At 55.9% G+C, this 134,469-nt stretch overlaps 6 protein-coding genes and 2 long non-coding RNA genes across 8 annotated transcripts; 3 read left to right on the top strand and 5 right to left on the bottom strand.

Moving 5' to 3' along the window:
• The first annotated feature begins 4,753 nt into the window (after positions 1–4,753).
• Positions 4,754–7,836, top strand: LOC148220935 (uncharacterized). Its single transcript, XR_015808747.1, has 3 exons — positions 4,754–4,863; positions 6,027–6,122; positions 7,471–7,836. It is a non-coding gene; the product is annotated as an uncharacterized LOC148220935 (long non-coding RNA).
• Positions 7,837–17,948: 10,112 nt separating this feature from the next.
• Positions 17,949–55,644, top strand: ITPR3 (inositol 1,4,5-trisphosphate receptor type 3). The gene is made up of 58 exons (XM_014872722.2): positions 17,949–18,100; positions 23,431–23,501; positions 26,432–26,553; positions 29,353–29,439; positions 29,556–29,714; positions 29,832–29,930; positions 30,025–30,108; positions 31,156–31,302; positions 31,392–31,487; positions 32,509–32,559; positions 33,010–33,152; positions 33,274–33,373; positions 33,847–34,007; positions 34,669–34,810; positions 35,005–35,166; positions 35,250–35,422; positions 35,514–35,633; positions 36,027–36,209; positions 36,294–36,545; positions 36,761–36,905; positions 37,039–37,186; positions 37,578–37,774; positions 37,903–38,032; positions 38,268–38,325; positions 38,484–38,649; positions 38,791–38,955; positions 39,133–39,201; positions 39,541–39,666; positions 39,796–39,918; positions 40,080–40,280; positions 40,655–40,906; positions 40,993–41,118; positions 41,383–41,508; positions 41,609–41,729; positions 42,383–42,567; positions 42,686–42,834; positions 42,973–43,081; positions 43,215–43,305; positions 43,512–43,681; positions 44,102–44,276; positions 44,362–44,549; positions 44,826–45,026; positions 45,348–45,458; positions 46,171–46,266; positions 47,043–47,144; positions 47,381–47,467; positions 48,012–48,122; positions 48,502–48,694; positions 49,837–49,962; positions 50,410–50,582; positions 50,675–50,839; positions 51,328–51,520; positions 51,856–51,951; positions 52,295–52,419; positions 52,703–52,868; positions 53,696–53,856; positions 54,311–54,472; positions 54,766–55,644. The coding sequence occupies exons 1-58, from the start codon at positions 18,012–18,014 to the stop codon at positions 54,832–54,834; spliced, it is 7,998 nt and encodes a 2,665-aa protein (XP_014728208.2). The 5' UTR covers positions 17,949–18,011; the 3' UTR covers positions 54,835–55,644.
• Positions 55,645–56,618: 974 nt separating this feature from the next.
• On the bottom strand, positions 56,619–60,410 carry UQCC2 (ubiquinol-cytochrome c reductase complex assembly factor 2). Its single transcript, XM_014872878.2, has 4 exons — positions 60,248–60,410; positions 57,843–57,917; positions 57,482–57,551; positions 56,619–56,797 (listed from the first exon to the last, which is right to left on the bottom strand). The coding sequence occupies exons 1-4, from the start codon at positions 60,383–60,385 to the stop codon at positions 56,703–56,705; spliced, it is 378 nt and encodes a 125-aa protein (XP_014728364.1). The 5' UTR covers positions 60,386–60,410; the 3' UTR covers positions 56,619–56,702.
• A 1,519-nt stretch (positions 60,411–61,929) lies between these two features.
• IP6K3 (inositol hexakisphosphate kinase 3) lies at positions 61,930–74,742 on the bottom strand. The gene is made up of 6 exons (XM_014872724.2): positions 74,625–74,742; positions 70,787–71,128; positions 66,995–67,157; positions 65,741–65,913; positions 64,949–65,124; positions 61,930–63,353 (listed from the first exon to the last, which is right to left on the bottom strand). The coding sequence occupies exons 1-6, from the start codon at positions 74,740–74,742 to the stop codon at positions 62,901–62,903; spliced, it is 1,425 nt and encodes a 474-aa protein (XP_014728210.2). The 3' UTR covers positions 61,930–62,900.
• Positions 74,743–78,931: 4,189 nt separating this feature from the next.
• Positions 78,932–91,649, bottom strand: LEMD2 (LEM domain nuclear envelope protein 2). Its single transcript, XM_088180269.1, has 9 exons — positions 90,230–91,649; positions 89,007–89,047; positions 87,874–87,949; positions 86,616–86,692; positions 85,892–85,971; positions 83,397–83,542; positions 82,362–82,463; positions 82,178–82,280; positions 78,932–80,928 (listed from the first exon to the last, which is right to left on the bottom strand). The coding sequence occupies exons 1-9, from the start codon at positions 91,632–91,634 to the stop codon at positions 80,778–80,780; spliced, it is 2,181 nt and encodes a 726-aa protein (XP_088036395.1). The 5' UTR covers positions 91,635–91,649; the 3' UTR covers positions 78,932–80,777.
• A 4,969-nt stretch (positions 91,650–96,618) lies between these two features.
• MLN (motilin) lies at positions 96,619–100,279 on the bottom strand. Its single transcript, XM_088180203.1, has 4 exons — positions 100,021–100,279; positions 98,618–98,740; positions 97,309–97,505; positions 96,619–96,622 (listed from the first exon to the last, which is right to left on the bottom strand). The coding sequence occupies exons 1-4, from the start codon at positions 100,135–100,137 to the stop codon at positions 96,619–96,621; spliced, it is 441 nt and encodes a 146-aa protein (XP_088036329.1). The 5' UTR covers positions 100,138–100,279.
• Positions 100,280–113,590: 13,311 nt separating this feature from the next.
• LOC148220934 (uncharacterized) lies at positions 113,591–123,097 on the bottom strand. The gene is made up of 4 exons (XR_015808771.1): positions 122,916–123,097; positions 121,890–121,989; positions 116,023–116,148; positions 113,591–115,000 (listed from the first exon to the last, which is right to left on the bottom strand). It is a non-coding gene; the product is annotated as an uncharacterized LOC148220934 (long non-coding RNA).
• On the top strand, positions 113,936–118,318 carry LOC106850945 (green-sensitive opsin). Its single transcript, XM_014872613.2, has 5 exons — positions 113,936–114,349; positions 115,905–116,073; positions 116,607–116,772; positions 116,879–117,118; positions 117,281–118,318. The coding sequence occupies exons 1-5, from the start codon at positions 113,989–113,991 to the stop codon at positions 117,410–117,412; spliced, it is 1,068 nt and encodes a 355-aa protein (XP_014728099.1). The 5' UTR covers positions 113,936–113,988; the 3' UTR covers positions 117,413–118,318.
• Positions 123,098–134,469: the final 11,372 nt, after the last annotated feature.

The raw sequence follows: 134,469 nt of genomic DNA, 5'->3' as shown, positions 1-134,469 counted from the left end.
CCCCGGCTTCTCCAGAGATTTTCGGAGCTTTTCCTTACGGCTGCACCTAAAATTCGCCCTCTGGTTGTTCCCTGGCCGAGAGCCCCGTTAAAGAAACGATTTGAGAGTTTCTGGTTCCTGGCAGGGAAGTTGGGTTGATCCAGCAGAAAATAAAAATAAAAATAATAAAAATAAAAAGTCACGGGGGGCAGAGGCGGCTCCCACCAAGCTCCTTAGGTGAATTGGAAATGGCTGAGATTTGGGGAAATCCCAGCAGCTCCAGCAGAGCGCGAGATAGATTCAGCCCTGGAGGGTTCAGAAATCTGCCCCAGCTGCTTTTCCTTTCCTCGCTCCTTGGGACGCTGCCAGGGGCGCTGCTGGGGCAGGAAAATGCCAGATAAGCAGAGCTTTGGGGCTGGGCAGACGCCTGGCTGCTGATTATCGCATGACCTCTCTGCCCGGTGGCCCCACGGGATCTGCCCCGCAGCCGGAGATTTTGGAATTCTTGGCTTACTGGCTGAGCTTTTCCAGGGAAAAGCGGGTCCTGGCTGCAGAGGGTCCTGCTCTGGGGGTTTGGGCTGTTGGGGACATGGCCTTGGCACGCCCTGCTGAGGGTGGGGCCGCACTGGAGGGGAAAAGCAGCTGCTGGAGGGTGAATAAAGGGATTTTCACAGTGGCTGTGGGGACAGGGAGTGGGGAGAGGTGCCCCAGTCTGAGCTGACCTCCAGGGAAGGGAGATCATCACGGAGAGAAAAATCAGCTCATGGGGACTGTGCCCACCAGGCTGGCAGCAAAGGAGCTGCCCTCCTCCCACTGAGAGGGTCCTGAGTGGGGGTCGAGGTCCCCACCACCAATTTTAATTCTTGGGGTGAGTTTTGGGGGTGAACGGGGCTGTTTGGGCCTGATGTCCCTGACTCTGGGGGACCCACTGAGATGTACTGGGTGAGCTGTGGCCAGGTTTAAGCTGTCCTGACTCCTGCAGGACCCGTCCTGTGCCTCTGCCCACCCCCTCACACCAATCTGGGTTGTTCCCGGCTGTTCCTCCCCACCAGGTCAGATTTGGCATCCCGTCCTGGGAGAACTTGTGCAATCACAAATCCCATCTCCAAGCACTTCCCTTCCACCTCGAGGGTGCTGCACAGCACCTCCGTGCCCTGGCTGCAGAAAACCAGCTGGGAAAGAGGCACTGAGCAGCCAATTCCCGAGTAATTCCTTGGTGTGAACCACCTCTGCCACAGGCAGCTCTTTTTGTGGTGCATCGATGCAGAATTTTCCAGCTGGAAAACAGAATTCCTCTAATAACGACTCTGGCAAAACTCCTGCTGCCCCCATCGAGCAGCAAAAGGTGTGGAAAACCGAATTGTGTGGGATTGTTGGACAATTATGAGTGCGGAGTTTGTGGAGACCGAGCTGTGGGGACTCCCCGTGTATGCTGGAGATCTCAGGGATAACGGGAAACTGGTTGGAAAGGAGCAGCTCTGTATGGGAATGGCCGGTAGGGATATCAGGGAGTGATGGTGGGAAGGAAACATCCAGGAGGTGGCTGGGAGTCCTGCGTGCAGCTCCGCAGAGCAGCCAGCCCGAGCTGCTGCACAGCCTCGGGGGTGTGGAATCAACAATTCCCGGCTGGCTCTGCCTCCCTGGCTTTGTGATCACCGCTGCTGCTGCGAAATGTTCCCAGCTTTCCGCAGCTCCTCCTTTCAGCGGCTCCTTAGGCTGGTGAGGAAATTAAAAAAAAAAAAAAAAAAAAAATTAAAAAAGGAAATTTATTTGCCGGTGGAAATGTGCGGCAGCTGTGGGGATGGAGCCGCTGGATTCGGGATCCTCGTGGCGTTTCAGAATGCTCTTGGTGGTGTCTGAATCTGTGCTGAGGGTGGAAAAAGGGATGGGAAAAGGGATTTGTGCTCGGCTGAGCATCCCCAGCCCTCCCGAGGTGAGAACGCCCTCCCTGGGCAGGGGCTGGAACGGGGGAGAATCCCGGGTTTGAGCAGCCAGGGGGACACGGCACTGCTACATGAGGGGTTTTGAGGGTTAAAAAAAAACCAAAAACCATTCTGCACCCGAGCAGCTCCCGAGGCAAGGCTGGGCCTGGGGAAAGTCCCGGGGCAGAGCAGAGCTGAAGCCCAGAGCAGCTTTGTCCCTTGTCACTGCAGCCACAGGGACACTGTGGGGAAATCCTGCCCTGCCCCGGGCTGCACCCCTGGGAAACAGCACGGGAAGGTTCCCGAGGGGCCGAGGGAGGAGCAGGGATGCTGTTTGCCCTGGCAGGGTGACAGAGTCGGGACAGGAGCCTAGTGCTGGGATGGAGGAGGTTTTATCTGAGGTTTTTCTCCTCTCTTCTACTGCTCAGGAGCTTTCCTGGGCCTTGCCCTGCTCCCACCTCCCGTGCTGGGAGGAATCTCAGGGCTCAGCCCTGGCAAGGATTGAGCCCCTGTTGGTTTTGGGGAGGTTTCACCTCTATTCTCCCCCACTCCCAGCCGTGCCTGTGTCCCCCTCGCAGTCCTGTCCCCTCTGTGCTGTCGTGTCCCCGCCCTGTCACTGCCCCAGGGCAGTTTGTGTCCGTTGTGCCCGTTTGAGCCGCTCACTGGCCCCCATGGCCACCCCAGTGGCCACCCGGGCTCCCAGCCAGCCCTCCCTGCTCCAACAACTCAGGAGACTCTTGAGGCTCCCATTTTGGACACAGAAGCCCGGAGTGGAGGAGCTGGGGGCAGCTGAGAGCTGCAGCAGCCAAGGGGAGCCCCCAAACTGGGAGCACTGGGAGGGTGCCCGAGGGAAAAGCCACTTGGCCACTCGGGCTGCCTGCTGTCCTTCCCCCCTGCAGCTCCTCAGGGGGCTCCTGGGGAGCCTCTGGGGGCCACGGGAGCCCCGAGAGGAGGAGCTGGGGGCAGCTGAGGGCGGCAGCAGCCCAGGGCAGCACTGGGACGGCACCAGCGGGGCCAGCACGGAGTCGCTACTGGGGAAACTGGAGGAGCTGAGCATCAGGGGCTGCCTGGTGCTGGGGAACAGGGACGTGCTGGGGGACAGCCACACAGCCCAGCAGGGGACAGCCACGCCGGGATGTTCCAGAGACAAAGCTCTGCAGGTGTAAGAGTTGGGCTGGGGGTGGCACGGGGCCACAAGCCCAGCTGGCTGCAGGGTCCCCATGTCCCCTGGCTCTGGAGGGACAGGGAGGAGCCTGCTTGCCAGGCTTGCCAGGAAAGGCAGTGATTCCACTCCCCAGGCCCAAAACCCAGTGTTTCAGGGGTTTACAAGTGAGCAGCCACAGGTCATGTGGGGGGTTATTCTGATTTCATTTATATAAGACCTCTGTGAATTTTCTGGAAGTGAAGTAGTCCTGAACCTGTAACAAAAAGACAGGAGCCTGCTGGGCTGCAGCTGATCCCAAGCAGTTGGGGTTTGCAGGAGGCTGCTGGGTTGAATATTATAAAATCCGGTTTTCCCCTGACTTCTTTAACCTGAGCCCAGTGTTCCCAGTTGTCCCAGTTGGGACATCCTGTACCCACAGCTGGCACCTCCACTCCCACCTTGGCCTGTGCTGTTCCCACATCTCCAAAGGTGCCTAGGGGTGCTCATGGGGAATCTTTCAGAACGCCCAGTTCTGACCCTTGGCCCCTCCAGGCAGGGGTGGCACCGTGCCCAGCTGTGCAGGGGCAGGATGGACACCCTGGGGGGGCAGGATGGACACTCTGGGGGGGCAGGATGGACACCCTGGAGGGGCAGGATGGACACCCTGGGGGGGCAGGATGGACACCCTGGAGGGGCAGGATGGACACTCTGGTGCTGTGGCCTCATCCAGACCCCCCTGGCTGTGCTGTTCCCACAGGGATGGGTTCCCAGCAGCTCCCAGTGCCCGTGGGGAAGGTGCTGCCAGCCCCCAGGAAATGCTCTCCGTGGACTCTGATGCTGAATGGGAGAAGCAGCAGCTCCTGGAAGGTGAAGGGAGGGCTCAGGGGGAAGGGAAGGGAAATCTCCCCTCACCCTTGGGGACTCGAGGGCTGCCTGGTGGTTGGGGGAAGGAGCCCTGAGGAGTGAGTGGGTGTGGAAAACACCCGGGAGGTGTAGGAGGCTGAGGCACCCTCTAAATTCAGTGCCTGGAATGAGTCCCTTGGCTTTGGAATATCTGGGGCTGGCATGGGATCCTCTCTCAGCCATTCCTGAGAGAAGTTCAACTCCCACAGCCTGGGGGAGTCTCTGGGGATTTTTGGGGCTTGTTTCGATCAGCAGGTGAAGGTGCAGGGCCCCCAGAAGCAGAGGTGTCCCAGGAGAAGAGGCTCTGGAACATGAGCAGACAGCAAAGAGCTTCAGATGAGGTTGGTGGGAGGATGTGGAGAGGGGGGGACGCTGCTGGGGAGGGTCCCAGTGCCCCCAGGCCTTGGAAAAAATGTGAGGATGGAGAACCACGAGCAAAACTGATCCTAGCCCTGCCCTGTGGCCTCCCAGGGGTGTCCTGGAGGTTCTCCCATCCCTCCATGGCCCTTCCCAGTTGAGGAGGGAATAATCTTGGGATGCTGCTGGTCAGCAGCGGGCAGCACTTGGCTTTTGGGGCTGCTTGCCCCAATTTAGGTGCCAGGGGCCATCTGCTCCGTGCCACAGAACATTCCAGGAGCTCTGGGTGATAAAATGGCACAGCAAGGGCGGGGGCAGAGGGAAAGGTTTGGATTTTTTTCCCAGCTCAGCTGCTGGTCTCAGTTACATCAGAAGCGAGCTGTTGTACAGAGACACTTTGTCAGCACTGACATCATCCCTTCCCGATTTTTTTTTTTTCCCACGGCAGGCTCGAGCCCTGGGAAGTGCGATGGGAAGGGAGGAGGAGTCGCTGCTGAGCGGGGCTGCTGATGGCCCCGCACTCCCCTGCCGTGCTGGGGTCACCTTGGTGGTCAGGAGGTGAGCCAGGAGACAGATAAACTGCCGGGGGGGCAGGGTTAGACAGGATTTTAGCAGAAATTCCTCCCTGTGAGGGTGCCCAGAGAAGTTCCTGGATCCCTGGCAGTGTCCAAGGCCAGGTTGCAGCAGCCTGGGACAGTGGGATCTGTCCCTGCCCATGGCACTGGATGAGTTTTAAGGTCCATTCCGCCCCAGCCCATCCGAGGATTCTGTGGTTCTGAATCTCCTCGGAGCACCAGGTGGCACTGTCCGACTTCCCACCGAGCCGAGCTGAGCCGGGCTAACCCGGCTGGGAGGCGCAGACACCGCTGGCTCCGGGCTGCGGGGACCGGGGGACAGCGGGGACGGCACGATGGGACAGCGAGGGACCGGCTCAAAGGGGTTTTCCGGGGTTTTTTTGGGTGGGTGGATTCACCTCCTGCACTCTCAGCAAATCCCAGAATTGTAAAAACCCCACCCAGCAAACCCCTGTTGTTGGTCAGGTTTGTCCCACAGTTTCCTCTGGGGGTCCCAAGGGGGACAGGACACCTTTGCCTTTGTCCCACCTGTGTCCCCAGGCCGGGGCTGTCACCCTGTGCTGGCTCTGGGCTCTGCAGGAGCACGGAACAGGAGGCTTGGGGCAAAGCAAAGCTCTTCTCACATGCAGCAGATTGAACCAATTGATTAAATTGATTGATCAAATTGATAAAAAACCCCAGCAGACCCAGGCCTGGTTCCTGTGGCAGCTCCTGGAGTGAGCTGGGCATTCATTATGCTGGGTTTGGGAGTCCAGAGCAGCCAGCTCGTGTTTTCCGGGCACTGCCAGGCTGTTTAGGACAAAATTCCTTACAAATTCACCTTTGATAATTTGCTGTACAAACACAAGAAGGCAGGGGAGGCTGTGGGAGAGCTGAAAAATCCACTCAGGTAGGAAATCCAAACCATGCTGTGCTGAGGGCGAGTCCTGAGGCTCAGCAGCCTGGAAAGGCTCCCGGATCCTTGGGATCCAGCAGAGGAAGGAGGTTTGGGACAGGCTTGGAAGGTGCTGCAGGTCTGTGGTGATGTGGCCGAGCAGCCCCTCGGTGTCCTGGTGGATCCCAGCCGGGAGGACAGGCTGGGAATGTCACTGCAATGTGCTTTTCCCCACCCTGCCTGTCTCTGATGGGTCTCTCTCTCCCCTCGAGGTTTCCTGAGGGTGGATGGAGCAGCAGAAGCTTTTGGCTGTTTTGGGAGAAGCTGGGCAGAGCTGGGAGCAGGTGGAGCCTCTGGAAAGGGCTGAGGTGAGTCTGGGAGGGAAAAACGCCACTGGAGCTGTGACCTGGGACACCTCCCTGGGCACTGTGTGTCACCGTGGTGTGCCCTGGCCACAGCTGCATTTCTGCCTCCCCCACCACCGCATTTCTGCCCCCTCCACCACCGCATTTCTGCCCCCTCCACCACCTCATTTCTGCCCCCTCCACCACCTCATTTCTGCCTCCTCCACCACCTCATTGTGGCACCACCTGGGCCAATGTGCTTAAAATTGCAGCGTCAGGTCCATAAATCCCTTTCAGAAAAGCTGGAGGCTCCTGCAGACAAACCCAGCACGTTTTTATGGAATGAGCCCAGTTTGGAATCTCCCTTCTGAGGAGGTGGGACCAGCACTCCCTGCCTCAGTTTCCCCTTTCCTGCGGGGGTTGCACAGCAGACCCTCCCCTCCAAAGCGCCTCATGGCTCATTGCTGGACTTGTTCTAAAAATTGGCGCTAAAAATTCTAAATTTCAGGCTGCCCGGGGGCTTTGGGCAGGATCAGCTCGCTGGCTACGGAAACCATCCATGCCCGTGGGGAATTCCCGAGCCTGGCTGCCCTCATCCCCCAACACGCCCCTCCCGCAGGCAGGGACAGCCCGGGAGGGAGGAAAAAGCGATTTCCTTCTCTCCGTGAGCAGGAAGAGCCCGGCTGGAGGTGGGGAGGGGGCTCCGTGCCCTCAGCTCCCGGCTTGTCCCTCCTGCAAGGACCAGACGCGCTCTGGTGTCTCCAGTCGCTGCATCCAGCGGTGGAGAGCTCCCCAAAAACATCAGGATGCGGGATATTCCCTAAAAACATCAGGATGCGGGATATTCCCCAGTAATATCGGGATGCGGGATATTCCCCAGTATCGTCGGGAAGAGGATCCCGGGGTCTCGGGGCGTTCCCCCAGTGATTGTCCCCCCGTGCCCCGCTCCTCCTGCCTCGGCAGGGCACGGCAGGCTCGGAGCGCTTTGGGAAGCACTCCTGGGGTTCCGGGGGGGCTCTCGGTGTGAACCCTCCACCCCCGAGGCGCACAGAGGCTCCTTTCAGCCGCGGGGTGTCTGTGCTGAACAGATCCCCATTCACTGATAAAAGCAGGGACGCGCCTGGCGCTGCTCCCGGAGCCGCAGCCGCTGGGAATCGCTGGTGTCCAGCTTGTCCCGGGCAATAAAAAGGGCTGGAAGCCGGCGGGGTGCCAGCAGCGGGGCATCCCTGGCGTGCCCGGGGTGCCCCTCGCCCGCTGCAGCTCCGCTGTGGGGCACAGGGCAGCCCCGGGAGCGCTGGGTGGCACAGGGCTGGGGACACGGTGCCACCCGGTGCCAGCCCTGAGGCGCGTCCTTGGCTCCCTCCCTGCGCAGATCCAGCCCCTGGGAGAGGCGGGGAGCGGCTCCCGACGTTCCAGCCCCCCCCGGAGCCGGGATCGGTGCCGCTGCCGAGCTCCCCACGCCGGGACCGCCCGGAGTTCGGCTCGGCCCCAAATGCTCCTCGACTCCGGCTCTTGCCTCTTCTTTTCCCTCTGTTTAACGAAAATACCGCGTTTTCCTTTTTCTTTTCTCCTTTCCCATTCCTGGGGAAGGACCCTTGAGTCTCCCCCCACCTCGACTGCCACAGCCTGGATTTTTTTTTTTTGTTTTTTTTTAGATGAGGTATTTAGTGTGACTAAAATGTTCTCACTTCTCCCTCTTGATTATTCCCTTTTCTTTATTAAACAGTTCTGTGTTGAATTATTTTTCCTCCTTTCCCAACCGTTCTTCCCTCCAGCTTTTGTATTATTTATCCTCTGTGGCTTTTGAGGGCTTTATTCATTAATTTCATGGTGAGAAGAGGCCTCTGTCCCTCCCACACTGCAAAACGATCCGTGGGATCAGTTTGGCTGGGGGTGATCTCCAGCCCATGGGGTCAAAGCCTTGCAGAGGTTTGGGAGAGGGGCTGGTTCCTGTCCCCATGGGCTGGAGAAGCTGTGGCTGCCTCATCCCTGGGAGGGCTCAAAGCCAGGCTGGACGGGGTTTGGAACAACCCGGGATAGGGAAAGGTGTCCCTGCCATGGCAGAGGGCAGAACAAGGCGGTTTTTAGGGTCTCTCCCGATCCAAACCTTTCTGAGACGCCCCTTCACTTTCCCTGCTGTGCAGGAGTGTCCCGTCCCCACATCCTCAGCCCGGCCGTGCCCTGCTGGAAGCGGTGACCTCAGAGCATTCCCAGCGCCGCGGTCACGGGCCGGAGGAGCTGCTGGCAGCGCGGCTCCTGCTAATCTGGGAATTGTATGCCAGGAAATGCACACCCAGCCCAGCCGACCTGCCGGGACAAAGCTGCGCTCAACGCTCCGGCGCTCCCCGGGCTTCCCCCTGAGCGCCCCAGGGCTGCTTTGGAGCCATCCCAGAGCTTCGCCTGGTCCCTCCCTGCACCTGCCCGGGGGTTGGGCACCTGCTCCAGGTGTGGGGACAGAGTCTGGTGACGCCGTGAGCTGCTGGGTGCTCTCCCAGCCGCTCCGACCCGTCCCTGGGGAAAGTCACAGATTGGGGATGTAGCACCCAAACCGCCCTGGGCAGCCTGAAACCAGGGCTGGGAGAGAGATGCACACCCTGGTCACCCCCAGGGTGCTTAATCTGGACCCTGACAGTGGCGAATTCACACAGCCGGTTTAATCTGGACCCTGACAGTGGCAAATTCACGCAGCCATCGTTGTTTTCCTGCCGGTGTGGTTCAGCAGAGCTGGCCTGGCAACAGCCCCTTCCCATGCTGCCTTCCCGGGTACCAAAACTCTCCGTCCTTGACACATCCTTCGAAGCCTTGAGCTCCAAATAGACTCCAGCGCTGTGCAAAGCCGCCCGAGATTTCCCGAAGCCAAGGGCTGTAGAAAATGTGGGGGTTATTATTAGCGCTCAGCCTCTGCCAGGGCAAGTGTCAAACACCACGGAGGTGTCGGGAGGAAGGGTTTGACCCGGCTGAGTCACTCCAGGGCAGCTCCTTTGGGGTTCTGGGCTCCTCTGTGGGAAGCAGCCGCTGTCATGTGCTGAGAGAGGAGCCCGGCAGGGGCAGCCGGGCCTTTCCACGGTGTCACCGCGCTCCTTGTCCCCGTGAGAAGCAGAGATGCTTCACTGGGCTGTGCTGGGGGAGCCGCCGTGCCCTCCCAGGTCACACTTGTCACCCTGGCACAACTGCACGTGACGCTGCCACATCCTGCCGGCCGCGTTTTCAGGCTGCTGTTTACAAACAGAGAGCAGGGGGAGCTGCTCACGGAGCGTGGATGATGGAAAATCCTCCGCCAGCCTCGCTGGCTTCCCCCTGCGCCGATGGAAAACCGGGATGCAGAGCTGGAGAGCTCTCCCAGCTGCGGAGGTGGATGGGCTCCATCCCATTTCTGTCACCCTGCTCCTGCTGCACCTCCACAAAGCCCCGCTCGTAGCCTCCTCTGTGCAGGATGCTGCACCAACATGGAGGGAAGGAAAGGCCTGGAATGATGTCCAGGCTGAGATTCACGGGGCTCATGAAGCTGCTGTGAAGTTGCACTACAAATGTGAGCCACTCGGATATTCCAGTGATCCGAGCCAGCAGAGGAGAATATTTTAAATGAAATATTCATAGGGATCCTCAGCCTGTGGAAGCGATAGAGCTCTGCTGCCTTCTGTGGACTCACACTAATTTATTTTTTATTATGACCCATTTGTAGGATGATGGGGCCAGGAGGCTCCAGGCGGTCGCCTCCAGCTTCAGATCCTTTTTTTTTTATTTTTTTCAGGTGCTCTAAAAGCACAGAACAGCTCCACGATCTGTGCCCCAAATTCCAAACCGCTAAGGATGTAGCCTGGTATTTCTGACACACCAAACCTGGGCTCTGACACAGGCAACTGCTCCTCCGTGCCCTGGCACCTCAGACAGGCCATGGAGTCCCCTCTGTGCCACTGGCCCTGCCCTGAGCCCACGGGGTCCCCTCTGTGCCACTGGCACTGCCCTGGGGCCATGGAGTCCCCTCTGTGCCACTGGCAGTGTCCTGAGCCCACAGGGTCCCCTCTGTGCCACTGGCAGTGCCCTGGCTGAGGACGGGACCATCATCAAACCAACAAAGGGCACTCACAGCCCCGGAGCAGATGGGAGAAATATTTGCCAAACAAAGGCTCTATTTTCAAGGAAATCCTCTGACTTGCTGCCTCGAAAACAGAAATGATTCAAGCTCTGGCGCAGGCGGCCGAGGAGCCGTGGGTAGGAAATTCTCCTGTCATGGGCTGAGCAGTTCTGCTGCGAGCTGGGGCTGCTTCCCCAGGCAGATATCATTCCTGCTTCACATTTGGGAATGACTTGAATCCCTTTGTAGACTCCAGATGCACCTATTCCATCCCTGGAAGTGTTCCAGGGGAGGCTGGACAGGACTTGGAAGAAGCTGGACTGGTGAAAGGTGTCCTGGCCCATGGCAGAGGATGGAAACTGGGAGATCTTTAAGGTCTGTCTAACCTGTCCTGGAATATTTCCAGGGATGAGCCATCCTCAGCTGCTGCTGCATCCACACACCCAGCCCTGCTCAGCGCAGCAAACAGCTTTGACTATACTGTAACGTCACCTATAATTCTTAAAGCCCCGCAAAACGAAGCACTCGTGCTGTTCCCTTTTTTCTTTCCCAGCTCTAAATTCTGCCCGGCTCTGGCTCTTCCCCCTCCGCCTGTGCCTATCCTGGTTTATGGCATGGTCACAAGTTCGCGACTGATTTACATGCGGAGTCAACAGAGTCGCTCCCAGCCCGCGCTGTCCCTCGGTCCCTGGTCCCGGCCGCAGTGACTCAGACGAACATGACTAACTCTTCCCTCTCCAGCAAACAGGGATCCGGAGCTTTGTTCAGCGCCTTGCTCGGCGCTGCTGGAAGCTGCCGAAGATCCGCCCTGGCACAGCGTGATTCATGCCGAGGAGGTGATGTCCGGCACGGAGCGTGTCCCGGGAGCGCCTCTGGAGCGGGGCTCGGCTCCTGCTGCGCTCCCCACATCGCACCCCGCAGGAGCTGGGACTGGGAAATCACATCCCGGGCTGGGTATTGCCCCGTTCTCCCGGGGCTGCTTGGGTTGTGTCATCCCCAGCAGGGTTTGGACATGCCGAGAGGGTTTATCTGCCTCTGCTGGGGTTTGCATCCAGCCTGTCCTCACCCTGCAGCGCGATGGGGTGTGCTTGGGAGTGAGGATTCCTCTCACCTGGCCTTAGGAGTGAGGATTTTCCTCACCTGGGAGGGACAGCCACACCCCAGGATTCCTCTCATCTGGATTCGGGAGTGAGGATTGGCCTCATCTGGATTTGGGAGTCAGGATTCCCACCCTCTGGGTTTGGGAGTCAGGATTCCCCTCATTTAGGTTTGGCAGTGAAGATTTTCCTCCCCTGGGAGGGACAGTCTGCCTCCAGGATTTCCCTCACCTGGGTTTGGGAGTGAGGATTTTCCTGACCTGGTCTTGGGAATGAGGATTCTTCTCACCTGGGATTGGGAATGAGGATTTTCCTCCCCTGGGAGGGACAGCCATCCCCTGAGGGTGGAGACGTGTCTGATGAGGCTTTGTCACCCTGCGCCCAATCCCCACTTTGAGGTGATGGAATATGTACACAGAAGGAATAATATGGAATTAATTCCTCCCTCTGAGGATGGGCAGAGCCTGGCACAGGGTGCCCAGAGCAGCTGTGGCTGCTCCTGGATCACTGGGATTGTCCCAGGCCAGGCTGGACAGGGCTTGGAGGACCCTGGGACAGTGGAAGTGTCCCTGCCATGGCAGGGTGTGGAATGGGATGGGCTTTGAGATTCTCCCAACCCATCCCTGATCCTGCAGCAGGATGTGCAGGGTGCCCAGGGCACTCCTGCCCTGCTGGGATGGGGTCCAGCCTGGCACAGGGACCCTTCCAGCTTTGCCCTGAGCATCTCTGGTGCCATCCCAGCAGGAACAGCCATGCTCCAACCTGGCACCCCCTTTCCTGACATTGTCACCTGGAGGAGCCCAGGCAGGGTGTGCTCCAAGGGGAGCAGCCTCTGCCTGTCCCCCCAGGCCTTGGGGACATGCCCAGTGTGGCAGAGGCGGTGGCCTGGCCCAGCCAGGGAGGCAGCAGGCCGTGGGCCACTCGTTCCCAGCCTGTCACTCAGCAGGAAGGAAGGCATGTGGTTTGCTTAGCGAGGGCTGTAATTAGGCTGATTGGCACTAACTTGCCTCAAAACGCCAGGGAGGAGGGGAAAAACTGCAGCTCAGCCATTTTATGTGGGATTTTACTGGGAGAAATGGAGCCAGGGCAGGGCTGGCTCTGTCCCTTCTCTCAGTGCCATTCCTGTGAACCCTTTCAGAGCAGGGTGAGCTTCACTGCTGTACCCCCTGCTTCAAATCTACCTGGCACAGCATCCCCAAAGCCCAGCTCAGGCTGGGATGGAGCTGAGCCTGCCCTGGTGCTGGCAGGGCAGCGTGGGCTGCGTGCCCAGGCTGGAGCTGGAGCACATTTCCTGCCAGGCTCTGATAAGATGTGCTTTCATTCACGGCTGTGTGCTGACCACAGGCCACATGAGAGGGCCGGCGTGGCTCACTTGGGAGCAGAGGAAATGTGGCTTGGCCTGGCAATCCATCTGCAAGGAGCTCCTGGAGGAGAGGCCGTGCCTGGCTGCTGGAGCAGGGGCTGTGCTGGAGCTCTTTGGGTTTCTGCAGGGGCTGGGCACGCTCTGGGATCGGATTCCAGCGCTGCTCGGGGCCACTGGAGCTGTTGGGAAAATCTGCCCGCGTGTCATGGAATCCCAGACTGGTTCGGGTCGGGAGGGACCTTGAAGCTCATCCCGTGCCATGGGACACCTTCCACTCTCCCAGGCTGCTCCAAGCCCTGCCCAGCACTGGTGGGACCAGTCTGGCTCCTGCCCTGATGTGCAGGAGGCCTCGAGTGACAAACAAGGCTTTTCTGGGATATAAAATATGTGCAGTTGAGCAGCCATCGGTGCTGCTCCCACAGCACAACTGTGATGGGTAAAAAAGCAGCAGATTTGGGGCACGGCTGTGGAGGATTTTGGAGGTGACACCCGAGACAGCCAGGAGGGCTGGGCAGTGCAAAACCTGTCGGGCAGCTGAGGAAGGGATGGGAAATGAGGATCAGGGTTCTTCCCTCACCCATCCTGCCCTCCTGGCCCGGGCTGAGGGTACAGCTGGCAGCCCCATCGCCTGCTCCACCCCCCAATTAACCCGTGTTTGCTCATTAGGGAAGTCCCAAGCCTGTGCAAACACTTCCATTTGTTTTCGATAAAGCCGAGGGAGAAAAAAAAAAAATCCTTGCCCGTGAGGTGTGGCCGAGCCCCGCAGGCTCCTCCCAGGTGGCTGGGGCGAGCGGGGGCTCCCGAGGGCCACCTGCCAAGGCCGAGCATCCCTCCCTGTCACAGCCAGCACCGTGTCACCCGCTGGCTGTCCCCAACCCCGCTGCTCCCACACAACCGCGCCGTTTGTCCCAAACTTGGCCCGGAGTCGCTAACAGCAACTGCTAATTGTTCTCGCGCTCTGTACTATATTTAATTCCCCACTATTATTTTTTCCCCTTTTAATCATAAAAAGCCTAAATTTCCCTCGGGGAAGGTTATTGGCTCGAGTGTGGAAATATACCTGTGCCTTGCATGGCGCTGGGCCACCGGGGCTTTGGCTGTATTTTTAAATCCAAGTACAAAGTGTCTTCCACGCCAGCATCGTTTAACCCTTCCCGGGAGGGAGAGTGGGAGGAAAGGAGTGTGTGTGAGGGGGTTCTTTCTTTTTTTCTCAGCTCCTGCTTGGAGCAGGATGGGTTTGGATGCATGGACAGCAAGGAGAAGTGTGGGATTTGAGGAATAATTTAACCTCCATTCCTCTGGCAATTCCTCCGGTTTTCCCCTCTCCCGGACCCACGAGGTCACCCCAAGCTTTGCCTCCTTGCCTGGATCTCCTCGCTGTGTGGGTGCGGGGGGCTCAGGCGCCCCGAGGTAACCCCGAGCCTCAGCACCTTTGAGGATGTGGGCCAAAGTCACGCAGTCTGAGCTCTCTCGGAGCTATTTCAGGGGAGCGCGGCTGCTCCCGCGGGAGCGCTGGCACCGCCGCCGCCGGAGCCGCCCGGGCCACAGATGGGACGGCCAGGAGGGAGCTGCTCCCGTCTCCTCCGTTAATGAAATCACCCGAGGGGGCTCAGCCCTTCCCCCGCAGACCTTGGGGCGCCTTTCAAGCGGCTGCTGCAAGGGGAGGTTTGGGTTTTGCGGCTCAGAGCGGATTGGGGGGGGCTCACCCTCATCCCTGTGGATGTTTTGTGCCAAAGGAGCGATTTTGTTCAGTGGTAGCTGCTCTGGGCTCTGAAATCCTCACTCAGAAGGAGAAATGGGATTGAAACAACCTTTTTTTTTTTTTTTTTTTTTTGGCCTGGGGTCAGTCCTGCTTTCATCCATCCCAGCCCTGACGCTGCTTCTCTCTGGAGCGTGAAAGGCTCCACACGGGCTTTGTGCTGGCTCTGGGGGCAGCAGAGGGGTCAGGGAGCACCCAGAGCCAGCAGGATGAGGGGACAAATTCCCCTCCTGGCCCGAGAACCCCCCCCTCCTCTGCCTGACCCTCAGCCGAGCCCCCTCTCTCCCTGCTCTGCCCGGCACAAGGGACCGAGTGTCTCCCTCCCTCCTCCTCGAACAAAGGCAGCCACAGTTATTTTTCTCCTTCTTCTTCCAAGTGGTTTCACCCTTGAGTTGCCGGCCTTGATTTGGGATTCCTGAGGGGACCCTGGCAGGGTGCTGGGAATCTCTGTGGGCACCAGCACCCACCTGCCCTCCCCAGCCAGCACACCTGCCCCATCCCCTCCGGCTGCATGGATTTGCTCCCAAGGCTTCTGGACAAACTGAGGGAGCTTTTGGGGGCGAGGATACAACCCCGGGTGATGAGTTCTGGAAATCCAACCCCATGCCAGTGCAGGGAACGCTCCCTTCCAGGCTCCCCGTGGCGAGGGTGGGCAGGTAAGGGGAGCTTTGCCAAGGGAGCACCCCGCGGGCAGGGCGGGGGCCTGGGGCAGGGAGGGGACCCTGCAGCTCCTTCAAAGGAGCAATTTCAGCATGAGAAAGGAATGTGGCTCCCGGGCCTTGCCAGGGATGGGATGGAGGCTGTGCCTCAGGAGCAGCGATGATTTCTGCTGGCCTGACTCACTGGCTGCCTCCTCGTAGCTGCTTCCTCTCCGGGAGGCAGAAACTCCCAGTTTTTATTTATCACACGGCTTAAAGTAGGGGCGAAGGAAGGAAATGTTCTTATTTTAAGCTCCTCTGTCTCCCCGGGGCCTGGGCCAGCGCTGGCACGGCGAGGTGGCCACCAGGAGCATCCCCGTGGCCAGTGCTCCCCCTCACCTGAGCACTGCAGGCTCCTGGCAGCTCCCCACGGGCTGAGCCCATGCACGGAGCGTCCCTGCAGGTGGGAGCATCCGAGGGAGCCTGTGCAGGGTGGGGACACGCAGGGTGGGCAGGGGGATGGCTCAGTGTGGGCACAGCCACGCTGAGGGCACCTGAGAGCCACTGAGCACCAGGGAAAATCCATTTTTCTTTCTTTGAAGCCACCTGCCCGTGCTGCTGCTGCTGCTGTGGGGACAAAGCTTGGTGACCTGCTGGGGTCCCTGCTTCTGTCCCCCACAAGGACAGAGCTGTCACCAATCCCGGCGTGCTGGGGGTCCCCGTTTGTGTCCCCCACAAGGACAGAGCTGTCACAGTTCCTGGGCTGGAGGATGAGGAGGGTTTCATCCCTCCCAGCTCCATCCAGGGAGGATTTGGGGATGCTGTGTCACCATTCCCAGGGCTCAGACTGGGCAGGGCGACACCACTGGAATATTTTGGGTTCTCCACCCTCAGCTGAGCTGGGACGTTCAGCCCTGGGTGCTGTCACCACCCCGGTGGTGCCATGGGTGGGATGGAGGTTTCCAGAGGCTCCATCCCACGGTTCCCCTTCCTCCTGAGTGGCAGAAGCCAGGCCAGGTGCCTGTTTGTTCAGTGCCACGGGGGTTTGTGCACTCGCAGAAGGTTTTCCTTGCCCAGCCATGCCCGGTGAGGCTGGTGGCACTGGCGTGGCACAGCCACGGTGCCCCTGAGCTGAGGCACCGCTCGTGTCTGTGCTCAGAGCAGCTGATCCAGGTATGAAGTTTTGGTCTTTGGTTCCTTGGGGCTTTCGTTGAGCTCCTGTTGTGAAACCTTCATTTGCTTCTAAAAGCAGTGAGTTGTTTTTTGGTGGGTTTTTTTTTTTTTCTCATGATCTTCTCTTTTCCCCCTCTGTTGCCCTGAGATAAAGGCTTCTAAATTTGTCCTGTGCTGAAAACGCAGCTAATCCTGATGGACCTGAATTCGCATCTCCCCCCCAGAGGAATTGCACTAATTTTTTTCCCTTTGTTCTGCCAGGGGACCTGTCCGTTTCCTAGTGGAAAGAAAAAAAAAAAATCACTATTTAGGGCAAGGTTTATATTCCCGAAACCTGTGTTTGTTTGCAAGAAAAGAGGACAGGAGGGAAATAAATGAGAAAAGCATCATGCTGCTTTTTCTTTTTTTTTTTTTCCTTCCAATATTGTTTTTACAGCAGGCAAGTTTTAATTAAAGTGAAGAACTGGGTCGCTTGTGCTGTCCAGAAGATGCTCTGAGGACGTGGTCCTTTCCCACCAGTGTTCATTTGGGAGCCCAGAGCAGCTGGCCCAGCCTGGAGGTGTTGGGAAGGCTCCTCAAAGGAGTGCAGGGACAGCGTGGGGAGGGTCTCTCCTTCCTGCCCACAGCTGCTGGCGGTGATGGAGGGGTTGGATGTGACATTTTGGGGGCTGGCTGAGCCCTCTTAGGAGCGGGGTTGTCACCGTGGCGAGGGATGCAGGGGACGGGCAGGGTTTGGCACCGCTGCGGGGACGGCGCTGGTGAGAGGCAAAGCAGGTGCGAGCTGGCAGGAGCCACCTGGGCTTCAGGAAGCCGCAAGTGCTCGCCTGGGGCAGAAAAATCCACCGAGAGCCGCCTTGGCCTCACCTGGGGCTCTCCGTGCTGAGGGCGGGGCGGGATCCCGGCAGAAGGGACACGGGCAGGGCCGGCGACAGCGACCGGGACCTGCGGGAGGGGACAGAGACCTGCGAGAACGGGACAGAGACCTGCGGGAAGGGACAGGGACCTATTCTCAGGCTGTCACCTGAGGAGGGGGCTGCAGCCGCGGGGGCCGTGCGGGACAGGGGAGGAGCCCCGGCAATGCCCGCTCGCTTTTGCCGATGGCTGCGGGCCGCGAGTGGGGGGCTCCCCGCGACCCCCCCCGAGCCCTCGGGGTCGCTCCAAGCGGGGCGCGACCCCCGGGCTGGGGGCTCCGTGCTGGGCTGAGCTGCCCGAGGGGAGCTGGGGGGGCTCCGTGCCGGGGGTCGGGGGTGGCGGAGCCGAGCCGGGGGAGCGGAGCCGGGGCTGCCCGCGGGCACCGGGGAGCGCAGTCCCCGCACCCCCGGCCCCCCCCCCCCCGACGGGAGGCGGGTGCGGGGGTGGGGCCTCTCGCCGCCCCCCCCGTCCCGGGCGGCCCCGGGTCCCCTCCCCGCACGCTGCTGCCGGCGCGACTTCCTGATCCCGCTGCATTGGCCGCAGGTAGCGCGGCTGTGCGGGACGGGGCACGGACAGACGGACAGAGCCCATGCGGACCCTTAGCTGAGCTTCATCCCCCGCCCCCTCCTCCTCCTCCTCTTCTTCCTCCTCCTCCCTCCCTGCCCGGCTCCCTTCCTGCCCGGCACATGTAAAACTTGTGCGCGGGGCTCCGCTCCCGTCCCGCTGCCGGTGCTGCTGGCGGCAGGAGCCGGGCTGGGATCGTCCCCCCGCGGAGCAGAGACCCCTCCTGCCCCCCGGAGCAGGGACCCCACCCCCGGCTCCGCTCGCCCATGCTGGATTTCGGCCCGGGAAGGTGACTGCAGGAGGAAGCGGCGCCGCGCCGGGTCAGGGTAACCATGAATGAGATGTCGAGTTTCCTGCACATCGGGGACATCGTCTCCCTGTACGCCGAGGGCTCCGTCAATGGCTTCATCAGCACCTTGGGGTGAGCGAGGGGCTCCCGGGGCCGCCCGACGGTGATTTTGGGATGGACGGGGCAGGACGGGGGTGCTGAGCCGGAGCGCGGTGGGAAAAGGAGCCGGGAAGCTCCGGGTGCTGCAGCGGGGACGGGGAGAGGTGCTGGACATGGGGACAGGGTGTCCCCAGGCGTGTCCCCGGGCTCAGCCCCGGCTCCAGCCGCTGTCAAGGGCAGGATGTGGCCCCGGAGGGACCCTCAGCTCTCCTTTCCCTGGCCAGAAGCTGCTTCCCCCCATTGAGGGGCTGAAATGGGTTTGGGCAGCGTGAGGGGTCAGTGGGATGAGGACGGGGACATGCGAGGGACCCTCCCTGGGCACGGGGTCATTGAGTGCTGCCAGGGTGGCTGCAGGCTGCCGGCCCTGGACAGGCAGTGGCGGCTCTCGCTGTCCCCCTCAGTGTCCCACACGCCCCGTGGCCAGCGGGAATCGCTGCAGGGTCACCAAGCCGGGCTGCCCGTGGCTACCAGGGGCTGGGGGACAGAGTAGTGCCAGCTCCGGGCTGTGGCAGCTCCCTGGGCCAACCCGGGGACAGGAATGGAGACCCTGGGGACCTGTCCCGTGTCACTCCTGTGTCCGTGCAAGCCAGGGGTGGCACTGCCAGGCCAGCGGTGCCCTCTGCATCCACCAGCCTGCTCCCATCGGGAATGTTTGCCCGCTGGCACGGGGACAGGGTGGGTGACAGGGAGGTGTCAGGGCCGCCCTGGGGCACGGGTGGGTTTTTTCTCAGCCTGGCTCAGGACCCCAAAGCGTGCCCGCAGCCCCGGGCAGGGGGGACGTGGGGCCGTGCCAGCTCTCCTGCCCCACGCTGCTGCGTGTAGGAGAGGCTGAGCTCAGGCAGGAATGCTGACTTGGATGGGATTCCTGGGGCAGGAGCTGCCGGCTCTATAATCTGTGCTGAATGCACTTGCTCCCACATGCCTGTGCCCAAGCCGAGCCGCACATACCTGCGCCCACACGCGTTCCCTCACCCACTGCCGGGCACGAGCTGGTGCCCACCGGGGCTCCCTCCACCTGGCACCCCAGAAATGGGCAGCAGGAGTGCCCAGAACCCCCGTGTGCGCGGCCACGGTGCCGGGCAGCAGATCCTGCAGGTGCAGCCTGTCTGTGCCAGCCTTTCCTGCATCCCCACGGGTGGTTTTGGAGAGGTCTCCTTGCAGCTGTCCCCGGGTGGGAGATGCTGAGCATTCCTGCAGCCTCTTGGAAATGGGGTCTGCAGGAGGCATCCAGGGTTGCTGTCCCCAAAACACGTCCCAGTGGCTCAATTAGAAACGTGTGGATTTTTCAGAGCTCTGATCCCTTTGCAGCTCTGGCCCTCACATCCCCCTTTTTGCCAGGAGTTTTTCCAGACTTCCTCGGAAGCACCTGAGGAACTTCTCCTGGCCCAGCACATCCTCTGCTGGGCAGCCCCGCTTTCCCAGGCTTCTGCTCCCTGCAGGTTCTTTCTCCCTTTGCCTCCTAAAATTGTTTTCTCTGGTGCCTTGCGACCTGGGAGACCCAACCACACCTTAAATCACTCCTGTGATAAGGGACCAGGTGACTCACCGAGAGTGCTCTCCTGCCACAGGGACCTTCCTTAGCTCATTTGCAAGGCAAACAGCTCTGCCGGCCCACGCGGGCGCCCTGCGGAAGAGTTCCTGACATCCTTCCTTGTGGAGCGGCTGTGGGATCGCCTGGGGTCTGCATGGGATCCTCTCTTTGTGGGGTGACACCGAGTGTCCCCAGGTGTTGATCACCGGTGTCACATTGAGGGTGGCTGCTGTGACATCCCTGTGGAGCAGCCCCGGGGGTCTCTGGGGTGTGGGGTGGAGGTGAAGGAACCCTACAGCTCCTACCTGGGGCTCCTCTGCTCCCCGAATCTCTCTGTCGGGGCCCCCGGGCACGAACCCTCCCTTTCATCCCCTCCCTGCAGCGGGCGTTTGCTCGTGAGCAGGAAAAACATCCCGGGCGTGGAGCTCAGCTCGGTAGGAATGCCGAGCCAAGATACCCAAACCAGCTGAAATGCTCGAGCCAGCCCAAAACAGTGCCCTGGGAGGGGAGAGCTGGGCTCACAGACCTGGGACTAACCCTCGGGGCACGGGATGGGCAGATTGGAGTGGCCAGAAGAGGTTTTGGAGACACGGGAAGTTGCCCAGGAGGATTTTGTGCTGTCCCATCCCTGCCAGGCTCCTCGAATCTTTCAGGGGCTCAGAACGGGCACTCGCAGAAGGGACAAACCCGGCGGGGTGCCGGGCGGCTGTTTCAGGTGAAATAACACCTGTACCTGCGGTTGCAGGTGGATTTCGGGGTGGAGCAGCTCAGGGAGATGCAGTTGGTTAAAGGGTAACTCCAGCTCCGCCGGGTCAGGATGAACCCGTCCCTGCTGGGGGGAGGAGGAGAAGGAGTCCGAGCCCTCCTGGCACCGGGACAGCACCAAAAAGCTGCATTTTTGTGGCTGCCCCGCTCTCTTTCCTCTCTCCTCCCTGGGGCAGCGCTTGCGGGTGCCAGAGGGGCTGACCTGGCTCCACAACGAGCTCTCAACACCTCCTCTTCCTCCTCCTCCTCATCCTTTTCCTCACCTCAGCGATTTCTGAGCTCTCTATTGGGGTTCTCCTGGCTCTGTTGGGGTTTCCTTTCTCCCAGAGCCCTCCCTGGATCCCGGCGTGCCCCAGCTCCCCTTGGCATCGTCTGTGCCACATCTGGGGGAGGTTTTTGCCCAGCCCAGCAGGGTCCAGCTGGGGCTCATCCCCGGGGAGGGCTCGGGAGGGTCCGACTGCCCCGGATTTTGCAGCACTGGCCGAGCTCCTCCTGCCCTGACCTCGGGGAAGGCTCTGCCTCGCACGGGGCCAAGCGCGCTGGCCCCGGGCCAGGGAATCACTTTGTGCTCGGCATTTGGAAGCCCCAGGAAGCCCCGCTGGAAGCGCGGCGAGGACTCCGCGGCTAAGAGCCAGCCACATGCTCGCCAGCGCCTTGAGGGGCTCATCAGTGCTGGATCCCGCCCCTCCTGCTCCCGGGGGGGGGTGGAATTTGGGATGGCAAAATGACATTCCATGGGTGCATCCGCATCCTGCCTCGCTCAGGATCCTCCTCCCGGTGCTTGGACACCGCTTTCCCATTAAAAGGTGGCCTCGCACATCCCCGCTGCTCTTTAGGGAGCTCCCCTGGCCCATCCCAGGGCGGGAATGCCGGGTTTTAGCGGGAGCGTGTCCCGGCCCCAGCAGCCTCACAGGTGACTCATGTCCACTCTGTCAGAATCTCTCTCTCTTTTTTTTTTTTTTTTTTTAATTTTCAGCAAATTTTTTAGTGAGGAAACGTCTCTCAGAGTATCAGTTTAATAAAAAGAACACTTCGCCTTCCTGCCGAGCGCGTAATCCTGGGATTAAAGATGCTGAAAGTGCCTTGAGATCGTTAACTAATTAAGACTTCCAGGCTGGCAGGTCGCTGTCTCTGATCCTGCCGGCTGGAGCGGGGATGCGGGCACGGGGCAGCGCTGCAGCAGGGCCGAGTGCACGGAGAGGCTCCTGTGCTGAAAACAAACCCGGCACGTCAGGAGGATTTTGGGGTTTCAAGTGCCCAGATGAATGGAGCCCTTGTGCCTCCATGGGCGCTGATGGGAGCTGGGGATGTGCTGAGGGTCAGGGCTTCCCTCCCTGAGCCCCACCCGTGGGTTGGTGTCCTCAGCCCTCGGTGGTTTTCGCTCCCAGGCACGTCCCAAGGGTTTGTTCTGCCCTGACCCCATTAAAATAGCAGAACAGAAACCAAAACTGCCCCCGAGTGACACCAGGGCTGGCCTGGGGCTTTGCCTGTCCCCCGTGGTGCTGCAGCCGCTCTGGTTTTCCCCCTTTCCCTCTTTCCCTGCCCTCCCAAAGCTCCGTGCCCTGCAGTGATCTGGGAATGTCCCTGGCTACTTCCCTGCTGTCACCACCCAAGGAAAAGGTGTTTGGACAGCCCCAAACCCCCTACGCTGCTGCCCACGGGCATTTACAAAATCAGGGCAGCCCTGTCTGGCTCTGGGGTTTTTCCAACCTTCCAGGTCTTTGCTAATTGTTTTGAAGCTTCTTCTGCCACCGGGCAAATTGTTTTTCTGCCTTTATGTGCAATCTGAGGCTGTTCTGTGCCGTGAGGAGCACAGGGGTGTCAGAGCCCAAGGACACGGCAGCACCGGGGTCCCCGCGGTCCCCATCCATCAGCAGCGAGGCCAAATTCCTCTCTGCCGAGCGAAAGGAATTCTCCCCTCCTCCAGAGAGCGGCTGGGCTGAGAGGAGCAGGCTGGATCTTCCAGCGGGATGGATCCGCCTGGCTTTTAGCCCTTTGCAGAGCAGCGCGTTCACCTCCAGAGATTTTCGGGTCGTTTGGTTTGTTGGGGACACCGAGAGTCCCTTGGGGGTGGCGGGGACAGCGCACCTCGCTGCTCCAGGCTGCTCCTGGCCCTCCTGTCGCACGATGCTCCAGCAGAGCACTGCGGGCACGTTCGCAGATGGGGACACGCTTCTCTCTCGCCCGGAGTTTCTCCTGCTGCTTCCCGGGGCTGGGGAAAGCGGCCGAGCGGGTACAGCCTGTCCTGCTGGAGCAGCCAGTTCCCCCGGCAGCCTCGCACGGAGCTCCCAGCACAGGGAGCCCCTCGGGCCATGCTCGCCCCTCTGTGCTCCGGCCAGATCCCCTGCTTTGCTGTTCTCGGGAACTCTGAAAAGCAAAGTCCCGTCCATCCCAAAATCAGCCCCCAGCAGCCAAGGCCAAGCACGAAGGATTTTGTTCAAGGCTGGGAAAACAGAGGTGGGCAGGGAGGAGACACGGAGGCTGGATCTGATGGGCAGAGCCTGCAGCTCTGATCAGATAATAATTAATAACTGGGTTTGGGGGGCCCTGCCACCTCCAGCCACAGCTCCTGCACCCTCCGTGTTCCTGTGGGAAGAGTTCCAGAGAAGGAAAACCAGTGAATGGAAGCTGAACTCCTCCCTTTTTTTTGCTGGATTAAGGGTGCAATAACAGAGCTCTGAGTGCCAGGCGGCGAGTTGGGCAGGGCAGGGCTCCCTCTGGCACAAGTCAGGGAGCAAAGGGCCTGGAGTGATGGCCACGAACCTCCCCTAGTCCTTCACTGCTGCCAAAACCCTGTGTGCCCGAGGGAGCAGCATGGAAAACACCCAGGGAAGCAGTGGGAACCGAGGGAAGGGGTGTTTAGCCCCTGAAAAAATATTTACAGGTGGGAAACAGGAGGTGTAGCTTTGGATTTGTCACTCTGGGCCAGGTGATGGTGGCACAGCCACTCTGCCCATCCGGCCATCCCTCTGTTCCTGACCCTGCTCCTGTTTTTTGTCCCCCTCAGGCTGGTGGATGATCGGTGTGTGGTGGAGCCGGCGGCTGGAGACCTGGACAACCCCCCCAAGAAGTTCCGAGGTGAGACTGGGGCAGCTCCATCGCTCTGGGAGCAGCTTTGGGGCCAATCCTGGCCCTGGGCACCCACACAGGGGATGGGACACTGGGGATGGGACACCGGGGATGGGACAGGGGGCACAGCTCTGCCCTGGGCTGCACCCACCTGGGAAGTGCTGGCGTGTTCCTGACTGCCCCAGGATGCTCCACACTCAGGGAAGGGCCCTGTCCCGGTAGGATTTCAGTGCCTGGATCACACAGCCAGGGCGTAGAGAGCTGGGAAATCTCCCCAAACCCATAACTGTGGTGTTGGATTTGGGGTTGGTTTAGAGCAGCTGTTCCTTTCATCCCCCTGTTGTTGTTTTATGTCTTCTTTTCAATAAGACTTTAAAAACATCAGTTCTCCACTCTGCCTTGTGCCTCCACCTTTTTCTCAGGGTGATTTTAGCAGCACCCATCCCTCCTTTCCCCCCACACCCCAAAATATCTCAAGACCTCAATTTTTCCACTCTCTCTCAGGATCCCACCAAGCACTAAGCTGTGTCTCCAAGGAAATTATTGCCATTAATTTGTTAATGGGTCTAATTAACGACCCATCCAGCATCTCCATCATCCCCCAGCCACTCTCAGCTCCATTCCCAGCCTTCCACCTGGGCTGGATGCTCTGCAGCCACTGCCGTCCCCCTGCGTGGCCGTGTGCGTGTGGGTTCAATCTCTTTTCCAGGCGCAGGTTTTTCTCTGCCCTCGCTATCAGGATATCCAGGCGTTTGTTTTAATGGCCGGAAAGGTAGAGCTCTCCCTGCTCGATAGCCATCGCCTGCAGCGAGGTGGAAACAAGGGCTGGGGCTGCTCCCGGCCAGAGGCTGCAGGGGATTTTCATGCTCTGTCGCCGTCCCCACATCCTGTGGCCGGACCCTGCCCTATCCTGAGCCTCACACGGGTCGTGCCGGGGCTTCCCGCTGGGAAAACAGGACCCTCCTGCCGAGGTCAGTTCCTTGGAAATGCCAGAACCCACCTGGGAGCTGTTCCTGCCCGGCTCTGCCGCCCGCGCCTCCTCGGAGAGACGCTCGACACCTCTCAGTTATTTGTTTTTCATTTTTTGCGGTTTCTCTCCCCGCCGAGGCTCTTCCCAGCCCAGTTCAGGCATGTCAGGAAAAGCTTCCACCCTCCCAGGCGAGGGGGCAGCGGGACCCGCAGCTGTGCCACTGCTGTCCCCAAAGGAGTCACCTGGACATTTTGTCCCCCAGGCCTCTCTGGATGGGAAATTTTTTCCCCCAAAGTCACTGTGGATGAGAAGTTTTGCCCCCAGATCCACTCTGAGCGGGAGGTTTTGCCCCCCAAAGGCATTGAGTGGGAAGTTTTGCCCCTAAAGTCACTCTAGATGGGAGATTTTACCTCCCAGGCCTCTCTGGATGGAAAGTTTTGCACCCCAGGCCTCATTGGGTGGGAAGTTTTGCCCCACAGACCAGTCTGGTTGGGAATTTTTTCCCCCAAAGCCACTGTGGGTCCTGGCAGGTCAGCCCCACATCACCCTCTGAGCTGCTCACTCTGGGCAGTGCTGGTGCAGGAGCTTCCTTCACCTTCCCTCTTTTCCACCCCAATCCATTTTTTGGAAATCTTGCAGCTCTTCTGCTGGGTACCAAAATCTCTGGCTCCCAACCTAAGCTGTGCCACTGATTTTCTGCACAAAAGCCCTGCCGTGCCTCAGTTTCCCTCCTTGCAAAACCGGGCTCAGCGCTCAAAAACAGGCTTTGCAGTCACTGTACTGGATTTTTTTTACCTCCCCCTGGTTTCCCTTTCCCACCAGCGCCTTTTGCAGCAGTTCCCGCTAATTAACAATTTAATGGAGAGCGCTCCAGGTGCTGGGGCGGGGGTGCACGGCTGCCCCGGCCCCGGGGCTGCTCCGGCTGCTTGGCAAGGGATGTGCCAATGGTAAACCGGGCTGTGCCAATGGCAAACCGGGCTGTGAAACGAAATGTGAAACCTGGCACTGCCCCAGCGGCCCCGGCCGGTGAGAACCGCGCTCGGCGCTGCCCCAGCGGCACTCCCAGGTAAATAAACACGCGCTCGCCAGCGCCTCGGGCCCGCGGCCAGCCAGGGAAGGGACTATTTTTTTTTTTTTCGTAATTTTCTTTCTTGTGTCTGAACTTTCTGGGCTGCTATTTCAGGCATAATTAGGGCGATTCAGGCTGCAGAGCCCTTCCTGCCCTCGCCCCGCGCAGCTTCCAGCCCGGGAAGGGGGTTGGGAGATGTGAGAGCCTCGTTGTCTCCAGACATCTGCTCTCCTGCTTCAGCTCCCCCAGCCTGGCCGTGGATGTCTGCACTTCCCGCCCACCATCCTGGGGGAGAACAGGGGAATCAGGGCGATCTGCAGTGCAGGGGGGGCTCGGAGGAGCTGGGATGCATCTTGTGCATCCTTTAGGATCTTGAAATAGAGCTGCTGACACGGAGATTTCGGGAGCATCCAGGGCTGCTGATGCAGGTCACGGAGGGATGGATGTGTGTGTCCCCATGGCACGGCCACCACAGGCTCCTTCTGCAGGCTCAGGGTGTCCCGTGGGTGACAAGGGATGTGGAGGTGGCTGATGGTGTCCCAGCCTCCCTCCAGCCGGGATTCTCTCCTCCTTTGGTGCAGCTGGGCTCCATCAGAGCTCCTCTCCCCCCTGAAGCTTCCCTTCCCGAATAGCACAGCCATTTCCGATGGGAACACTTCTAATCACGAGTCCAAGAAGTGCAGTCATTCCTGGACTCATTATTTATCCTGATTTAAAGCCGACCCAGCAGCCAGCACACGGTGACGTGACCCCCACCAGTCCCCGCCGTGTCTCCCTCGTGGATGGGGGGGAACCGTGGTGACACCAGGAGTGTCCCTGCCCCTCGGGGACATTGGCCCTGCTGGGGACACCCTGATGGCTGCTGCAGCCTCGCCAGGCTCTGCTCTGCTCTGTTCCCAGATTGCCTCTTCAAGGTGTGTCCCATGAACCGCTACTCTGCCCAGAAGCAGTACTGGAAGGCCAAGCAGACCAAGCAGGACAAGGACAAGATTGCAGACGTGGTGCTGCTGCAGAAGCTCCAGGTGAGCAGGAGCCAGAGGCCCAGAGCTGGCAGTGCCCAGGAGCTGGGTGGGAGATGGCATCCAGACCTCTGGTGGTGCCGGTTTGGGATGAGAATTTCCGATTTCCAGCTGTGTTCTCCCCCTTGTCCCCTGCCCAGCCATTGCTGTGTCACCCTCCTGATGCTTCTTGTGCTGTGGCAGAGGAGCTCTGGGAGCACAGCCCTGCACCCTGGGGCACCCTAGGGGAGCCCAGGACACCCTTCAGCACCCCAGAGCATGCTTCAGCATTTCAGGACACCCCAGGGCACCCCAGAGCACCTTTCAGCACCCCAGGACAACCCAGGACACTCCTCAGCACCCCAGAGCATGCTTCAGCATTTCAGGACACCCCAGAGCACCTTTCAGCACCCCGAGACAGCCCTCAGTACACCAGGATACCCCTCAGGACACCCTTCAGCACTTCAGGACACCCCAGGGCACCCCAGAGCGCCTTTTAGCACCTCAGGACACCTCAAAACACCCCTCAGCACCCCGGGACACCCCTTGGGACACCCAGGATACCCCAGAGCACTCCAGAACACCCCTCAGCACCTCAGGACACCCCAGGACACCCCTCAGGGCACCCCAGAGCACCTTTCAGCACCCCAGGGTACCCCAGGACCCCCCTCAGCACCTTGGGACACCCCTCAGCACCCCAGCACACCCATGCAGGAGGGAGCCCTGCTTCCAGGCCATTCTCCAAAGGGCTGGGGAAGGGAAAGGCTCCCGTTGGCTTCCCCCGGCTTTGGCCAGGGCCCACATCAAACATTGCACAACGGCCTCAGGCAGCTGGCGAGGCCCCGCCGATGATTCATAAAAACGAGGCTGGGGAGAGATTTCACTAAATCATCTGATGGGGCTGGAGCCCAGCCCCACCATCCCCGGCTCTGGGGGGGGCTGGGCAGTGCCAGCACAGGGTGTCCTGCCCTGGAGCCGCCAGGACAGGGGCAGTGCCAGCTGCCAGCTCCAGCCCTGGCACACAGAGCCCCCGTTTCCCATTTTCCATTATTTTCCTGCTCCCCTTAGCCTGGGCTGTAACGTCACAGCTGTGCTGGCCACGGGTGGACCCAGAGGCTCATTTCTGAGCCTGATTGATTGCACCTTGCTTCAGCCTTGTCCTAAAGAGATTCTGCCATTTCCTCGCTGCTCTCTGCTGCTCCTGGTGTTTCCCTTCATGACTGGAGCACTTGGGGAGCTCAGCCCAGCCCTGCCAGGCTCTGCAGGCACCAGACTCCAGCCTGTCCCTGAGCAGGGGGGGCTGATAAAGCTGAGAACATCTCCCAGCCCATGGAGATCATCTCCTGAGGCAGGAGCAGCCGGGTCTGCAGTGGAGAAGCCCAGCCTGTGATGCCCGTGGTTGCTTTTGGAGCTGGTGCCCCTCGCTGCTGTGTTTAAGCTCGGTGTTTTCTCAGCCCAAAGCAGCTCAGACAGGCCGTGGGGGCTTTCCAGCCTTTCTGCTGATGTCCCCCAGTCCTCCCCGATCCCCTGTGGGCATCCCTGACACCCCATCCCTGGGCTTGGGGACAGGGACAATGTGGGAGCATCAGCCCCAGGACTGGAGCATGGGGAAGCTCCCAGTGTCAGCCCCACTGGTGGTGAGGGAGGTGCTCAGATCTGAGGGAGATTTAGGACACCCCGAGGTGCTGGATCTCCCATCAGGGCCGTGTTTGCTCCCTGGGGTTGTGGTTAAACTCCCACAGCAGCCACTGAGCTGGATTTCTTGGCAGTGGGTTTGTTCTGATGGCAGCAGCCACCACTGCACGGTGGTGAGGGTGACCCCAGGTGGCACCCAAAGCTCTGTGGGCATGGAAGGGTCACTCTGGTGACACCCAGGGCCCTGTGGGGATGGAGGGTGACTCCAGGGACACCCAGGGCCCTGTGGGGATGGAGGGTGACTCCAGGGACACCCAGGGCTCTGTGGGGACAGTTGCCAGCCACATTCAGACCCCTCACCTGCTCGGGTGCTCAGGACTTGCTGCTCCATCCTCCCTCCCAGTGCCAAGCCGTGATTCCGGATATTTCCCAATTCCTCTGTGCTCAGGTGGAAGGGGGAGAGCAGGAGAAGGGCAGAGGCTCTCCCAGCTCCATCCCTCGCTGCTTCCCAGCACAAATTTGGGGGAGCCCCGGGCTGGAGCTGCCCGGGCTGTGCCCAGCCTGGCGCCAGGGCTGTCAGTGCTCACTCGCCATTCCCAGATGTGCTGTGGGAACAAATTCCTGCCTCGCTCACGTGTGTCAGCATCCCATCACTGCTGCCACTGCCAGAGCCAGCACATGGAAAATCTCGGTGGTTTTGGAGATGAGCTGCTGAGCCTCCACTCCTGGGGACACATCCTGCAGCAGCAGGTCCATGCCTGCTCCATCTCTGGGCATGGCACTGCTGGCACGCTGCCTTTGGCTCCTTTTAGTGCTGCTGAGAGCCCTCAGTCCCCTGTTTTGGATGTCTTGGGTATTTTACCTCCATCCCCACCCTGAACCCAGCCCTCGTTTGGTGTTACCCCAAAACCTGCTGTCCTGGGGGAATTTTGGTGTAGTTTTGTCCCTGTCCTAATTTTTAAATTCTTCAATTTAAAGCCCTCATGGACTTCTAGGGCTGGTCAGGGCCGCGCTGTGGAGCTGTTGGGTGCTCCCTGTTGTGGCCCCGGGGGACAGAGGGATGCTGACCCTGATCCCAGCCCTTCCCACCCTTCCCAAAGCCAAGGCTGTGAGTGACCCAGCTGGGATCGGCTCCTGGGGAGGGAGGAGGGTGCTGCTCCACACTCAGCTCTTCTCCTTTTGGAGCAGCACGCGGCCCAGATGGAGCAGAAGCAGAACGAGACGGAAAACAAGAAAGTGCACGGGGACGTGGTGAAGTACGGGAGCGTCATCCAGGTACGGATCCAGGACGGATCCAGAACAGATCCAGAACATATCCAGCACGTCTGGGAAGGGGCTGGTGGGCCCTGGGGCGCTGCACTTCTCAGCTCTCCCACCCTTGGCTCCTCCAGCTGCTGCACATGAAGAGCAACAAGTACCTGACGGTGAACAAGCGGCTGCCGGCGCTGCTGGAGAAAAACGCCATGCGGGTCACCCTGGATGCCACCGGCAACGAGGGCTCCTGGCTCTTCATCCAGCCCTTCTGGAAGCTCAGGAGCAACGGGGATAATGTGAGTGTGGGGCCCGGCAGTCCCTGAGGGGTGTGCAAAGAGCTCCGTGCCTGGGCTGGGCTCCACACCGGGTACCCGCTCTCATCCTCGCTGCCTTTTTCCCATTTTGCTCCCCAGGTAGTTGTGGGAGACAAAGTGATCCTGAACCCCGTGAACGCTGGGCAGCCGCTGCATGCCAGCAACTACGAGCTGGCTGACAATGCTGGCTGCAAGGAGGTACGGGAGGGTTTGGGTTTTTTTCCTTTTTTTTCCTTCTTTTTCCTTTTTCTCCTTTGTTCTGAGGTCGTGACCGCGCTCTCTTGCTCTGTAGGTGAACTCGGTCAATTGTAACACCAGCTGGAAAATCAACCTGTTCATGCAGTTCTGCGACCACATGGAGGAAGTGCTGAAGGGGGTAAGGGAGGAGGTTTGGCTGTGCAGGGCCTGGCAGGCTCTGGGGGGACAGGACGTGTGAGCAGCCACCTGGCTCTGTGACAAGGGCAGACAAGAGTCCTGCCTTGAGGGCCACAATTCCTGGGAAAATTCATCACCTGGAGAGCAGCACAGTGAGGCAGAGTGGGATATTTTAGGATCTGCTGGCACAAATTACCGACCTCAGGGTGTTCAGTTGATTTTTGGGGACGGCCCCAGGCTCATGCAGTGCCAGCAGTGGCTTCTTGTGCAGGGACACTTCCAGCTGCTCAGCCCTGCAGCAGGGTGGCTGCTGCCTGGGAAAGGAACTTTCCCTGCTGAGCTATTGTTCAGGCCGAGGTGCTCCAGGAAGCAGCTGGATGGATGTGGATTGTTAGGATCTCACAGCCCTTCATCCCCAGGCTCTGTGCTTATCCCAGCTTCCCACATCCTCCTTCCCTTCCCGGGGTGTTAATGCCTTAAACACATCGGGGAGTGGAGCCTCTGTCTGCTCCAGGGGTGGAAAGTGATGGATTCACATCCATTTATCCCCCGGGGGTGGGAGCAGAGGTGTCACTGCGTGGACAGTGGCAGTGGTGGCAGTGCAGGGTGCCTGTGCCCTGTCCCCTGGGCTCAGAGGAGCGTTTGTGCTGCCTGGGGCAGGTTTTGGCAGAGCTCAGGGAGGTTGGATGGGAAGAGGAGACAGTGCCCTGTGGTTCCCAGGGTCCCACAGTCCTGCCATGCAGTTGGGAGCTGTGTCCAGGAGGAATCCTGTCCCCTTTGCAGCATGAGGGGACACAAGAGGAGATGCATTGCAGGAGAGCCACGGAGAAATTTCTCCACTGACTGAGTGGTTAAACATGGGAACAGGCTCCCCAGGACAGTCACCATCCCTGGAAGTGTCCAGAAATGAGCAGACAGACACTTCAGGACATGCTTTAGGGGGCATGGTGGTGAAAGATTGGGCTTAATGACCTTGGAGGTCTTTTCCAACCTGAAAGCCTCCAGGATTCTTTGACCCTGCCTCTCAGCCCGTGTCCCTGTGGTGCAGGGGGACGTGGTGAGGCTGTTCCACGCCGAGCAGGAGAAGTTCCTCACCTGTGACGAGTACAAGGGCAAGCTGCACGTGTTCCTCCGCACCACCCTGCGCCAGTCGGCCACCTCGGCCACCAGCTCCAACGCCCTGTGGGAGGTGGAGGTGAGCAGGGAGGGTGTGGAGGGGGTGTTTGGAGATGTTCCATCCCTCCTGTGCTGGGGCTGAGCTCTGTCTCCTCTGCCCTCCCCCAGGTGGTTCACCACGACCCGTGCCGAGGGGGAGCCGGCCACTGGAATGGCTTGTACCGCTTCAAGCACCTCGCCACGGGCAACTACCTGGCAGCCGAGGTAAGGGGGTGACACAGGGGTGCAGGAACGTGCCCTGGGGCTGTGGCACCCCTTGCAAAGGCAGTGCCCACCTCGGGCAGGGAGTGATGCCCAGTGTTTCCTTCAGTCTGCTCTGGGAGCCCCTGCGACTCCTCCTTGCTCACAGATGTTGACACCTGACCACCGTCATTATCACCTGGTTCAGGACCAAACTTTCCCCCTGAAATCCCCCAATGAAGGGTTCACTTGCTCTTTTTCTGGCCCAGGGGGACGGGAGGGGGTGGCTGGGGCGTTTCTGTGCTCACCCCATGCCAAGGGACTGGCTGGCACAGTCGGTGCATTGGGAGTGGGACGTGACTCATCCTGCTGTCCTCACCTGGCAGAGGGTGGGGGCAAATCTGGGTCTGGAAGCAGCATCTGCCAGGTTTTTCTGCTCCCTTTTAAGGCCAGCTCGAGGCCTCCTGATGGAGTTGCTGCTCTTGGGTGCTGGGGTGTGTTTGGCACTGCCAGGACCAAGGCTGTGCTCGGCTGCCAGGGCAGCAGGGACATCCTGGGGATGTTCCCCAGCTGGATAAGACACCCAAGGGCAACCCTCGGGTGCTTCCATCACTGCAGGATGGAAAACAGCAAACACTGGGGCTCAGAAATGGGTGCTTTAAACCCAAAGGTTGACACCTAAACAGGAAAGATCATGGAATGAGCCCATCCTGGGCTGGTACTGCTCACTGGGAGCTCAGTCTGGAGCCTCCAGGAAGTTCTTGCTGCCACACAGAGCCAGGTCTGCTCCCCTGGGCTCCCCCATCCCACTCCCAGGGCTGGGACACCATGCACTGGGCACAGGTCACATCCTCCAGCCCCACCTGGGCAGGTTTCCTCTCTGTGCTGTGTTCAGGGAAGGCAGGAATAGGGATCACACTCCATCCATCCATCCATCCATCCATCCATCCATCCATCCATCCATCCATCCATCCATCCCCAGGGCTTTGGAGGGACCGAGTGGGAGGACTGACAGCTGCTTTCATCTCCCTCTTTAACTTTTCAGGAAAACCCAAGTTATAAAGGAGACGTGGCTGAGCCCAAAGCAGCGCCCACGGTGAGCAGAACCGCTGCTGCCGCTGCCCCAACCACGCCAGCTCTCAGCCAGGGCCTGAAAGCAGGGAAATGTCCCAAAACTGAGCCCCCTGAGGGGACTGCAGCCGAGCTTGTCCCACTGTGCCAGCACAGCATCCACTGTCCTGCACTTAGAGCAGTGTCCCGCCTGTGAGAGGACCCTGCCAAAACTCTCAGAGTGTCCCAGTGCATGTTGGCTCCCCAGGCCACAGGGAAATGCTTGGTAGATGAGGGAGTTGGATGTTCAGGGGGGTTTTTCAGTGCTGCTGGTGAGGTTTGGATCAGGAGGGGTCTCATAGCTCAGGTGCATCCACGCCGCTTGTGCTCCGCTCGTGTGAGGCTCAGCCCTGGCAAAGCTTTGCTGCGTCCCCACGCTGCCATGGGCGCAGGGGACCCCTGAGCCGGGCTCAGAGACCCCCTCCCCACCGTGCAGGGGGGCAGCAGCCGTGCCAGCCGCAGGAACACCGGCGAGAAGATCAAGTACCGGCTGGTGGCCGTGCCCCACGGCAACGACATCGCCTCCCTGTTCGAGCTGGACCCCACCACGCTGCAGAAGACAGACTCCTTCGTGCCACGGTATGGCAGAGGGGTCAGGGGGCGTTGAGTGCTGGGGAAGGGCGGTGCTGGCCTGTCCCCATGGGGATCACTCGCCAGGACACTCTGGGGGTCCCTCACCAGGACTTTGTGCTGTTGGCAGGAACTCCTACGTGAGGCTGCGCCACCTCTGCACCAACACCTGGATCCAGAGCACCAACGTGCCCATCGACATCGATGAGGAGCGCCCCATCCGCCTCATGGTACAGCCCCGCTGCCTCCTCTCTATTCCCTGTCCCCCAAGAGCTCAGGGTGCTGCTTCCCTCCCAGCACCCGGGGACTGAAACACCCCGGATGATCCAAAGGGATGGGCAGACACCAGCCTGGAGCACACCCCAGTCACCCAGAGCCCACCCCAGCCCCTCTGATGGGGACAAACTGGGTCACTGATGTCAGCAGGGGTGGTGACAGATGCTGGGGACACACCTGGCATGGCCCTGTTTGTGTGATGCATGGTGGGGGGACACCTGACATGGTGGGGACACACCTGGCATGGCCCTGTCCGTGTGATACATGGTGGGGACACACCTGACATGGTGGGGACATGCCTGGCATGGCCCTGTCTGTGTGATGCATGGTGGGGACACACCTGGCATGGTGGGGACACACCTGACATGGTGGGGACACGCCTGGCATGGCCCTGTCTGTGTGATGCTCCTTCTCTGTTGCTTCCCAGCTGGGCACATGCCCCACCAAAGAGGACAAAGAAGCTTTTGCCATCGTCTCTGTGCCCGTGTCCGAGATCCGGGACCTGGACTTTGCCAACGATGCCAGCTCCATGCTGGCCAACGTGGTGGAGAAGATGAACGAGGGTTTCCTCAGCCAGAACGACCGGAGGTAAGAGGCCCCTGGGAGATGGGGCCGTGCTGGGCTCCTCCAAGGGCTCCCCAGCAGAACGAGGCCCCTGCCTGGTGCTGGTGCCAGCGCTGCCCCTGCTTCCCTGCCCACAACCCCAATCCACGCCTGCTTCTCCCAGGAGCCTGGCGAGGAAACCAGATAACGGCTCTGGCCCCTCCTAGAAAAATATCCCAGAAAAATATCCTAGAAAAATATCCCAGAAAAATATCCGAGGGGCTGGGAGATGGCCCCACGATAGAGGCAGCTGCCTTAGTCACTGTATTATTTTTAGGTGGGTGGGTTCTTGGTGCTTCCTGAGCAAACACAGATCCCTGTGGGACAGAGTGAGCAGCTTCCGCCCTGCCAGCCTGGCCCACGCAGGCCCCATGGGGGTGACCATGGGGGCAGAGGCGTTCAATGCAGAATCCCTGGTGTAAGCCACAAGCAAAGCCCCCCCAGACATTCACCCTGGCACGTACAGGAGCCCTAGGGGCTGCAGATCCGGACATTGACCTCCAGCAGGGAGTGCGGGACTGGCCAGCAGCTCCCCTGGCAGGTTTATGAGGCTCTTTGGTCCCCAAAACCCACCAGCATCACTGCAGGAACCTGAGTCTGGGCAGGTGAGCAGTCCCCTGCCCACTCACCCCGTGTCCCTTCACAGGTTCGTGATCCAGCTGCTGGAGGACTTGGTGTTTTTTGTCAGTGATGTCCCCAACAATGGCCAAAATGTGCTGGACATTGTAGTGACCAAACCCAACCGGGAGAGGCAGAAGCTGATGCGGGAGCAGAACATCCTGAAGCAGGTGGGTGGCCCTGGGGGTCTGCATCCCAGCAAGGCTGGGACATGTCCTGTGGAGATGTCCTGTCCTGCTCACTCTGGGGGCAGAGGGATGGAAAGCCCCACGGAGGAGGGTCTCCAGTTCATGCCACGGTGTTCAGCCATGCACAGGGGGCTGGCGTGGAGCAGGACACAGCCCTGATCTCTGCTTTTGGGCAGATCTTTGGGATCCTGAAGGCCCCTTTCAAGGACAAGGGCGGGGAAGGGCCGCTGGTGAGGCTGGAAGAGCTGTCGGACCAGAAGAACGCTCCCTACCAATACATGTTCCGCCTGTGCTACCGCGTGCTCCGGCACTCCCAGGAGGATTACCGCAAGAACCAGGTGCTGGGGGGTGACTCCCCATCCCCCTGGAGCCTCGGGGGGCAGGGGGGACGTGGCTCACAGCCCCTCTGTGCCCGCTGCAGGAGCACATTGCCAAGCAGTTCGGGATGATGCAGTCCCAGATCGGCTACGACATCCTGGCCGAGGACACCATCACGGCCCTGCTGCACAACAACCGCAAGCTGCTGGAGAAGCACATCACCAAGACCGAGGTGGAGACCTTCGTCAGCCTGGTGCGCAAGAACCGCGAGCCACGGTGCGTGGGGGGGGGGCTCTGAGGGGCGGGAGGGGAAGGGGAGAGCCCTGGGGACCCCCCCTCTCACGGCAGAGCTGCCTCTCCCCGGCAGGTTTCTGGATTATCTCTCGGATCTCTGCGTGTCCAACCACATCGCCATCCCCGTCACCCAGGAGCTGATCTGCAAGTGCGTGCTGGACTCTAAAAACAGTGACATCCTCATCAAAACAGAGTGAGTGGCTGAGGGAGAGGTTTTGCTCTCTCTCTCTCCCTTTCTTTGGGGGTTTGTCGTGGGTGGGATGTCAGGCACCCACCAAAGCTGCTCATTCTGCAGCTGGACAGAGGAGAGAAAATTTATTGAAGGGTTCATGGGTTGGGATAAGAACCAGGAGAAATCGCTCATCAAATACAATCTCAGGTGAAGCAGGCGCTAGTTAGGGATATGAATTAAGTTTATTCAGAGCAGGATAATGAGAAGTTAAACAAAACTCTCAAAAACACCTTCTCCCCACCCTACAAGAAACCCACTACAGGTGGGCCTGGTCCCACTGAAGCTCTGTCACCCCTTGAGGTGCAGCCCCTCCATCCATGGGAGCATCTCCAGATTTCCCCTTTCCTGTCACAGGCTGAGGCCAGTGAAGGAGATGTCCCAGACCCACGAGTACCTGAGCATCGAGTACTCGGAGGAGGAGGTCTGGCTCACCTGGACGGACAAGAACAACGACCACCACGAGAAAAGCATCCGGCAGCTGGCACAGGAGGCCCGGGCTGGCAACGCCCATGACGAGAACGTCCTCAGCTACTACAGGTGATGCTCCTGTGGCACCTCCTCTGCAGGTGAGGCTGTGAGGGTTGCACGGCCTCACTCCCTCTCCCCCTCCCCTCTGGGCAGGTACCAGCTGAAGCTCTTTGCCCGCATGTGCCTGGACCGCCAGTACTTGGCCATCAAGGAGATCTCCCAGCAGCTGGGGGTGGACCTGATCTTCCTGTGCATGGCAGATGAGATGCTGCCCTTCGACCTGCGTGCCTCCTTCTGCCACCTCATGCTGCACGTGCACGTGGACAGGGACCCCCAGGAGCTGGTGATGCCCGTGAAGTTTGCACGGCTCTGGACCGAGATCCCCACAGCCATCACCATCAAAGAGTGAGACACGCCGGGGCTCGGGGTGGCTTTGGGGGACAGGGGGTGGCAGATGTCGTGGCAGGGGAGTGTTTGTGGGTAGGTCTGAGGCCTCAGAAGGAAGTGGGCTCCATCTATCACAGCATCACTGCTGGCCACGGTGGCTCAGGACAGCGCTCCTGCCAGCTGGCTGTGAGGACACTGCTGTCCCCAGCTCACCCCAATGTGTCCCCCTGCAGCTACGACTCCAACCTCAACGTCTCACGTGATGACAAGAAGAACAAGTTTGCCAGCACCATGGAGTTTGTGGAGGACTATCTCAACAACGTGGTGAGCGAGGCCGTGCCCTTCGCCAACGAGGAGAAGAACAAGCTCACCTTCGAGGTGCGGGCACTGCCGGCGTCACCGGCACCTTGCAGGCTGTGACACGGTCTGGGTGACACTGCCCCTGCAATGTCACTGTCCCCCACCATGGGTTCTGCTCAGTGAGGTCTGGAGCTGCCTTGTCCTTCCCCAGGTCGTCAGCCTTGCCCACAACCTCATCTACTTCGGCTTCTACAGCTTCAGCGAGCTGCTGCGCCTGACACGGACCCTGCTGGGCATCATCGACTGCGTCCAGAACCCGCAGCTGATGATGCAGGCGGTCTACAACGACGAGGTGACAGGTGAGTCCCTGCTCGTGGCCAGGAAGGTGCTTCCCATGGTCTGCCCAGTGCTTTCCATGGTCTGCTCAGTGTTTCCCATGGTCTGCCCAGTGCTTCCCATGGACTGCTCAATTTTCCATGTTCTGCCCAGTGCTTTCCATGATCTGCCCAGTGTTTCCCATGATCTGCCCAGTGTTTCCCATAGTCTGCTCAGTGTTTTCCATGGTCTGCCCAGTGTTTTCCAGTTCTGGTGGCAAGAAAGCCAGACTCTGGCTTGCTGCTGTGGCTGGGCATGCAGTAGGACATTGGGGTGGTGAGCCCTTGGCCATGCCAATAGAAATACTCGGTGCCTTTTGCTCATCTCTGATTAAGTCTCCCCCTCCACCCGCACTAACTGTGGCTGAATCCACAGGGAAGAACGTGCGGAGGTCGATCCAGGGCGTGGGGCAGATGATGTCCACCATGGTGCTGAGCAGGAAGCAGTCCATCTTCAGCTCCCCCAGCCTCAGCGCTGGCTCTGCCCCGGAGCAAGTGGACAGAGGGAGGAGCATCGAGAACGAGAACATTGTGGTGATGGAGACCAAGCTGAAGATCCTGGAGATCTTGCAGGTTGGAGCCAATGGAGTGGTGGGACGTGTGGGATGAGGGTGTGTAATGGGATTTTCTCAAGCAGGGGCACAGTTGGTGTGAAGAGGGCACTCACTCACTGCTGGTTTCTCCTTCCCTGCTGCTTCCAGTTCATCCTGAACGTGCGGCTGGACTACAGGATCTCCTACCTGCTGTCTGTCTTCAAGAAGGAGTTTGTGGAGGTTTACCCCATGCAGGACAGCGCGGCCGACGGGACAGCTCCAGCCTTTGACTCCACAAGTAACTCTCCCACTTTGCTCCTGGTGCACCCCCAGCTCAGCAAACCCCAGGGGCTGGGGGGACACAGGTGGCAGAGGTGACATCTCCAGCAGCTGCTGCTGGCAGGGGGCAGGGATGGATGGAGTTCGTGTTTTAGTGGGAACAGGATCAGGGAACTGGGTTGGTTCCTGTGGGTTCCTGCCAAGACACAGTGCTGGCATTGTCCACCCTTGTCACTCCCTTCCTCTCTCTGCAGCCGCAGCCATGAACCTGGACCGGATCGGGGAACACGCCGAGGCCATGTTTGGTGTGGGGTGAGTCCCTGCCCCCCACAGCTCCCCTTCCCCTTTCTGCCCATCCTATCCAGGCTGGGAGCTGCCAGTGATGAGAAGGATGAGGTTCTAAAGGCTCTAAAGCTGTCCCATCAGCCCCTGAGCTCCTGCTAACGCCCAGCGCCTCCATCCTGCCCCAGGAAGTCGAGCAGCATGCTGGAGGTGGATGACGAGGGAGGGAGGATGTTCCTGAGAGTGCTGATCCACCTGACCATGCACGACTACCCCCCGCTCATCTCCGGCTCCCTGCAGCTCCTCTTTAAGCACTTCAGCCAGAGGCAGGAGGTCCTGCACACCTTCAAACAGGTGAGGCTGAGGGCACCTGGAGCACCACATGCCTGGCTGTGGGTGGGGGATGTGGGGTGGATCCTGGTCCTTTCCTTGGGAGGGAGATCTGGGAGTGGGATTTGTGCCCTGAACTGGAAACCCCTGGAAATGTCTTTGCAGGTCCAGCTCCTGATCTCAGCCCAGGATGTGGAGAACTACAAGGTGATCAAGTCAGAGCTGGACAAACTCCGCACAATGGTGGAGAAATCGGAGCTCTGGGTGGACAAGAAGGGCAGCACCAAGGGCGACAGCACAGGGGATGGGAACAAGAAGGAGAAGAAGGAGGTGAGAGCCCTGAGCAAGACTGAGCTGGGATCCAGGGTGGGAAAGGAGTGGGAGGCAGGAGGGCTGCTCACTTTAATCCAGCACCTGATGCCTCTCGACGGGGAGGCTCCAGGAGGGTCCTGTGGGGTGTGGCTGGAGGGGCACGGTGTGACCCCAGTGCTGTTGTGTCCCCTGCAGCACGGAGCTGACGAGGAGGTCATTGCTCCAGGAGAGAAGAGCAGCGAGAACTACCAGATAGTGAAGGGGGTGAGTGAGACCAAACCCAGCACAGGAGGGAAAGGGGTGAAATCCTGGAGGCATTTCCAAGTTCTCCTGTGCTTCAGTAGAAACAGTTCCAAGCCTGGCTTGCTCCTGCCAGTTCAGCACAGGGAAAAGCTGTCACATCCTTGCACTGGGGGTACTGGGGGGGACTGGGTGGGTGACAGCTACGGGGGCTCTGTGTGGCACCACAGGGATGATCCCTGAGGGGTGCTGAGATTTGTAAGCAAAGCAAATCCTGGGATTATGGAGAGAACGTCTGGAATACAAAAAATCCTGAGTGGCTCCAGGCTCAGCCCCTACCCCTTGTGGTCCCTCTGTCCCCAGATCCTGGAGAGGCTCAACAAGATGTGCGGGGTAGGGGAACAGGTACGCAAGAAGCAGCAGCGCCTGCTGAAGAACATGGACGCCCACAAAGTGATGCTGGACCTGCTGCAGATCCCCTATGAGAAGGTGGGTGGACAGAAACCAACTCATCCTGAGCACCCAGGGCAAAGGGGGGACACGGGGACACCCCTGAGTGGCCTCCTGCCACTCCCATCCCTCTCAGCTCCGCGTGTTTCTCCTCTGTCCCCTCCTCAGGGAGATGCCAAGATGATGGAGATCCTCAAGTTCACCCACCAGTTCCTGCAGAAGTTTTGTGCTGGCAACCAGGAGAACCAGGCCCTGCTGCACAAACACCTCAACCTGTTCCTGACCCCGGGGGTGAGGAGAGGACACGGAGGGGCAGCAGCACAGGGAGGGAATTCGGCACTGCTCCTGGGGCTGGAGTACGGGATGGAAAATCCAGGAGGAGACACCATGCAGGGCAGGAGTTGGGGACAGTTCCTGCAGCCCCCTGAGCTCACTCTGCCCCTTGTCCCCAGCTGTTGGAGGCAGAAACCATGCAGCACATCTTCCTCAACAACTACCAACTGTGCTCAGAGATCAACGAGACGGTGCCTCAGCACTTCATCCACTGCGTGGCCACCCACGGCCGCCACGTGCAGTACCTCGACTTCCTGCACACCATCATCAAGGCCGAGGGCAAGTACGTCAAGAAGTGCCAGGACATGATCATGACTGAGGTGAGGATCTCTCCTGCGGGGCAGGAGTTGGAGGGAAGCAGGACAAGGCTCTTGGAACCTGCACTGTTGGCTTCTTCCTTGAGAAGAGCCTTCCAGATCCTCCCTGGGACCAGCCAGCCCCAGTGCTGGTGGCCATCTCCAGTGGCCATCAGCCATCTCAGGGGCTCAATGCGAGGTCCAAGAGCCAGTTTGGGAGTCCCACAATTTTTGATGGCACTGCAAATGTCTGGTTTTCCCTGTAAACACAAATCCCTGTCCCCAATCCCAACCACTGCTGCTCATCTCCCACTGCAGAGGGGTCACCGTTGGCCTTGGAGGTTTCTGACCCTCCTTTTTCAGCGTGGTGACCACTGAGCACTGACTCTTCCCTGCAGCTCACCAACGCCGGGGACGACGTGGTGGTTTTCTACAACGACAAAGCTTCTCTGGCCACCCTGCTGGAGATGATGACAGCAGCCAGGGATGGGGTGGAGGAGAACAGCCCCCTGATGTACCACATCTCCCTGGTGGACCTGCTGGCTGCCTGTGCTGAGGGCAAGAACGTCTACACCGAGATCAAGTGCACGTCCCTGCTGCCCCTGGAGGACGTGGTGCGTGTGGTGACACACGAGGACTGCATCACAGAGGTACGGGGTGACAGCCAGGGGGGCACTGGGGCTCGGCAGGATTGTCCCCTGATGGTGTCCTTGCCTCTTCCCCACCTCCCTGGCAGGTGAAGATGGCCTACGTGAACTTTGTCAACCACTGCTATGTGGACACAGAGGTGGAGATGAAGGAGATCTACACCAGCAACCACATCTGGACCCTCTTCGAGAACTTCACCCTGGACATGGCCCAGGTGCGTGGGGAGCGCTGGGTGGGAGGGACACAGCAGTGGTGGCTTGGATGGGGACAGGGTGGTGTCACCAAGGCTCCCTTGAAGCCTTCTGTGGGACCCCACATAGGTGCCACACTGGGGGCTGGGGAGCTGTCAGGGCTCTCTGGAGTGGCCACAGGAGCTGTGTCACTGGCCACGTCCCTCAGCTCAGTGTGGTCCCAGCAGCCTCTGAGAGCTGAGACATGAGCTTGCCTGGTGCCATCAGCGTCCTCCCTGCCCTCACAGATGTGCAAGAAGCGGGAGAAGCGCCTGCCAGACGCCACGCTGGAGAAGTACGTGCTGACGGTGGTGCTGGACACCATCAACGCGTTCTTCAGCTCGCCCTTCTCAGAGAACAGCACCTCGCTGCAGGTCACAGGGGCTGGGCAGGGTGGCAGGGGGAGGAGAGCGGCTCAGCCAGCCCCCCAAAACACGGTTTGGGCGGGTGTGCTGACACTCCTGTCTCCTGCAGACCCACCAGACCATCGTGGTGCAGCTTCTCCAGTCCACCATGAGGCTGCTGGAGTGCCCGTGGCTGCAGCAGCAGCACAAGAGCTCGGTGGAGTCCTGCATCCGCACGCTGGCCATGGTCGGTAAGGAGCCACTGCTGGGGACAGGGGACAGAGCCACCCTGGGCTGTCCCTGCCCAGCACAAGCAGGACACTCTGTCCCTCCTGTGGGGGTGGCAGGACACCACGGTGAGGGGCTGCCAGCTGGGGATGGGGACATCCAGCTCCGGGATGTGCTTCTTTGTGAGCTTCATCTCAGCACGCCCAAGATAACGTGGGGATAACCAGAGCCTGGGCTTGGCTGGGAGCTCGCTGCTGTGTCCCTGCCCGGACACAAAGCCAACAGTGACAGTGGTTTTCCCTGGGAAGGACTTTGCCCTTGGTGTGCAGCTGCCTGACTCAGGCTGTTAGCATTGAGTCACCGTGGAAAGGATTGCTGGTTGTTGGGCTCTGGGTGGGGATTTCCCTTTGGAATTCAAGGCAGGGTGCTTGCAGCCTCCCCACACTGGCTTCCCCAACCAAAAACTGGGACTGGAGCTTGTTTCCAGCCTGCGTGGGGCTGTGGCTGTTGGGATGTGTGGGAACACTCCAGCCCATACTGGCCTGCAGGACTTTACTCGTGCATTTACCCCAAACCTCTGCTGCAAATGAGGTGAACTCTGCTGAAGGGGTGCCCAGGCAGGGTGATGGCACCCAGCTGGGGGTGGCTGTCCCAACCCCACCCCCGTGTCCCTCAGCCAAGAGCCGCTCCATCGCGCTGCCCATGGACCTGGACGCCCACGTGAGCTCCCTGCTCAACAGCAGCTCCACCAGCACGGTGCAGAGGAACACCTCGAGCTACAAGGCAGCCACACGCTCCTTCCCCCGCGTGTCCACTACCCCCAACCAGTGGGACTACAAGAACATCATCGAGAAGCTGCAGGTGCGGGGCAGGGCGTGGCAGGGCTCAGGTGGCAGGAGGGCGCTGGCGTGGCAGGGTCCCTCTGCTGTGTGTCCCTGGCTCTGAAGGACGTCCCCTGTGTGTCCCCTGTGGTTTGCAGGACATCATCAACGCCCTGGAGGATCGGCTGAAGCCGCTGGTGGAGGCTGAGCTGTCCGTGCTGGTGGATGTCCTGCACCGGCCGGAGCTGCTCTTCATGGAGGGGACGGAGGCGTTCCAGCGATGCGAGAGCGGGGGGTTCCTGTCCAAGTGAGGCCGGTTTGGGGGCGCTGGGAAGGGCTTGGGACCCTCACCCTGGGTGGGCTGTGCATCCCTGCGTGCCTGCAGCCTGGAGGGGCGGTGGGGGTGGTTCCCTCAGGCTGTGTGACCATGGCTTTGCCGTGCCAGGCTGGTGCAGCACACCAAGGACCTGATGGAGACGGAGGAGAAGCTCTGCATCAAGGTGCTGAGGACGCTGCAGCAGATGCTGGTGAAGAGGAACAAGTATGGAGAGAGGGTGAGCACCGTGATCTGTGCCCCTGTGGGCCCCAGCCCCAGGTTGGCAGAGCCCACCCTGGGCACCCAGGGGTGCTCAGCCGGTTCTGCCCTTGGCATGGGGACACACTGGTGACGTTTGTTTGCCTTGGCAGGGCAACCTGCTGCGGAAAATGCTCATGAACAATTACCTGCAGAACAAGAGGTCCAGCTCCAAGGGGGAGATGGGGGATGCTGCTGGGGGAGGTGAGTGCCCCTCTCCTGCCCCTTCCCCTCAAATTCCCACCTCCCAAGCAGTGATGGGACCAGGTCTGTGGCTGGTTGCCATGTCCCCACCTCCACGGGAGCAGAGGATTGGGGAGGTGAAGGGATGGCTCTGAGAGGCCACGGCAGTGGTGGAGCTGTGCTGGCTCTGTGCTACCACAGCATCCCCCCCCTCGTGTGATACACAGGCCAGGACCAGGACTGGTCAGCCATCGCAGCTGTCCAGTGCCGGCTGGACCGTGAAGGGGCCACCAAGTTGGTGGCTGACCTCATCATGAACACCAAGAATGAGAAGATCTTCCAGGAGAGCATCCTGCTGGCCATCCGCCTGCTGGATGGAGGCAACACCGAGATCCAGGTGCTGAGGGAGTTTGGGCAGCCAGGGGTTGATCCAGGTGGGCAGTGTGAGGTCCCAGTGCTTAGCCCTGGGCAGTGGGTTTGGCCAAAATACCTCTTGTTCGTGCTGAAATCTGATTGTTTGAGTTTGCCAGCCCCATGGCTGGATGAAGGGCGGGAGGCTGCAGGAGGGGCAAGGTGGTTCCAGGTTGTTCCTGGAGTTCTGCTGATGCCCTCTGCCGGGAATTCCTAAAATGGCTCGGGGCTGCAGCTCTTGTGGGGGACCTCCAGGGTTATCCCAAACCCTTTGTCAAAGGGAAGCTGGAAAATGGTGTGTGCAAAAGCCAGGTTATCCTGGGCAATGTCTGGAGTGCTGAGGGAGGGACAGGCAGGGACATTTTGGACCCCGTGGTGGCGACCTGATCGAGCGTTTTTTCACCAGAAATCCTTTTACAACCTCATGACGAGCGACAAGAAGTCCGAGAAGTTCTTCAAGGTTCTGCACGACCGGATGAAGAAGGCGCAGCAGGAGACCAAGTCCACGGTGTCGGTGAACATGAGCGACATCGGGAACAAGCCCCGTGAGGACAAGGACGAGCCAGACCCTGGCACCAAAGGTAGTGGGGCTGAGCCCCTTTGTCCCCTCAGCAGGGCCAGCACTGGCTGGGTGACATGAGCTGAGCAGGGGACAATTCCCTGCAGGAGGACGAGGGGACACCTTCCTGCTGCCCGGCACCCCCACGCGGTACCCGATGGCCGTGGGGTTCCGGAAGGGCCACGAGCCCGGGGAGCAGGGCCAGAACAACGAGATGGGGGTGACAGTGCTGATCATGGAGCCCATCCTGCGCTTCCTGCAGCTGCTCTGCGAGAACCACAACCGTGACCTGCAGGTCCGTGCTGGGGCTCTGGGGGTCAGTGGAGGGGGTGGGCTGGGGGAAGGATGGGATTCCAGAATGCTGTGGAAACAGCAGCTCTGTGCCTCAGTTTCCCCACGTGCAGTGCACCCTCTCTTGTGGGTAACTTGGGGCTGTGGGAGGAGTTCATGGCTGTGGGACTGAGGTCTGTAGGTTACAGGGGCAGTCCCAGCCCAAATGTCCCTCGAACTGCAGCTAGAGGGGTGTGGGGAGAGAGGGATCAGGACCCCATTCCTGGGCTCTGATCCACAGAACTTCCTGAGGTGCCAGAACAACAAAACCAACTACAACCTGGTGTGTGAGACGCTGCAGTTCCTGGACATCATGTGTGGCAGCACCACGGGCGGGCTGGGGCTGCTCGGCCTCTACATCAACGAGTACAACGTGGCTCTCATCACCCAGACCCTGGAGACCCTGACCGAGTACTGCCAGGGGCCCTGCCACGAGAACCAGGTCTGGGGTCATTCCCCAAACCTCATCACAGACCAGGGGAGGTTTTTTTTTGGGGGGGATGTGGGGGGAACAGGGACAGGTTTTGGGTTCAGAGTGTGGGCACGGGGCTCCTGCACAGGTCACCAGCTGCTGCTTGGCTGCAAAATGTGGTGATGCAGATGTGGGGTAAATAATTCAGTGGTGTGAACGGGGCCCTTTGCAGGGAGAGGGGAGGTTCTGGGGCTGGAGGCAGGGCAGTGTTGGGGACCAGGGCTGTGCTGGAGGGTGGAGCTGGGAGGACTGGCAGGGTGTGTGGGATAACGCAGTGCTCGACTCCCCCAGAGCTGCATCGTGACCCACGAGTCCAACGGGATCGACATCATCACAGCCCTGATCCTAAATGACATCAGCCCCCTGTGCAAGTACAGGATGGACCTGGTCCTGCAGCTCAAGGTGCACAGAGACCTGGGCTGGGGTGGTGGGGACGTCCCTGTGTGTGTGTCCCTGTGTGTGTCCCCGTGTCTGTCACTCTGTGTGTCCCTGTGTCACTGTGTGTGTCACTGTGAGTCTGTTACTGTCTGTCCCTGTGTGTGTCCCCGTGTCTGTCCCTGTGCGTGTCACTGTGTGTGTCACTGTGTGTGTCACTCTGTGTCCCTGCGTGTGTCACTCTGTGTGTGTCCCTGTGTCTGTCACTCTGTGTGTGTCGTTCTGTGTGTCCCTGTGTGTGTCCCTGTGTCTGTCACTGTGTGTGTGTGTCACTCTGTGTGTCCCTGTGTGTGTCCCTGTGTGTGTGTCCCTGTGTGTGTGTCCCTGTGTGTGTCATTCTGTGTGTCCCTGCGTGTGTCACTCTGTGTGTGTCCCTGTGTCTGTCACTCTGTGTGTGTCACTGTGTGTCCCTGTGTGTGTCCCCGTGTGTGTCCCTCTGTGTCACTGCAGGGACTCACTGGCGGGCTCTCAGGGTGTGCTCTGGGCTGTTCTGGTCACTGCAGAGGGGCCCCTGCCTGTGTCAGACCCTCGGCTGTGGGAGCTCATGGGCTCGCAGTGGCAGGGCTGGAGCATCTCCAGCACACTCAGACACTCTGGCACGGGGGGGCACAGGATAATTCTGCCCACCCCAAAGCCTGGCAGGGCACAGCTCCCCTCACCGAGGCTTTCTCCTCACCAGGACAATGCCTCCAAGCTCCTGCTGGCCCTCATGGAGAGCAGGCACGACAGCGAGAACGCCGAGAGGATCCTCATCAGCCTCCGGCCCCAGGAACTGGTGAGGGACTGGGAATGTCCCAGTGAGCCCCCAGCCCACGGCTCAACATCCTCTGCCCTGACTCGTGCTGCAGTTTCTGCTTTGCACCCAAGAACCACCTCCCCTGCCCCACTGCTGCCCCTTGTGAAAAACGAGGTTCAGTTTCTTGGTAGATTTTTAAAAGTGTAATAAGAGGCAATAAAACAAAAGGTTATAACGGCTGGGTGCTTGGCATTTAGCTAAGAGCACTCTTTAACTCAGAAAACACTTTGTTAAATGCATCAAGTTGTTGCATATTCATAGACTTTTATGCATTATCCAAAATCACCCTCCCAAACTGTAAATCAACATTTTTTATTATTTTTAATTTTTTTTCCTTGTGGCTCCTTCTTGTTGGCCCCACTACTTGATAACAGAGATCAATAAATCCTGTCCTTGGAGTTCTGGTGTTCATCACCCCATCTTCATCCAGATAGGATAATCCAATAATGTGAAGAATTTTCTGATTATCTTTTCATCATTCTCTAAGTTAGTTACATGAACAAAAGCTTTTTACATCACCATGTTATAGTCCAAGAAAAAAAAAATACATATTTATTACACTATTATTTCTAAGTTTTGTTAATAGCAGAACTAAAAGAAACTATATTTATTCAGCAAAGTTTCCCAACATTATACATACAAATACATCTTATATTATCGGCTTTTTGCAAATATTAAAATAAATGCTGTAACATCCTCCTGCCCAAATCCTGGCTGGAGGAGGAATCAGCTCAGTGCCCTGTGCTGCCTTGCAGGTTGATGTGATTAAGAAAGCCTATCTGCAGGAGGAGGAGTGTGAGAATGCCGAGGTTTCCCCCCGGGAAGTTGGACACAACATTTATATCCTGGCACTGCAGGTAAGGAGCTGTAAAAGCATCCTGCCAGGCTGTGCTCACACATTGCACTTTTTTTTCCCCTCCTTATTTTTGCACATCTTCCTCCATAACTATGCACATTTCCTCCAGCCAGACTGGCCTCCCTGGGGAAGCCAAATGTGCCTTTGGCTGTGGGGGGCTTGCTGGCCATCCTGCACGCCCTGTCCCCCTCCCGTGGCTGCCTGTGCTCACTGTCACCATCCCTGTCCCCCTGCCAGCTCTCCCGACACAACAAGTCTCTGCAGCAGCTCCTGAAGCCGGTGAAGCGAATCCAGGAGGAGGAGGAGGAGGGAATCTCATCCATGGTATGGAGGCACAGCCCCCACAAGCTGCCCTGACCCAAGAGCCCACCTGGGCTTTGCTGTTCAGGATTTGATGGATTTTGGTGTTCCCCAGGGGATTAAAGAGGGAGAGACACCTAAATGCACTTTTAGCCAGAGGCAGGAGCCCAAAGCTGTGTGTGCCCCATTGTGGGGTGACACAGGCTGGTGGCCCTGGGGGGGTCCTGCCCTTGCCCAAGTCCCCCCTTCCCTTCCCTTCAGAAAGGAAGGGCTGAGTCCTTTGCTGCTGTTCCTTGCTTGGGTACCTCAGATCCCGACAAGATTCAGCAGGAATGTGATTTCCCCTGGGGTTTTGTGAGCAGTGGTTTGTAATTTGTGGATTAGCAGCACTTGGATGTAATTATTGCAGGGAATCGATTGTCTGTCACTGCGGGGAGCACTCGCACCCCTTATGGAAGCTTTAATTCATTTGCTCTTCCCTGAAAACCTCATCAGCTGTTGGAGATGTTGAGGCACGTTGTGGGAACAGTCGGATCCTCATCCTCTCCCTTTCCCTCTCCCCATCCAGCTCAGCCTCAACAACAAGCAGCTGTCGCAGATGCTGAAATCCACAGCCCCGGTGCAGGAGGAAGAGGAGGATCCGCTGGCTTATTATGAGAAACACACATCCCAAATCGAGGCAAGACCTCTTGGCTTTCCAACAGCCCATGGCCCATGAGTCCCACCTGGCTCCAGATGCCTCATGTCTGATTATTTTGCACCAGGAGCTGTCCCTGCCTCCCATCCCCATGCTGGAACTGAGGGATGAGCAGCCCCCAGACCATTCCCTTCTCTCCCAGCAGCAGTGGGATGCAGCTGATCCAGCAGCCTCATCCTTGGCATGGATCCCCCATTCCCACACTCCCACTTACCCCAGCCAGGGCTGCCTCTGCTCGGGGCAGTTTGGAAGCTTTTAAACGAGTGGCTGACAATATTTGGATGCTGTGGAGTGGGAGGGAGGAGGGGAAGGAGGAAAAAAACCCCAGCAGGGCAGGATCTGAGGGCTCTGCTTCCCACAGATCGTGCGGCTGGACCGGAGCATGGAGCAGATAATCTTCCCCGTGCCTGGGATCTGTGAATTCCTCACCAAGGAGACCAAATACCGGCTCTTCACCACCACGGAGCAGGACGAGCAGGGCAGCAAAGTCAGCGACTTCTTCGACCAGTCCTCCTTCCTGCACAACGAGATGGAGTGGCAGAAGAAGCTGCGCAGTAAGAGCAAGGCAGAGCCTCCCCTGGGCCAAACCTGGGGACATTCCAGCTGGAAAAGTCCTTTCCCTAAGCCAGGGTCTCGTAGCTGCACATGAGAAATAAAATCTATTTCTCTGCCCCCTGCAGATCTGCTCAGGGGCTTCCAGGGTGGAAATCCTGGCTGTAAATCCCAGGAACTGATGGGATTTACACTATGGTCACACTGTGGATACTGGGATGCAGCTGAGGAGCAGTGTAGGAGCTGTGAGGGAGGACAGAGCCGACCATTCCAGGATGTTAGAGTAGATTTCCAGAGGGATGGGAAACCGAGGAATGTGAGCAGAGCCACTTAGAAAGTGCACTCCTCTTCCAGCAGATGAGCAGGAATATTTTCTAAACAGTTCATGAAGGGTTTGAGGGAGGTGGGAGGCTGGGTCGGTCTTGGGCCAGCAGCTGCAGAACCCAGGGGGCTGAGAGGTGACACAGGGGCTCCAGGAGGACACAGAGGACACGGGGATGACACAGGGGGTTCAGGAGGACACGGGGACTCTGGGATGACACAGGGGGTCAGGAAGGACACAAGGATGACACAGAGGGTCTGGGATAGCACAGAGGGTAAGAAAGGACACAGGATCTGGAATGACACAGGAGCTCCAGGAGAGCACAGGGGGTCTGGGATAACATAGGAGGATCAGAAGGACACAGAGGGTCTGGGATGACACAGGAGCTCCAGGAGGGCACAGGGGCTCTGGGATGACACAGGGGGTTCAGGAGGACACAGGGGCTCTGGGATAGCAGAGGGGGTTCAGGAGGACACAGGGGCTCTGGGATGACACAGGAGGTTCAGGAGGACACAGGGGCTCTGGGATGACACAGGAGCTCCAGGAGAGCACAGGGGGTCTGGGATAACATAGGAGGATCAGAAGGACACAGAGGGTCTGGGATGACACAGGAGGATCAGGAGGACACAGGGATGACACAAAGGGTCTGGAATAACACAGGGGGTTCAGGAGGACACAGAGGGTCTGGGATAGCAGAGGGGGTCAGGAAGGACACAAGGGCTCTGGGATAACACAGGAGCTCCAGGAGGGCACAGGGGCTCCAGGAGGACCCGGTTGGCATGAGGCTGGCTGAGGTTTGTGTGTTGCCTCCTCTCCCCCCAGGCATGCCGCTGATGTACTGGTTCTCCCGCAGAATGACGCTCTGGGGAAGCATTTCCTTCAACCTGGCCGTCTTCATCAACATCATCATTGCTTTCTTCTACCCCTATGTGGAAGCCACTTCCATGGGTAAGTGCCCCCGCACCTGCTGCTCCTCAGGGATCTCCACGTGGAAGAAAACTGGCGCTGCCCTCATCCTTGGGTTCTTTGGGTTCCTACAACCCCAGGTTCTTCCTGCTGGATAAAGGATTAGTCAGGATTTCAGTTTCCAGCACCTCCACCCTTTCCTTCCCAGGGAAACCTCTCTTCTCCTGGGCTGCTCTTCCCCTGTTCGTACAATATGGGAATCAGTGATGGGATGGATACACTCCTGTTGTCAGGCAAAGCCTCCATCACCTGCAGTGGTTCTGAGCTCTGGGATAAAAGATGTTAGAAAATGTATCAGTGAAAACCACCGGAACCAACACAAATATTCACAGTGCAGCACCATCATTTCTGATAATTAGCTCATTAGCGTGGCTGGACAGCCTGGCAGCAGCAGTGCTGCCTTTAACACCCACGTGTTCCCCTTCCCAGGAGTTCTGGACTCCCCACTGATCTCCCTGCTCTTCTGGATCCTCATCTGCTTCTCCATCATGGCCCTGTTCACCAAGCGCTACGGGGTGAGGCCGCTGCTGGTGGCGCTGATCCTGCGCTCCATCTACTACCTGGGCATCGGGCTCACCCTCAACATCCTGGGAGCTCTCAATGTGAGTTTTCCACGTGCTGGGGGATCAGGAAGCTGTTCCACATTCCCAGAGCACAGCAAACCCCGCTCCCTCCCGTTTCTGGCCGTCCCCAGCTGACCAACAAGATCGTGTTCGTGGTGAGCTTCGTGGGCAACCGAGGCACCTTCATCCGTGGCTACAAGGCCATGATCATGGATGTGGAATTCCTGTACCACGTCGGCTACATCGTGACCAGCGTCCTGGGGCTCTTCGTGCACGAGCTCTTCTACAGCATCCTGGTAGGAGAAATTCAGGTGGTTGGGGGGAACAGGCAGCCTGGCTGCTGCTTTAGGAGCTGGAAGGTTCCTGTGACACCTTCCAGGGGCTGATTGATAGCAGACAGAACAATTCCCTGTGCTCTAATCTTTGCACGGGCTCATCTTTCTGCCTCCTGACAGTATCTGTCGCTGTCTCTCTCCTGGTCCTGGGCTGTATCTCTTCTTCTAATCTGCTGTGTGCTTTATCTGGGTCAGCTGGGAGGCAACGTGAGCTGGTGAGGGCAGAGCCAGGGTACATGTGGCCTATTCTTGGCTCTCCTGCTGTGCATAAGTCACTCCATTCTTCTCTGCTTCCCTTCAGTGAGCTGGGAAACTTAAAGGCTTTGTGAGAAAAGTTAGTCAAGGTCTGCTGAGCGATCCAAGATCTCAGGATAAAAGGGGATATAGATAGGCCAGGCATTATCAAGAGAAGCACCCTGCAGCATTTCTTTGCTCCTGGGTCCTTTCAGCTGTTTGACTTGATCTACCGTGAGGAGACCTTGTTTAATGTCATCAAAAGCGTGACGCGGAACGGGCGCTCCATCCTGCTGACAGCCCTGCTGGCCCTCATCCTCGTCTACCTCTTCTCCATCGTGGGCTTCCTCTTCCTGAAGGATGACTTCATCCTCGAGGTGGACAGGCTGCCGGACAGCAAAGCCAAAGGTTGGGCAGTGCTCGGGGTCGTGGGGCACCGGGGGACCCTCCACACACGTCTCAGGGTGGGCTTTTCCACTGGGAGCACTGGTTTTGGGGTCACCGACAGGACAGCACACAGCAGGGTTTGGGGTTAGTGGTGGCAGAGAAGGGGGCACAGAGCTACAAATGAAGGGTCAGCACTGCAGGGTCTCAGCTCTGAGAAAAACCTTCAGGGCCTAGAAAAAAGTAGGAGAATACGAGGCAACTTATTCCCAAGAAGGTTGGCATTTCCTGGGAGCCCATGGCGGTGGTTTGCTGGGGAGAGGTGCTGCTCTCACAGGGCTGGGCTCTCTTCCTTGCAGATGATCCCTTGGGGATGCAAAGGAACGTGGAGACCTTCATGGAGTCGTGCAGCAGTGACAAAATCAGCTGCACTGCTGCACCCACTGCCTTGGAAGGTAAGAGAGCCCCGTGGAAATGCCAGCTCTGTGTGGCAGCATGGATTTGAGGAAAATCCCAGTTTTCCAAGGTAGAAACTAAATCAGCTTCCTGGGATATATTGGGCAAAAGGCCTGTGAATTTTGCACTGACCCTGGCATAACAAATTTTGGGGTGGATTAATTTAATCAGAAAGGAGGTGGGAGCAGCGTTTGGCTGCTGGAGGAGCTGCTGGGATGTTGCTGGCTGGGACATCACGACAGGCAGCTGCTCCTGTGTCACTGCCAGTGCAGCTGGAGCCATCCCAGCCAGGGTCTGGTGCTCTGCCCGTGCTCTGAGTCCTTGCTCTGCTCTCGTCCCCAGAGGCTGACCCAGAGCAGTGGGAACGTGCCTGTGACACGCTGCTCATGTGCATTGTCACCGTCCTCAACCATGGCCTGCGCAACGGCGGCGGCGTGGGGGACATCCTGAGGAAACCCTCCAAGGATGTGAGTGGGGACAGCACCTGGCTCCTCTTCCTTCTGCTAAACCCTGCTGCAATCACTGCTGGCCCCCCTTTCTGGGAGCTGTGACACATCCAGCTCCATCCCTCGGTTCTCCTCCTCCCCTGGTGCCTCAGCCAAGAATGCACTTTCTAAGTGGCTCTGCTCACATTCCTTGGTTTCCCTCTGGAAACCTCCTCTGACACCCTGGAATCAGCCGTGTCACAGGGCTGGGGTGGCTGGAGCAGAGCTGTGCCAGACACCCAATTCTCCTTTTCATCCATTACAGGAGTCCCTGTTCCCTGCTCGAGTCGTCTATGACCTGCTCTTCTTCTTCATTGTCATTATCATCGTCCTCAACCTCATCTTCGGGGTCATCATTGACACCTTTGCTGATCTGAGGAGCGAGAAACAGAAGAAGGAAGAGATCCTGAAAACCACCTGTTTTATTTGTGGTGAGCACTGGGAATACAGGAATTGCCCTAAAGCTCGTCCTCCCCTCCCAGGTTGGGGGAAGGAAAAGAATTTCAGCTGGATTCTGGTTTTTTATTTATTACTGCAAAGCTTGAATCTGTTCAGCAAGGGGTCACTGCACTGGGAGGGGTTTGAACAAGGACACAGCTGGAGGGAAATTCTCTGTGTTGTTCCTCACCCTGCTAATGAGGTGTTAAACTAAAACCACATTGTGGGGTTCTTGTCGATGTGCATCTCACTGCTGAGACTTTCCCTTGGCCAGTGGGGGAAAAAAAGCAGCATATCACTGGAGAAATATAATAGAAAAAATGCTCTGAAATCCTTTCAGTCAGCAGTAGGCATTAAAAAAAAAAAAAAAAAAATAAAAACCCAGTAAATCTGTCTGCTTTTTCCTTTAAAGATCCTCTGGGTTTATATTACTAGGCAGAGGCAGCAGGACACGGGAAGAAATTGTTCCCTGTGAGGGTGGGGAGGCCCTGGCACAGGTGCCCAGAGAAGCTGTGGCTGCCCCTGGATCCCTGGAAGTGTCCAAGGCCAGGTTGGATAGGTTGCAACCTGGGATAGGGGAAGGTGGAAGATCCCTTCCAACCCAAACCATTCCATGATTCTCTGATTCTGTGATTTTAAACAGAAGTCTCCTGAACCCCCAGCTGGATTGTTGCCCCCTGGTTTGGATGTTTATGTGCTAAATACCAACTAATTATTAAAAGCACTTGAATGCCACCTTTGGGAGGAGGTGCACTGGGCTGAGTTTCCTTCCACGTGTTTGCTGCTCATTCACCTCCTCCCTGTCCTCCTCCTGTCCCAGGGCTGGAAAGGGACAAGTTTGACAACAAGACCGTGTCCTTTGAGGAGCACATCAAATATGAGCACAACATGTGGAACTACCTGTACTTCATCGTGCTGGTGCGGGTGAAGAACAAGACTGACTACACCGGGCCCGAGAGCTACGTGGCACAGATGATCAAGGTACAGGTGCCCTCGGGGCAGCTCCTTGCCTATCCCAACCTGCCTGCCCTGGAGATATCAGGAACAAGGGGCTGGACAAGGAAAAACAGCTCTGGGAAATTCTTTTGGAAAATACTGGCTAATGGTGCAGTGCCTGAGTTTGTCCTTTGCTGTTTTTTTCCACGTGGTGTGTTCGAGGGTTTGTCCTGTGAGTTGAAGGGTTGGACCAAGCAGGGAGTGGGGCTTCAAGGGGGTTTTGAGGCAAGGGAGGGAAAGGAAAGCAAGGAAAGAAAAGCTTCTGCACCTGAGCCCATGAACTAACCTATAAATGGACCACACATGCAAAAATTGCAGATTTTTGCAAAGATAATTTCTTTAATCCCTAAGCACAGGGAGGCTGCCTGTTAAACCCTATCTTCTCTCCTCCTCTCTGATCCCTCACCCCAACTGCCCTTGTCCGTGCTGTCATTCCCAGAACAAGAACCTGGACTGGTTCCCCCGGATGCGAGCCATGTCTCTGGTCAGCAATGAAGGGGAAGGGGAGCAGAACGAGATCCGCAATCTGCAGGACAAACTCAACACCACCATGAAGCTCGTGTCACACCTCACCTCCCAGCTGAACGAGCTGAAGGAACAGGTATGGGAAATGGGAAATCCCCTGTAGGAACTCTCTGTCCTTCCCAAAATAGCCACTGAGGGCAGGGAGTGGGAGCAGGACTGCCCAAGGCAGCACAACAATACAAGCACAGGGCTCCTGCAGCTCTTTTTTGGGGGAATTGGGGACACTTGGAACACGTGGGTTTGGGTAGTGCCTCATCAGCTCAGAGTTTGCTGGCAGAGGCTCAAAGCAGCTCACTCAGACACTTGGGAAGCACATCCAAGAGCAGGAGGGCCTGGAATTGCCTCAGCGTGTCCCTGTTGGAATTGCAGATGACGGAGCAGCGGAAGCGCAGGCAGAGGATGGGGTTTGTGGATGTCCAGAACACCATGAACCACTGAGACACAGCTCCAGCCACCGAGGGACTGACCTGTGCCAGCTGAGGAGGCTGCCCCTCCCTGGGCTCCAGGCATGGATTGTCACTGTCTGGGGACAATGGACCACAAGGAAAGGGCTTCCCAGGCAGCCCCTCCCTTAGAGCGCTTGTAAGCAATTCCAGGAGCAGGGACCGGCCCGAGTCCTCCCCACACCTGGGCCCAGGTGTTTTTCTAACACCCTCGTAGGAAGATAAACCATACAGGACTTTCATTCCTCATTGCAATAACTCTTTATTTTGCAACTGTGGAGGGTTGTATCTTTATCTCCATGTGCTCCAGCCCCTCGGCTGTGGGGTGAGTAGCTGTAGGGCCACACTATTTAACTTATTCCGAGTGCCACTTGTCCCTGTGGATATCTGCCAAGCAGCCCTCGTTATCTGCTGTGCCTGCTCCACGCTGACCCCTCTCCATTTACAGAATTCTCTTCATCCCGTGGTGCAGTAAAGAGCAGCTGAACTCAAGGAGGTGGATTTAATTTAATTAACTCACCAGATGAGGAGCTGAGCTTGTCCTAGTGGGAACTAAAAGTCTTTTGCCTTCTGTGGACCAAGGATCTTTGGGCAGCAGTAGTAGGAGCTTGCAGGTTTACAGGAGTTCACTGTGAAGGGGTGTCCTGTGTTTTAGTTTCATCTCTGGTGTCATGTTTTACTTTTTTTTTTTTAAATTTTTTTTTTTAGTTGTTACCGTTGTTACTTAAGAACGGAAGTGTAAATTGCCTTAACTAAATTAAAGACAGAATCATGTTATAATAAAAACATCAACGTGGTAAAGAAAGTCCCCTTCCTGTGCCCTCTGGTGTGTGAGGGGGCTGTGGAACAGGAGCACAGAACAAGCCCAGGAGCAGAACCCAAAGCAGGGCTGGCACCCAAGGTGCTCCCCAGCCCCAGGTGTTGCACATCCCCTGCCAAACGCTGCCATGAGGAGCCACCAGCAGCACCAGCCTTGGTTCCTGGAGCTCTGGACCAGAGCCTGCTGCAGTTTCAAATTCTTTCACTGCCTGCCAGGAAATCACTGCTGAAACCCATAAAAAGGAGCAGCTGTTGGTGCTGTGGAGCCCTGGCACAGCTCTGCTGCAGACACTCATCCTCCCCAGGCCAGCTCCAGCTCCAAGCCCAAGAACAGACACTGATGAAAGCAGTAAAGCTCTAAAAAGGAGCAAAAAAGCCCATAACAGTGAAGTTGCAGAGCACTTGAAATGTGTTTATGGCCCCATCTAGCAGCATGTCATCTAATCCTGCCTTCACCCTCAGCTCTGCACTAACCCACACATCCCTCTCCTCAGGCTGGGGGGATCTGCACAGAGCTGGCTCCTCCAGCAGCAGCAGCAGCTCTGCAGCAGCTGATTAAAATCTCAATTAAACTCGTGCAGTGCTCCACTGTCACCATGGCAAAGTCACCCTCCGTCCTCTCTGTCTCCTCCGAAGGAAAATAAATGTGATGATTAAAGTTCTCCCTCCCTGCACTGCCCTGGTCCCTGGGCTAACACACAAACACAAGCACAGAGAGCTTTTCACATCCTCTCTGTTCTCTTCACAAGAACATTTAAAGCTGCACCTCCTCCCCCTGGGCAGCTCCTGCTTGTTCCATTTTCTGAGATACAAAAGGCCAGGTCTGACACCACAAAGTTCCCTTCCCTCCATTGCTCCAGCATGGATGTGTTAAGCTCTGCCCCAGATTCTCAGCAGAAAAAAAAGGAGACACGAAATATGAAGAATGTACAGTGTAGGGCTGAAAAAAAATGCTGTTGCTAAGAGGAATAAGTGGTTTTATTCATCATGGCAACACACAGAGCTTCAGGGATATGTACAGTGGAGAAGCTGAGAGCTGGGCCCTCACTTTGAGTCCTCCTCGGGTTTCTTGGCAGAGAACTTTTCCCGCAGTGTTTTCCACGTCCCTTTTTTCATGTCTTCCATCTGTTTCAGAATGTCTGCAAAAGGAGAAGGGAGACAGAGATGGGGCCAGAGAAAGATAAGCAGGAAAACAGAGGAATGAAACCCTCTTAAAACAGCTCTGCCTTCCATCCTGACTTTTCATCTTAATGAATTTTCATCCCAGGCCCGAGGCGATGTTGGTTTCCCTTCCAATCAATGCAGGGAGTCTCTTATCATCAACAACTGATACCCAGATTCCACGCACTGCAATCAAAGTTAGCAACTGGAGCAGAACAAAACTGCTCTGGCTCCCAGCTCTGCCCTTCATAAAGGATGTGCTGAGACATTTCTGCATGGGGCACCCGGCTCCTTCCCCAGGTCTGACACACAAGGAATACGAAGGGAATTGGAAATGGTGAAAGAGCAGCTGAGCTCAGTGTTGGGGTGAGGTAGCAAACGTGTTCCTTCCACACAGATCCTGCTGTCTGACCCCACAGAGCCTTTGCAAACCCTCTGTTGTTCCTGACAGTGCAAAATCCAACTGATTCTTCAGCCCAATATAATGAGTTACTCCTCAACAGAATTATTCCTGAACTTACTCCTCATCCAACACCTTCACAGAACTGCAGGCAGCCCCTCAGTGCCCCCCAGCCCCAGGGGCTGAGCAGGGATGCAAGGGAGCATCCCAAAGAGCAGAATGTCCCTTTCCCCCTGCCCTGCCCTCTCAGACCAAGCAGTACCTGTGGCCAGGATCCTCCTGCAATCATCCACTGTCACCCCGGTGAAGGTGGTCTCTTTCAGGCGTGGGTACTTCCCAGGGGAGCAGGAAAAGGAGGGAGAGAGACAAAGAAGTCACTTGTAGTGCATGGAAAAGGTACAAGTGTCACCATCTGGCACAGCCTGAGTGTGAGTCCAGCTGGGATTTTGTTCCTCCACACCAAGAACCAGGTGTGGATCTGCCCTGGGTGAGCACAGGCACTGCTGCACCCACCCCTCAGCTGTCCCTCAGGCACTCCCAGGAATGCTGCCATTCCCAGGAATGCTGCAGCAGGTGGTGGCACCCCCAGAGTGAGGGGCAGTGGCCAGTGCCACAGCTCTCACCTTGTTTTTGTAGAAGTTGGTGTGGATCCTGACTAAGCTCTCGTACATTTGGTCACAGGCCTCGGGGTCAGAGATCTGCAGGGGACACAAGTGGCACACAAGTCTGGTTTTACATCTCCACAGCAAAAACCCTCCTCGTTCCCAGGGACAATGGCCATGAAGGAGCAGCTCAGAATTCCCAGTGCACTGCTGGATAATGTCCATCTGCTGTCCTGCTCCAGGCTTTCCCCCTCAATCTCCCACCAGCTTGGCCTGCAGGAATAACAACACTTGGGATTTCCAGGATGGATCTGAAACTCTGCACCAACAAGATCTGACAGTGAATACACAGCCACAGAGAACATTATGGGCTGGTGCTGGGATATCTGTGGCCCTTCCACTTCTGTCACCTGCCTCTTTGTAGGGAATCACACAGGACAAGGAGCCAGGCTGGATGCTAAAAACTCCCTGTAGGGGGCTAAAAATAGCCTGTAATTGATGAAGGAAATCAGCACAAATGACAGGGAACAGCTTGAAGTGTAACTGGATTTCTATTTCAGTTGAAGATCCGGCTCATCCCCAACCTGTGCCAGGTGTCTCTGCCTGGCACAGGCCCTGCTCAGCTGCTTTTCCAGTCTACAGTGTTTTTCCTGTTTTCTTTTTGTGGTACAGTGAGCCCAGCTCATGCCAGAACTCAGTGTTGCTGCTCCGTGAATGGTTAAAACAGGTCAAGAGTAAAAATAACATCAACAGAAAGGTGTCAGGATGAAGCAGGAAGAGTAAGGGCTGCAGGAGAGAGGACACAGGGACAGCCACATCCCCCTGCAGGTGATCCCCACCTGTGCCCATCCCAAACACCCCCTGACAAGGCTCCAGCAGATCCAGCCATTAAAACACAGCACAAACAGCATCCCTCCCCTGGAAATCCAGCAAATCCCATTCCATCAGATGGCTAAAGAGGCCTCGTGGCTCTAGCTCCCCTCTCAGAAGCTCCTCCTGCCTCCTGCCAGCACATTCAGCCTCTCTACACAGAAACTGCCACCACTGCTGCAGGCATCAATTCAGATTTCCAGGATCAGTGGCAGCTTTGGGATCTTGGAGCCAAGTGGTGCAAGACATTAAGCTGTCCTGAGCATATGGAAAAGCAATAAAACCCTTCCCAAAATGCCTGCTGCAGACTATTCTGGTCAGCAGTACAGGATTAGGAGCCTATAATGGCCCCTTGAGGTTGAAAACGCATCTCTGGAACAATGTTTTTATGCTAAAAAAGGGCACATTTGCATTCTGCAGCAACACCTCCGTGCCTGGGAAGGTCTGCAGCCAAGTCAGGCATCAGATTCCCTAATTTATTTCAGCAGCAAAGCCTAAACTCCAACAGAATTACAGCTGGAGGCGGAATTCAATTGTACAACTGCTGCATTCCATCAGTGTCAGGCAGTGCTGCAGCATCCCACCCTCGAGGTAAGGAGATCACAAGAATTACCTGGATTCCAGCACAGCTGGAATTCCCAAACCTCCATACCCCACTCCCATAACCACAGGACGGGGTTCTCCAAAATACCTGGTGCAAAGGGTGCAAGAATTGGCTATAACCCAAAATAAAACAGCTATCCTGGGTACAAACCAGGTGTGCTGAGTAGAAATCATTTGTCCAGGGCACCAACCAGGTGTACTGGGCACAAACCATTTATCCTGGGTACAAAAACCCCATTGTCCTGAGCACAAACCATTTATCCTGGGTACAAACCAGGTGTTCTGAGTATAAACCATTTGTCCAGGGCACCAACCAGGTGTCCTGGATACAAATTGTCCTGGGCACCAACCAGTCAGTCCTGGGTACAAACCCGGTGTCCTGGGTACCAATCATTTGTCCCAGGTACAACCCGGTGACCTGGGCACCACCTGCAGTTTGTCCCTTGGAGACACAAGCCCCTGGCCGGTATTCCAAAGCCTTCCTGGGATGTGTGTTCCAAAGGCAGCCGAGTGCTCACACTCCTCGGGAGGAGCCGGGGGCAGCAGGACTCCATCACCCCCTGGGCTTCCCGTTCCCTCCCAGCTCAGGATGTCCTAAAATTCCATGAATCCCCAGCGAGCCCCGAGGCAGAGCCGCGTGTGAGCCCCAAACCCTGCGCTCCACCCCTGACCCCTCAGAGCCCCCTTAGAGAACTTTCAGAGCCACCTCACAGAGCGACCTCAGAGCGACCTCAGAGACCGCTTAGAGTCATCTCAGAACCCTCTCGGAGACCAGCCAGAGCTACCTCGGATTCCCCTCAGAGCCACCTCAGAGCTCCCCCAGAGCCCTTTCAGAGCCACTTCAGATTCCCCTCAGAACTCCCTCAGAGCACCCTCATAACCACCTCAGAGCACCTTCAGAGCCTCCGCCGTGCCGCTCCCCGCGCCCTCCCAGCCGCCCTCCTGCCCCTCACCGGCGTGTTCTCGCCCTCACGGAAGGCCTGTGCCACCCGCTGCCGCAGGACCGAGCCCAGGTCCCGCTGCTGTTTGCTGTTCTCCACCGGCCACTCCTCGCAGAGCCGCAGGAAGCGCCGGTACCGGCTGGCGGCCATGGCGCCGGGTCACGTGCGCAGCTCACGTGGCGCCGCCGCCGGGTCACGTGGGGCGCGGCAGGGCGGGAATGCCTGAGGGGAGAGAGCCCTGTTAGGAGCGGGAATGCCTGAGGGGAGAGAGCCCTGTTAGGAGCGGGAATGCCTGAGGGGAGAGAGCCCTGTTAGGAGCGGGAATGCCTGAGGGGAGAGAGCCCTGTTAGGAGCGGGAATGCCTGAGGGGAGAGAGCCCTGTTAGGGGTGGGAACGTCTGAGGGGAGAGAGCCCTGTTAGGGGCGGGAATGTCTGAGGGGAGAGAGCCCTGTTAGGAGCGGGAATGCCTGAGGGGAGAGAGCCCTGCCGGGGGCGGCGGGTCCCAAACTGCGCCCCATCCCCAGCGCAGAGCGCTGAGTGCCGCACCTCCAGGGATGGGGACTCCCAACACCGCCCTGAGCAGCCCCTTCCAAAGCCTGACCGCCATTTCCATGAGGGAATTCCAACCTGAATCTTCCCTCGCTCAGCTTGAGGTCGTTTCCCTTGCCATGTCCCTTGGGAGCAGAGCCCGACCTCCCCTCTGGCTGTCCCCTCCTGTCAGGGAGTTGTGCAGAGCCTGAAATTCCCCCTGAGCTTCCTCTTCTCCAGGCTCAGCCCCTTCCCCAGTTCCCTCAGCCTTTCCTGGTGCTCCAGACCCTTCCCCAATCTCCCTCAGCTTCTCCTGGTGCTCCAGACCCTTCCCTAATCTCCCTCAGCTTCTCCTGGTGCTCCAGACCCTTCCCCAATCTCCCTCAGCCTTTCTTGGTGCTCCAGACCCTTCCCTTATCTCCCTCAGGTGTTCCTCACAGAATTTAGGATGGTTTGAGTTAAAGTTAAATCCCATCTCATTCCACCCCCTGCCATGGGCAGGGACACCTCCCACCATCTCAGGATGCTCCATCCAACCCGGCCTTGGACATTCCCAGCCACACTGAGCAGGTGTATGAGGGCTAAAAAGGGAGGACGTTGAGCTTTTTCTCATTATTCAGGCAACAAGTTGTTTCTGTGCAGCAGGGAAGAGTGAGGGGCTGCCAAATGAGGAGGAGCTCTGGCTGTGGTGTCACACCCGGACCCTTCTCATCCACCCCTTGTCCCACCCGTGTCCTGCTGTGCCCCCTGAGGCTGCTCATGTGGCTCTGCACAAACTCATCCACAAAGCCACAAAGTCTTATCACGGATTTCTGATGTGAGCCAGGACAGCCTGTGGCTCAATCCCTACTGAAATTGGGTTTTTGTGGCTTGTTTTTATACAGTTTGTGGTCAAGCAATAACCCAAAACTGTGAACAAAAGTCTTCCCAGGTGGACTCCGGGCCAAGCAAAATACACAACTGGGCCAGATGTCTTAAATTTTCCAGCTATAAATTGCATCAGCTCCCCAGCTTTCTGCTGTAAATCCAAGTGAAGCGTCTCCCTTGGGATCTGGTGTTTAAACCTGTGGCAACAACGGCTCTCTTAAAAAATTATGGGCTTAAACAAAGCGTAATGTACCTCAAGGATGCTGCGGGAGGGAAAAAGAGATGGACAACAGTGGGAGTTACTTCCACAATTTTATTTATATCCCCACTCCCCGGTAGCGGAGTTCTGTAGCTCCATTCCTTGTGCAAGAACTTCTTCAGATTTCCCACACCATGCAGGAAGGAATTATATTTGTTCCGTCATAATAATAAAATCAGTCCACAAAAGCTGTAAACATTATTTTTAGAGTCTTTTGTTACTGTCTCCTTCAAACACACACACGCACACACACACACATTCACACACGCAGTATTTGTATCAAAGAATTTCTGGGTGACCTTTGACGTCCAGTTCCTGACTCAATCTCACACTTTTCTTTTTTTCTTGTTTGTTTTTTTTTTGTTGTTTTTTGGGTTTTTTTTAAGCAAAAATCCCTTGATGTGAATGAATTTTTGTGGCTGGTACCTGACAGAGTCATTGCATTCCCATGCTTCCAGCCCCAGTGAAGCCTCTTTCCTAGAAAATCCATGGAAAATCCCCTGTTATAAACCCACAGGGATGTTCATGCTTGGAGAGGTGCAGCTCTTGGTCTGAACACGTGCACAGAGAATCCCGACCAGGGGCTCTGGGAATGTTGGAGGGTGTTTTTCCCTCCCACCTGAGCAGGAGCAGGAAGGGAAGCTCCAAAGGGAAGCTCCATCAGTTCATTCCTGCCCCAAACCCGCTCGGCTGCGGGGCGAGCAGCTCCTGGTTTATCATTAAGACTCTTTCCAAGTAATGCTTTCTTTGGCTCACAAATAAATCAAGGACAGCAGTAAAACCAGAAAAGAAAATAAATCTTCTGATGGATGGCAGAGGGAGCAGATTCCTCCAGCTCTGTTTCCACACTTCAGTTCAGTGACAGCACAAGGGGAGTTTTCAGCACTTCCCGATTTATCCGTGCTAATTCCGTGCCATATCCAGCAGCCAGAGGGTCCCACACAGCCAACCCTAGGCGGGATTTTCAGGGCTATCAGTCACTAGGAAATCCAGGCCATTTCACAGAAATTCTCACTTCCCTTCTGACAGGCTCTGAAGGATTTTGATCAGGTTCTCCAGGCCAAAAATGTAGCCGTGGTCGGGCCCGTCGTACAGGGTGGAGTTGGGGTTGCTCTTGGAGCCTTTGAAGGTGGTGTGGGCAAAGTCTATCATCCTCACATCCACCCTGCAGGGGTTCGTGCTGTGAGTTTTGGGGAAGGGGAGGTGATGATCAGCGCTCTCCTTGTGCTCCTGCCCGTCGTAAATGATGAGGAGGGAGCTGGAGTAGAACCTGTAGGAGCTTTGTTTCCTGATGACGGCCAGCAGGGCCTTGAGGCGCAGGATGATGGGCTCCAGCAGGTCCGTGCGCAGCTGGTTCCCCGTGCACAGGAACTGCCGCAGGGTCTGCCTGAACCCCTCTGCTGACAGCTTCCTCCCAAAGTATTTGTCTTTGCACAGGAAATGCCCCGTGTCTGCCTGGTAAACCTGGAAGGAAGCAGAGGAATTATCCATAAAATCAGAGAATATCCTGAGCTGCAAGGGATTCGTGAGTGATGCTTTAAGATTTTAGGCTTTATATCTGCGCTGCATTAGTGCAGAACTCTAAACTTGATATAAAGTGTTTGGTAGTTAACACTTGGCATTTGACACTGACACGTTTTGGTCAGACAAAACAATTCCTCTGGGTCTGGAACCCAAGGACACCCTACAGCCTCAGGCCCTGAAAAATATAAACAAAAGTGAATTGGGGAGGAGCAAACTGGGGGAATGTGACTTCATTAGCTCAAACTGTAATTGGAGAGTTAACCCCTGAAATGTAAATAGACCAAACTTATATCTGTCTGAAAAACTCATGACCATGAGTGTATTCTCTGGGAGGCTTTGACTGCTCAAAATATATCTATTGAAAGCCTTTAATAAATCCCCACTTTATTCTCCTAACTCTGTCTAGCCTCTGTTCTAGGTAGCCACTCCAAGGCATCAGTGTGAACACTGAGGTTCAATTCTGCCCATAGGAAGATGCCAGAGATCAGAAAAGGACATGGGTTTTGACTTTATATATTGACAAAATGTATATTTATATTTTGCTTTATATTCTATTCTCCTAACTCTCAAATTATCCTTCAGGCAGGGTTTTGAAACCTGCTTGAGAATAGTGAGTGAGGGAAATACATGGTTTGGGTTTCCAGGAGGAAGGATGGGGATTTCCAGCAGGAGAAATTTAGTCCACAATGAAACCCGGACTCTCACAGCTCCAAGATGGGGTGGCTCAGTGAAAGCACAAGTGGGGCAATGTGATGTTTTTTGGGTTTTTCCATGCAGCAGCCAAGAGCCGAGGAGGAATCTCAGCATCTCAGATGGGCTGAAGCGTTCCAGCTGCTCACACCGTGGCAGTGGCACAGAGAAAGGGTCACCCTAAATGTGCCATATTTGATACCCTCTCTGAGAGGACACAGAGCTCAGTGGCACCTTTTTACAGTTTAGGCAGAAAAGAGAATAAAACTCCTTCAATTCACACCAGCCAAAAACCCCTGGAGATTCCATCTTGGTTCCAAGTGAGAGGAATGAGGGATTTGTCTTTACAAACGAGCTGTGGGTTTGCTGGTAGATAAAACCAGCACTGAGAGATAAAAGAAACAATGGGAAGGATTCCACTGACTGATGAATGGAATAACAGATATTTGCCTTTACAAACAAACTGTAGGTTTGCTGATAAATGAAATTGGATATTGAAAGATGAAAGAAGCAATGAGGAACATCTATGAATTCTATAAGAATTAAAAATTAAAAGGGAGGGTTAGACATTAGAGGGGAATTTCAGGTATCAGGGGTTTGGGCAGTCTGTACCTCTCAAGTACCTCAGCCAATGGGGAAAGAGAGAGGGAAATGTGACTGGGAAATTGGGATAAAAAGGAGGCTACATCCTCCAAAAAATTGAGAGATCCCATGGCCTCTCCCTTTATTCGAATAAAACAAAAGGACTCCTTTGTCTCCTTTTTGGACATAAAACCTCTGGTGTTTGTGGCTTAATTTTCCTGACCCAAGAGGGGAAGCAGCACAGCGAGGGGATGGAGCTTTACCTGCATCCCACAGATGCGCACTCCCAGCGATGCCGAGGTGCTCTGCTCACACTTCTTGATGTGCCGAGCTTTCTTCTCCTCCGAGGCGTCATCCCCGTGCTGCCGAGTGCCCATCTTCAGGTCCAGGATGCAGGGATAGCTGCACTTGGACACCACGTTCTCCAGCAGGAGAAACTCTGAGCGTGACTTAAGGGAAACCCAATACTTTTAAATTCTAATTGAAAGAGGCCTTAAATCAAAGCAACTGCTGACACTCTCCATAACTGCTCACAACTGTAATGAGACTTTCTGAGCCAATTTCTCACACGTGTCATTGCTATGGGCCTCTCGCTGCCAATTCCAGTTAATTTACTGTACTACAGCCCTACCAATTAAAGCCCCAACAGCTCCATTCTCCAGTGACATTGTAGCCCTGGGCTGTCACTCCGACACCTTCCCTCGGTGCCGAGCTGGCTCCGGTGGGTGGGGGAAGTTGTTAAACTCTATTACTCACATGACTGGTGGGTAATGAAGTGTAATAGGAAAATAAAAGGCGAGGCAGCTGCTAATTCCTGTATAGTTGTGTTTTTAAATGTATGCCAAGGGGATCTTTGACTTCTGCTGAGAACTCTTTATGTGAAATGTGGGGTTTTTTTCTTTTTTTAACAGTGAGAGAAGATAACAGAAATATTCCTTCTTTTCCCAGAGTCTGTGCAGAGGAGGGGATGCATCCCCCTGCAATAAACCCTACACTGAATTCCAGCTGTTATCCGTAGCCAGGACAGTGCTGAGGGGGGGGAGGAGAAAGGATACGATGGAGTTTGTTCTCGTTGTGCTTGGAGGACATGCGGTTCAGGTGCTGCCGGTGACAGTGCAGTCCCCAGGGGTTGTAGCTCTTCCTTTCCGGCTGCTTCCCATTTGCCTCTTCCAGAAGGGAATCTGTGTGGTACTGAAGGTCTGTCCTCAAAAGCATCTTCCCAGGGCAGCTAGACAAAGCACACAAAGGGACATGTCAGGTTTTTAAGCTCCAGAGGAGAATATTCCCTTCCCTCTTTTTTTTTTCTTTTCTTTTTTTTTTTTTTTTTTTTTTTTCTGTAGAGCCTCAAACTTGATAAGGTGGATTTTCAGGGACTCTCAAAGGAACAATATTGATCATGTCCAACCTGCAGAGATCCTTTGTTACTCCATAACAGTAATTTTCAGAAAGCCAGCTACTGCTGCCTGCCAATACTTTTTTCATTATAATTTAAAGTGTGCTGGCTCCCTTGAAAAGCCATTCACAGCCCCAGCTGCCAGGGATCTCTATTTATCCACCTAATGGGCACAGCACAGGCAAATGGTCCAACAATGGGAATGATTCCCAATTTGGAGGGGCTGGCTCCAAGGAGGGGAGAGAGGGAGAGAAGGAGTGATGAGGAGACCTGTTCTTCTTGGGGGGTCATTCCTTGGTCTCACTCATCCCAATCCACCACTCCCATCACTCCAAAAGCTCCATGGCAGGGACAGTCCACCTTCAGTCCCAGTGGTCCAGGGCTGCTCTGAACCAGTTTGGGATGAAGGATGTCCTGCAGAAAACCTCTGGGAGCACTGGGAGCCTTCCTGGGAGAGCTCTCCCCTGGGATGGGATGGGATGGGATGGGATGGGATGGGATGGGATGGGATGGGATGGGATGGGATGGGATGGGATGGGATGGGATGGGATGGGACTGCAGCCCCTCTGTTCCATGCTTTGTGACTGCTCTCCCGTGGCCCCTCCTCTCCTGGAGCATGCTGTGCTTCAAGGAATGGGGTTTAGAGCACAATTTGAGGCACATATTTGAGCAACAGCATCCCAGCTGCACCCCACTCCATCCCCACACCAGGGAAGAGCAGAACTACACACAGGGATTGGCTCTGCTGTTCTTCACCTTGGCAGGGCCCTGCTTTTGCCCTAAGCCCACAGCTGGGCCACCAAACCCATCCCAAACCCATCCCAAGCCCATCCCAAGCCCATTCCAAACCCATCCCAACCCACCCCACTCAAGTGGCCGATGCCAGCCAGGATTGCAGGGAGTGACAAACCCTCACCTGTCTTTGAAGGTCTTGGTGACCTGGGTGTGGCTCCACTTGCATTTGTGCCACAAGGTGACAGCAGGGTCACCGCCAGTGCTGTCCTGCTGGCCCAAGCTGGGGCTGGCAATCAGGGTCAGGTTGCCCAGGCTGTCCTTCTTGAGGTGCACGGACACGATGCCTGGACAGAGAGAAAACAAACGAGACACATGAGCCCGTGGGGTGTCACAGAGGCCTGGCCACCACTTTGCCACCACCTCATGTTTTTTTACTTTTACTGATCCCACTCTGATTTCAAGCCAAATAAAACATCAGCAGGCTGAGACCCTGGAAAATGTTCTCAGGATTTTCAAGTGTTCCCCCTCTGAAGGCTCAGTTTGAAACCTGCCTCCTCTCAACTCCACATTCCTTTGTCCCCCACCCCTCCGAGCTCTGCTGTGCCTCGAGTGACCCAGAAAAGCCCCCTGCTCCAGATCAGGGGCTCCCAGCTTATTTATCACAAGGGATTTAAGTGCTTTTTAAAGACAGCACGAGGCTGGAAACGCTTTTCATTGGCAGGAAGCAAAGGGAGGGTTGGGGACAAGGCATTTTCCAAGGACACCCAGAGTGCCAACAGCTTCTTTTATTTGGAGAGCCCCGGGAGCAGGGCAGGGATGTGGCCATGGGCTGGCACTGCTGCCCACTCATTGTCATGGTCGTGTCCTTCCCCCAGCACCAAGAACCAGCACCCAGACATCCCACGGGGGGCTGGAGTGTCACACAGTCGGTGTTTGTGCATGACACAGACTTGGATTGTGACCAGAGGTTATTTTTTCCCACCCTGAATGCTTAAAACACCATTCTGCATTTGAACATTGCAATTTTCCCTGACTCTGACAGGAATCACAGGGCTCAAATACCAGCCAGTCCAGCACGGATTTAGCCCAACACGAGCCCATCCGTGGCACGGGGCTGGCTGCGTGCACGTCTCAAGTGACAGCGCAGGAATGCCATGGATGACACTGCCGCGGGCTCTGACCTTTCTGGGAAAGGCTGATAACGCCATCCTGCCCCGGGGGCCTTCGTCGAGCACAGCCCTAAGCTGCACCAGGGGAAGTTTAGGTTAAACATCAGAAAAAAAAATTCTCTGCTGGAAGAAACTGGGCACTGGAATTGTCTGCCCTGGGAGGTGCTGGAGTCACCGTCCCCGTTGAAAAGAGCCTGGATGTGGAACTCAGTGCCAGGGTTTGGTTGATGAGGAGGGGTCAGGTCAGAGTTGGACTTGGTGATCTCAAAGGTTTTTTCCAACCTGGTTCATTCTGTGATTTGGGGCTCAGGGGGCTGGCAGCTCCCAGAGAGGACAGGGACCAGGGACAGGGCAGTGGGACCAGCCAAAGCAGCACTGGAGAGAGCCAAGCTGGGGATACAGGGAGCTGAGCTGGATCCAGCTGTGCCCAGGGGTTTGCTGGGCATTTGGGGAGCTGGGCTGGATCCAGATGTGCCCAGGGCATCCTCACAGGTCTGCTGGCCATGTGGGAGATGATCTCAGCAGCTCAAAACAGTTCTGCTCTCCCAAGCAGAGGTGCCAAAGCAAACAAACGTGCAGAGCCCCTTCTCTCCATTTCAAGCTCAGTTCCAGTGAGCAAACACCGAGCAGAGCTTTGCCTCCTGTGCCTGCCGGGTTCTGCTGCCCCAGGGGGGTTTTCCCACCTGAACTGTTCCTGCAGCCACCCCTGCAAAGGTGCCCATCCCTCCCCGGGTCCTGCACCCCAAAAACCTCGGGTTTGGATGCTTTTCCCTCACCACAAGCATTGCTGGTCCCTGCTGCTGTTCAATCAGCATTGCTGTGAACAGGCTGGGTTAAATGGGCTGACTTTGCACAGAAATGGGGGAAAATCTACCCAGGCTGCTCTGCCAAGGGACTGAGGGGCTGCAAACTTTCATCAGGGGGAAAAGGAATATTTTTAGCCCTCCCAGCCCTCTGTGTGAGCTCAGGGAGTTTCATCTTCCTCAGGCTCCAGCATTACCTTTTCCCCGAGTCCCATTCTTAAAAAATCCATATTTCTGAGAGCAAACAAATCTCCTCTCAGCCTGGATGACTGCTTCACATTTTCAGGGGATATAGGCATGGGAAAGAAAAAAAAAAAAAAAGCCAGCGTGTCTTTTGACTAAATCAAAGCCTTTTTCATTTTAAAAAGTCACGGGGAGGCGACCAGAGCCCTCGATTGCAACACCATAACCTTAAAAACTGTCCCAGTTCCTGCCTGCAATCAGCAGGGCTGTGCTCATTTGCATAGTGCTGACGGGCTGGCCCTAAAAAACTTATATATAGCGTGAAAGTAAGAGTTGTTAAATATCAGCCATTAATATGAAAATTAATGGAGAGATTTTCAAAGGCGAGAAGAGAGCGTTAAATTGGAAGGGAATGTGATCCTCTCCCTCCTCCCAGCTGGAAATTCAATCTTCAAAAAAACCTACAGCTCAGTCTGAAAAGTGCTTTTTGTTTCCTGGGGGGATTCCATGGGGGTTTGCAGGTGTCCTGCCGTGACCTGTTTGTGGCAGACAACCCCAGAGCTCCTCCTGTGCTGCAGTGAGCAATCATCTCTCCAAAGTTTTTTGGGTGCCTGTCTGTGCTGGCCTTTAGTGTCCCTGACACCCCAATCCCTCTCCTGCCAGCACCAGCGAGGAGCCAGAGGGTATTTCTGGGTGCTGTCACCATGCTGGTGGCATCTCAGGAGGTTTCACTCTGTAACTCTGCCCTCGTGGGTTTATTTTTGTGTTTACAAGCACATTCATTTACTGCCGAGGGCGCTGGGAACCTGAGCAGAACTGGGCTGGAAAACAAGCCCAGCAACCCCCAGTGAACTCAGCTGGGACAAGGCAGGGCCTTCAGAGGGGATAAAAGTTGGTCCCAAGGTCACCAAAGTGCCTGATATGGGTGAGGCAAGCAGGAAAAGGCACAGGCTGGGGGTGAGGCTTGAATGATATTTGATCCCTATTGTAGAGAATGTCACCATAGCACAGAATGTCACCATTACATAATGGTCCCAGGGCTGTTCCCACAGCCCAGAAACAGAGACGAGTGTGAGTGGGGGATGGAGCCACCAGGATCATCCCCCTGGTCGCTCATCCCCCTCATAGGAAATTGTTCCACCTCTTGAATTGCCTGGCAGCAGAGAGGAATAAACTTGGGAGCCCAATGCCAGACGGGAGAATTGCTTTTCAATTACCCCTCCTCATAAAACTCTCTGGGATTTGAAACAGGAGAGAAAAAGACAAAAAGGTTGGAATAACCAGGGCACCCCTGGACTGGTTAAACTGGGACTGTTTATCAGCTGCACTGCAGCACCCATCTCCTGCCAGAGGAAACTGCTCAGAGGAAACTTTTCTCCCTTAAGCATCTTTTTAATATTGTCCCATAAATCTGCAGAGGTCCCTGAATTTCTGGGAGAGGGAGAATTGGGCTGGAAGAGCGTTGGAGCCGTGGCTGACTGAGCTCTTTGCTGCAACGCGGAAGGACCAGGAGATATTTTAAGTTTTTACGTGACAACCGAGCTTCTCACCTCCCCCAAAAGCCAGGGTCAGGAGCTTTATGAGCAGCACAAGTCTGGCAGTAAAAGCACAAAATACCGAAGGAATAAGAAAGAGAAAGGAAGGGAGGATAGATTTAAAAAAAATACCAGTGCTGCTTTCCAGGGGCTGGCAATGGGGCTCAGGGATGGGACAGCAAGCACAGGGGCAGGCAGGAAAATCTTCTGTGGATAGAAAGGCTTCACCTGCAGCAGCTGGGGATGCTTTTTAAGGAGGTGAGAGCCCTGCAGCTGCCCTTACCTTTGTACTGAGGCGTGAACTGCCTCATGGCCAGGGGCAGCGACTCGTAGAAGCTCAGCTCCTGCAGCACCAGGGGCTTGCAGACCGTGTGCTCGTCGTAGGTCAGCATGCTGGTGTGGCCGCCCACCTGGTGCACGAAGGGCTGCAGGAGCACAGCAGCCCTGCCCTCGCCAGGGCTCTGCCCCACCATGGTGCCAGGCACAGCCCAGGGGGATCCCTCAGCAGCAGCACAAAGATCTGGGAAGCACAGGCTGGGGTGGGCAGTGCCAGGACAGTTTTCACCCACTCTGGTGTTTCCCCCACGCTGGGTTTTCCTCCACGCTGGCTTTTCACCAATGGAATCTGCAAAACAGAGAATTAAGGAATTAGAGAAGAGTCACCCAGCAGCTGGGTGGGATGAGATCTGTCAGTGCCCAGGGACTGGCAGGGAGCCCAGCCTGACACAGAGAGTCCAGGAAAGCCCCAATTCCCATGTGCTGGGGACAAGAGACAGGGATCAAGAAGAACTGTGAGTTAAGGCAGTGACATCAAGGCAGCAGGATCAGGGATTCCTTGGACAGATTATTAACACACTGCACTGATGCTGTAATGCTGTGTTTGTCCCACAGGCCATGGTAGGGTGGTCCCAGGCCTTCCCCAGGACATTCCCTGCGTTGTTATAAAGCCCCTGAAAGCCCCCAGGCACCCCCTTGCCCTACAACACTGCGGGTGGGGTGAGCAGCAATTCTTCCAAAGAAAGCTCAATTAGGGAAATTCCCTGTCATTTAACACCGGGGCAGCAGCAGCAGCATTTCCCTCCCAGGCTGACACACACACACACAGGGGGATGTGGATGTGTCACAGCAGCACCCACAGGGTTGACACCCAGCAATGGATCCATGCCTGATTCCAGAAATTCCTCCTTGATTCTGACAGCAACAGGTCTTGGCTCTAAAGCAGCAATGTAGGAAAATCACGGAGCACATCATGGAGCATCCCCAGCAGCAGCACCCACCAACACCTGCTCCTTCCCCCATTCCTCACAGGAAACCCAAGGATGGCTCTGGGACATCAGGAACTGAATCCCAGAGGCACCAAGGACAACAAAAAGGAGCTGATGGTGCTGGAGCAGCCTGGCTTCACACCAGAGATGGACCCTCCACATCCCAGACTCACAGGGATGGGAAAAAATTATTAAAATCATCATTTGAGGACGGGTCCATGGCAGCACAGGCCCTTTCTCCTGATTGCTCCAGCTTCAACACAACTTTTGCACCCTGTTTTTGCCAGCAGAACCCCAGTGCAGGGGACAGTGATGCCTTTGCAAGATCCAGTTCTGCCAGGAAAGCCTCCAGGATGTGCTGCCAGGTGAGAACTCCACCCCTGCCAGCCCCACGGGACAGATGTGACCAGGGCAGCGCTGTCACCCTCCCCGTGCAGGAGCCAGGACACAGCAGAGGGGTGGTGGCACCTCCTGGAGGCACCTGGAGCTTCCCGGGGCGGGCAGGGCTTTCCCTGAGCACCGACCCGGAGCTGGATCCAGCACAGAGCAAATTCCCCACCCTGCAGGAAGGATCCAGAGCTCAGGAGTTGGACTCGATGATCCCTCTGGTCCCTTCCAACTCCGTGGTGCTCAGATCTCCCCTGCCCTGCTGGGATGAACGCCCAAGGGAGAAGCACCTGGCTCAGGTACCTGCTTTGTTCCCACCTGCAGCAGTGGGATGGAGTGGGATGAAGGCGGGGAAGAAACATTTCCACCTCCGAACGCACCAGTAGCTCCTTTATCTCTCCCGGGGTGAGTTTTTTCCCCTCTCATTATTCCCCTTTGGACAGGAATTCCTGCTCTACAATTACCTTCCCAGGAGGAACAAAGCCAGGCCCTCGAGCCCAGCCTTTTCCAGCCGGGAAGAAAGCGGCTCCTCCGAGCTTTCCCGGGCGTTAATAAAAGCATTTTGTTAAGTTGTGGCAATTTTTAAAGAGGATTTTCTGCCTCGGGAGCCGCAGGTTTGTTTTGTGTGGCTTTCCCCCCTCCTTCCTCCCATCCTTAAAAAGAAGGAGAAAAGCCAAAAGCAAGCGGATTTGTCATAACACCTCTTAGGAGCAGGGAACAACACAACTTAAATCCTTTCTTGCTTCTGAGACAGTCCAAGGCTCACACTCAGCTGCCACAACCCCCTGACAGCTCTGGCAACCTTAGCATTGCAAAGGGAATTGGGGAAAAACATCCACAATTTGATAAAGCTCCCGAATGTTTTCTCCCAAGCAAAACTCGGGGCAGGATTTGCAGCAGGAGAAGGAGGTTCTTTTCTGGGAGTTTCTGCTGGGAAGCAGCTCATCCATTCGGAGCAGATAAATGTTCCTGAGAACACTGAGCTCCCCTGAAACAAGACACTGGAAATAAATCACTTCCACTGGCTCAAGGTATCGCAAATGCCAGGAGATATTTACGTCACTAAAAATACACAGAATTACAGATAAATCCAGACCCTCCAAGCAAAACCAGAATCCGTCAGCGTTTCCCCCCCCCCCCCCAGCTAAAGGAAAAGCAGCTCAGGTGCTGCAGGTGGAGGTGAGCCAGGAAATATCAAGGAAGGAGGATATAGAGAATATTCCTCTGCATAGAACAGTAATATTCCATTCTGCAGGAAAGGGATGGGGCTTTGGAGAAGCCACGGAATTGTCCCTGCTCCTGGCAGGGCTGGAGCTGGATGAGTTCTGCCCCAGTGCTGGGGACAGCGCTGCTCCCCTGGCGCTGTCACCTCCCACCCTGCTCCCAGGCAGGGCCAAATGTCAAAGGAGTCTCAGCTAAACAGGTTGTGCATCCCCAGCTCCAAACCGTGCCAAAAGGAACCGGGCAGATTCAATTCTCTAATCTTTGAGTGGCGCCTGCTGCATCCCATCCCAAACAGGACTCGTGGGAAATGCACATCCAGGCCGAGCTGGGTCCTTGTGGCAGAAACACCCGGGAAAATTAAAACGCAAAATCCCTTTAAAAACAAGAGCTCTGTGCACTGTGCCCTCAGTGCCAGCCCCTCCTGGGCACGTCCCTGCTCCCGGAGCCTCCCAGAGCTCCAGGGGAGAGTTCAAACACTGCAGGGGCTGCAGATTCTTGGCTTCATTAAAAGGGAAGAGAAGAAGGTGGCTGAGATCGGTGTGTGCTCAGCTCCTGGTGCTGCAGCTCACCTGGAGCCACAGCCAGCCCTGCACGGAACCCTAGAGCGGACACCTGGTGCCACCGTGGACACGGTGCCACAATGGCACAGTGCCACCACGGACACAGTGCCACCACGGACACGGTGCCACCGCAGACACAGTGCCACCACAGAACCTGGTAGCACCACGGACCCAGTGTCACCACGGACCTGGTACCACCACAGCTCCCAGTACCACCACAGACACGGTGCCACCATGAACCCAGTGCTACAACAGGACCCGGTGCAACCACAGACACGGTGCCAGCACAGCACCCAGTGCCACCATAGACATGGTACCACCACAGAACCCAGTGCCACCACAGAACCCAGTGCCATCACAGGACCCAGTGCCATCACAGGACCCAGTGCCATCACACTCTGCAGAAAAGGGCACAGGTTCCCTCACCCCCCTCCCCACTTTCTCCCCAGCACCTCCCTCCCTTCCCTCCCCAGCCCAGCACTTCCCAGCCATTCCACGAGCACCATGGAGCACCGAGAGCCACCAGCCCCAGGGTCACTCCAGAGACTCCCACCAGCCCCAGGTGCCACCTGTCCCTGCTGCTCCTGTCCCTTCCTCCCATCCAGAACCTTCCTGACAGCAACACTCCCCACCCAAAGCCGTGTCCATCCCCCATCCCCCTGCCCTGAGCCCAGCCCAGCCTCACCTGTGGCTCCAGGTGCGCTCCGGGCGCTGCGCTTGAGCCTCGGGGCGCTGCCTCTGCGGCGCTTCTCGCTGCTTCTCGCTGCTGCTCCGGACGGAGGAATGAAGGAATATTTGGGCATGGCCGGACTGCGTCGGCGCTGGCAGGAGCCCGGAATGTCCAGCTGACATTCCAGCGGGGCTGTGCTGGGAGAAACACCCAGGGCGGGACGGGGAGCGTGCGAGGAGGGCTCGGAACAGGACGAGAGGAGCCGGCCGTGGGCTTGGGAAATCGGCTCTCCAGGAAAACAACTGGGGATTTGTCCATGTGTTTTCCATGGAACTCCCCCTCAGCTCGGCCCCCGCCGGGTTTGTCACCTCCCTGCAGAGTGAGCTGACACTGGGAGAGGGATGGAGCTTCCCAGAGCTCCCAAAGCACCGCGAAAAACAGGGAGGCACAGGGTGTGACAGGGGGACACCGAATCCCCCGTTGTGACAAAGAAAAGGTGTTGGGCAAAGGGGGAAAGGCTGGACTGGGCTGGACATTGCCCAAAGGCAGGAGATGAGTGGATCCAGAGCTCCAGCCCTGCCAAGGGGAAAAGAGACACGTCAGAGCTCGGGATCTGTGTGGGGAATGGAAAAGTCCCAGGGAGCTTCCTGCCAGGGCCACAATGTCCCCTGCAGCCACTCAAGGACAGCGTGTGCCCCCCAGGCCTTACTGTCCTGTCCAGCATGTGCCAAGGGCTCCTGCCAGCCTCCTGCACCCCAATAAAACGGGATCCGTGTGCCTTTCAGGGAATCACGAGGAACACCCAGCCTGGGCAGCACCCAGGACAAGGAGGGGACGGTGCCCACTGCCCACTTCCAGGCCCCAGCAGGAGCTTGGGCACTTCAGCACAGCCATGCCCAGGTCTGGGCCCCCCAGGGATGCCATTGGGGAAATGCCAGGGAAGAAAATCTCAGAGCTGACAAAAGGAGTGATGGATGTGGAAATTCCCATAACTGGAGGGGGAAACCAGGCTCGGGACAAGCAGAGGGATCGAGCAGAGACGGGGGCAGAGGCTGAGATTAAAGACAAGGATGAAAGGAAGACTCAGATTCCCAAGGCCTGGATTCACTCTGCTTCATGCTGCAATCTGAGCTCAGGAAAGCACTTATTTATTTTTTTTATTTTTTTTTAATCAGGTTGATTTCTGAAGGAGAAAAAGCTGATCTGAGCATTCTGCGCAGCCAGATGTGGAGTTTCTGCTTCCTCTTCTCCTGTCCCTCGAGTCCAGCTCAATTTCTTCCTCCTTCTCCAGGGCAGGCTCCAGACCAGCTCGTCCCCCCGAGCCCAGCAGGTCCCGACATCCCAGCACTTGTTCTGTCCCTCACCCTCTGCAGCCCCCGGCTCCCAAAGCCCCCAGAGAGCAGCCAGGCTCCAAACGTGCCAGGCTTTAAATCCAACCAGCCCAGAGCTGCCAGGGAGGGGCCAGGCTCGTGCTGGGGGTCCCTGGGGCTCAGCGAGAGGCAGGACCGAGTGGTGTGCCCTGGGACACTGGGGAGCCCAGCACAGCCCCCCCTGCCAGTGCCCACCTGCCAGTGCCCATCTTTCCCCATGGCAGAACCCACTTTCCATCCTGCCAAAGCTCACCTTTCATCCTGGCAGAGCCCATCTGGCAGTGCCAGCTTGGCTGTGCCCTCCTTCCCCTTGGCAGAGCCCAACTTCCATTCTGGCAGAGCCCAGCACAGTTCCACTGGCAGTGCCCACCTTTCCCCATGGCAGTGCTCACCTTTGCACCTGGCAGAGCCCACTTTCCATTCTGGAAAAGTCCATATTTCATCCTGGCAGTGCCCACCTTCCATTCTAGAAAAGTCCACCTTTCCCCTGGCACTGCCCACTTGTCTGAACCCACCTGGCAGTGCTCTCCTTCCCCTTGGCAGTGCCCTCCTTCCCCTTGGCAGTGCCCTCCTTCTCCTTGCAGAGCTCAACTTCCATTCTGGCAGAGCCCAGCACAGTTCCCCTGGCAGTGCCCACTTTCCATTCTGGCAATGCCCATATTTCACCCCATATTTTAATCGTATTTCATTCATCATTTCGTATTTCCATTCTAGAAAAGCCCCCCTTCCCCCTGGCAGTGCCCCCCTTCCCCCTGGCAGTGCCCCCCTTCCCCCTGGCAGTGCTCACCTGGCAGTGCCCACCTTTCCCTGGCAGTGCCCATCCCGGTTCCGGTTCCCGTGCCAGGGATGCCAGGCTGTGTCCCGGCCGTCGGGCACAGGGAGGATCAGCACACAGGGAATTCCGGAGCCTCTGCTGACGAGCGGAGCGCTCCGAGGGCAGAGAAATCGCCTCGGATTCAAGCCGTGTTAATTAGGAGCTAATTACGGGCACAGCGATGTTCCCACCTTGGCCACCCCCTCTCCAAAGCTGTCCCGGTCCGGGAGCCTGGGGGGAGCCAGGGCTGCCCCTGAGTGAGCTCAGCACCCCGGGACTCATCCCGAAATTCCCTGTGCAGGGCTCCGGGCGTGCTCCTCGGTCACAGGGGCATCACTGGGGGCTCCTCCTGCACCCGGGGGCTCATCCCAGGGAGCCGCTGCAGTGCCAGGAGCTGGCATGGGCAGTGTGGGGTCACAGAGGCCACCACGCCCTGCCCTGGGTAAAGCCAATGGTTTCCATGATCCCCCAGGGTTTCCTTGCTTTGGAGGGCCTGTTCTGGGCTTTGCTCCAGATCCCAGTGACCCTACAGATGTGTTCCTGCAAAAAGTGCTGCTGGACAGGCCTGGCCTCATGTGGGAGCCTGGGAGGTGGGGACAGGGCTCACCCCAGGGATGGTGACACAGCGAGGGACAATCACTGACAGCACAAATGGTCCTGCAACACCTCCTGTTCCTGACCCTGGGGGAAATCCTGGAGGGATGGAGGCATGGATGATGGATGATGGATGGATGATGGATGGATGGATGGATGATGGATGATGGATGGATGGATGGATGGATGGATGGATGGATGGATGGATGGATGGATGGATGATGGATGGATGGATGATGGATGATGGATGGATGATGGATGATGGATGATGGATGATGGATGGATGATGGATGATGGATGATGGATGGATGATGGATGATGGATGATGGATGATGGATGGATGATGGATGGATGATGGATGATGGATGATGGATGGATGGATGGATGGATGGATGATGGATGGATGATGGATGGATGATGGATGATGGATGATGGATGGATGATGGATGATGGATGATGGATGGATGATGGATGGATGATGGATGATGGATGATGGATGGATGATGGATGATGGATGGATGGATGGATGGATGGATGGATGGATGGATGGATGAGGCTGTGCTGGAGGGAGGCAGCTCCAGGCAGGACTCACTCCCTGTCCCTGGCTGTGCCTGTCCCTCCCCAGCTCCCTTGGCTCTTTCCAGGAGAACTGGCCCTGTGCCCTGACTCTGTGCCCATCAATAAGGTGCAGCATCAGCTGTCCTGTCAGCAGCAGGAAAAACATCCCGTGGGAAGGGCTTTAAATGGAAGCAGGAAAGGAAAAGATAAAGAGCTGGTTTCATTTCAGAGCCCTCGTTGGGCCACGTTTACCTCCCTGACAGGGAGGGCATGCAATGGCTCCACTGGAGAAGTTATTTATAGAAATGTAGTTAATTATAGAAATTTACTTTGCAAGAAATTGGGAAAGGGCTCTCAGCAGCTCTGGTTGCAAGTGAAGGCTGGGAGGGGAGCAGGGCAGGGGGGCAGAACCAGCTTTTCCCAGGAAAACTGCTGGAATTCCCAGTGCAGACTGGCATGGAATAATGGGGCTGCTGTGCCCTGGGGAGAGGAGATGGAACAGGGGACAAGGTGGGGGTGACAGTCACAGCCACCATCAGACAGACAGCAGCACCCCCTGGCACATGGAATGGCTCCAAACAGCTCCATTTCCTAACCTGGAATGGATTCCAGCTGTAACTTAGCAACCTCACCTGGGTAAAAGCATCCCACCAGGAACGTGGTTCTGAGGAGAATCAGCCTTGCACTGATTCCCTTCTGCTCCCAAACCTCAGCAACAACTGCAGCCAGAGAGGAGGCAGCTCCTGCTGGCCAGTGAGCCATGGAGCCACCCCCTTCCTGAGCCATGGAAATCCCCTCGGTCACCCAGAGCCACAGGAAGAGATGAATTCATCCAAACGTGAGTCACCCTTGCACAATAATCACACAGCAGTGGGGAAACCACTCCTGCCACACCCCAGAACTTGGGAGAAGCTGGAACTCGACCTGATCCAAGCAAAAGTACTTGGGACAGTCTGTGATGTCTGAGCACAAATAAAAATAGTAAATTATTGGTAATAAATTTATTTTTGATATTGATTTTTTTACAGAGCTAAATGGAACATAGAAACAGCACCAAGCCATTGAAGTTTGTTCTACAAAACCAGGTTTAATACAAAAGGATGACAGCAATGCCTGACTCTGCACTTCTGGACGGTTAAAAAAGCTCACCCAAACCCCACCAAGAGATTAAAAAGGTTTAAGAACAGAGGCACCGGTGTTTGAGAGAATTTCTCTGGCAGCAGTGATGGTTTTGATACATTTAGGAAGAATCAAGGTTGCCTTTATTCCCTGTTTATTACAGTGCAAGGGGCTGGTCCTTGCCTCAAAGAGCTGTTGAGTCTTCTGCCCAAACACCCACACCCAAAAATTTGGGGTCAGAGCCACCTCCAGGCAGGATATTCCCCATTTAATGGGAAAGAGCTCCTGATTTAGCTCCTGGAGAGCTCTGCTCTGCTCCATCCGTGGGGCCCAGCAGCCCGAGGGGTGCCAGGGGAAAATGCCCCACGTGGGGAGAGCTGCAGACTCTGCCAGGTGAGCAGGCACAAGGAACACACCTGGAGTGGCATCACAAGGAACACACCTGGAGTGGCATCACCTGCCCAGGGCTGTGCCTGGGACAGGAGCAATCTGAGCATCCAGCCCAGGATATCCTCAAGGACAGCAACATCCGGGGGCTACAGGGCTCAAATCACTGCTGGCTTCACTCTGCAATTTCTGCTGCCTGAGGCCACCAAAGGATTTGGGTCCTGCAGCCTCAGGAGCTGCTGCAGAGCTCTGGGAAGAGCAGAGCAGCAGCTCCTGTGCAGAGCCTGAGCTGCCACTGGTGCCATTTCCTGGGAAACAAACATTCCTTTGCTGGACAGAAAGAGAAGCTGAAGAAACCAAGTGATTACAGACATGAGATATGATGCAGCAGGGCTGGGATGGACCCAGGCTGCTCCTGGAACAGCACCAGTCCCAGAGCTGGGACTGACATCCCTGCTCTGACACAAACACAGACACTGCAGCTGCCCAGCTCAAACACGAACAGAGCCCTGAGAGCCCTCCCACAGCTGCTCTGCAACAGCCACGGAGCAGTCCTGGGCTGCAGCCACAGGAAAGCACCTTTAGAAGCTTCCTACATCCTTTATTTTCCACCCAAATTCCCAAATTCCTCCCCCCACTACGCCCCCAGAAAATAATAAAGCACACAGACTGCAGACTTAAAAGAGTAACAGGGTCACAAACTCTCCTCCACCACCCCCAGCCCAGCCCAAACCACCAAGGCACGTCAGGCTCCCCCCTCTCTCCAGGCCCACCCTCCCCCAATTCCCCCTCTCCCCAATTTTGGATGGATGAAGCCAACACAGAACATTTTTCCTCACTGGGAAGCAGCAAGTGCTTCCTCACTGTCTTTGCACTGATAAAAACAAACACAAACAAAGACACGCCTGCACTGCCACCCTAATGTTTCCATGGGAAATGTTTATCTTTCAGATGGACTCTGCCACCAGTTGGCCTTTGCGGAACTGAGGTCAAATTTTGCACCCCCAGGCTGTGGCAGAGCCCCCCAGCCCTCGAGAGGGGTGTGCAGTTATTCTTTGCAGGTTGTTGTTTGCTTGCCACAGGAGCCAGGTCTCTGTGGAAGGCTCACTTTGGTGCAATTCCAGCTTCCCACCAGCTCAAGCCCATCTTCCTTCCAAGCCAGTATTGCCCTGAATGTTTGTGTTTGGAGAGTTTCAGCAGTGAGAGCAAACAGAGCCGTGCAAATCCCAACCCTCGGGCCAGGCCCTGCTCCTCCCACCACCAGCGAGGCCCCGAGCCCTGCCCAGGCTCCGTGTCCCCACCCTGCCCCACGGCTGCTCCTCCTGCTCAGTGCTCAGAGTCTGACAGGTACGAGGGCTGAGTCCATCTCCACACCAGCATGTCCTCCCCTGCCACCCTGTGTGATTCTGTCTGGATCCGGGACTCGTTGGAGGCCAAGAAATCCACGGCTCTCTCCCACACTCGCTTCATCTTTTTTCTGCAAGGAACAGCAAGAAAATAAATGAGGATCCCAAGCTGGCTGTGCTTTCTTGCCTACAGCAACTGTGCTGTAGTGGTGGATCTGGCTGCCTCCTGTTCCCTGTGCAGGCATCAAACAAAACCTGGTTTAGAGATTTCAGGCCAGGGCATGGCCACACAAATCCTGCCTAAGGGGAAGATGAGAGGCTGTGTCAGTGCCCTGAATTTCTGCCTCAATTTGTGCTGCAAAGGGACTCGATGAGCAAACTGCCCTCCCCCATACTGCACACAGAGATCTCAGCCAGGGGGACACCCCGATGTTCACCCCAGCTTTGGATCCAGCAGTTCTGAGCATCTCACACCCACGGATGGCTCAAAGAGCTGCAGTCACCCCTTGTAAGAAAAGGAATCCTGTGTCTGATACACAGGGAGGACATTTAACACTTCACAGGAGGACAAAGCAGCTCCGTTTAACCAAAACACAAGAAATAACCCTGCAGAAATGGAGCAAAGCACCAGGATCCAGCCCTGCAGCCCTTCAGCCCCACCACCCACAGAGCAGTGACCACAATTCCTGTCTGAGAAACCCCAAACTCAACCTGAGAAACCCCAAACTCAACCTGAGAAACCCCAAACTCAACCCGAGAAACCTCAAACCCAACCTGAGAAAGCCCCAAACTCAACCTGAGAAAGCCCCAAACTCAACCTGAGAAACCTCAAACCCAACCTGAGAAAGCCCCAAACTCAACCTGAGAAACCCCAAACCCAACCATCTCACTCCAGCTCCCTTCCCAGCTGCACAGCTCAACCTGGCCCCTTTCCAGGCACACAATCACTGCAGAAGAGCCCCAATATCCTGCTCAGCTCATGGCAATTGTTCTGGGCTGGTCTGGAGAGCCAGCCAGGATGGCTGGGAAAGAGGACAGCCAGCAGATGGAGCAGATGTCACCTGATGCTCCAGCTCCAAGCAAACCAAACCAAACCCAGGCACTGCTGGACAGAACAAGGACAACATACCACAAGTGACAACACACCTGTGGCACTGCACAGGTGACAACACACCTGTGGCATGCACAGGTACCAGCCCCAGGGCTGGCACACTGACCTGCACCAGGTGCAGGCACAGCCTGAGCTGTGTCCAAGCCTTTCCCAACCCAAAGGCTCCAGCCTCATCCTGCAGAGCAGCTCCAGGGATGGATGCATTTTGGGGCTGTGCTGAATCCCATCCTGCTGCTTCCAGCCCTGCTGAGTGCCCAGAACCAGCTCACCTGCTCTGAGGAGGGATCAGGCTGTCCCTGACGTGGAAGATGCCAACGTAGGGGTAACGCTCCAAATTCCGCTCCCATTCCTTGTAGTGGTCCTGGACAACAGCTGGGGGACAGCAGGAACAACAGTGAGGGCTGGACCCTGCAGGGAGCAGAGCAGGGCTCCCTGTGCTCCCACTGCTCCTACCTATGATCTTCTTCACCATTTCATACATGGCTTGCTCCTCCTCCTCCATCTTCCGCCAGCGGTACCGGAGGTAGATCAGGATCCCCCAAAGGGTTATCAGACCTAGGAGAATAAAAACAAAAGGAATTCAGGAACTGAATCCAGCTGTCTACTTGCTGGATGCAGTTTTAGTTCTGACACTGTGACCCAGGCTTGCTTAGAACTGAATCCCAGTGATTCCTTTTGTTCCCCAAAATCTCCTCAATGCTGTCCCCCTGCAGCACAGGAGCACCTGTGGATGTGGGGTGAGGTGATGGGAAAGTCTCAGCACAGAGCTGCCCTCACAGAAACCTCAGCACAACCACAGGGCCCCAGTTCTGCAAATCCCAGAGGTCTCCCCCACAAGGATCCCCCTGGAAAACTGTCAGGTTTCACTGCTCCACGGAGAGATGCTGGATAGGGGAATAAAGCCTGGGGCTCCAGTGGCAGCCCAAAATGCAGGAGATGTGTATGGAAGGTTGAGCACTTACAGTGCCCCTAGTAGGACTTCAGTGTCTGCAATAAACAGAATGTCCCTTGTCACCCCCTCCCTGTCAGGCTGGATTAGAAACTCCTGCAGTCACACAGCTCTCGTTATCACCTTGCTGGGTAAAACCCCTGTCTCAGCTGAGGCGTGACAGACTATTCCAATAAAACCTCCAACCCTGAAATGCTACAAGTCATCATTAAAGAGGCTGGAGGACTTGGGAGCTTAGAGCAAGTAAAAAAAAAGAAAAACTGACTCCTTAAGCTAAGTTAACACACTTATTCTGCAGCCCATAATAATGGGCACTTGAGGAATACCCAGAGAGCTCATCAGCTGCCTGATTTAAAGCAACTTTTAAGCACTCACAGCACAAGAGGAGGGCTGTGGGTCTCCTGTGCTACCAGAACAAAGGTTAATTAAACATTAACTCATCAGCAGATTTATTTCACTTCTGTCAGGCATTTCCTATGGCTGAGGAATGTGTGATCACAGGGCTTCATCCCTGCAGCCGAGCCCCACGAGTCACTTACTCCAGAAGAACAGGAACAGGTTCGTGATGGCTGTGACCACGGCCCGGCGGAAGCGGCAGCCCAGCCCCATCTGGGGGTGGGCAGATTCCAGGCAGAACACTTCCTCCACGCTGGAAACCGGCTCTGACATGTCCCTGCCTTTCAACCTGAAGGGAAGAGGCAGAAAATCTCACTGAAGAGAGCAGGCTGCAACTGCAGTCTTTAATCAAGGCCGGGAGAACAAGCAGACTGCGGATGCAGCAGGAGATGAACCCAGAGCCAGGCACAGCCTCCTGCCACAACATTTGGGGACTGGCTTAGCCAGGGGTGGCAGTGGCTTCAGGAAGGCAGCAGGGCTGCAGCTCCCACTGGCACGCTGAGTATCCCTGCCCTGCCTCTCTGACAGCCCCTCTCAGCGTGCACAAGATTAAACTCAGAATTGCATTCCCACCTCCCAGCATGGAGATGGAAACGTTCCCTGAGTCAGAGCCACTGCTCAGCCCCAGCAGTGGGAGCTGGGGGACCCAGGCTGGGAGCAGGAGCAGCTCAAAGAGTGACAGAGCACCAGCACAGAGCCCTCAGCCCCCACTGCAGCACTGCTGCTCCCAAGCCCAGGCTCACTCCACACTGAGCCATTCCCAGAGCTCACAGATCCAGGACCAAAGGGGACTGCATTGTTAAGGTTCTTAATTATGAACAGCCCATTAGACAAAGAGGTTTGCTCAATTTACAGGTGCTCAGCTCACAGACTGCAGAGAGCCTGGTCCTGGGTTCTGCAGGACTTTCCCACCCCCTTGTCTTATTTAGAACCCAAATTCCACGGAAATATTTAAAACATGCAGCAGAATCACCCGGTGCAAAGCTCATTTTCAGTCCTGCCTCTCAGACTAGCAACTAAAAAATAATCTCACGTAGCTAAAAGTGCCAGGGGCAGGGTTTTGGGGATGCTGCCACACCGGCTCCAGGGAAGCAGAGCTGTTTGGGGACCAGCCAGCAGAGCTGCTAATTAACAAAATAAAAAGTGGGAGGATATTGTATCCCCACAGCTTCTGACTGGAAATGTGCTGGTGTATAAAAATACAAGATTTGAAAACTCTGCATCCCTGCCCACCTACAAATCCAGCCCTGCCCCTAAGGAAGCCGTGCCCCGTCCTGGGAATTTGCACACCCCAGGAATCAAAGCAGCAGATGCTGTCTGATCCGTGGATCACAGCAGCAGCTGCAGGAATATTTAAGAGCAAATGGAGCAGTGGGAATTCCTACAAGCCTTGCCCACCAACCCCAGCACCACGACTGCTGCAATTCATTTAATCAGAGACACATTTAGCAACGTGAAAATGCAAACAACTGTGAAGGCTTTAGAGTTCGAGCAGACTGGAGGCAGCCCACGCTTCCCAGAGGAAGGTGATAATGGCTGCTGACTCTGGATAATACTTTTTCCATAGGTTATGGACTAGATATTGTGGTTTTCCCCTGAAAACTCAGTATTGCTGTTCTTTCTCATGGATGGAGCCTGAGAAATGCCCCCTCAGTGACCGAGCAGCACCCACATCAGTCAGATCAACACTCAGCAGGAATTACTCCATGGAAAGGGTGGTCAGGCACTGGCAGGGGCTGCCCAGGGAAGTGGTGGAATTCCCATCCCTGGAAGTGTTCACCTGGATGTGACACTCAGTGCTCTGGTGAGGGTGTCCAGGTGGGGATCAGTCACAGGTTGGACTTGGTGATCCCAGAAGGATTTTCCAGCCTCAGTAATTCTGGGATTCACTGTGCACTGGGTGCTCTGCCAGACACAACTGACACTGCAGGTATCACTCAACATCCCTTTCCCTCTCCTGCTCCTCAGGACTTGCTCCAGAGGATCCCAAAGTGTGGGTGACAGCACCCACTGCACACAGGGTTTTGCTGGCCAGTGAACCCTCTGCTCCAGAGATACAGCTCCACAAATGCACAATGTTCTGGACAGAGGTTATCCTGGGAAAACTGACCACGTGGGCAAGTTAAGGAAGAGCTGTAGGCACAGGACCGTGGGCAGGACACCAGGACCACTCCACAGGAGGCACAACACAAGCACTGATGGCCACCAGCAGCCCTGAGCTGCCACTTCCATCTGACCTGCAACACATCCCTGCACACAGTGTCCCAAGCCCGGGCTGCAGGGGTGAGACTCCTGGAGGGAGCTCAGTTCCCATCCTGCTGCAGGGCTGTGCTTTTCCTTTGGAAGTTTGCCCAGCAAACTCTGCCACAGCCAAACCCAGCCTATCTGCTGAAGCCTAACGAGCTCTGGGAGCTAAAGGGCACCACTGACCCTGTCAAATTCCACCCCAGCCAACACCCAGATCCCCAACTTTGACACAGTGGGCTCCTGCTCACCCAATTCCCAAATCCTTGTGGCTGCTGAGTACCAGCAGATCCCTAATTTTGACACAGGGGGTTTCTGCTCACCCAATTCCCAAATCCCTGTTGCTACTCAATATCAGCAGACCCTAACTTTGACACAGGGGGTTTCTGCTCACCGAATTCCCAAATCCTTGTTGCTGTTCAGTATCCAGTCCAGGGCAGCTTTAAACTTCCGTGTGGAAGTGCCAGTTACATTCTGTGCAAAGGAAGCCATAAGAAGATTAGCCCTCCATTCATTTAAAATACTGACCAACATGATTTCATTACAGCAGTGGGAGAATTCACTCCACAGGGGCCGTCCCCAGGTTAATTCTTATCAGGATTCTGCAAACTGGAGGGAGAAGAACTAAGCCTGAAGGTCTGCCTGGCCTAAAGTCTTCTGACTGGGGAGATGATGCATGAAGAACTCTGTGAAATAACACCATCCCAGACTGTTAGGGCTAACCACTAAATACAACATAATCTTACTGACAGGTTACCAGGAAAGAAATGGAATGCTGGATCAGAGCAGTCTGTCTCCTGACACTCTGCAGTAGAGAAAAATCCTTCTTCTGCCCAGCCCTCAATCCAGGGAAATTTCTGGTTGCTCAAGACTGATGGCTCCAGTGAAACAACAAACCATTAAGATTTACAGGGGGTGAATCAGAGATGGAGGAGAAAATGATTTTCAGAAGAACTGCTGAGAACAGGTCTGGCCAAAGGGGAAGCGAGAGATAGGAGAAGGAATCAAAGCAGGATGAGGAAGTAAAATGGATGGTGAATTGTTTTAGTGTCTATTATTTATTGCTTTATAAGAGACTAAGCACTGGGTTATAACAAAGCTGCTCAGAGCCCACTCACCAGCACGTGATCCTGCGCCTCACTAACCCAAATGCATTTGCTTTTTAGGTTCTCAGGGTTTCCACATTCAAAATTACCTGGTAAGAAAAGTCAAATAGAAAAATCATATTTGTAAAAAAGCCCTCGAATAGCTCAGAACCAGGCTCTGAATGTACACCAAGAAATGCTCCCCTTTCCAATCAGCCCCAGCCCTGAGCAAAATGATTCCAGGGTGAGATTTATATTGCAGGCAGATCAGATTATGACTATTAATAAAATGCTCAGCCACTGCACGGAGGTTGGATAAAGGCAATCAAACCTCTCACTTCAGAGCTGCTGCTGGATAAGGGCAATCAAAGCTGACACTTCAGAGCTGCTGAACACACAATGAGGGGGAAAAGTATTGCTCCTGCCCCTTGCAGAGCACAGAACCACGGCTGCCACCAGGTATCAGGTGTGGAGCTAATGATCAGTGTTCAAAATGCCTCCAAGGAGCTGAAATCACAGCTCTGCCTCTAACCCAGGCAGAGAACTGCTGGCAAGGCACTAAATCCTCTAAATCTTGCCTCGCCAAGTTGACTAAACAAATGTGCTAAGTAAATCTGGTGGAAATCCGAAGTCAGATTTGAAAAGATTTACGAATTCTGTGCAGCTTCAGTATCCAAAGGCTTCAGCCTTGAGGTCTGAAATGCAGAAAATGGAACTGAAACCCTTTTACTGATCACCACTGCTGTGAATCTTGCTGAACAAGTCCCTGTTCATACAGTGGATTTCTAGCAGCACACTCCACCCAAAATACCAGTATGGACTGGCTTTACTCCTGGAGTAGGACTGTGCTGGGTCAGCTCCTCATCTCAGAGAGCCTGTCCCACTCTGTGGTGAGGAAAAGGAGAGGCACTCACACACTCACACTGCCACATTTCAGCACAAATTACAATTTCTTAGGTCACTTCATGTGTAAGAACACATCAGTTTACACTCCTGGCTCTATCTTGAAGACAATTTCAAGCTGTTGGTAGAAAAGAATAACAAACTCAACCAATCCTACCTGAAACTCCCAACATTTCAAGTACAAACAAGGCCCACTCACCCAGGCAGGCTGACAGGACTGCATTAGCCAAGCACCACTCAGAATAAAAATAAACCCACCTTTCCCTGTTTTCCTATTCCCTGGAACTGCCTGTTCCACAAAGCCCTCCAGAATGGGACAGAAGGGAGCAGGAGCTGGGAGAGGCAGCTCCTGCAGGCTCAGCAGGGCTGGGGGTGTGCTGGCACTCACCTGCCTGCACCGACAGGTAATTGTAGAGCTCGTGCAGCACAGCCATGGTCACGTCCTTGTGCTTGGCCTGGCAGAACTGCAGGGCACAAACAGGGACAGGGACACACATCAACAGTGGCATGGGGACACCCACAGCACCCCCAGCTCCAACCAAATCTCCTGAGCAGAGGAACATCCCAGGCATAAGTGACCCCGAGCATTTTCTGGAAGTCCCTGCCCACAGGAACTGGGTGAGTTTTAAGGTTCCTTCCAACCCAAACCAGTCTGGGATTCTGGGATTCTATAAAGTGCCACCAACCCACAGCCCAGGCTGCAGCACCAGCCTCAGACCCACCACAGATGGATGCATCACCTCCAGATCTGCCCAGCACAGCAGAACTCAGAATCCAACAGGAAATCTTCTCCCTCCTCCTCCTCATGGAATGTTTGGGTTGGAAAGGACTTTTAAAGCTCACCCAGCTCCACCCCTGACACCTTCCCCTATCTCAGGATGCTCCAAGCCCTGTCCAACCTGGTCTTGGGCACTTCCAGGGATGGGACAGACAGATTTTCTGGGAATTCCATCCCAGCCCCTCCCCACACTCACAGGGAAGGAATTATTCCCAAAATCCCATCCAAACCAGCACATGGAATCCTGGAATGGTTTGGTTTGGAAGGGATCATCTAATCCCATGGGCAGGGACACCTCCCACTATCCCAGATTGCATTTTATCCACTATCCAACCCAGCCTTGGCAACTTCCAGGATGGGGCAGCCCCAGCTTTTCCAAAAATCCATCCTGACAGGGAGCAGGGCTGTGCAGGCACAGTGGAGCTCAGGGAATTAGCTGGATTACATCTTGTACTGTTAAAGCTGAAAACAGCTTTATTGCAAACCAATACCACTGCTGGTACAACTGTTAAAAATAAATTGATTCACATAATTGGGAATTTAAATTTTTATCTTTCAGAGTCTCATACACACTCCTAACTTAATCTGGCCCATTAATTCCAACTCATCAAGTCCCAATTTTTCTGTAAAACGATATAACTAATCATTTTACAGTGATACTGTTATGGGTGGAATTGAATACCTGGAATAATCACTGTTCTGTGAGAGCTCACAAGATTGAGGATAAATAAATAAATGCTTACATCATCCGTGCTTTTGTCACAATCCACAGGCAAGAGATTAACTAGGAAAGAGAAGAGGGTGAGTTAGCTGGCTGCAAACAAGAGCTTTGATCAAGAAAATAATTATCTTTTTAAAAGCAGGCTCAACTTAAAGCCTGGTTCTGCTATTGCTCATCTCCCCCTGGCAGCACCTTGAGATGCAAACAGCCCCTCCAGGAGCTGCTTTGGGAGCAGCCCTGAGGAAAAACACACCAGGGATGGAGCTGAAGAATGTCTTCAGCTGGGGACTGAAAACTCTTTTAGCAGCTCCTGTTTGAGGAGAAGCTTCAGGCTGATCTTTACACTCCAGTGCTGCCTCTTGCTGCCCACCAGGGTCACCTGAAATATCCCAGCACAGCCAGGGAGGGAAACGAACCCTCCTGGAGGGGTGACTGCAGCCTGGGCTCTGCAGGGCTTGAACAGCTCCTGGCACCTGCAGCCATCCCAGCTCCCTGCACTGCCCCAGGGCTGGCACAATTCTCACCTGGGCAGCATTCCTGCCTCCAGAACTCCTGTCACAGCTGGAACAGGACAACCCAGTGACAATGGGCAGTTTTATCCTGGCTTTGGGAATGCAGCAGCTTCCCCAGCCCACACCAAGGGCACAGTGTGCCCAGGCTCAGGAGCAGCACCTTCCCAAAAGAGCCCCCAAACCTTTCTTTGCTCAGCTCAAAGCCTGAAATATCCCCTTTTCCAGCTGGGGAACTCTGTTTTAAAAACCAGCTTCTGGGGAAACCCCTTTTAATTTCTCACTCAAGAGAGAGACACACTCTGCCACACCTGAAGTGCTGAATTGATCTGCTGCACTTCTCCCTTGGGAAGAAAAAAGGCTGGGACAGGCCGTGCTGGCAGAGGGAACATCAAAAATAAACCTCAAGTACTACACAGACATTGTGTCACACCATAAAATCCATCCTTGGCCCAGCAGGCATCCATAAAATCCATCCTTGGCCCAGCAGGAATGGCACTCCACAGTCTGAGGGACTGAAGGCCAAACTCGTTTGGGAAAAGCAAACTTTTTGATTTGCTTCCCATGACTAACATGGTTTCCCATAGAAAAGGGGAGATGGGAAAAGGGACAGAAACAGAGGTGTCAGGTTATGGCAATGAGGATGATACATGTGATGGGGATGGAAGCAATAAAGGGAAAGCAGGACAACAGGTGAGGAATAAAGTTGAAATAAGAATTAAACCAGTGCACGTACATCTCTCCTCTGTCCCGTCCAGCCAGCCTGACCCAACCATCTTCACCGCGAGGATGCCCAGAAAAATCAGGAGCAGCACGAGGCTGGCGAGGCACAGGAACTGGGACAGGCAATACTCCAGGCCTTTCCTCTTCCCCTCCGGCTGCTGCCTGGGCGCTGAGCGCAGCAGGGCCGTGCGTGGGGTCACTCCCTGCCCCCCATCGCCGGCTGCTCGCCACGGGAAGCGCCGGATCAGCCCCCCAGCCCGGCTGCCCGCATCCCTCTCTGCCTCCTTCCCAACGCTGGAAGCCAGGTCTTCCTTCCCTCTCCTGAAAAAGCTGCTGAACCTCCCGGGGGCCGCCGAGGAGCCCCACTGGGTGCTGGGGGTCACCTCGCTCTCCCGTCTCCACCAGGTGCTGGAGGAGAGCCCCTTCCTCTCCCCTGCCGTGTCCCAGGCAGCCCGGGAGCTCTGCACCCCAATTCCTCCTCCTGAAGTCCCCCAATGGCTCCTGGACCTCTCCTCGCTGGGAAGGGGTTTGGAGGCTGCCGAGGAGCCCCAGTAGGGTGTGGAGCTCAGCCCCCCCAGCCCATCCAAGCCCGAGCCAGCCCGGCTGCCGAGCCCCCCACTCCTCTCTGCTGAGGAGCTCCACTGGGATGCAGAGTTTGAGCCCCGAAACCTGTCCAGGGTGGGTCTCAGGCCACTGCTGAACCCCCCGCTCCTCTCTGAGGCGCCCCACTGCAGTGAGGAGCCCCGAAAGCCATCCAGGGTCGCCCCCAGGCCCTGGCTGAGCCCCCGGCCGTGCTCTGCGACATCTCTGGATGTGTCCCAATGGGACGCAGAGCTCAGCTCCCCGGCCCTGTCCACCCCCAGGCCCCCGCTCCTCTCTATGGACGTGTCCCACTGCGAAGGGGAACTGAACCCGCCGTGCCCAGCCAGGGATGGCCCCAGCCCACCGCCACCTCTCTCTACAGTCGTCCCCCACTGCTCCGAAGGGCTCAGCCTCCCGAAGCTGTCCCGGGACAGGCCGCCCTCAGCCCTGAGGCCTCCGCCCCGGCCCGGCGGGGACCCCCGAGGGTCCCCCCAGGTCTGCCCGCCGCTCTCTCCCGACGTCCCCCAGCGGGACGCGGGCGGCCGCCCAACTTCCTCCTCCTCTTCCTCCTCCTCGTCCTCCTCCTCACTCTCACGGGCGGCCCCGCCGGTGAAGCCGGAGCGCTGCCGCGAGGGCGAGGCCTGCGGCGGCCCTGCGGAGGAGCGGCCCGGGCTGGGCGGCGCGGTGCGGCCGCTGCGCCGGGCCGCCGCCACCTCGGCCCGCAGGCAGCCCAGCTTCTTGATGTAAACCTTGCGGGTGGTGGCGGTGATGGGCCCCGGGCGGTAGCCGAGCGCCAGCAGCTCCTTGCGGAGCTCCGCGTCCGTCAGCTCCGCCATGGCCGCGCCAGGCCCCGCCGGAAGCGCCCCGCGGGCGGGAAGCGACGCCGCCATCTTGGGAGGGGCCCCGCGCGCCCCTGGTGCCGCCATGTTGGGGAGGGCACGGGGTGTGCGGAGAAAGGGCGCGGGGGCGGGCGCCATGTTGAGAAGGTCAAGGACGGTGCGGGCTCCCGGTCCTGCCGTGTCCTGAGGGAGCAGCGCGGAGCGGGAGCTGCCGCTGCCTCAGGACCGGGAAAAAGGGGGAGAAATAGGGAAAGCAAAAGGCGAAATTTGCGGAACGAGCGGGTATCGATGATGAGTTGCCCCCATTGCTGTGTGGGGATGCTCCTGGAGCAGCTCCCGCCTCACTCACTCTGATGTTCTGACACTTTGAGGGCCATTTTCCCAAAAAAAACATCCCTTTCCCTGCCACTTGCCACCCCCACACGCATTTCCGTCATTGCTGCTCAGTTGCTGAGCTCTGCCAGAACCTCAGGCAGGACCAGGATCCAGACCCATGAAATATTTCCCGGGAAGGGGGGTCCCTCCACACCCCACACTTAAAACAGCAAACCCAAGCAGTGACTTGTAAATTTATTTTGGCACAGCTGTGATGAACAGTAATTGCTTTTTGCTGCCGCCGCCGCTAAAGAAAGCGATGAAAGCGGCTGAAATACGGTGGTGTAATGTCGGAATTTAATTAAAGGTAATGGAACAGCGGTGCTGAAGGTGCTGAGGGCTGGCTGTGTGCCACGGGTTCGGTGATGGATGTGGGACACCGGGGTGATGGATGGGTGACACCAGGGTGATTGATGTGGGACATTGGGGTGGGGGACACACCGTGATCCCTTGGGAATGGCGCCTGTAGGGAGAGCGAGGCTCCAGAGGAGCATGAGGCTAGAAGAGCTGAGCTGTGCTTTCCTGACATAAATCACAGAATTCCAAAGTCAAAGAGGATGGAAAATCCCTCCAACACCATCGAGTCCAACGTGACTGATCCCTGAGTGCCGTGTCATCGTCCTTGGACACTGAGGGATGGGGACTCCAAACCTCTCTGAGCAGCCCCTTGCAATGTTTAACAACCCTTTCCATGGAGAAATTCCTGCAGATGTCCAATCTGACCCCCTCCATGCACAGCTAGAGGATATATCCTCTTGTCCTGTCACTAATCCTTCTTTCAGGATCCCTCTTCCTTAGCAGGTCCCCAAAGCACACCTCACTTTTCCCAATTTATCCAAGAAAGCAGCAACAAGATGCTGAGATTTGTTTGTCAGGTTGGCAGCAGCAAATACATCCTCAGCAGAGGCCAGGGAGCCCATTAAAAGAGCAAACTCAGCTGTGCTGGGAAGTGTGAAGGCGCTAAGCTGAGCCTCCTCTGTGCTCCACTGCCAGCTCATGATGTGGAGAAGGGTCTAATGTAAATAAAAAATTCCAATTTGCTCCTCTCACACGGATCCTGTGAGCTCACAGCTCTCACTTTGCAGAAGCTCTGCCTGGACATGCAGATGCGTGCTGGCTGAGCTGATGCAAACCTGGGAATTAGATGAACTCACCTTGTTCTGGAGAAAACAGCAAAAAAGCCCAAACCCATCCTTTCAACTTGTGAATCTGTCCATCAGGGGAATTACCCCAGGCCCAGCAGCTTCATTGCACAATCTTTGGAGGGGAGGACATGAGATTGGTGTTGGATAACTGGAGGATGGGGGAAAAAGCTGTGATTCCTCCTCAGAAGGAGGTTGGCAGCACCAAAGCTCAGCAGGATCAGGTTATTCTATCCTTTGTGGATTGAAATCCGTGAGCCCTTTCCCTTCCTCCCCTTGGGAGAACCCGTGCCTTCCCTGGAAGGCATCTGGACCCCACAGGGAAAGCAGCAGGAACAGACGTGTCAGACCCTCTATCCCCACGGGCAATCTTTGTTCCCATCCCCTGCCCACAGTGCCAATGCTGAATCTGACAGTGGATTTTCTATTTTTGCAGCCCCTTCATCATCCTCGTGGCTCTGGGAGCACCGAGCGCTGCCGAGGCTGCAGATGGGCTCGGCAGAAAGCGTTTCTTGGCTGGAAGCAGCCGGAGCTGGCTGTGGGAAGCTGGGACAGCACGGAGGGACAGCCTCCACCTTCCCTGCGAGCCCAGAAGCTGCCTCAGAGCTGCTGGCAGCGGCTCCCGTGCCAGAGGAGCAGACGCGCCGAGCCGGCTGCTCCCCTTCTGGCAGCCTGGGGACAGGGCTGGTGTGAGCAGAGCCCTGGGAATGGATCCGTGCTGGAGCAGGGAATGGCTGCACCCAAACCCTGCTGCTGAACCCTTCCCGTGCTGGCTGATGGGCTGCTGGAACCCCACACTCCGTACCCACCTCCTTACCCGTGGATTTTGGGTGACAGCACATGGCACTCAGGGAAGCGTCAGTCAACTGTGTCCGTTTGTCACCCTGTCACTCACAGCCACGGCACAGCTGTGACCCAAGAGCCCTCATCCTGCCTATCCTGGGCCTGCTCAGTACCTTGGGAAGTCAGAGCCCTTCCCTCCTCTTTCCCTGCCTCTTTCCCCCAGCTATTGGGCTGCTCATCCCACCATGGAATTCTTGTTTGGTTTCTGGAGCAGCAGATTCTTCCTGCCTGCACAGGTGTGACCTGGGTGCTGCTGGCTGCCAAAGCATTTTCCAGGGCAGGGGGAAAACTTCAGGGATCTGTCCTGAAACCTGGAAACCACTTCCCTCTTGCCCAAAGCCAGAGCCCTGACAGCCTGGTTGGGGTCCCTCCATCTTTTTCCAGTGGAAATGTTTCTGCTTCTCCTGCTCAGGCCTCTGAGGGTGGAAGGAATTTACTCCCAAAGGCTGAAGGTGTGCTTTGGTGGCTGTTTGGACACCATAATTGGTGCTGCAGGACAGGACAGGAATTCCTGTGGTCTCTGTCATAACGAGCCATTACATCCCGAGCTCTTTTATAACTGGGACAACTGAGAAGAGCCACTGGCAGAATCCATGGCTGGGGTCAAAGCTGGCCCTTGCTGATGCAGCTTGTCTGGGTCCAAGGACAAGAGCAGAGTCCTACTGGTGAATTTTTCCCTCTGGAATTTTCCACAGCGTCAGCCCCACCATCACCCCGGTGGGAAATGGTCCAGGAAGCAAATCCAAGAGGCTCATGTTCACTTTCCTTCTTTCCATCACTGGAAAACTTTCCTTCCTGGATGGCACAGGAGAGGTGTTAGCCTGGAGAACGATGGGAGTGAAGGAGCTGGGAAAAGGGCACACTGAAGGGACAGCTCTGACCCACAGTGGAGCTTATGGAGGGGCTTTGGGAGCAGTTTGCCCCTCGAGGGAGAATTCTCCTTTGTTTTCATGTGGCAAAATCAAGCCTGGAGTAAAGGGTTGGGTGTCTCTGGAGTAACAAGGCAAGAGGTGCCCTCTGAAGTGAACAAGACCCTGACCTCACTGCACACTGGTGCAAATTTGGCACCTCCTGGGATCCCCATGCCAGCTCTTCCATGGATATCACCCTCTGCAGATGGAGCTCCTGCAGCCCAGACTGCTCTCACTCCCAGCCTAATGGAATGTGCTATTTCCCATCTCCCTCCCACTCAGAGTCATTACACAGCTTCCACAGCTCACACTGCCTCAGCAGTACTGGGAGAGCTTCCTGGAGCTGATCAGTCCCTGGACAAGGAGCGTGCCTTTGGATCAAACATTAGAGCTGTAATCCAGTGCACGCTGCCTGTTCCATTATCCATTGGGAGCTCTCTCCTCTCCCGAGGGCTGCTTACGGCAGAGTGCTCCGAGGGGTGTTGTTCCAGCACAAACAGAGCTCTTGGAATGAGCTCAGTGAGAACAGAACTCCTGTTAGCTTGGGAGGATAAAATTGGATTGGAATTGGATATATTCACGTACATGCCATTGATCTCATCCATCCGTACTTTACATATGTTGGATTTCCTGCTGCCAGCAGAGAGGAGTAGCTCTCAGATAAGCCAAAGGTATGGAAATGGAGAGCAGGATGTTCAAGTGGAATTAGGATTTCACCTCGGGGTGTGTTTGAGAGGCAGGAGAAAGGGCAGAGTGCTGTTCCCTCACACTGTGCCTGGCACAGCTGTTCCTCCCCATGCTGGTGGATTTATAGCACCAGGCTGATAGGAAGGGTTTGGGCACAGGGAGGGGCTGCCCATCAGGGCTCCTGCGTTCTCCAGCAGTGTGGGAATGTGCCAGAGAACCCTCCTGGAGCAGGTAGCTGGGTTAGGGACACCCAGGTCCCCCCTCGTGTCACCAGTTTGGCCAGGAGATCTGGAAAAGGTTTGCCTGGGTTTCCCTCATTGCCAAAAGGGAGGGCTACGACTTAATACTCCTCAAAGATTGATTCCTTGGGCTTTGCCACATACTTTCACAGAATCACAGAATCCTTGAGGTTGGAAAAGCCCTTCAGGATCATTGACTCCAAGCTGTGCCAAATCTCCACCTTGTCCCCAGCCCAGAGCACTGAGTGTCACGTCCAGGTGACACCCCCAGGGATGGGTGCTCCAAACCTCCCTGGGCAGCCCCTGCCAAGGCCTGAGCACCCTTTCCATGGAGAAATTCCTGCTGATATCCACCCTGAGCCTGCCCTGGCCCAGCCTGAGGCCGTTCCCTCTCCTCCTGTCCCTGTTCCCTGGAGCAGAGCCCGACCCCCCCGGCTGTCCCCTCCTGTCAGGGAGTTGTGCAGAGCCACAAATTCCCCCTGATCCTCCTTTTCTCCAGGCTGAGCCCCTTTCCCAGCTCCCTCAGCTCCTCCCAGGACTCTCCAGAGCAATGCTCAGGAAAACAGGGATGTTCTCCAGAATCTGGAGCCTCCCTCTCTCTTCTTTCCCACGCTGGGCACTCCCCATCTGTTTGAGAGGCTCGCAGGACAGAAGACACAAATCCTCCTTTTAATTACACTGCACATTTATTATCTCACCTCAAATTTTGTTAATCTCTCTCACAGATTTCGTTTACATAAGTGGAGTCTTTCAGCGCTTTCTCTTCTGATCCTACAGATATCAGTCAGCTAAACAGAAAAGAGAGAAAAGCACAAGTGTCCTTAAATCTGGCATTCAGTCTTTCTAGAGCTTTATGTGTTGCTTCCTCCTCCTCAGCTCCCCAGCTGAAAGCTCAGAGGCAAAACGGGATCGGCACAGACAGAGCAGAGAAATCCCACAGGGATTGCAATCTCCACAGGGAGAGCAGGACCCCCTTTCCTGACCTTAAACATCCCAGAAAAGGCAAAGGTGCAGGCACAGCCCCATCCCACCACCCCTCAACCTGCAGGCAGGAAGAGCTGCACAACAGCCTGCCCCTGGATATTTGCTGCTGCAATTCCCACACACCATTTCCCAGAGGAAAAGGAGGATTTGCAGCAAATTGGAGTGTAATTAAGTGTCAGTGTTAAGCCCCCGTGCAGGCAGCGAGGTGTTCCAAGCTGGCTGCACGTGCTGAGCTGCCTCCCAGGTACAGCTGCTGTTATGAGCTCTGCTGGAAATTGTTCCCTGGAGACTGGGGACTTTTTGGGAGGAGGAGGAGGAGCAGGGAGGTGGCAAACAGAGCTGCTGGGAAGGGTTGTGCTGCTGCTGCCACTCTATATCAGCTCTGGGGCACAGGCAGCACCTTAGGAGGGAATAAACTCCCCAGAAGGGTGCACACAGGAGAGGCTGGGATCTGAGGGCTCCACAAAGTGAGCAAGCATGACACAAAAACCCTTCTGGGGAATATAAATATCTCCAAGCTGATGAGCTAGTGAGAAGAAGGAAAGGCAGAATTCCCAAGGCAGAAATCAACCCTCTGACAGTACCGTCTGGGGTGTCCTGTAACAGCTCTGCCAGCAGTTTCTCCAGGACATCTTGGTATTTTTCCAGCTGCCTTGGGGTGAGCCAAGCTCTGACAGGAAGGGCCTGCTGTGGAGGAAACCAGAGAAGTCAGAACGAAAAGGTGAGGGGAGCAGAGGGAGGGAGGCTGGGGTGCTTTGATGCCCTTGGATCGAGCTGGTGGAGGGTTTAGGGTGGATTTGGAGGGAAGAGGATGATCCTCATATAGGGAAAAGCAACATTTTGAAGGCACCACACTCTTGAGTTGTTCAGAGTGCTGTTGCATAACGCGTGGGCTGGCTCAGAAATCCAGATAAAGGCACCTCCTGGCAGCAGGGACTGCGAAGAAAATAATTTCTGAACCTTCTAATCCTCCACTGTGTGGCACATCAACCCTTCCAGCCTGAGCCTGCAGAGCTCCTGCCCCAGCAGCAGCTGAGGACGAGCTGTGGTCCTGCTCCAGCCTGCTGGGCTCAGAGCCAGCTGTGCCTAAAGCAAAGAGCTCTGTTCTGGTGCTGGTCAGCTGTGGGGATGTGCTGGGTATTTCACACTTTGAACTTTTTGCTGTTTAAATCCTGTTTAAACCCAGTGCTGGTGCATAGCGAGTGCGGGAGGAGCTGCACATTAAGCTGTGCCTTGGCTAAATTCCAGCCTGGTTGGTCCTGCTGCTTGTCCCACTGGGTCTGTCCCTGTTTGGGGGTACCTGCACCTTCATTTTGCTGGCAGAGAACGGCCAAGCTCCCTGCAGGAGTGGCTGCCCACACAGGCAAAAGTTCCCTGTGCTCAAGTGTAAAAACACAGTTTTCAGACTTGGCTCACCAGGTAAGTCTGTCTTTGAGGGCTTAGCCTGGCACTTCAATCCCTAAAATTGCCCATTTTCTGCTCTCTATACAGACTTTGGGCCCAAGCTTTTAAATAAGGCCTCGCCAGTGCAGAGAACTGTGGGGTCAGAGGTGACACCGGGCAGGAGCTGAAGCAGAACTGGGAGTTCCTGCCTGGCAAAGACACCTCGAGCTGTTCCCATCTTCCTCAGGGAGAAACAGTTGTGTCTCAGGGATGACCTGGCTGCTGAACAACCAAGATAATTTGTGAGGTGGAGCTAAAACTTGTGTCTGATGTAAGCAGACAGGCTGGCAGAGGACATCTCTTGGACTCCCCTGCATGTCCTCGTGGGCTTCTCAGAGTCAAATGGCTCCACATACCTGGAGGGTCTGGGCTGTGTTGACATCCACACCAGAGTGCTCAGAGAAACCTTCCTCCTCCAGCTGCTGCAGCGAGCTCAGGGATTTCTTCTGCCCTGCCTTGTTCCTCTCCCTTTCCTGCAGCTTTGGGACAGAGAGCAGAGGGGGGAGTTGGTGATGCTGGGATCAGCAGCAAACCCACTCTGTGCTGTCCCTACAGCCAGGAACCCACAGAACCAGGGGATGGGGGAATCCTCCTGGCATCAGCTGTGCCCTGTGAGTGGCCTTTGGGCACTGAGGGATGGTGGAATCCTCCTGGAAAGGTCACATCAACTGTGCCCCGAGTGGCCTCTGGGGACTGAAACCCAGCAGTGCTGGGGGCAAGGTCAGGTTACAGGTTACCGGGTAGGGTGTGAAGGTCTGCAGTAAACAGGACCCACGTGTGGTGGGGGAATCCTGTCAGCAGGACATGGGAGCTGGCAGCACTGGCACCTCACCCAGCTTCCCACACAACTTGGCCTGGCTCTGTTCTGGGGCACTGTGAGGAAATGGTGCTCAAAGCCCTGTGCAGAGGTCACGTTTTCCCAGCTTTTCTGCAGGGCTGTAACGTCAGCCCTTTCACATTTATAAGGCTAAAGTTGCCTTCAGGACCCTCTGGAAAAAAAAACTTTGGAATGTGGCAGATGCAGCAGGACACGTCAAATATGGCCCAGGTCATGCTCAGTGTCCGGCGTGTGAGCACAGCAGGAGCAGGGACAGCCTTTGGGGGACAGATTTTCCCTTTGCTCATCCAAAAAACCCCAATCCCTGGCAGACACGGAGCTACAAGGGCTGTGGGGTACAAACACAGCCCATGTGGGTCCCCATCCTCCTCAAGAGCATTGAAGGGTGCCTGTGCTCCCCACAAAAAGCAACTGTTACCCAGGGATGGGTGTTGGAAATGGGATTTCTCCCGGCATCCAGGGGCTCGGCAGTGCGGGGGAAGCTCACCGGGGCTGTGTTTCAGAAGCTGCCGTCTCTGAGCCTGCCTGACACCTTTCAGCGCTATTTGTTTCACTTCAAAAGCAAAAACGTTCTCTCAGCACGTCCCAGAGGTGACAATCAGCCGGGGGATGGTTAATTATTTGTTACAACAAAAGAGCCATCACTGAGCTGATGGGAGGCTGCAGCTGCTCTGGAAGAATTCCAGCACCGAGGAAAGGGAAAGGACCCGCAGGGACTGCAGGTGACACCCCCACAGGTGTGGCACACCTTTGGTAGAGGGGTCCAGGCTTTTTCTTTCTATCTCACACCTTAAAAATTCCCTGTGCTTGCCCCCAAAGCCGTGGATTATCACAGTGTCTGCTGTTGATAATGTGCACTGGCACTTTGGGGGATGAGGGTGAGGGAAACCTTTCCTGGTTTATTCATTCCAGAGGGGTTACCTGCATTTTCTGGAAGTCACTCTGGGTGAAAAAGGGCATGAAGCCTTGGGTCTGCTCAGCCAGCACGGACAGCAGGGACACCAGCAGCAAACTGGCCACCACCTTCCTCGAAACCATCCTGAGAGCCTGGACAACACTGAAAGGAGACACCAGGGCAAGAGTGGGGAGGGAGGTTTGACAAAAAACGCCTTTGGCTCTGCACCAGCTGCAATCCAGCTCAGCCCCAGCCCACCAGAGGGATATTTACTCTTCCAGTTGCTCCTGAGCTGAGAATAGAAGTGCCTTGACTGACAATTCTCTTCTCAAAGCTGTTTGTGTAAACAGATTTGTTCTTGAGCAACACCTCCAGAGATTTCAAGCCCAGCCCTTCAGGACTGCTCGAGCCTCCCTGAGTTCTCCCAGCCCTGCTGCTGTGCTGGTTTAAGACCTGAACACATCCAGAGCAAACCCATCAATCCCAGTGTCAGCACAGGAGACTGAGATGCTGCAAAGAGAAAAACCTTCACAGGTTTTGTTAACTTTTGTTTTGATTTTCCTCACCACTGGAAACCTTCCTGGATGGACTGGATCTTTTAAGAAGCCTCATTGAGTGCAGGGGAGATGGGAAAGACATTTTCCAGCCTGGCTCTGTCTGAGCCTGGAATAAAGGGCTTTGAAAACCACCTCTGACGTGATCTAACTGTGACTTCACGTCAGGAAAGGACTTATGTAAACATTGAATGTTCTCTTTAAATATTAAAATATTCTCTCTGGACAGAGTTAATGAAGTCCAGTCCTACAGCTTAACTTCTCCACCTGATTGGAGCCTGATCCTTAATTAGTTTTAGCAACCTCTTGGTTTGGACATTATTGAGAAGACATTGTTAGGTCAGATTTGACTCCTGAATTAGATTTCCCATAAGTATCAGCTGGTATTGAACTGAGGGCCAGTGGAAGTTAATAAATATTCCCTTTCCATAGCACCTGTCAGTCACATCCTCTCCCCTCCCTCCCTTCCCTGGCCACTGCACCACTGCCATCTCCCCCTGCCCACCCAGACTGGGCCACCAGAGCCACCTCCTGCCCTGGGACATCCCAGAGTGTCCCAGCCCTGTTTCCTGCAGGGATCCAGGCAGGAATTCTCAGGCTCTCCCCTTGCAATGCAACCTCAGCACCATCAATCTTTGGTGCTTTTTCATTTGTTCTATCACTGCAGCAAATAAATAAATAAAATTCTGCTGAATACAAAGAAAATAAACCCAGTCACCTCCTTCATCTCTTCTTGGCAAATCCCTTTGGGAATTGATTCTCTCCCTCTTTTCCCAGAAAAAAAAAAAAACCCACACAGGCTTCTCCACTCAGAAATATCCCTGCTGAAAGCCCTGCCCTGCTTGGCAGGCAGGACCTGTATTCCAGCTCAGCACCTCTCCAGGCAGAGAGCTCTTGGTGGATTTGCTTCCCAGCTCCAAAGGGAAAAGAAAAAAGCAGGAGGACCCGAGTTCAGCATCAGCACGGTGGGCACACGGGGCTGGGACAGTTCTGCTCACCCCCCAAAACCCAGTCAAGTGCCAGTGTGGGGGCAGCAGGGGTGGGCAGCTGGCACAGTGACAGGACAGGACATTCACCTGCCGAGCTGTCTCCCAAAAATTCCAACCATTCCTGGCACTAGGACCTGTCTGAGTGTGGTTTTTCTGCCCGCTCAGAGCAGCTCCCCGAGCACAGCGGGGACCGGGGCTCCCCACAGCTCTGCCGGGTTCCCACAGGAGCAGGAGCTGCTGGAATCAATGCTCCCCAGATGGGGATGAGCAAAAAACATCTTCCCCCTCGTTTCAGCATCGATTTTGTTCCCTCCTCCTCCTCTGAGCTGGCTCTGCTGTGGGCAAGAGGTGCCAAGACCTACCTGGGAGTGCAGGCACAGGACACTGCAGGTCGGAGCTCTTCTCTCTCCTGTCACACCTGGATGCTCCTGCTGGTTCCCCTCCCTTTATAAACCCACCCAGGCACTGCATCACTCACCTGTGGCCCTGTCCAGCTGCCTGGCCTGCATGGAAACAGCTTTGCCAGGCAGGGAATGTTGTTATCTGCACTGGAGTGTTCTGAGTTTCTCGTTTCCAGGCAGATCCCCACTGCTCCCTCCCCAGGTTCTTTGGCTGCTCCCTGTGGTCCCACAGCTGAGGCAGATCTGCTGCTGCCTCAGTTTCCTCATCTCTGTGATAGAAAAATTCCTCTCCCCTGGCTTGTGTTTTTACATCCTAAGCCTGCAGGACAAGGTTTTTAGGATGTGATTGTCCCATCACTAAAGTGACACCTGTGTTAATTATATTTCTACTGTAATTGCAAATCACAGTAATATCAAAATTGTCACTTGGAGTCTTCAAGTGGCCCCTTCTCCCATCCTCACTGATCCTCACTGGCACACTGATCCCCCTCGGGAACACAAACCCTGCACTGTCATCCCTCTCCAGACAAACGAGGTGTTGAGAGAGGGAGGGAATTGTGCAAGAACTCATCCCCGGGAGCTGATGCCAGAGGGTTTGGGATCAGGCCAGGCACATCCCGGTGCTGCTCCTGAGGGAGGCTGGGAGCAGCCAGGCGAGGGGCAGGAGGGAAAAACGAGTTGGGAAGCCATAAAATAAATCCTGCATCCAACGGGATCTGTGAGCTGGGAGAGAGGGAGCAGCAGCGTTCCTGCCTGGCTGGGGAGGGATATCGGGAACAGCCATTGCCCAGCCCGGGAATGGCATTGTCGCCTGGGAATGCCATTTGTCACCTGGGAATGCCATTTGTCACCTGGCCCCATCGCAGCCAGTCAATAGGACACGGGCACACCAGGTGTCACCAGGGACCTGCTGCTGTCCCAGCCGTCAATAACGCTCGATTTGGGACAGAGCCCTCCTGAAAAACCTCGTGTCCAGCACTCAGGTGCTTCCCGGATCCCTGGGCATCCTCCCCAGTTTATCACCCCTGGGAAAGCTCCCAAAGACTCCAGCACAGCTTTGCTCCCTGGAAACCTCCCTGGGAATGTGGCTGGGGGTGATGGAAAGGATGTCACCCACACAATGTGGGGTTTTCCCCTCCCTTCCCTAAACAATCTGCACAAACTCCATCCCATTCCCATTTTAATTGACTTTTCCAGTCCTTTTCTTTGCATTGTTATGATGGATGCAGCTGACGAGTCAGCAGATGGTGCTGGGAAGTGACAAATTAGTTACCAAGAAAGGTCACTTTTCCAAAGCACTCAACTTTCCCTTGTCTTGTCCCTCTGTCCCTCCAAGACGTGTCCGGCTGGCAGCTCTCCATCCATCTGGGATGGAGCCTTCTGCCTCGGGAAGGACAACCTTCCAAATCAAACAGAGGGATGAAAATTAATCATATCTGTATTAGCTGCATGCATCCTGCCAGCTTCACCTCTTCATTATGCAAGAGTGCTCCGACAGGAAGGAATGGTGGAGCTGAAAATAAAGGATCTGACTCCAGGTCTGGAAGCACCAGGGCAGGTGGGAGCAACAGGCACAACCTGGCACTGGCTTGGCCCCGTCCACAAATGCAGCTTTTGGCACATCCTGGCTGCAAAACAAGGATAAATGAACATAAAAAACTCCAGCTGGAGGTCTCGCTGCCAGCACTGTAATTCCAAAATTCCATCCTGCTGCATCCCTGGCACAGTTTGCAACCTGCAGCTCCTGAACCCCCACTTTGGGCTCCAGAGCCAAATGGCAGCAGAGGTTAGAGGCTCCACAAAAACATGATGTGCAGGATGGGTTTGGGTGCAGTTGTGCTTGTTCTGAAAGTTGAACGTTTGGCATGGCTGGGAGCTGTTTTCCCAGGAAACTGGCACTGGAAGTGCAGCCCATTGGGCCTGGGAGCAGCTGCAGTGTCCAGGAACAAGGGGCAGAACGAGCTGGCCGTGCCAGCAGCACGGAGCTCTTCTCTCTGTGCTCCCCCCTCCAGGCTGCTCCAAGCTCGGGGTGTTTGGCCAAGAGATGCAGGAGGGCAGGAGATCAGAGCCTGATGTGGAATTTGGGCCTGGGGAAAGCACATGGGGCAGTGGGGAGGACAAAAATCCCACCCAGGGGTTCCCAGCAAAGCTTCCAGTTGGGGGCTGAGCATCACCAAGGGCCACATCCCCTTTCCCCCATATCCAAGAACTGCTTGGATGGAGCTGGGAATGGGGGACAGGACTTTATGCAGGGCCAGTTGTTCCCTGCCAGACCCATCATTGGGCTTGGAAAAATCCCATCCCCTACCCCCAGTTCCCTTCCTGGAGCCCACAGGGATCCATTCTCACCTCATTCCCATGGAATTATTTTTGCTTGGGGCCAGATGGGTTCAAAACTGGGCAGGGGATTGAAGGGCTGCAGTCAGTGTGGGACTCACTTTGGGCTCAGGAAGCAGGAGCTGAAATCTTCTCCCAGCCCAGGCAGATCCTCCAGCTGCTGCCCCTCCATGGATGTGGCACAGATTTCACAGGCTCCTGAGGAATAAAACACCAGTGGCAGATTTCAATGCAGTTTTCCAAATATTAATGCCTGATCCACGTTTGCAGAATCACAGGCTTAAAGCACGTGTTCATTTGCAGCGGGAATATTTTAAGGGTCTGGATTTGCCCCTTCCTGCTCCCACCTCCACTGTAATTCCAGACAATTCCTGGCAATTCCTAGCTGGGTGAGGAGCAATAGGAAGGATTCACCTCCTGCTGACTCCCCAGCCCAGTTCAGCTCCTGGTTCTGACAGTAAAGGGTGGTCTCAGGGAATTTGTCTCATGGAGTTTCTGCCTCTCCCATCCCGGAGGCTCCAGGGGCTGCAGGCACAGGGCAGGGCAGGTGGGGAAGGTTTGGGGGAGCAGCAGAGGCTCAGGAGCCTGGCAGGGGCAATGATCTCACTTTGATCTCACTTTGATCTCACTTTTATCTCCTCTTGTGGCCCCTCTGCACCTGCAGCTCCATTGCAGCAGCTCCAGGATTGGGATTTATAACCCAAAATTCACACCAAAGCTGCTCTGGAAACCAGCCCTGAGGTGACCTGGGCACCCCAAAACTGGGGAAATTCTGTCTGTTGCCTCAGTTTCTCCATTAAAGAGTAAAAGAGAGGGAAAATGGTTTTCTGGACAGAGCCTGGGTGCATTTGGCTTCTCTACAAGGCCTGGAGGGGACAGGAACTGACCAAAATGTCCTATCCCATACAATCCTCTTTCAATAGGATTTAAAAAAAACCCAAAATTGTTTTAAAATCTCTTTTTCTAATAAAATAAATGTCTGTGCTTATAAAAACTTTCTCTTCTCTCAAATAAAGAAAGAAATACACAGGAGGAAAATGTTTCCTTGCCTCGTTTCTCTACATTTTCGGTCACTCCTTTGCCACCCTCTCCCCGATCTGGAAGAAGTGAAGAGAAAAAGGAGAGGAGGTGAGAAAACACGATGGGATGCAGCTCAGCTGTTCCCATTTTGATTTTCAAATCCGAGCCACCCGGTTTCCACTCGAGGGTTCAGGAATATTTTTAGGAATGGAACCAAATGCAGCCTCACACCCGGGGAAGGGCTGGGACTGGTTTGTCCCATAGGGCTGGGTGATGTCCCTGGGCACCCACTGTCCTTTTGGGGTGCTGTGACCCCAGGCAGGCGATGGGAGAGCCCAGCCAAGCCCTGGGCTGAGCTCAGAGGCAGGAAAATCACTCAGATTTCAGCCAGAGAGATCCCTGCCCTGCTCACAGGGGATATTTATTTGCTTTGGTGAGGAGGAATTCAGCTTTTCCACACTCCAGGCACCCTCTGACCTTTCACTGCCTCATTCCCTCCCCTGCCCTGTTCCCATATATAAAACACCAGGGATCAGGTTGAGCACTACAAGACAGCACCAAGGCACCAGAAAAAAACCCAAATGGTTTTTTGGGGGGCTGCTCACACCATCCCATCAGCAGGAGGAGGATGGGTGATATCCCTGCTCCTTCATGAGATGCAAAGTCCAGCCCCGTGCAGGTGAAGGGCTCAGGTGGGAAAGGGGAGGTGGGAGCAGGATCCAAACACCGGGATCTGCCCGTGCTCACCTTGGACAGCAACCACTCCTGGGATCACCGAGGGGGAAAGAGGGGCAGGGAAAACAGTTGGGGGGAAAAAGAGAAGAGAGAGAAGAGAGGAGAAGAGAAGAGAAGAGAAGAGAAGAGAAGAGAAGAGAAGAGAAGAGAAGAGAAGAGAAGAGAAGAGAAGAGAAGAGAAGAGAAGAGAAGAGAAGAGAAGAGAAGAGAAGAGAAGAGAAGAGAAGAGAAGAGAAGAGAAGAGAAGAGAAAAAGAAGAGGGGAGAAGAAGAGCAGGGAAAACAAGCAGAAGCAAGAAGAAGAGCAGAAGAAAGAAAAGAGGAGGGAAAGAAGGGCAGGGAAAACAGTTGGGGATGGAAAGAGGAGGGAAAAAAGAAGAAAGGGAAAGAGCAGGGAAAAAAAGCAGAGGGGGGGCAAAAAGAAGGGAAAGAAAGAGGAGGGGGCACAGGAGGGGTCCAGGCATGGTTGTGCTCAGCAGTGCCAGCTGCCAGCAGATTTGCCAAGCCTGGATGATGCCAGGTTCCCAGGATTTATTGGTGCTCTCAGAGTCTCCCTGTTCATCCCAGCACCCCTCAGCAATCAGTGGCCATTTATCTGCCACAGAGGAGAAGGGTTCAGGCTCTCCAGGCACCAATTCATCCTGGGAGGAACAAGGAGGCAGAGCTGGATGGCTCCGGGGTGAAAAAGAGACTCACATGTGGCAGGTCAATGATCCTGGGTGAGGGATCCTGGGAGAAAAAACAGCAGCACATCATCCCAGCTGGGATATGGGAAAAACAGAATGGAAAATTGTGACAGCAGCAGAAAGATCTGCAGGGCCCTGGGGCCTGTGCAGCCAGGCCTGATCCCAGCACAGGGCTCACTTTTGATAAAATGCCCATTTAATCCGTGCATGTTTTGCTTAGGCAGGGAATAGCAACCTCAGCGAAAGCCTCTCAACCACAAAGGCTTTAGAGGGCTAAACAGTAAAGATTGGGAATTAAGGAGAATAAATATTAATGAAAGGGGTGGGAAAATCCATCATTTCTCCAGACAATCCTGCCCGTGCTCCTCTGCACGGGGCTGTTGTGTTTACGGCTCCCTGGAGCAGGAGCTGCTCGTGCCTGGAGGGATCGTGCTGGGATGGAACTGGGATGGAACTGGGATGGCACGAGCCACACAGAGCCTGGAGAGAGCCCACATCCCACGGGAGAGGGAAAAGGGAGGAGGAACTGCCCAAAAAAATGGCAGATAAGGGATTCAACGTGCAGCAAACGCTGCGCTGGTGTCAGTGACTGCGGGTCAAGCCTGGAGCGGCACAGCCAGAGCCAGCACTGTTACATAAAGGGATGGGGAACAGCCCAGCCTGGGCTGGATGGAGGAAATGAATCCAATTACAGGATGAAGGGCACAGGGAGAGAGAGGATGGACACATTTGGTCTGGAGCAAATCCCTAAAAAGGCTTTAAAGCAGGGACAGCAAGAAGAGGAATCGCGGTGCAGGACACGCGGCCACCACCGAGAGGAGTTGGGGGCTTGGAATTGGGCAGGAGGCAGGAATGGGATAAATCCAGCCAGGATGTGGCAGCTGGGGGCTGGGACACCAGTCTGGCTGTTCCTGGGGATGCTGGAGTGAGGAGCCAGCCCAGCCAGGCAGCAGGGAACAGCCCTGCTGGAAAGAGGAAACGAGCAGGCAACCCCCAAATTTCCTCCGTGCTGATTCCCATAAGATTATAACCCAGCTGCCCGTGTCACAGCAGGCTCCAGACTTCCACTGAGAAAATTAAGGGCTTGTCTTAGAAAGAGGGAAAAAAAAAAAGAAAAGAAATGACCCAGTTATGACAAAACGAAGCAGCACGTTCAGGGCATCGCTGTGGAAGCCCACGAGCTTCCACAAGGCCCTCGGGAGTAACAGGATTCCACTTCAAATTAGATTTACAAATTAAAAATAAAAGAGCTGGATTATTTCTGTGTGCCTGGACCCCCTTTCCTGGCTGCTCAGCCGGGCTCAGGTGGACACTGCAGGGTGAGGGGAGGTGCCATGCACACAGGAATTTGGGAAAAGCCTTTCCTTTGCCTCTGTGACTTTGCAGTCCAACACCTGCCCCTGGTCAGGAGGAGGAGGAGGAGAGCTCCATGTTGAATCCCACAAACCTGGGATTTCTGAGCTGTCTGTGCTGTCTGGCACTGATCCCCTGGAGAACACAGCTTTTGACCTGGGGCCTTGGAGATGGCTTCCAAATTTGAGTGATGGAGTTAAAATCACGGGTGTGTAGTGAAATAGAGGTGTGTGCTTTCACACGGTGACAGGTTTTAAATTTGGGGGTTTTATAATACAGTAATAGGTATGGGACAAGATGGAGGATTTTGGGAGGTGTTTCTTTGGGTGTTCTTCCTTCTTCATGGTTTCAGGTTGTAGTTTCTGGTTGGTCAGTCAGTGTCACACTGTGGCTCACGGGAATTTAGTTTTTAGGTTAAAAGGATAAATAATATAGGTGTTAATTCTCTGTTTAGCTTTAAGAGACCTTGTAGCAGTTGGATCTTTCTCCATTTTCCTCACTTCTAGCAGGTAGCCAGAATTGCTGTTGAATGCTCTGTGCTTTAGATAAGATTTAATAAACAACCAAGCCCGAACACGAGAAAATCCATTTCCTTCGTGTATTTTTAAATCCTGGCTCTGAGTGAAGGCAGAAGAGACTGAATTAAGTGGTGCAAAACTCCCACCACTGGTACAGCTGCACACAGACCCCTGACCCCCATCTCCCCGTGCCAACTCCTTCCCAACACCTCAGAGAGCCCAGAAACCAGACTGAAATCCAGCCTGGCTCCGGTTTTGCGTGGCAGGAAGCTCGGGGCGTTGTTTTTGCCGTCAGCTCAGCAGAGCAGGGCTCGCTCCAGGCGGGATTTGCCGCCTGCTCCTCCTCGCCGCGGGGCCGGGGGAATGTCTTGCACACCTGCCCACTCTGCCACAGCCCCGGCTTGTCACCGAGGGAGAAGTGTTGACAGCACCACACGGAGCGGAGCAGGTTCGCAGCTGAGCCGGGATTGCTCAGCTCCTTGGCAGGGAAATGACAGGGCCCAAAGAGCTCCTGTCTCTCCAAGGAAATCCTGCAGCGCTCGGAGAGACATCACCTGGATCAGCAGCAGGCTGCGAGCTGACAGAGAGTGCAAATACCACCAGAAGAGGTATTTGAAGAAGAGGTTGGCGTTGGGGAGCTCTCTCCTCATCCCTGCTGCTTTATGGCTTGGGGGGAGATCCTGGAGCAGGATGGAGATGGAGAACCTGCATGGAAAATGGGAGCTGGTGTCCCTCCTGCTCAAATTTTGTGCACGAAAGACAGAAGACAGCCTGCTGTGCACTCTTGTGTTTTGGGACAGAAGCAAGGACACCTCCCCGTGCACCCCCAGCCCCTGCCCTGGGTGGGTGCCAGGTAATCCCTGCTGGGGGGGGGGGGGGAGGGCAGCCCAGTGAACCCAATTGTAAATACATCAGTGTCCTCCTTCTCCCTGCCACACGTTTAAATCTATTTGATCCACTCTAATGGATTGATCTACAAGTTTGTGCACACACATCCTGCTTTGGACGGGCGGCTGGCAGCGCCTCGCCCATCACGGCCTGTCAGCTCCACTCAGCCTCACCTCCAGCACACACAGAATCCAATTACAGGATAAAGGGTTTTCTTCCCCTCCATATGGTCTCTATAACGCTCTGGCTTTATCTTGCCTTAACCCCTTTCCTGGTGAGGGAGCTCCCAAGCCCGGCCTAAGCGGCTCAGTGCCGTGGCCATGGGTGGCTGCTATGTGATACGGGAAATGGGGTCTTCCCAGGCCACCCAGAGGCACATTCCTCCCTCTTTTCCTGCCCACTGGGGAGGAATGAGCCCCCAGGGGAGGGAGATTTGGGGCAGCACTGGTTACAAAAGCAGCCAGAAGCACAGGAGTGAGCTCAGCCATGCAGGCAGCATCATGCTCTTGGCTGGGGATCACGTCAGCAGGGTTCACATTCAGGTTCCTGCCAGCACCAGGAGCTCAGCACAGACATTCCTTTCATGACTGATTTGTTGTGCCTTTACATTTCCCTCCACCTTGCTCTGCCAGGTGTTCCCTGGGTGCCCCTGGGCAAGTGGCTCCTGTGGCTCCTGTGCCCAGGACAGGCACTGCAGAAGGCTCCAGGAACTCTCCTGCCCTGTGTGAGCTCTGCCTGTGGCTGATCCCTGTGAACCAGGCGTGTCAGCTCTCTGCAAGCTGGTTATTTGATTATAATTATCATCCCTTGCTTTACACAGGACATGAAAGCCCAGAGCAGCTCAGGGCCCCATCACGGCGCGCGCCGACAAACAATGAGCGAGACACAATCCCAGCTCAGAGCTCTTGGCAAAGCAGCAAAACCTGCAAGGGGCAGGAAAAGCCTTTTCTCGAGGACAAACACAGAGAGCAAAGCTCTCCTCCTGCATTAGGCAGGAATTTGGAATTTGCTGTTGTCATAGAGTCAGCACAGAAAACAACCGGGAGCTCTCCAGGAGAGAGAGCAGCTCATAAACTTTCCCTGCTAAGAGACACCAAATGAAAGCTTTATCTTTTCGAGGGTGCATTCAGGACACGTCCTGGAGGGACCAGCCACCCTCCCTGGTGTCATTTCCCTGCTCTGGGTTTACCCGAGGCCTTGGCCATTGCTCCGGCTGCCGTGAGCTCTAAATCCACCAGCAGTGACCCAAGGGGACACAGTGAGGACAGCTGGGAGGGGACAGCTCTCACAGAGCACAGGTGGCTCAGCCTTACCTGCTCCACAAAAATGCAGCTCCCAAAAAGGGGAAAGGGCCTTGTCCTTGTTGAAACCCTCTCAGTCCAGCTGTCCCTTTGAAAGGTGTCTTGGGATCACCCTCGAAGCCAAATCTCCTCCACACTCAGCTGCCAGGGTGACTGGAGAGGATCTGCTGAGCCAGGAAAGGTTCCTCTCCCAAAAAATGCAGCCCAGCACCCAGACTCAGTGTCCCTCTTCCCCCCACGGCTTCTTTTGCACCACTCCTGACTTTAGGGGAGGGAAGAACATCCCAAAGGGGTGCCAGGAAGGGATGGGGGGTGACAATTAACTTTCCCATGGGATACCCACATCCACATGCAAAACCTTGGAGAAGCACCAGAGCTTTGGGATGCTGCTGGTGCTGGCAGCGAGGCCCAAGTGTTTTTGAAATGAAATATTGGAGCTGAAGACTTGCTTTCACTTTTGAAGGTGGGCCATGGTGAAATATTGGAGATGGAGCAGTGCTGTCTCCCATGGGAGCTGCGAGGACCACACTGGAATTGAGATGGATGCACTGCTGGTTTTGTGGATTAGAATTTCTGGGATCTCAGAATTCACACAAAATTCACAGAATCACTGGGTTGGAAGAGACCTTCAAGATCATTGAGTCCAACCCAGCCCTAACACCTCCACTAGACCATGGCACTGAGTGCCACATTCAGTCTTTTTTTAAACACATCCAGGGTTGGTGATTCCACCACCTCCCTGGTCAGACCACTCCAGTACTTTATCACTCTTTCCATGAAAATCTTTTTCCTAATATCCAACCTAATTTTCCCTTCATGCAGCTTGAGGGATATCTCCTTTGATATTCAACTCATTCTGCAACAATGTGCTCAATTTTTGTACATCTCGAGCCTGACCATGGCCAGGAGAGGCAGGAAATTCCTCCAGGGAAAGCTCCGTGAGAGCCATGGGACTCCTCTGCTTTCCACTCATCCCCTCAAGGAAGACCTGGACCAGGAATTTGGTTCCTGGTGGTTTCACAGTGATTCCAAGAGGCCACATCCATCCCGTGGGGAGCCCTCGTCCCGGGGTGTTAGGAAGGAGAAGGATTTGACAGGAAGGTCTCACAGATATGTATGTACAACAGAAATATCTTTGAAGGTAGAATCTGAAGAAGGAATATAAATGATAGCAAGTTTTGATCTAGAAGAAAAGAATTGCTGAGCCAGTCTGACTGGGTAACTAAGAAGCCAAAGGGTAAAATGAGTTGGAAGGGGTTTTTATAACTTAGAGCAAAGGATAAATCAACCTCAAACAAAAGATGTTTTTACCGAACAAAAAGATTTTCACAGGCAAACAAGAAAGCCAATGTTGCAAGTAGAAAGGTCTCAAAAATTTCCACTGGAAGAGAACTGAAAAACAACTTCTAGCTTAAACTGTAACACACTAACCTTTTGTGATTGGAAAAATAACATGAATATGGTAATGTCAGTAGTTACAGATGGCTATAGGTAATAGTAAAGGTATCGATTGGTTGTCATATTTTAAGATGCTCTGCAATGAAAAGTAAATAATGCATTGTAACCACAACTAAAGGCTGGGCTTGTCACCCACCACCCATGAATTGCTGTATCATCTGCATACAATAATCAGCATTTTAAAGAGCCCCTGGAGCCCCACATCCCTCATTTCAGCTCTTACACCGGGGCACCTGAGGCTGGCCTGACCCATTTCCCTGCACCACGTCCTACTTCTGCTCCTGCTGGATCTGCACAGGCAGGTCAGGGATTAGGGCACCACCCACCCATCCATCCCAACACCCCTTAGCCTTCCGCTCCCAGCCTCCTCAGACACACTCCAGGCGTGCAGGAGACCTCATTCATCCCACGGGACAATGGTGACTTTTTCCATGGGCTGTGCCTTGGGGAGGGCAGCGAGGAGGAGGAGGAGGAGGAGGAGGAGGAGGAGGAGGAGGCCCAGCTTACCTCGTTATCCGATCAGCTCCCTTAACGCCCCACATCCCCAGGATTAATGGAAGAGCTTCCCTAAGGCGCCTTAGGCAGCTCCCCTGGAGAAGGAGCACCCATGACCCAGAAGGAAGAAATGGGGAAGGAGAACTTGGACGAGATGGAGCATTGGCACTGACCCTGGAAGGCCAAACCCTGGAAGGGTTTGCCAGGCTCGTGTGTGCTGGGATGGGGATCCCACACTCTGTGCTGAGAGCCTGGGGAAAGCTCCCTCCCATCCCTCTGCTCTCCCAGGCCAGGCTGGTCTCTCTGCACTCTCTGCAGGAGTTCAGGACGTCTTTACTGTCCTTTGTCCCATGGCACAACCAAGGGTATAATCAGGGTCACACAACCAGGAGCCCTGCTCCAAAATGCTACATTTACCAAAAAATTACCAACTGCATTACCTTTGGAATGGGAAGTGTCTTCCCCTCCTACCTTTGCCCAGCTCCAGGCCCTTGGCTGTGTCAGCAGAGCCTGGATTTGCTGTGAGATGGAGACCCCAGCAGCCCCCACACTGAACCAGGCACCCCAAACAGCCCAGCCAACAGCTCAGACCCACAAAGCTCAGCCCAGTCTTCCCCCAGTGACCTCCCCAAGGTCAGTGGGGCAGAGCTGGCCACTCCCCAGTGCCCAAGTGGTCTCACAGGGTCCTTCAGCCGCCCAGGGACACCCCAAACCTGTGACACGCTGTGGACCCCAGCACAGCCCCCATAACCACATCGACCACACCCAAACTCCCCACTGCTCCTCCCACCTTTGCCCCTCTTCCCAAGCGCTCCCCACCCCATCCCTTCCTGCCCCCAACACCTTAAACAACATTAAACACTTAATGGCAATTAATACGCTTTAATGCAGGTTTTGGGGCCAACTGGCCGCTTAGAGGGTGCTTAAACCATCAACCCCTCTCAATCCCGTTGCCCTTGTCACACAAAGTTAGCCGAGCCCCTCGTCAGCCTGCCCCCTCCCTCCAGGAGGCCGGAGGGTATAAAACCACCCCGGGGCACGGCACCGCCAGCCCCCGGCGCGGCACAGGGCAGGGCACCACCTCCATCCCCTCAACTTCTGCTGCTCCTTGTAATTCCTTCATATTTTAGATCGGAGGGGAATCCTCTCACTGCGCTTGGGAGGGGGTGGGGCTTCCCTTTTTTCATCAATCGGGGTGGGAACACAATTCGTTGCAGAAAAACCCCCCTCCGGCAGAGCAGCTCCCGTAGCGAGGGCAGGATGAACGGGACGGAGGGGATCAATTTTTACGTGCCTATGTCCAACAAGACGGGGGTGGTGCGGAGCCCCTTCGAGTACCCGCAGTACTACCTGGCCGAGCCCTGGAAATACCGCCTCGTGTGCTGCTACATCTTCTTCCTCATCTCCACCGGCTTCCCCATCAACTTCCTCACCCTCCTGGTCACCTTCAAGCACAAGAAGCTCCGGCAGCCCCTCAATTACATCCTGGTCAACCTGGCTGTGGCTGATCTGTGCATGGCCTGCTTTGGCTTCACCGTCACCTTCTACACCGCCTGGAACGGCTACTTCGTGTTCGGCCCCATTGGCTGCGCCGTGGAGGGGTTCTTTGCCACGCTGGGAGGTAAGGGCTGGCACTGGGGGCTTGGGGCTTCCTTCTGCAGGGCTTTGGGAGTCTGGTTTCCATCCCTTCGTGGCACTCTTGGGGTGTGCAGCATCGTTTCTCCTCACTTTGGGGCTTGCTCACCATTTGAAACTGGAGAGGAGAACAGATTTCTGAGGGTTTGATCTCGATAGAAAGAGACCTCATGGTATCATGGCAGGGAAAAGAAGCTTGGGAAGGGATCCTCGTTTGCAGGATCCAGGCTGGGGTCACCTGGCCCTGCTGGTCACTGGGGGTGTCACACCAAGGTGGTTACCAGAGACCTGCCAGGGGCAACCTGGTTGTTCCCAGATCAATGCCAAGCACAGGCTTGGACTTGATCACCTTAGAGGTCTTCTCCCAACCTTCATGATTCCATGATTATTCCTTTGCCTGAAGGCTTCACTTTTTGGGGAAAGGGAGAAGGGAACCAACCCCATGGAAGAGCTACAGGCATGGAGAGATGAGAGGGCTCAGAGCTTATCCAGGAGCAAAAGGAAGGGGAAGAAGATCCAGGATCCAGGGTGGTTCCCAGGCTCTGCAGGGATGGCTCAGCTCTGTCCCAGCTGCACAAGATTTGAGCGCCCTTGGGATTTTCCTTGAGGCATTTCTCAGGGACAACAACACTTTGCCCTGCAGAAAAACAAGGAAAATTCACTCGGCAGCCAGAGCCCACGCAGCCAGCCCTGCCCACACCACACCTCATGATGGATCTGAGAGCAAACAGTCCTTGTTGGAGACACCTAGAGCCACCACAGGGACTTGGCTTTCATTCCCCTAAACAAGGCCATTTCCCACAGTGATGCTGCTCTGAAAACACACATTTTTAAAATATGGATATCCTGCCAAAGGCACAGCTGAATGCCCTGATCCAAGCCAAGGAGCAAGGAAAGGCTTGGGTTTGGGGTCAGAAGATCCCATCCCTGCTCAATGAGCCTCATTTTGCCTTTCCAATGTTTGTACCTCTCAGAGGAGGAGGAGGCTCCTGTTCCCAGGGAAGGAAGTTGGCTGGGAAGCAGCGGCTGTGCGAGCAGCAGGTCCCCAGCGAATCCCAGCACAGGGTGTCGTTATCAGCAGCTTATCACAGCTGGGGGCATTAGCAGGCTTACAGCACCGACTAAACGCTCCCAAATCCCCTGAAGTTTAATTATCCCTCAGAAATACATGTGCACGTTTGCCCACCCACACCGCCCTCCCCACGCCTCCCCCTGTTCCAGCGCCAGCAGAAGGCTGGTGAAATGCACATTTAAAGGAAATCAACAGGTTTGGAGGCATCTGGCAGCATTGCTTGGAATGGTGCTTCCCCACGCCCAGGTGGGATTCACCCCCTTGATTCTTAATGTATTAAAACCCCCACGGTGATTCGTCCTCCACCCCCAGCATCCTCTCCCCGAGCTTCTGCACGTTACAAGTGGAGGATTCCCAGTTTTTTAGCAGGATGCTGCTTCTCCCATGCTGATCCCCTCCTCTGGAAGCACCAAAGTGGAACCCAGAGGAGCTCTGACCTCTCCGTGGGCTCTCCCTCTCCTCCCTCCAGGCCAGGTCGCCCTGTGGTCCCTGGTTGTCCTGGCCATCGAGCGCTACATCGTCATCTGCAAGCCCATGGGCAACTTCCGCTTCTCCGCCAGCCACGCCTTGATGGGCATCGCCTTCACCTGGGTCATGGCCATCTCCTGCGCCGCCCCGCCGCTCTTCGGCTGGTCCAGGTGAGTCCAGGGATCCCCAGAAGCAGCTCCCAGATCCCTCCATCCGTGCAGGGTCCTGGCAGGGGAGTGCTCGGCCTCAGAGGAGGGAAATGAATGTCCCGTTAGTGTCACAGCGAGCACCCACACCATATGTGCCACCTTTGCAGCATCCCCCATCCTCAGGGAATTCCGTCCCTGTTGCCCCCAAGGAGCAGATCTGTCGCTGTTTGCTGTATAATTAGCAATGAACACACAGCAACATGGTCTCCTTTCAGAACAGGAAAGGGACAAGTTTATTGTGACACACATTCCTTATAAAGACTAGATCACAGGACCGAGAATAGAATCAAACTCATTGGTCCAAGGAATAGAACACCCCCAGTAAACAAGCTTTCACTGAAACACCATGTTCTCACACATCCCTCCTGTCACAAGACCAGATGTTAACATCGTTATCAACTCTGTTTTCCTTCGAGCAGCCTGAGAAAACTCAGACTGCTCCTTTCCCTGGCTGGCCAGTATGCCACACACATCCTGACCTTTCCCCCTGCCAGGTACATCCCGGAGGGGATGCAGTGCTCCTGTGGGCCCGACTACTACACCCACAACCCCGACTTCCACAACGAGTCCTACGTGCTCTACATGTTCGTCATCCACTTCATCATCCCCGTCGTCATCATCTTCTTCTCCTACGGGCGCCTCGTTTGCAAAGTCCGGGAGGTAACGGCCGGAGGGGACTGATGGGGACAGGGAGGGGGGCTCAGGCAGGATGGGGGGTGTGGGTTGGGGATGGGAAGCTGCCCCTCACCACCCTCCGTGTCCACAGGCAGCTGCCCAGCAGCAGGAATCGGCCACGACGCAGAAGGCGGAGAAGGAGGTGACGCGGATGGTGATCCTCATGGTGCTGGGCTTCATGCTGGCCTGGACGCCCTACGCCGTGGTGGCGTTCTGGATCTTCACCAACAAGGGCGCCGACTTCACGGCCACGCTGATGGCAGTGCCTGCCTTCTTCTCCAAGAGCTCCTCCCTCTACAACCCCATCATCTACGTGCTCATGAACAAACAGGTGAGACTCCCCCAGGATGGGCAGCACCTCTGGGGGCTCCACGGGTGCCTCGCTCCCTCCCAGAAGGGTTTGGATCTCAGTCCCTGCAGGGACTCCTGGTCCTGCACCACGTCCCTGCTGGCCCCTCCAGTGCCACCATTCTCATTTCTCTCCCCTCCCCAGTTCCGTAACTGCATGATCACCACAATCTGCTGCGGCAAGAACCCCTTTGGGGATGAAGACACCTCCTCCACCGTGTCCCAGAGCAAGACCGAGGTCTCCTCCGTCTCCTCCAGCCAAGTATCACCCGCATAGAGCATGGACAGTTTGAACTGGGGTGACCTGCCGAGCTCGGGGACCCAGACAGACGCCCCACAGCCACTCCCTCGCGCCCCAGCCCCTCCCCTGCAGGAGAATTTAGCTGTGCCCGTCCTGCCATAGCACCCCCTGTGCAAAACCCACCCCACACTTCCATGGGGACCCACACGTGGCACTCTGAGCTCTGCCACTCCGAGCCCAGGGAGCCCTGCCCCAGCTCCCGGGAGCACTTCACCTCTGGGGGACTGTCCCTACCTGTCCCCTTCGAGTTCAAACAGTTTGGGGATCCCAAAACTTTTCATGCCTGAGTCCCGCCCCCCACCAGCATCGCCCTTCCTTGGGCTCCAGGGAGTGTCACAGGAGCACCCAGGCTTCATTTGCAAAAATCTAAATATTCTGGCGAAGCCCCAGGAGCAGGACTCTGTGGCTGGGGTGGCCTCACCTGCCCCTCACCAGGGCCTGAGCCCAGGGCTCTCTGGAGCCACGCTCCCGCCGGGATTCCCACCAAGAATCGATTCCTGCAGTCTCCATAAATCAATATAACAAACGGAGCCACGAGCGGGCTCCGCTCCCAGCCCAACTCCCTCTCTCCCCAAGACAACACTGTAGATATATTTTTTTGTCTTGGAACCTGTAAATATTTGCTCACGTCCTTTGAAGTCTCCATCCCTCTCAGCCCTTTCCTTTCTTCTCCTTTTCCCGACTCCAAAGCAGAGAAATTCCCTTTCCACCTCTGCTGTGGCTGGACAGGCACGGCCAACCTTGGAGGGAGGGGCCAGGACCCGAGCGCTTTCCTGTACATATTTTATAAATAAATAATCTCATGTCAGCACAAGGATGTCTGCAGTCAAGGAGTAGGGATTTAAAAAAACTAAACAATAAACTGAAGCAGCACAGAGAAAACCACAGATGCTCAGTCCTTGTCCTTTCTCTTGGGCTCTGGGGACGAGATGCTGGTGGCCAGCTGGGGGAACACAATGCTGCTCTTGGGGACACAAGCCTGCAGCTGTCCCAAAAGCCATGGGAAGGGGGATCTATGGGTGACACCATCCCCACAAGGTGACAGCCCCATTAGCTGGGCATCAAAGGTGTTTAGAGTTAAAAAGAGACAGACAGGGCACAGCCCTCGCTGCCCGGCCACTGGTTTTTAATATTTAACATTTCCCCATGTAGCCTTAAATAAAGCTTCAGTGAGAGCTTCTCTCAGAGTTCAAATTCCCCTTCCCGTTGGGCTCTTCCAGGCAGCGTTGTGACAGAATTGGCAGAGTCAGGGAAAAATTGTTCCCAGTGGCAGAGAATTCATTCTGGAGCGGCTGGAGAGCGACCCCGGTGCCATCACTGCCCGAACCTCCCCTCCCTGCTCAGCTCACACCTGCCCTCTCCCGTGTTTTTCCTGCTTTTTGAGTCCAAAGCCACTAAAACCAGGGGGAAGCCCCAGGCTCATCCCTGGCATGGGAAGGCAGGGATAAGGAAGCACTTTTTGCCCCAAAACACCAAGCCCTGGCAGGGTGAAGGATGCAGCCCCAGCCCCAGCTCTCCAGGCACTCTCCTGTCTCTGCACCCACCCAAATTCGGGGGTCCTGGCCAGGATTGCCCTGGAACAGCTCCCACACCACTCCTGCTGTGCTGAATAATTCATGGCCACTCTGCCCATCCCAGGAGCCTTTTTTCCTTCCCTACAAAGCCCCGAGCACGTTTTCTTTAGTTCCTTTAGAGGCACTGGAGCTGTTTTATAGCGAGCAGCTGAACGTGTGGATGAGCCCTCAGCATCCCTTCTCCCCCCCAAGACTCCAGAGTGAAAACTATTCCAGGAACAGAGCCCTGGACCCCCTGAACAGGCCTGGCTGTGTATCCCCCACGTTTGTGATTATTTTTAAATGCTGCAGCCCAGGGCTGCTGCCTTTTGCTGGAGTCCAGAATGCTGGGAGAATCCACCAGGAATCCAGAAGGAATTCACCAGGAATCCACCTAGAATCCACCAGGAATCCACAAGGCCCTGGGTGAGGATAAGAGCAGTCTGTGATCCCTGGCAGGGAGTTCTGGGGAGCCTGGGGGTGAGGGGCTGAGGCTTTGCAGACAAATTTTCATGGGTGGGAGAGGCAGGGAGCAGAGTCCAGACCCGTGGTGCTGTGGCACATTCCAGCATTGATTCCAGCATTGATTCCAGCAGTGACTCCAGCAGTGATTCCAGCATTGATTCCAGCATTGATTCCAGCAGTGACTCCAGCAGTGATTCCAGCAGTGACTCCAGCATTGATTCCAGCAGTGATTCCAGCAGTGACTCCAGCAGTGACTCCAGCATTGATTCCAGCAGTGATTCCAGCATTGACTCCAGCAGTGATTCCAGCAGTGACTCCAGCATTGATTCCAGCAGTGATTCCAGCAGTGATTCCAGCATTGACTCCAGCAGTGACTCCAGCAGTGATTCCAGCAGTGATTCCAGCAGTGACTCCAGCAGTGATTCCAGCATTGACTCCAGCAGTGACTCCAGCATTGATTCCAGCATTGATTCCAGCATTGATTCCAGCAGTGACTCCAGCATTGACTCCAGCAGTGACTCCAGCAGTGATTCCAGCAGTGACTCCAGCAGTGATTCCAGCATTGATTCCAGCAGTGACTCCAGCAGTGACTCCAGCACTGATTCCAGCAGTGACTCCAGCAGTGACTCCAGCAGTGACTCCAGCAGTGATTCCAGCATTGATTCCAGCAGTGATTCCAGCATTGATTCCAGCATTGATTCCAGCAGTGATTCCAGCAGTGACTCCTCCTGGCTGTCCCCACCTGCACTGCCCATCCAGCTGCTCTCCAGATGTGCCACTGCCCACGCCCCCATGGAAAACTAACCCCAGCAGAGCAGTTTTACCTCCATGGTGCATCTGTCCTGCTGTGAGGGACATTCCCAGGGTGGCTCCTGCCAGGGATGCAGCAAAGAGGGAATGGGGGTGTCCAGGGATGTGGCACTCAGTGCTGTGGGCTGGGTGACAAGGTGGGGATCAGTCACAGGTTGAATTTGGTGATCCTGGAGGGCTTTTCCAGCCTCTGGGATTCTGCTGCTCTCAGCCCTGCAGGCAGGTTGGGCTCATCCATGGTGCCAAGGAGCTGCCTTGGCTGGAAGCTGTGGATGGGAACAGAAAGATAAACCTGGCCCAAAGTTGTGACCCCTCTGCTCTGCCTTCAGCCCCTCTGCAGCAGCCGCTGAGGATGATGGTGGAACTCCTTCTCCTTGACCTAATCCCTAAAAAACCCCAAAATATCCAAGCTCAGAACCGATTTCTTCAAACCATGGGGGCAGGGGAGGAGCAGCCACCAGACAAACAAAAACCCCAAACCTCACCCAGCCCCAACAGACCCAACCTTTCCATGGCAGAAAGCATCTAATTCAAAGATTCCTCTTGAAAAATCACCCAGGAGTTCTTTCTTTCCACTTTTCCATAAACACATGGATATATCCAGACACTGCATTTGCAACCAGCAGGGACCATCCTGGCATCACCCACTCAGAGCAGGCACCACCAGCTGCTCCAGCACCACTGGCCTGGCACTGCTGCCACCTAAATTCAGATGCAAACTGAGGAAAGCAGCCAGACTTATCCAGGGAACAGAGACAGCTGGAATCTCGGGCCCAAAGGGCATTTCAGTGTCTGACTCCCATCCTTCTGCAGCTGGGACTGTTCCTCCTCATCCCAGCACTGCTGTCAGCTGGTTTGGGAAAACTGCAGTAATTGGCTCAATTCATTTTAAATCAGTTCTCGTTTGTGCAAGCAGCACTCGGGGAAAAGCAGCTTGGAGTTAATCACATCCTGATTTGGAGCATTGCAGGGATGAGGGGGAAATCTCAGTGAGGTGTTCTTGGTCTCTGCCCCACAGCCCTGGGCACAGACAGAACCCCCAAAAAGGGGCAAACCAGGGTCCTGGCCTATTGCTGTTCCCCACAATCTCATCCTGTCCAGGGCTGATCTCTCCAGGCTGCAATGGCACTGCCTGAATTCCTCCCAGGACATTTTTATCCCATCAGTGTAGAAGGAGCAGCTCCACGCCAGAGGGTATGGCTCTGGCCATTTGTCTCTGCCAAAAGGAAAAACATCTCCTTGTCCAGCCACTCCAGCAGCTCTGGGAACAAGAAGATTAAAACCCTCAAACACTCCCCCCTTCCCTCTGTGCCATCACACACACAGGGCTGGGGGGTCCAAATCCCTCTCTGGGGTGCCCCTGATACCAGGGGGAAAATCTGCTGGGATTACAGCTTTGGAGAAGCCAGAATTGCCCCTGGCAGTGCCAGGGGGACCTTGCACAACCTCAGCAGCCCAGGGAGACCCAGGCAGTGTTTGCCTCCCACCCAGGAGGGCTCAGGAGCCCCCACATTTGTGTCACTTCCCAGCACGGCCACGTTTGTGTCACATCCCCAGCCCGAATCCATCAGGGCTGCCTGTGTCACGTTAGCAGCAATAAAAGGATTCAAACAGCAATTCCTTACTTTTATGAACAAATGGCCCTGGCTGGATGATTCAGGCAGCATTCAATTCCCAGCCAGAAAGTGTCAGCAAAATCCCGGCCTCTCACATGGAGGTGGATAACTGCAAATGAAAGGAAGGAATTATTAGCACTTAATACTCGCTGGGTTTGCACTCCCCAGCGCTCCTCAAAGGGAGGTGCCAAACGCTGCGATGCTCCAGAGCTGGGAGGGCCCTGCCAAGGGGGGCTTTGGACACTGGGATCGTCCTCATCCCACTGCCAGGGCCCTGCCCCAGCCCAGCCCTGCCAGAACCCCTTGTCTCCTCCAGCCTGTCCTTTCCAGAACCCTTTAACCTCCAGCCCAGCCCCTCAAGAGCCCTTTTCTTCTCCAGACTGTCCTTTCCACAGTCCCCTTTCTCCTCCAATCCATCCTCTGCAGAACTCCTTTTATCCTCCAGACTTTCCTTTCCAGAGCCCTTTTCTCCTCCACCCCATCCCATCCCATCCCATCCCAAGCCCCTTTTTCTCTTCCAGCCTGTCCTTTCCAGAACTCCTTTTCTCCTCCATCTCATCCCATCCCAAGCCCCTTTTCTCTTTCCAGAACCCCCTTTTTCCTCCATCCCATCCTCTCTAGAACCCCTTTATCTCCTCCAGAATTTCTCTTCCAGAGCCCCTTTTCTCCTTCATCCCATCATCTCCAGAGTCCCTTTTCTCTTCCATCCCATCCAATCCCAAATCCCTTTTCTCCTTCATCCCATCCTCTCCAGAACACTTTTTCTCTCCCATCCCATCCCATCCCATCCCATCCCATCCCATCCCATCCCATCCCATCCCATCCCAAGCCCTTTTCTCCTCCATCCCATCCCGAACCCTTTTTCTCCTCCAGCCCACTCCCCTTTCCTCCTCCCCACACTCCCTCTCCCATTTCCCCCTCCCCACCTCCCATTCTCAGCTCTCTGCCACCACCCTGGGAGCCTCAGGGACCCCAGTCCCTTGTTGGCACAATCCCCCCATCTCCAGAGGGATCTGGGGAGGCTTCCCCGTGCACCTGGGGCTGCTCCTGGCCGTGGAGAAGCGCTCTCCAGCCTCCTCCAGACTCTTCACTTCTCCTTCACCCAGCCTGCCCATATTTTTCTTGTTCATCAGACTGACAAATGGGCAGAAAACAGACTCCTGGCGATTTCCTGCACAGGCTGCCCACTCCTCCTCTCCCCTCGGCAATGACTGAGAGCTGAAAAAGCAGGAATAGCATATAAATTTCCTCCCTGCTTTAATAAATACCTCTATTACCTTATGCTTTCCCCCAGCTCACTGTGCAGCTCCTGCTGCCCGCCAGGCAGACGTGATAAACCAAAATTCGCATTTCTGTGGGGAATCAGCAGCAGGGCTCAGGCAGGCTGGCAGCAGCACGGGAGGGGTGAAGCTCCCACCTCGGGGCTGTGGCTGCAGCTTCACATCATCCCACGGGGACATCAATTAATTCGTTTATTACTGAAGTTCTGGAATTTGTCTGGTCCCTCTTTGGACACCCTGTCCTGGTCCCAGGGGCTCTGGGACACCTCTGTGCCCCTCGGGGTGAGCCTGGGGTTTCCTGAAGGGTGGGAATAAGGACAAACCCTGCTAAAGCCTCACGCAGAGGCTGCAGGGGGAGCAGGAGGGTTTGGTGGTGCAGGGAAAGCTGTCACAGCTGTGATCCAGCTGTGGGCAAAGCCCCGGCTGGATTCCTGTCCCTGGGCCTCCTCCTGATCCAAATCCTTTCTGGGGGCTCTCAGCACACCCAGGACAGGATGTGTCACTGTCCCTTGGCCAGGAGGCACCTGAGCAGTGCAGGAACAGCCCGAGCATCCCAGCGGGATGCTGAGACCTCGCTCCATCCCCACCCCAGCCCACCTGAAGGACAACAGGCAAAACCCACGGAGCTTTTACACCCCCAGCGCTGCCAGGAGCCCCTGGGGCACCGCTTGTCCCCTCTGCCACCCCCAGCACAGCCCGAGCCAGCCCTGCCAAGTGGCCAGCGCCACTGTCCCCATCCCCCGGGCACAGCGCCGCAGCCTCGGCTCCTCCTCCCCCAGAGCTGGATTGATGGCGATGCTTTGCAAAGCCGGGGGAAAAAAACACCTTCAAAAGGAGCATTAGGAGGTGGCAGCCACCCAATTTCCCCCTCAGCCAGCGATTGCTGTGTCTCATCCGCTTCCTGGAGTCTATTTAACTTCTAAATTTAACAAGCTCCTAAACAAGTAGCAGCAGCAAGTGGCAGCGCCCGGCTCCCACCCCGCGAGTGGCATTTGGGGGCCCAGCCAGGGAATGGGAAATTTCTCCAATGTCTCTTTGATTTATGGCTCTCGTTAATTCTCCAGGAGGGCCCCGAGCTGCCCCGAGCGCACCGAACCTCCGAGGGATAAATAATTTACCAGATGGTTAAATATTCTTTAAGGTCTAGGGAACATCAGCGGGAGCGGGGATTTCGGAGGGGGAGCGGCACAAAACTCCAAATTGAGCACAAAAAGGGGGAGGGGACGGTCTGGAGCAGGGAAGGGAAGGACCAGGATCAGCATAGCCAGGGCTTTTTGGGAATATCCCATCCAGATGTGCCCTGCCAGCTGTGCCATGCAGATGTGCAGGGCGGTTTTGCCCCTCCAAAGGAAAGGATGAGTCGGGAGCAGGGAGGGAAGGGAGGAAGGTGCCAGCAGGGAGGTGCCAGCCTGGCCTTGCAGAGCCACATGTGCTGTCAGAGGATGCCGATGGCCCAAACTGGCCCTGCCTGGTGCCCTCGGGAGCTGAGCTGGAGGGACACGAGGTTTTGGCAGCAGAACCTTGATGAAATGTGGTGCCAAGGGGACGTTTCCACCTCCTTTCCTCCTCCTCCGCGATCAGGGCAGCATTCCCAGCAAGGAGTCCCTGAGCTGATGCTGGAGGAAGAGCACGGAGCAAGAGCAGAGGTTGGAGAATCCAAGCGCTCCTTCTGCGAGCTCCCAGCGCCTTTCAGCCTCTCCTCGGGATGTTTTGGGCTCTCCAGAGCAGCGGGGCAGCCCCGAGCACCCCGGATCGGGAGGAGGTAGATGGCAGCAGAGCCTGTCACATCGGGGATGTGACAGCCAGACCCCGATCCCGATCCCTGCTCCACCCGGCCACCCCCGAGCTGGGTTTTCCCCAGCCGGCCTCACCCTCTGCTCCCTTTCCTCTCCCGAAGCTCAGTCCGGAGCTCAGGACTGAGCTGAATTTCTCCGTGGCTGGGATGTGTCTAAAACATCCTCTAAACTCCTAAACTAAAACTAAAACTCCTCTGTGCCCGATATTTGGCTCTGTCCTGCAGCCCTGGACACCCCCACAGCAGCCAAGCTGTCACCCCGAGCTCAGGTTTGGGGTTTAATTCAGTTTTCTCTGCTGGTCCTTTCGGGGAACACAGGGATTTTGTCACAACCTGTCCTGCTCATCCACCCCTCCCTCACAATTCCAAACCCGATCTCAGCCCCTCCCGGTGTTTTCCAGGTGCCTGATGAGGCTCAGCACGTGATTAACAAATTAAGAAATGCTTTAGGGAACATTTTTCTCCCAAAATCCCTGGCAGAGGGGCCCCTGCTGTCCAGCCTCAAAAAGGAGGCGGGGAGGGGCATTAATTAATAATATTAATAACATTAATATCATTAATAATGTGTCCTGAAATGTGGGAGGAGGAGCTGGGACTGCAGCCAGGAGGGACCCCAGACCCAGGGACTGAGCCCCTTCTCTGCCCTCGCTCAGGGCTGTGGTGAGGAGGGGCTGGCACCTGGATTTAGGGCCTGATTAGAACCTGTTACAGTCCCGAGGGTTTATTTGGGTTTATATTCAAAGGTCAGACAGGAGAGAGACCCTTGGGGTCGAGCTGGGACAAAAATACTGAGCCTGAGTGCTGCTTGTTTAAAGGAACAAATAAGAGATTTTTTTTCCTAATTCCCATCCCAAGAACCTGCAGAGAAGTGAGGGAGGGGTCTCATCCTGCCCCTGCCCTGAGTTCTGGGGAGTCCTGGGGCTCCTGAAGCCGGGAGGGGCAGTGGGAGCTGAATAAATCCATGCCATGGGCACAGGGAAGCACCAAGGGACAACCACTGGCACATGCCAGAGCAGAACTCTGATGCTCTTTTTTTTTTTTTTTTTTTTTTTTTTTTTTTTTTTGAGGACAGCAGCCACCACCTCCTTTTCCTCTTTTTTTTTTTTTTTTTTTCCCTGTTTTTCCTCCTTTTCCTCCTCCTCCCTCTCCGGGTTGCTGCCTCCCGCCTGCAGTGCAGATGGCCCAGCATATGGGCAGCCTCCCCTCGTGCTCGCACCTTGTAAGCAGATTCTGCCAGGTTTAAAGAGGAAAAGCTTAATTAAGCAGTTGTGTGTGTACAATTACGTCCTTAATTATCTCCGCGTTTCACTTCTTTGTTGTTCCCTGTTTGCGAGAAGTTTGGGAACAACCACAGGCGTCCAGCAGGAGCTTTTTTCCTTCCCAGTTTTCTCTTTTCTCTCTCCTCCTGCCTCATTTGAGGGATTTTCTGGCTGCAGGATGAGCCCCCCCAGCCACTGGGATTCATCGACCCCAGCTTGGTTCCCCAACCAGAGCAGCTCTGCCCACACAAGGTGCGAGTTTAGCTGCTCAAAAGCTGCTTCAGCCCAGTTTTATCATCCCCCACATTTGTGCTCCAGCAGCCCCAACACCCTCGGGAATAAACAGACCCTGTGAGAGCATCATCAGGGTGATGCTTAATTGCTCCCCTACCCCAAGAATGCCACCCAAAGGTGGCCTAATTAATTCCTCTAATTACTCCATTCCTCCCCATTTCCCAGCTTGGGCAGCAAGCCTGACACATCTCCAGCGTCATCCCGGGGTGTCCTGGTCCCTCCTCACTCTCAGTCAGGGTCTGGAGCCACCTGCAGAGATCAGGGACAAAGCAACCAGCTAATTTGTGGTGGTGCTTTTATTTTATGCTCAGAGCACTAAACAGCCATAAACATCCCGAGCTGGATGTTGGAGCTGGGGGTGTTTTTATTGTTTGTAAGTCCTTGAAATTTTGCCATGAAGCTTTTATTAAAAATAACCCCAAACTCTCGTTTCTCTAATTGAGTGTATTTCAAAACCGGCATGCCTGCATTTGTAACCAGGTAAGTTTATATCACCACCAGTTAATTTTTATTTACCTTCTAGTGAAACTCATCTTCCCCTTTAATTCCCTGGCCTGTATTTGCTTTCAAATCAGAATTGGACCCAACAATCAGCCGTATATTTAAGGTGCCATTAAATCCTCAGCTCTGTTCTCCCAGTTTCCAAACGAGCCGGCTCCAAGCACAGCAGTGACCTCCCCTTCCCTTTCCAGGCATCCCAGCGGGGAAAATGAATCTTCATCCAGCTGAGAGGTGTCAAGTGCCGGGAACGAGCCCGGGGAGAGCGGCGGGAATGATGGGGGGCTGCGAAGGGAGGAGGAGATTGGAGGGAAAGAGGAGAGGAACAATCTGTCCCCTGGGGTCAGGGATGGGGACGTTTGGGCTGGCTGGGGAGGGAAGCTCAGTGCAGGGTTCAGCCGACAGGGGAGCTCCAGGAGCAGGCAAAGCTCAGCCTCATCGCATCCCTCACCCCTCTGCACCCCATAATTGCCAGGAAAGGCTTTGTGTCCCTGTCCGACCTGCGAACAGGGCTGCGAGTTCATCAGCCCCTTCCCCACCAGCCCGGGGAAGCAGGAGGGGCTGGGAACTGCCCGCTGTTCCCTTTTCCCGACTTTCCACAAAAATCTGCCCCTTCGCAGGGTTCTCCCTCCTCTCCGGTGGTGTGTCCGTCTGTCTGTCCCCGAGCTGGCCCCGGGGCAGAGCACAACGTGTTTAAGTGGGGCTGGGGCAGCTCCTCCCCCTAATTCCTTGCTCCGCTCCCCAGTTCTCTTCTCCGCCCCCGAATTTTTCACTACTTCCCCCAATTGCCTGTTCTGCTCCCCAATTCTTTTCTCCACTCCCCAATTCCCTGCCCCACTCCCCAATTCCCCGTTCCTTCCTCCCAGTTCCCTTCCCCACTCCTCAATTCCCCGTCCCTCTCCCCAGTTCTCTTCTCCACTCCCCAGTTCTCTGTTCTGCTCCCCAATTCTTCACTCCATTCCCCAATTCCCCGTTCCTTCTCCCCAATTCCCTTCCCCGCTCCCCAGTTCCCTTCCCCGTTCCCCAATTCCCTGCCCCACTCCCCAGTTCCCCGCTCCACTCCCCAGTTCCTGCCCCGCAGGGAGGACCCGGCGTGCGGGGTCCCCGGGCCGGGAGCCCCGGGGAGCAGAGCCGTGATGCCGGCACGGGGGAGCCGAGGACACGAGAGGCTCGCAGGCGGTGATTAAACACCGGGGAGGAGGGCTCTGATGCCGGAGGAGCTTTTCATCCCTCTGTCGCAGCCGAGGGATGCGGGAAGGCTCCAGAGCCCGGAGGATTTGGAGATGTCTCAGCCCAGCCCGGAGTTGGTTTTGGGGTGCAGCGGGGAGAGGATTTGGCAGCATCAGCATCGGGGTGAACACAGAAAAGTCCCCGCTGGTTCTGTCCGGCCCCAACATCCCCATCGAGGCAGTTTGGTGTTTGGGAACACAGGGCAGGGAAATTCCCTGCACCCCAAACCCACATCCCCGAGGATGCTGAGGACGCCGATTCGGGCTCTCCTGGCCCCGCTGTCTCTCGGTTATTCCCACTTCCAGCACTGTCCAGCAGGAATTACACCCTGCAGGAATTACACCCTGCGGGAATTACACCCGGCAGCGCCGGCAGCCCAAAGCAAACACAGTATTTTAAAGTCCTTCCCAGCCTAACCATCCCCAGCGCTATTAATAACACTTGTAAGGAGTTGTTCTTGAATAGATATGATTTTTATCTTGACAGCGTCTCCCTAAATCATTTTTATCCCCACGAAGTTTGCGAGAAGCAGATTTTCTGAGGGCCATTTATCTTGGCAAATATCCCCACCCCTGTTTATTGCTCACTCCCTCTTTAGTTACGGATGGGGCTGTTCCCCACCCTCAGCTCCCAAATCCCTCTGTCCCCTCCCTCCATCCCCCCTCCACGTGTGTTTTACTGGTGGCAGCGAAATTAAATCAAATCCTCAAATCTCTGTGGCTGAGAAGCTGTTGGGAGGTGGGAAGGGGGTGTGAACTCGCTGCCAAACATCCTCCTGTCTTCCCTTCCCCCGCGTCCTCAACGACAATTCCAGTTCGCAAAAAGGCACAAAACCCCCCTGAATTATCAGCTTTTCTCGGCAGAAAAGCGGCCGCAGCCCCCTGGTTGTGGCAGATGGACAAAGGCACAGGAAAAGCTCGAGGCAGGGAAGGCAGTGGGGGACATTCCGGCTGTCACATCCATCACTTGCTTGGAAATAAAGACTTTTTAAAGAGGAGAGCTGCGGGGAAAGGAGCAGATTCTCTGATACAGCTCGGGAAACACCGATTTTGCTGGCAGATGGTCCGGGCTGCTCCTCCTGGGGGGTGAACCTATCCCGGGGCTGCTGAACTCACTCTGGGAATGCTGAACTCGCCCCAAAGGTGCTGAACTCACCCCAAAGGTACTGAACTCACCTTGGGAATGCTGAACTCGCCCCAAAGGTGCTGAACTCGCCCCAAAGGTGCTGAACTCACCTTGGGAATGCTGAACTCACCCCAAAGTGCTGAACTCAATCTGGGAATGCTGAACTCTCCCCAGACGTTCTGAACTAACCCCGGGGATGCTGAACTCACCCTGAAAATGCCAAACTTGCAGGAACAGCACCAGGACCCCCCTGGATTTCATCCCCTGGAGGGTCCCAGCCCTGCCCTCCAGCCCTGCAGAGCTGAAGGTGGAGCAGCTCTGGGCGAGAGCAGCTCAAAACCGACTCGGAGAGGAGAGGGGAGGAGGGAGGAAGGAGCAGCTAGAGCCAGGAGTAATAAAATATTCCAGAACTCGATTAAGAAATGACAGGCAGGGCTGGCAGAGCGGGCTGGGCACGCAGTCGTGCTGCAGCTGGGCCCGGAGCAGGCAGCTCCTGTGGGATTGGGGGGGTTTTATGGGATGTGGCACCTCGCCATCCCACTGTGCAAATCAACCTGTGCACAGCTGGAGCCAAACAATCCCGCTCCTGTTGTTCCCAAAGGCTTCCCAAGCCCTTGTAAAGGGACGCTGACACCAGGCCCCGTTAACAGCTCCACTGGGGAATGCTGGAGCTGCTTCCATGGTTAATAAATTTTTAGGGAGCCAGGAGAGCCCAGGAGCCTGGAGGCAGCAGAGCTTGGTCCCCACGAGGATTCCCAGAGGTGAAGACCCAGACCCATGGGACAGGACAGAGACCACCTCACAGAGCTGGAGCTGGAGCTTGGGAAGCTGTTCCCAGCCTGGGAAAGGCTGGAAAGTTCCAGGTGTGAGGGAGGGGCAGCGCTGACCTTTGCAGCTCAGCTGGAGCCACAGAATGAGGCTCTCCTGTCTTCATCCCTGTCACGGGTTTTTGGTGGCAGACAGCAGAGCCCTGAGCATCCACACGGCCAGGCAGGGGTGACCTGGAATTGCTGGGGCTGGAGAGTTTGGGGTGACGCAGCCACGGGGCTCAGGCTCCATCTCACCCCATTCCTCCTGCCAAAAACCTGGGAATGCCACCAGGAGCCAGAGGCTTGGCTGCAGTGCCACACAGACAGAGCTGCTGGAGAGCTCCTGTGGCTGTCACCGTGCCCAGGACATCGGGGCTGGTGGAATCCCCATGGATTTATAGGACCTTGGGATCCCCCATAAGGAGCCCCCCACACTGGGGTCCCTGCAGAGCCGTGCCAGGAGCTGCCAGGAGCCTCTGGGCCACAGCCACGTCCTTTAGGAAGGGCCAGGAAGCCCTCGAGAGATGGAATTCAGTGATCTGAGCTCAGCTCCCTGGCCAGCGGGTCTGCAGGAGCAGAGGGACCAGCAGCCAGTGGGTGCTCATGGAACGGAAATTTGGGAATGGCTCTTGCTGGGAGAAGTTTCTCCTCCCCAGGTGTGGGCAGGAGGTCCCTCCCGGCTGTCAGCAGCGCTGGCAGTGGGTAATTAAACCTTTTATTCTGTGCCTGGAGGCGCGAAAGCATCAAGGGCTCCTATCAAAGCAGGAACCCGTTGGGGTTGGCTCTGTGCAGAGGGGAGGGGGAGATGCCAAAGCTGCCTGGAAGAAAGTTTGGGCTTCACCCTCCTCTCCCAGCTCTTTGAATCCACCCCGTGAACAGCTCCACGTTCAGCCGTGTGTCTGCAGGGCTCAGCTGGGCAGAGCCAAACCCTCCTGTCCAGCAGCTCCATTCCCTCAGCTCTGCCCTGGCCCAGGATCCCGGCTCAGAGATCCCATGGATCCACGGCATAAAGGGAATTTCTCTCCCTCGCTCACCCCAAACACCACCCTGTGCAGGAGATGTGACCCAGGGGCTCCTCCACTGCTCTGCTGTGACATTTGGGGACACTCAGAGTGAAGGGACAGCAGCAGCCACTCACAACGGGCAGGAGGGGCTGTGCCTGGGGATGGGGGGACAAAAAACACCCCAAAGGTGCTGGCAGAGGTTCTGGCTGCATCCCTGTCCCAGGACAGGTCCTGGCTCTGCCCCAGCCCCCCTGTGTCCCCAGGAGCACCTGGACAGAGCTCAGCCCCCCTCGTGTTTTGGGGAGCAGGAGCAGCACTGAGGGGATGTGACAGGAGCTCCAAGGCAGAGTGAATTTTCCAGCTCTCGGATACAAGGAAGAATCATAACGTCGTTTATCATCTTTAAAGATACGCAGAGTTGGCGAGAGAGAATGAATTCTTCTTCATAAGCCAGTTCCCAGGATATTTTTACTGTGCATCATAAATTATAATACCTTTTTATTTTTGCTTTATGGCCTGTCCCCCGCCAATTCTGGTGATCTACATCCTCATCCCCCCCAGTGCTTTAGGAACAATCCCTGCCTGTCTCTCTCCTCCTCCCATCAGCTCCCCAATCTCTCTCCTTCCACCAGCATCTCTCTTTCCCCTTGTCCACCCACGGATTTGGGGCTGGGGACACGTGGCAGTCACCAGGAGTGGGCAGTGGCACCTCCGAGCTGCAGGGGTAGCCATGGGCACAGCTCTGCCCCACAGCCCTGGCAGCAGCAGGGTCACCTCCAGCTCCTGGCAGTGCTGAACCAGCCCAGCAGCTCCCTCAGAGTCCCTGGGTGGCTGAGACAGCCCTGAGCACCCCCTGCCCCTCACACCTGGGCACAGCTCCAGGTGCCCCTGAGGTGGGCACAGCCCTGGGCTCAGCCTGGCCCTGCCCTGGTGCAGCCCTGCCTGGGGAAGGTTTGGGGTCCTGCTCGGTTTCAGCTCCGTTCACACCTGAGATTCACAAGGGAGCAGCCCAGTGCAGGTGAGGTGACACCGAGGGGTGCAGCCCTACCTGAGGCATCTCCAGACATCCCAAACCCCAGGGATGACCTCGGAGGAGATCCCACTGCCCAGGGCAGCCCTTCACACCACCCCACAGGGGTTTTATCCCCACAACCATGCCAGGAGCCCAGGGAGCTCCCACTGCCCAGCCCAGCATTCCCATGTCCATGGCATGGGATCCTCCATTCCCAGGAGCAGCTGGTTCTCAGGGCAGTTTCCACAGCTCCTTTCTTTACAAAAACTCCTCCCTTTAAGAAAAAAATCTGTTTACAAAGCTCGCTGGGGGGGGAAACCCCCCATGAGAGATGGCCAGGACTTCTTCCGTGGCCTCACACCCCTCCAGGGGGGGAATTCAGCCCTAAAGCAGGAGCTGGGGAGGAGAGGTGAGTGTTTATCCCTGTGAATATGGAGATTTGCCGCGATGAGGCTGACTAAGAACATTACATTTGCCACGCTAAGCCGCAGAGCCTCGGGGCTTTGCGCGGGGCTCAGGGAGAGGATTTTTCGGCATGTCGGGATTTACAGGAAAACAGGAATCTCCTGGGAAGAGCCAGCACGGCTGATGGTGCAGACAGCATCGTGTTTCCCCGATTTGTGCAGTGATTCAGGCAGAGACTGCGTTCCCCAGGCCCAGATGGGATTTTTAGGGCCAACAGAAAATCCTAATTGCAGTCATTCCCATTTCCCAGCGTTTTCACGGCAATTTGCAGCTGTGCTCAGCTCCTCGATGTGAGATGGGTCTTTTGCACAGACCCGCGTGGATAAATAAACTTTGTGTGCCCCCAAATCCAGCACGGGGGGCGGGCAGGGAGGAGCAGGAGATGTTGGATGTGGAGCTGGTCCCTCCCCACCGCATCTGGGACTTCTCGGGGGGAAAAAAAATGAGAGCAGGGGAGCAGGTTAACAGCCAGGAAAATGATTGCTACCAACGCAACCAGGGGCTTGTTCCGTCCCGTTTTACTGGAGCCTGAGTGATTACTCGCAGGTAGTTAAAAGGCAGGGCCGTGTGTTATTGCCGGGATGCTCGGCAGGGACGGGAGGCTCATTAGCAGCAGGCTGCCAGAGCATTCCCAGCAGCATTCCCGGGCCGTGCTGGAAGCTGGAGCAGAGCAGGGTTCGGGGAGAGCCTGAAGGCAGCAGAACGGGGGGGATGGAGGGGCTGGGAATGGACACTCAGCTCTGTCAGAGCCGGGGCTGAGGTGGCTGGGGCAGGGAAGGGACATGGGGATGGGCTGGACTGGGGACCAGTTGGGGTTTTGGACACCCAAAACCTGTGAAAATGAGGATGGAAGAGGCTTGAAAAGGAGGATGGAAGAGGTTTGGTGGTGACTGCCAGGCTGGGGAGCAAAGGGGTCACCCCAGCCTTGTCCAGCCCTGGCACATCAATGTCTGGGGCTGCCCCTGAGCACAGCCAGGTCTGGGGTCCCAAACTGAGGTGGGGCATGGGGAGGGGACAGACGACAGCTCTGTGCGTGGCCCAGGGCATTTCTGAGCAGGAGCAAGGCCTGTGGTGCCCGAGGATGTGGGGACACATCAGCCCAGCGAGGAGAGGGGGCGAGGGGCGGCTGGGAACAGGGCAGCAGTGACAAATGAGTTTAATTCCTGGGCAGACACCGATGGGAGGGGGTGATTAATGAGCCCAGCACCTCATCGTGGCCTCAGGGGCTCAGGGAGATATTTTGGCAGAGGGTGGAGCAGCAGGGACTGGAGGATGGAGGCAGCAGGCTGGGAACTGAGAGCCGACAGGAGGTGACAACCACTCACAAAGTCCCTCTCCCTCCTGCCCACACCGTCCCTCTGACCATCTCCCAGCTCTGGGCCCTTCCCAGAGGTTCATGGGCAGGATTAAAATCCTTCCATCATTTCTCCTGTCCTCTTCTCTCTCTCTTATCCCATCAAACACAGAGGCTGGCATGCCTGGTGCTCCAGGGAAGTGTCACAGGGCTCCTTCCCCGAGCTGCTGTGCCAGCACCGGCCTCTGGCCCTTCCCTCTCTGCCTCTGCCTGCAGGAGCAGTGTGGAACTGGTTAAACTGGGAGCTGGACTCCTCTCCTGCTGCATCCAGTGGGAAGGATCTGCATTCCCAGAGGCAGAGATGCCATCACAGCCTGGCTGGGACCTTGGCTCCAGCCCTCTCCCCTGCCCTGTCTGGAGCTGCTGGTGCCCCCTGCTCTCCCCCCGAGTGTTTGTGAGTCCCAGCCCTGGTCTGGATCCAGCTGGCTCCTGGGCTGCCAGGCGTGTGCCAGGAGCAGCCCCTG

Source organism: Sturnus vulgaris, chromosome 29, assembly GCF_052056855.1.
Source record: "Sturnus vulgaris isolate bStuVul1 chromosome 29, bStuVul1.hap1, whole genome shotgun sequence".
Taxonomy (NCBI): domain Eukaryota; kingdom Metazoa; phylum Chordata; class Aves; order Passeriformes; family Sturnidae; genus Sturnus; species Sturnus vulgaris.
Note: the sequence above shows the minus strand (reverse complement) of the source record. Positions and strands in the feature narration are given on the sequence as shown.

Coding starts and splice junctions, on each gene's coding strand:
- ITPR3 (XM_014872722.2), top strand. CDS start 18,012: ATGAATGAGATGTCGAGTTTCCTGCACATCGGGGACATCGTCTCCCTG. Junction 18,101..23,430: donor GGCTTCATCAGCACCTTGGG/GTGAGCGAGGGG, acceptor TGTCCCCCTCAG/GCTGGTGGATGATCGGTGTG. Junction 43,682..44,101: donor GAGGCAACACCGAGATCCAG/GTGCTGAGGGAG, acceptor TTTTTTCACCAG/AAATCCTTTTACAACCTCAT.
- UQCC2 (XM_014872878.2), bottom strand. CDS start 60,385: ATGGCCGCCAGCCGGTACCGGCGCTTCCTGCGGCTCTGCGAGGAGTGG. Junction 57,918..60,247: donor GTGAGGGCGAGAACACGCCG/GTGAGGGGCAGG, acceptor TGTCCCCTGCAG/ATCTCTGACCCCGAGGCCTG. Junction 56,798..57,481: donor CAGGAGGATCCTGGCCACAG/GTACTGCTTGGT, acceptor CTCCTTTTGCAG/ACATTCTGAAACAGATGGAA.
- IP6K3 (XM_014872724.2), bottom strand. CDS start 74,742: ATGCCCAAATATTCCTTCATTCCTCCGTCCGGAGCAGCAGCGAGAAGC. Junction 71,129..74,624: donor GAGCGCACCTGGAGCCACAG/GTGAGGCTGGGC, acceptor TCTGTTTTGCAG/ATTCCATTGGTGAAAAGCCA. Junction 65,914..66,994: donor ACCAAGACCTTCAAAGACAG/GTGAGGGTTTGT, acceptor TGCTTTGTCTAG/CTGCCCTGGGAAGATGCTTT.
- LEMD2 (XM_088180269.1), bottom strand. CDS start 91,634: ATGGCGGAGCTGACGGACGCGGAGCTCCGCAAGGAGCTGCTGGCGCTC. Junction 87,950..89,006: donor GTGACAAAAGCACGGATGAT/GTAAGCATTTAT, acceptor TGTGCCCTGCAG/TTCTGCCAGGCCAAGCACAA. Junction 82,281..82,361: donor AATGGTGAAGAAGATCATAG/GTAGGAGCAGTG, acceptor GCTGTCCCCCAG/CTGTTGTCCAGGACCACTAC.
- MLN (XM_088180203.1), bottom strand. CDS start 100,137: ATGGTTTCGAGGAAGGTGGTGGCCAGTTTGCTGCTGGTGTCCCTGCTG. Junction 98,741..100,020: donor GTGACTTCCAGAAAATGCAG/GTAACCCCTCTG, acceptor TCTGTCCCAAAG/CTGCAGGAAAGGGAGAGGAA. Junction 97,506..98,617: donor ACACAGCCCAGACCCTCCAG/GTATGTGGAGCC, acceptor TTTCCTCCACAG/CAGGCCCTTCCTGTCAGAGC.
- LOC106850945 (XM_014872613.2), top strand. CDS start 113,989: ATGAACGGGACGGAGGGGATCAATTTTTACGTGCCTATGTCCAACAAG. Junction 114,350..115,904: donor GTTCTTTGCCACGCTGGGAG/GTAAGGGCTGGC, acceptor TCCTCCCTCCAG/GCCAGGTCGCCCTGTGGTCC. Junction 116,773..116,878: donor TCGTTTGCAAAGTCCGGGAG/GTAACGGCCGGA, acceptor CCGTGTCCACAG/GCAGCTGCCCAGCAGCAGGA.